The sequence below is a fragment of the Bos indicus x Bos taurus genome, chromosome X, assembly GCF_003369695.1.
Source record: "Bos indicus x Bos taurus breed Angus x Brahman F1 hybrid chromosome X, Bos_hybrid_MaternalHap_v2.0, whole genome shotgun sequence".
Taxonomy (NCBI): domain Eukaryota; kingdom Metazoa; phylum Chordata; class Mammalia; order Artiodactyla; family Bovidae; genus Bos; species Bos indicus x Bos taurus.
In genome coordinates, this window is record NC_040105.1 from 13,754,115 (window position 1) to 13,898,293 (window position 144,179).

Genomic DNA, 144,179 nt, shown 5'->3' on the forward strand with positions numbered 1-144,179 from the left:
GAATGGAAATATGAGATGAAGGAGAAAAATAAATATTATAAAAATTTTTTGTATCCTAAAAAAAAGTGAATGGTGCTAGGTATCAAATGGTATTTGGCATATTTATAATGCTTTGGTAACTAACCTTTGTAAATATTTAAATTTGTGATGAAAAACGTGAGATGTCAACTTAAAAATGGGTGAGGAAATTACATGGGTTTTCAAACTTCTTTTAAGCGACATGGCAGTTGAATTTTGAATATTATGACTCGTGAATGGGAGGGATCCTGACTACTTAGTCACTTTTTAATCCTTGCACTTACTGCAGTGCCCAGAATATACCAAGTTCTCAATCTCCATCTGGGGAATGAAGATGCAAGGCCAGAGATGCACTGTGAGAGGCTATGCACTAAAGGCCTAGGGCAACAGGGAAGACTTCATCAGGACCAGTGCACTGAACTTTCCATCCTTCCAGTTTCATTTCCTCTGCTCATAAAATAACATTCTAGAAGTGTTACCTAATTCTGCCAATAGACTAAAATAATTTTAATGATGATAATTGTTGTAATCATGGTATCTAACAGCAGAGAAACCCTCTACAGACATCAGCTCATTATAATCCCAGATGGGGAGTATGGCCTTTCCTTTCTATTTTTCTTGACATAGAACATTATATTAGTTTCAGGTGTACAATACAATGATTTGATACTTGTATATATTGTGAAATTGTCACCACAATGTCTAGTTACCATCCATCACCATTCATAGTTACAGAATTTTTTTCTTCTACTGAGAATTTTTAAGATCTATTCTGCTAGCAACTTTCAAATATATTCTATAGTATTATTAACTATGGTCACTATGCTGTATATTACATCCCCAGAGCTTAGTTACATCATAACTGAAAGTTGGCACATATCGACCCCCTTCATCCATTTTGCCCACCCCTACTTTTGGCAACCACCAGTCTGTTCTCTGCAGGTTTGGTTTTTTAGATTCCATGAATAAGTGAGATCATACGGTATCTGTTCTTCTCTGTCTGACCTATTTCTCTTAACATAATGCCCTCAAGGTCCATTTGTGGTGACAAATGGCAAGGTTTCCCTTTTTCATGGCTTAATAGTTTTCCATTGTGTTTATAGACTACATCTTTATACATTCACTTATCAAAGGACACTTAGATTGCTTCTACATCTTGTTTATTCTAGATAATGCTGCAGTAAACATAGAGGTGCAGATATCTTTTCAAGTTAGTGTTTTGGTTTTCTTCAGATAGATACCCAGAAGTGGAACTGGCAAGTTCCATGTACATTTGGTACTTCTATTTACATTTCCTTTGTTTTGGTTCTCATTGGCTATGGGCTTTCATCAACCTGATTTCTCCACCTTGAACAAGGCTACATGGCTTGTGCAAGGGTTAATAACTTGGTGAAGGAGGTAAGGACTGTGGCGAGAAAGAGAGAAAAGGACTTTCCAGCTCAAGTATTCTTTACTCAAGACTGTTGTGAGTGCAGCCGGGGGCCATTGATTTCGATCCTACGAGTGACAAGTGGAATTTCCTTGTGGTTCACCCATCCATCCATTCCTTTAACAAACATATATTAAATGCTCACTTTGTGCAAGATCTTGGGATGAAGAGATAAATAATACCCACAAGGACATTTCAGAAGAGGGAAACAGATCAGTAAGTAAATGCATACAGGGGAGTAGAGCCTGTTTTCACTCTACAACCTCCCAGCCTAGAGATTAAATGCTTTTACCGTTTTCATCAGAAGGTGGGAGAACACAGGGTCAGAGCCTTCTCTTTCCTCAACTGCTCAAGTGAATCAAGAAGGGCCTCAGCATTCTCTAAAGGATGTACTCTTCAAACATATAAGCCGAGGTAGGGGTAAAACTCAGTGGAATTAATGTGAGCCGGGTTCCTGGACTTTTTCCTTTTGCTTTCAAAGGTCAGCAAGTTTAATGTGGAATACATATAGGGAAAAATGAGCTTTGGACAAGAATGAAAGAAAAATTCAAATACTACCCAAGGTGGATGAAAGGAACTAGCTATGTTTTATCTTCAAAGAGGCCATATAATTGGGGTCAGGGGTTATATGGGGTGGGCATAATATGTCTGCTAAGCTCACACTTCTGTTGAGTAGCAATCTGAATCCTAATGGCATTTAACCTGATTCAGTCAACCCTGGCTCCCAGCTCATGCCTATTATCCTGTAGTTTTTAACAGCATGCCCTTTCACTCTCAAAAGTGCCCTAAGTTAGCAGTCAAATTATACCACCATGGTAGTAACTCAAGAAGGGAAAGTCAAGCCCCATATCCATTCCCCACGGAGAAGTATGACCAAAATATGTTTGTTATTAAAATCTTTCATGTTAACATTTTGCTTCTGTGGGAAGTTGTAAATCTGCTGGAACTATGCAGTTCAACAAACATTGTTTCTGCAGGGCTTGTGTGAAGAGAGCAAAGGAGACAGAAAAATGAGTTGGATAGAGGCCTGCTCCAGAAGAGATTATGGACTGACAGAGGTGACACATAAAGAATAATGTGTGCTTGAGACACTAAAGGTTTACATCCTTGGAACTAAAATGCTGGAGCAGGAAGGGACCTGGGGCTAGTCTTACCTCCTCACTTTACAACTGAGGATGCTGTTCGCTCGGGTTCACATAGCCTTTAGGTGTGAAAACAGTCTTTGCCTGGGACTGTCCCTGTTTATGCCTATTGTCCTGCCATACCTACTAATAGTAGTCACTCAGTCATGTCTGACTCTGTGCAACCCCATGGACTGTAGTCTACCAGGCTCCTCCGTTCATGGGATTTTCCAGGCAAGAGTACTGGAGTGGGTTGCCAGTTCCTTCTCCAGGGTATCTTCCCAACCCAGGGATCAAACCTGGGTCTTCCACATTGCAGGCAGACGCTTTACCATCTGAGCCACCAGGGAAGCTCCTACTAATAGTATCCCCCTTCAATTCAGCAATGTCCTGGTTTAGATGATAAATGATATGGTTCCTCTACTCTAGGGAGCGGGGTCTCTTGACTCTGAACAGTATTTCTCCACTATGGCACTATTGACATTTGGTGCTAGATAGCTCTTCATTTTGGAGAAGGCAATGGCAACCCACTCCAGTACTCTTGCCTGGAAAATCCCATGGATGGAGGAGCCTGGTAGGCTGCAGTCCGTGGGGTCGCCAAGAGTCAGACACGACTGAGCGACTTCACTTTCACTTTTCACTTTCATGCATTGGAGAAGGAAATGGCAACCCACTCCAGTGTTCTTGCCTGGAGAATCCCAGAGACGGGGGAGCCTGGTGGGTTGCCATCCATGGGGTCGCAAAGAGTCGGACACGACTGAAGTGACTTAGCAGCAGCAGCAGCAGCTCTTCATTTTCAGGCGCTGTGTCCTGTGCACTGAAGGATAGTAAGCAGAATCCCACTCAAGGCCAGTAGCAGCTTCTCTCCCAGCAATGACATTAAAATTGCCTCGAGACATTGCCAGATGTCCCCTGGGAGGCATAATCACCCTTGTTGAGAACATCTGCCCTAGACAGTGACCTTGACAATAGTCAGCCAGACTTTACCAGGCTGCCACAAAATGCTAAAATATAACCTATCAAGAATACATTTATTTACTTCTCTCTTTTTTGAACTCTTAATATGACAGCCTCAAGAAAACTATTCAAAGCAAATACTTTAATTGGAAAATATTTCCAAAAAGCCCTCAAATGGAAGTATTGTTTCCCATGTAAATTAATATTTTCTGTGAACAGAAACACAAAGGGTATTGAATCAGAAGTGTTGATGAACAACTGCACAACAGGTTAAACATCATATGAATTGCTATTTTAACCTGTTGCCCAAGTGAAAAATAAAAAGGAGAGAGGATAGTAAAATTAATTCTATAATACTTTGAACCTACTTTTAAAGTGATATTTCTGAGAATTTTTTTAATAAATTGGAAGAGATTGTGCTGCCCCAAACTGTAAAATTTATACTCTTTTCACACACGCCACTTTCAACACTTCCTTCTCCTATATTCTCTCCAACTTGACAATATTATATTAAATTTTTCTGTAATGAAAAAGACTTAGCTCTTCTCAAACAAGAATAGTTTATTGAGTCAAGCAATATATACTAAGTAGTTGCATGACAGGCTGCTCCAGTGCTGGAGATGCATTGGTGATCCCTAGTCACTATCCTTGAGATGCCCAATGTCTAATGGGAACTCCTTCATGGCTAGGTGGACAGCATTGATAACATTTAGCACATGGTGGTTCTCAGACATACACACAAGCAGCAAACAAACAGCCAGCTGTAAAATGAGGGTGTGATTGTAAAGGCACCTTCAAGTTCTGATCTTTTATGATGATTTAAGCAAATCCAGGGTCTGGGTAAATCTTGCTGAAGTATCAGGATTGTCCTCTCTCTTGTTTAAATGCTAATGATACTTAGAAGACCCTGCCACCAGCATCATCACCATTTTCTTCATACCTATCAGTTGGCGAGAGGGTCAAACATGTATCCACCCTTCTACTTACTGGGATTATGAAAATTAATCTAAACATGGAAGTATGTACAGAACGAAAAACTTTAAATGACATCTTGACTTAAGGACTATTATTAAAGTTAAGTCCTCTCACATTCAGAGTGACTCAGTTCAGTTCAGTCATGTCCGACTCTTTGCCACCCCATGAATCGCAGCACGCCAGGCCTCCCTGTCCACCACCAACTCCTGGAGTTCACTCAGACTCACCTCCATCAAGTCAGTGATGCCATCCAGCCATCTCATCCTCTTTTGTCCCCTTCTCCTCCTGCCCCCAATCCCTCCCAGCATCAGAGTCCTTTCCAATGAGTCAACTCTTCGCATGAGGTGGCCAAAGTACTGGAGTTTCAGCTTTAGCATCATTCCTTCCAAAGAACACCCAGGACTGATCTCCTTTAGAATGGACTGGTTGGATCTCCTTGCAGTCCAAGGGACTCTCAAGAGTCTTCTCCAACACCACAGTTCAAAAGCATCAATTCTTCCATGCTCAGCTTTCTTCACAGTCCAACTCTCACATCCATACATGACCACTGGAAAAACCATAGCCTTGACTAGACGGACCTTTGTTGGCAAAGTAATGTCTCTGCTTTTCAATATGCTATCTAGGTTGGTCATAACTTCCTTCCAAGGAGTAAGCGTCATTGTTGCAATCACCATTAAGCTGAATAGTTGGATCTGAATCCCAATTAGAACAGTGAGTAGAAAATAACATATGTGTGAGTTTTGTGACCAGTGAATTTGAGGAATAAGAAGGAAGGGAAAAAAGCAAATGCTTTTCTCTCTAGAAAAGAGTGGCACAGGCAGAAATTGTCTTACTCTCTCCCATTACTTTAGTTCCACTCTAAGGAGAAGCAGAGAGGAGCTTTGGTGACAAGGGGATAGAAAGGAAAGGAGGAAGACAATTTCTGCCTGGCATGGATATTATGTTTCAGGAAAGATATTTGTCTATTACTCTGCATTTCCCCTTCGTATTTAAAAAAATCCTACCTACTCATCCTCTTAGTATCTGACCATTCTAGAAGCCTGATACACAATGATGATGCAGACTTAGCATCCTGATGAAAGCAGTACTAGGTACAGGTTCTAAACATGTTATTGGTAGCCTTATCATGCTCTGAAACTGTTTGCAAAGTTACCAGATATTTAAAGGGGGATGAACTGTCCAATCAGAATGAGTTGAAGTATCCTAGAACAATAATGGTAATAATATCAGCTGCAGATTATAAGACTTCACTGTGTATTCCTTTTTTGATAAGTGCCTTTTTTTATCCCTTTGGTTCCTCGGAGTATTACACTGAAATATTGTAATATATAGCAAGGCTGAAAGCATAGTGAGTATACCATTTAAGACTACATTGACTACACTTAACAAAACTCAACTTCTAAACACCAGGTAAAGTGTGAAATCCTTTTCAAATATTGTTTTTTATCTCTACAGCAACCCTGCAAGATAGTTTTGGGTTTTTTTCCCCCCAATAATAAGAGTAATTAACTAACTTGCCCAAGGATACCACCTTAAAATAATAACTTTGCCTGATACTTTTCAAATCATCAAAAGTTATAACATTGCTTAAGAATACAAAATTTCTAAATCAATACAGAAAATTCAGGACTAATTTCTATGTGGCCTAAAGAAAAGCTCAGACAGGCAAGTTCCTAAGTGGAACAGAGGCTCAGGGACAAGGTTATTGTTTAGTTAGGAGTACCCAAGGGATGAGTATTTTGTACTTATTACAAATAGATTCCTGAAGGTAAGGATTACTTAGAGATGGGGAGGGTTGGGTATAGGGATCACCTGTGTCCCTCTGTGGTATATAACGTAGATTGTCTCAACACCCCTTTCCAGTAGCTTTCACCCTTGCCTTCTTTTGTTATCAAGGCTATAGAGCTTGAAATCATCTTTTCTAATGAGCTATAAGTGGACATCTACTTAGGGTGGTTCTGGGAAAGCTTTGCTTTCTGAACATAAGAGGAGACCATCAGCTGCCATGGTCCTCTATCCTTTCTTCCTGCCAGGAATGTAGACTTGACATATGAAGCTGCACCAGCCGTCTTACAACCATGAAGAGACTAACAGTCATGGAGTGGAGAAAGGTAAGAGCTGGGACTTTGGTGATGCCATCTGCCTTACATTGCCTACCTTGAACTGCTTGTCACATGAGAAAGATGAACTCCTGTTTGTTTCAGCAACTGTAAGTTGAGTTTCATGTTATTTACTATTGAATGCATTCCAAGTTGACATCCCATCCATGGGATAAGCCTCACCTTCCCCCATGATGTTTTAATATAATAGCCTGATGAACCAAAGGAAAAAATATTGTACCTGTCAGAAAAACAATAGAGAGTGAAGCTTTGTAATGTATAATCAGCTTTGTAAATTGTGAAGCACAAGTCATGCTCGCAAATTGTGAAACATAAATTTCTATGTATCCACAACAGTATAAGAATGATAAATGCACAGAAACAGACAAAAAGAAGAGAACGGCCTATAGATTAGACTGTTATTCACCATATATTCATTCTTTCCCACTCCATGTCCCCAAAACTCCATGGAAAAAGCGTATTTCCCTTCCACATTGATGTTAAACTTGGCCATGTGATTTGCTTTGGTCAGCGGGCTGTGGGCAGAAGTGACAGCCATAGTGTAGGCCTTAAAAGATATCAGGTGTTTGTGCTCTACACTCGTGCACTTCTGTCTTCACCATGAGAAGGACATACCTTGAGTAAGCTGCTGATCTAATGAGGATGAGAGATCTGTGGAGCTGAAATGAACTGAACCGAGAGCTAGAGTCAAGCCCAGCCAGACGCTGACTGACTTCAGGACGCATGAGTAAGAAGTAAGTGTTTGTTACATCACTGGGTTTTTGAGGGAGGTTGCTATGCAGCGTTAGTATTGTAATAACGAACTGATACGCAACCCTGAGAGCATAATCTCACAAAATAAACTATAGTTATTTTAATTTTTAAACAAATATTAGTATTGTCATGACCTATAACAACATTCTATGCACATGCTAAGTTGCCTCACTCATGTCCAACTCTTTGCGAGCCTGTGGACTGTAGCTCAACAGCCTCCTCTGTCTATGGGATTTCCCAGGCAAGAATACTGGAGTGGGTTGCCATGTCCTCCTCCAGGGGATCTTCCCCAGCCAGGGATCAAACTCACATCTTCTGCAGCTCCTGCTTTGCAGGAGGATTCTTTACCACTAAGCCACCAGGGAAGCCCAACAGCATTGTAAGTGGAATCCTATTTATTAATAAATTAAAAGCCAGTGTTTACAAAGACATATTTTTACTCACTAAATTATTCATTTGCTTAGTCCCATTACTTCAGAAACTAGGTATCTCCCTGAATTTAGCCAGGTAAAGTGTATGTTCTGTTTCTTCCTCACCAAAACTTTAGCTTTATTCTTTTGATCTGCTTTTGTCCTTGTTCTGTTAGTTATGCTGTGATTAATAGTACCTATTCTTTAAATCTTTAACTAGGTGAAAGAAAGCCTCTCTTATAAAACAAACAAAAGCAAACTATTGGACATAGAAATTTTTTCTTTGCTTGAAAGTAGTATTTGTTCTAAATTCTGCTGCTGCTACATCACTTCAGTCGTGTCCGACTCTGTGCAACCCCAGAGACGGCAGCCCACCAGGCTCCCCTGTCCCTGGGATTCTCCAGACAAGAACACTGGAGTGGGTTGCCACTTCCTTCTCCAATGCATGAAAGTGAAAAGTGAAAGTGAAGTCAGTCGTGTCCGACTCTTCGCAACCCCATGGCTTGCAGCCCACCAGGTTCCTCCGCCCATGGGATTTTCCAGGCAAGAGTACTGGAGTGGGTTACCATTGCCTTCTCCAGTTCTAAATTCTATTCATTTTTATTCAGTTCAGTTCAGTTCAGTCGCTCAGTCATGTCCGACTTTTTGTGACCCCATGAACCACAGCCCGCCAAGCCTCCCTGTCTGTCACCAACTCCCGGAGTCCACCCAAACCCATGTCCATTGAGTCTGTGTAACAAATTATCCTAAAACTTAGAAGATTAAAATAACAATAAACAAGAAGCTGTTTCAGTACATTAGGGATTCAGGAGTGGTTTGCTGGGTGATTCTGGCTCAGGGTCTCTCATGAGGTTGCAGTCAAGATGTCATCCAGGAATGAACTTCCAGGAATAGCTTCACAGGGGCTGGAGGATCCACTTCCACTTACGGTTTACTCATAATGCTCTTGCCATGTGGACCTCACCATAGGGCTACTGAGTGTCCTCATGACATGGCAACTAGTTTCCCCAAAACAAGAAATCTCAGAGCAATGTCTCTTATGACCTAATTTAAAAAATCATTTTGTCTCAGTTCCACAGTATCCTATTGGTTACCCAGTCAGACCTGTTAAGTATGGGAGAGGACTCTGTAAGGGTAGGAATACCAGAAAGCAGGATCATGGGGAGCCATGTTAGAGGCTAGCTACCACACTTTCTAATACATGTTTTTCAACACAGTCTCTCTCAGACTGCTCCAGTCATCTTCTCAAAATAGATTTACAGTTTAAAGTAGAGGTTATCAGTCCCCCTTCTTGGAGACATTTGGCAATGTCTGGGCACATTTTTTTGTCTCCTGGCATCTAGTGAGTAGAAGCCAGGGGTTCAGCTAAACATCTTGTGAATGCAAAGGACTTTTCCCCACAACAAAGGATTATTCAACACAAAATATCAATGGAGGTAAGGCAAAGAAACCCTGCATTTAAGCTATTACAGTCTGTTAAAATTTTAAACACTTTCCCATTACAAATCCTCCAATATATCATATAAACACTGCTTTTCATTCCAGTCAGGTATAATCAGATTAAGCAAAATTGAGTTATTGTAGTGTGTGATCAAATTGCAGGTGCACAACCAGAAGGGAATGAACAGGAGAAATGAATTTGGCCAACACACACACACACACACACATACACACACACCTCCCCAGAAAAGCTGGGGTCGAGGGAAGGCTTTCCCTTTCGTGTGATATACTTATTAAATTTTCCAAAAAGAAAAAAAACCCACCAAAGAATTGCTATTTCATTGAGAACTCCCTGCCAACAACTAGAAACAGCCCTAGCTGAGTGACACTGTGAATTCTGAAAGTCAGTAGAGGATTTTAAAGACAAGCAGGAGAAGAATAAGAAAATGAATTTAATAGAGTTTTATTGACAACTTACACCTTATAGAGCTTTTTCTATAACTCTTGATAAGTCTTCTTTGTATCCAAGGTTTGATTGAGTGCTTAAAAGGGGCTGAGATAATAAATTCACAACACAGTAACTGGTAATGTCTGAGACTGATCTCTTCCTTTCTTAGAAGCCAGGGAGGAGTAATTATTAAGCAAACTGCTAGATTTGGAGACAGCCTGAGGACTTTTTGTGCTCACCAACAATTAGGGAGATAAGAAGATCAGCCTGAACTCTATAATCTTCCTTGAACAAACCATGAAAAACTGAACTGGGTTCTGGGCAATGTTCAGAGCCACTGGGACAATGGGAAAAAGTGTCAGATTACACCAGATCCCCTGAGGGTCCCTAGGCTAGGACATGGGTAATGGTTCTTCAGGAAAGGAAAAATATTCATGTATCTTTGCATTGAAAGTTCCACTGCTTGATGAATATATATGCCTATATTCTTATACTTGTTTTTAAAAATATGACTTCATAAATAACTAATATATAATACATATACTCTCTCATATATATATATATATATATATATATAATGATTTTTTTCTTTTCCACATTAGAAGCCATGTGAAGCATTGGGAAAAATAAAATAATTCTTAGAGATTCCCCTACAATGAGGGGAAGCCATTATTTCACTCCCCAGTTTGGCATCTGCTTCAGCAGCAGGGGTGGGGGTGGAGAAGAAGAGAGCAGTGTTAACTTGTATGGAGACAGATTGCAGATGTGATTGAGCTAAGGATCTTGACAATATCACTGGGCTGAAATCAAGGTGTCAGCAGAACAAGACTCTAGGGATGGTCCATTCCTCACCTCTTGGAGCTTCTGGAGACTGCTGGCTTCCTTGGTTTGTGGCTGTATCATTCCTGTCACCGCTTTTGTGGTCACATTGCTTCCTCTTCTTTCATCTATCAAATCTCCCTCTACCTCCCTCTACATATGATTGCATTTAGTGCCCACCCTGATAATCCTGAATATCCTATTCAGCTCAAGATTCTTAATTTAATCACATCTGCAAAGATCTTACTATCCTATAAGGTAATATTTACAAGGATCCAGAGATTAGGACCTGACATATTTTGGGGTGGTGGGATTTTTCAGCCTACCACACCCAATATCTTGTCCCATCCCTGTTCCTTCCAGGGTTCAGCCCTCCACCTATTTATCTACACACACACACACACACACACACACACACACACACACACACACCCTCTTTCTCCATCTCTTCCCCTTTTCTTTCTTGATAGAGCTGATGACCCAAATCTTTAGCCTTCATCAGCCTGGCAAGCTCAGATCTGTGCATGCATTCTACCTGTAGTGGCAGTGCTGGTGGTGCAGTAGGTTTTGTATATACTTCTAATGCAGCAAAGAAAAGGAGGAAACCAAAGGATAAAGTTAACTTCCTGTATTGAAAGAAGTTAAATAGTGTTGTTTTGCTATGTGAAGAAATTGCATGGTATAGTTGAGTTGTTATAAAAAAAAGTGAGTACAGAGACATCTTACCAGGGAAGAAGCTGAAACTCCAGTACTTTGGCCACCTGATGTGAAGAACTGACTCATTGGAAAAGACCCTGATGCTGGGAAAGATTGGGGGCAGGAGGAGAAGGGGACGACCGTGGGTGAGGTGGTTGGATGACATCACTGACACAATGGACATGAGTTTGAAGAAGCTCTAGGAGTTGGTGATGGACAGGGAAGCCGGGTGTGCTGCAGTCCATGGGGTCACAAAGCGTCGGACACGACTGAGTGACTGAACTGAGCTGAGTGGTGAAAGCACAAGAGAGCAAGTGGATGTGCACAAGGCATTTGAATGTCTGGATTTGGAAATGAAACACTTGTTTCTACCCAAATGTCATTGCCTAAAGTAAGTTACACGGCCAAGCTCAAACTCAAAGGGCAGGGAAATACTCTCTGTCCACAACGAGACCCTGCCAAGGGTATGGATTTAGTGTTGGATGAAGAAATAGGGCCAATCATTTAATCATCCATGCAAAATTTGCCTAAAGTCAAAAAACTACATAATGTCTCAGTTAGAAGACTATAATTCTTCTACACTGCACAACTAGTTATTTATTTGATCTGGATTTTTCTCTTTTCCAGCCACATAATTAAAAGCCATTCATAGATTTCTATACTTATTATCCGCAAAGGCATATGACACATTGATGCATGTTAAACATGGCCCTGTCTTCATTTAATGTCAACCCAAGTATCTCCAGCCTGTGAGTGTTAAACTGGTCACATTAAAAAGAAAAGTCCAAATGTCACTGGTTTTCCAAAATCCCTTTCTGATGGCTCATGAGAGGCCGTCTCGTCTTCTTCCCCTTTACGCCTCAAGAATATCTGGGTTTGGTACTGCTCACTGCTACACCAGCCCCTCTAGGAGAGCTGATGTCTCAGGTGCCCAGGAACTAGGAACCGTCAAGTCGCCCAAGTGACACTGTTCCCTGTAGCCTTCATTCACAGTCCTCAGTAGGGCTGCAGTACAATGTGGCTTAGATCTGCACATTCAGAATCTCTCATAAAAATGAGCTCCTAAGTTTCCTTGTTATCCCATCTCCTCAGAGAGTTCAGACATGAGTACAAAGGGCCAGGCTAGGGACCTATATTCAAAAGATCATTTCTGACTCTAACTTCCTTTTCCTTCAACTAAGGATGTAATCCGTTTATAAATATAAATTCACCAGACATATCTGAACCACAGTTAAAGCCTAAACTAAAAGATGAACTCTCAGATTAACATTAAAAATATTGTAACCCAAAATGAAATTCAGCAAAGGTGTAAGTCAGTCATTTCCATTAGAAAAGGGAAATTAATGATGAATAGCTGATTTTAGTGACTTGCTTTGTAGCTATCTTGTTTTTCCCCCTTAGAAATTACTATTTGACATTTTTAAAATGGTTTCTAAACTGCAGTGTGTAAGAAACTTCTCAGTTTCATGGGGCATAGCTAAATTGAATTGGAACATGGTAAACCCATTTAATTTTACTGAGAATGCATTTAGAAACTGAGTCTTTGTGCTAAATGCTTGTACATATTCCCAAAGGTCACTTTTTTCTTGCTAAGATAAGCTCTCAACTTGGCCCTAAAGATGTAGATGAAATGGGAATTTAAACTTCAGCTTTCCTTTCCAGTTGAGAAATCTGCACGTTGCTTCCTCTGTTTAGAAAAACAAAACGGAAAGCCCATGGTAGCAAACGCTTTCCTCCTTAGGTACTACTTTGCCTAAGATGCTTCTGAGGCTCATCTGTCCCAATGCTGTACTTTGATGCTGAACTGTCTTGAAAAATACTGTCTTCTCTAATATATTCACCAAAGAGATAAAAACAAAAAATATTTTTATTTTCTAAATGTAAAATTATATTAAGTATGGTTTTACAGACTATACATGTCTACCAGATATTCTGATTCACCCTCATAGAAAAGCACGGCCCTCCCACAAATCACTTTATAAATGCTTCCTAGAAGATTCTACTGGTGAAGCAGATATACCTCACCCATATCTAGTTGGGCCTTACCATTTTAGTGAGCAGATCTGATTTCTAGCTGCAAAAATCTTGTCTCTTTTTCTAAGGATTCTCTCTGGACACTGAAACCCTCTCTGTCTATGTACATTTCAGGCCAAAAATGCCAGGAAATCAACACCTCCTCTCCCAAGAGCTGTCCTTAACCAGCGTCAGATAGGAACAGGTGTGTGAATACCCCAGCTTCCTTGCCCCTCTAGTAGGATAGTTCTGAGCCATGTATTCTACATGGTTCCTTAGTGTGATTGAGTTCCAGTTGCCCACTGTGGAAAGTTGGCTGGTAACATACTTTTTATTCATTCCTTCCCTTCCCTGGCACATTTCCCTACTCACGTGCCAGACTTTTCTGAGTTACCTCACAAATGAATTATTTGCACTAAAATTCATGTCTTAGGGTCTGCTTCTGGGAAATTAAACAGGTCACATAAGATCAACAAAGGCATTACATCCTGAGAATAGCATTGAGTAGGATACTCTGGCCACTAGGAATATACAGATATGTAGGATATGGTTCCTCCTCTTATATTGTTAGTCAAGTAGGGAAACATGGACCAAAGCATTTAAGTACAGTCTTTTGATACGTATTAACAGAGGTGCTGCATAGGATTTAAGGTCAGTTTCATCACTTTCCAGACCTGTGACCTCAGGTTCATCATCTGAAAAATGGAGGTAATAATAGTAATTACCCCACTGTGAGTATTAAATGAAACAATATGTATAAGGTGCCTACGGCAGTACCACCTGGCAAATGGTAATGGTTGAACACTAAATTCTCAACTCATGCACTGACATACCCCTTGGGCACTCTAGTAAATTCTCAAGGGTGAGGCAGAATATTTTAATGAGGGATAATTGACAAATAAAATTGTATATGACTAAAGTATACAATGTGGTGATTTGATACACATATTCATTGTGGAGCGATCGCCAAGATCATGATAACTGACACATCTGTCATCTCCCATAATTAACTTTTTAATGTGTGTTTACATGTGTGTGTGTGGTGAGAATGTTTAATATCTACTCTCCACAACTTTTAAATATACAGTACCATCTTATTAACTTTAGTCACCGTGGTGTACATTAGATCCTTAGAATGTATTCATCTCAGAACTGGAAGTTTGTACCGTTTGACCTGTTTCTCTCTATTTCCCCCTCTGCTCAGCCCCTCATGACCACCATTCTATACTCTGTACTCTCTGTTTCTATGAAATCAGTTTTTTGGTTTTTATTTTTTCCAGATTCCACATGTAAGTGATTGTATACAGTATTTATCTCTCTCTGTCTGGCTAATTTCACTTACTGTAGAACCACCCAGGCTCATTCATGTTGTCACAAATAGTAGGATTTCCATGTTCTATGGCTAAATAATATCTCATTATACATGTTTATGTTGTGTATATATGCAACATTTTCTTCATCTATTCATCCATCAGAGGACATGAAGATTGTTTCCATGGCTTGACTATTGTGAATAATGCTGCAGTGACCACGGGGGCACATCTGTCTCTTTAAGACACTGGTTTCCTTTCCTTTGGATATACCCAGGAGTGGAATCTGCAGGATATTTTAATTTTTTTAGAGAAACATAGGGCTATGCAATGTCCTTTGGACACTGTGCAAACTAATTTCTTGATGTAGTTCACAGTTTCAACATTAGATCTAGTGACAGTACTTTTGATAGCATGATGTCTTTGTGAAACTGGCTGTTCAGCAGCTGCTGTGGTAGAAAACAAATACTAAGTGAAAATCAGTGTAGAACAGAGCATGAGGGTGGTGGTGACCAATCTGACTCCAAGGTTTGAGAAACTATACAGTGCCCAGCAGGTACACCCATCCCATTGGGAAGCAATTGTGATTATTTAAGAATGAAATTCTATGATAAATATATATATTTATATTTTATTTCCATGCATTGTTTTTTTTCACATGACTACTAAGTTGTTAAGATACAAATATTCAGGAAGCCATTTGAACTTAACTATTTAATGAACGGAGTTGTTAGGTGTTTCTTATGGCCCAGTTCAGTTCAGTTCAGTCGCTCAGTCGTGTCGGACTCTTTGCGACCCCATGAATCGCAGCACGCCAGGCCTCCCTGTCCATCACCAACTCCCAGAGTTCACCCAGACTCACGTCCATCGAGTCAGTGATGCCATCCAGCCATCTCATCCTCTGTCGTCCCCTTCTCCTCCTGCCCCCAATCCCTCCCAGCATCAGAGTCTTTTCCAATGAGTCAACTCTTCGCATGAGGTGGCCAAAGTACTGGAGTTTCAGCTTTAGCATCATTCCTTCCAAAGAAACCCCAGGGCTGATCTCCTTCAGAATGGACTGGTTGGATCTCCTTGCAGTCCAAGGGACTTATGGCCCAGGGAGCCCATGAAAAAATTGTATAGACACAGATTGTTGTAAACTGAGAAAGTTTTGAAACCTTGGGTTTAGATATTTTGTCTATTAGATAGCTAATTGAAAGTTGAACTTGATTAAAAATATTTGGCACATGCAACTTTGTATCAGCCTACTACTTAAAAATCTCAGTGTCTTCTCATGCCTACCAAGAAAACGCCAAGTTTCCCAGACCATTACTGCAGACCTTTCATGTGTTCTTTCATGATTCTTTTCCCCTCCACCACCAACATACTTTTTAGTGTTTAGTATACTTCTATCACTATCATCTGACTAAAACAGAATATTCATCATTCCCAGAGTTTTAATTTGCCCTCTCTACCAGCCTCTTTCCCAAAAATGCACTCTCTTCTGTTAATGGTATCCTGCCAATTCTTTAAGAATCTACAAAATCCAAAGTATTAATAAATTCTGTCTCTTTCATTGAAGAGGTTTGTCTTTCTCTTCTGTCAGGTATGAGTTCTCATGCTTCGCAAATCTGTAGACATACAACTCTCAGGAGCCTTTCTCATATTTTCTCTTTTCTTTTTTCCCCTATTAAATGGAAATTTCTTATATGGCAAGGACCATTTCTTATATGTGTTTATATGTACTGCAGTGTTACTCCCTAGAGTTCAAGGATTAGTGGAATGGATGGGTGAATAGAAGGATGGATGCATGGGTGAATGAATGGCTGGATAATAAAGTAATGGATGGATAGAAAGATGGATGCATGGATGGAGGATAGATGAAAAATAAATGGATGAGTAGATGAATTAGTACATGGATGAGTGAATAGATGTGTGAATAAATGTTACAGCAGTTTAAAAACCCATTTTTCCCTAATATTTTAGTCCCTCATAGTCATAGATTGCCCAGGAGTTACATTCAATCAATAATTCTTTTGCCATTCCATGCCTTATTAGTACTCTAACACCCCTTCTCATCATATCAAAAATTTGAAAAAAAATTCTCATACTCACCAATAAGCTTTACTTCTCACAGTCAAATGTACATATAAGCTTCCTTATCAAATCATTTGATTTGTGTATTCAAAAGTAACAATAGTGATTATGATATATTTTATCGTATATATAATTTATGTTTCCTGGAGAAGGGAATGGCAACCCACTCCAGTATTCTTGCCTGGAGAATTCCTTGGGCAGATGACTCTAGCAGGCTACAGTCCATGGAGTCGCAAAGAGTCGGACATGACTGAGCAATTAACACACAACACATACTTTATATTATATAATCACATAAAGGCAGTGTGTTTATAGATAAAAAATCAAGTCTTCCCATAAAATATAGGAATTAGTTAATTGTATACAATGTGATTCAAGAGACTATAGTGAAGTTGACTGTGAATTTCAAGCACAAAATTTGTCAGTAACCTTGAGAAAGGGAACTAATGTTTATTGAGCATTGCTGTGTGTCATTTAATTCTCACAACTACCTTGTGGGTTAGAAATTATTATTCCTGTTCTGTAAATGGAAAAAAAAGAACTACGTGGAGGGTTTCAATCTTGCCCAAGTTCACATATCTCATACATAGCAGTAATTCATTGTAGCTCAGACCCATGCTCTTTCCCCCTCATGACAGTGAAATGCAAACATGGGCACCCAGCAGTAAGAACTAAGAAGAAATCACATTGTTCCTATACCAAAGCTTTAAACAGAGAAAAAGTGGCATAGGTGTGTCCTCCACTCTCCAATCTGCAGACCCTTATAACAGTAATTTCTGTTTTCCACTTTACATTTCAAAGAATCAAGGAGTAGAAAGGAGAAGACTGAGGAGAGAGAAAAATAAAGGGAGTAAAAGTTAAGAGGGCCCTGGGAAATATGCAGAATTAACTTTATCAGCGGGAGAAGCAGAGAGTCTTTCCCTCTCACTCTTTCTCCTGCCAGGCCTCTAAAGTATTGCTCAGACTTAATTTCAAGTCATTTACTTCTTAAGAGGAGATGCCTAGGAAAAAACAAGAATAGGACCTGCTATTTCATGGAATAGTTCTCTAAAATCTGGAGCTTGAATTCTAGCCCCATTCCTTTCCAGATATGTGACTTTAACCTCTCTGTGCCTCTGACTCCTCATCTGTAAAATGGGTACAAAAATATTACCTACCTCATTGTGTGGTTGTAAGGATCAAATAGAATATTCAGATGTAGTTCTGGCAATAGGTAGTATTCAATAGATGTCAATAGTGATGATGCATGAGAGTGGTGATGATGCTCTGGGACAGTTCTGCCTGGGGGACTCCAGGCAGGTTTTATAGGACTGACATTCTAGAGGAGAGAATGAAGGGGATTCAGAGCATTTCAAGCAGCATGTTTGAATAATCATAGGGCAGCAAAAGAGCCTACCTAGAGAAGAACAAGAACTTCTCTGTGGTTAAATTCATTGCATTCTTAATTGTTTTAAGAATTTCTTAAGAGGAGAATGTTACGTTAAGAATCACCATGGAAGAGACTGTTGAAAGCACAGTGTTGTAACTTAGTATTGAGAGATCTTACATGTAAGACCAGAGAGAGGAGCAAAGGCAGTATTCAGAACAAAACTCCTTTGATTGTTTTCTTCCACTTACAATGTTGGAAGTATCAAAGAAGTTGATTTGGTTCCTGTTCCTCGTGGGTCCTCCTCAGAAGGTGACAATGAAACAGCATTAGGTGGGGAAGAGATGTGCTGTGGAGGTAATACCTGTGAAAGATACAAGTGGAAGGAAGAGGGAATGACCTGTGAGAGCCTCAGACCATGATGCAGCTCCCACAAAGTCTCCACCAACCCAGTGGGGAGTTCTGGGGCAAAGATTGCCCATTAGAAGAGTCCTTCATTGGGCAGAAATGACAGTTTTAGTGTTCCCACCATGCTGGGTCTTTGGCTGAGGGCTGCTAAGAAGAGCATGGCCTCAGATCAAAAGTTAAGTTGGATCTTGAAGATACTTATCAACTGGAATTTCTCGCTAACTGTATTCCTGGTAGCTGAACAGGGAAGATCAGAGAAATGCATCTCTGTGGATGGATGCCATGGTTCCTTTGATGAAGTGTCTCCTAAGAGAGCACTGTGAATGGGAGGTGGAAGAAGAGAAGTTAGTAAGCTCCCAGAAGACCTAGTTTCTGACCCGCAGTCAACATTAGTTTACTGTCACAGCCTCTTAAATATTGCTGGTTTTAATTTTCTCAGCTAGGAAGGTGAGGAGATTCTGGTTGAAATCTAGAATGTATTTGATTCCAGATAGCAAGAATTCTTAATCCGAAATCCTATGGAAGGAGAAATCCCATGGTATTAAGAACATGGATTGCCTGAATTTGAAATCCGGCTTTAGTTGTGTTATTGTTGTTCAGTTGCTAAGTCGTGTCCAACTCTTTGCAACCCCATGAACTGTAGCACGACGCCAAGCTTCTCTGTCCCCCACTGTCTCTCAGAGTTTGCTTAAATTCATGTCCATTGAGTCAGTGATGCTGTCTAACTAACTCATCCTCTGCCTCCCCCTTCTCCTTTTGCCGTCAATCTTTACCTGCACCAGGGTCTTTTCCAATGAGTCAGCTCTTCGCATCAGATGGCCAAAGTATTAGAGCTTCAGCTTCAACGTCAGTCCTTCCAGTGAATATTCATGGTTGATTTCCTTTAGGATTGACTGGTGTGATCTCCTTGCAGTCCAAGGGACTCTCAAGAGTCTTCTCCAGCACCATAATTCAAAAGCATCAATTCTTTGGCACTCAGCCTTCTTTATGGTCCCACTCTCACATCCATACATGATTACTGGAAAAACCATAGCTTTGACTCTACACACCTTTGTCAGCAAAGTGATGTCTCTGCTTTTTAATACTCTGTCTAGCTTTGTCATAGCTTTCCTTCCAAGGAGCAAGTGTCTTTTAATTTCAAGGCTGAAGTCACTGTCTGCAGTGATTTTGGAGCCCAAGAAAATAAAATCTGTCACTGCTTTCACATTTTCCCCTTCTATTTGCCATGAAGTGATGGGACCAGATGCCACCATCTTAGATTTTTTAATGTTGAGTTTTAAGCCAACTTTTTTCACTCTCCTCTTTTAGTTGTGTAATCTTGGGTGAATTATAAAATCTCTCTGAACCTTGCTTTCCTCATCTTTAAAATGGGAATAATACTAGTAACTACCTAATAGGGTTGAAAATCCAAAAAGAAGAGAGCATTTAGAATAGTGCCTGGCACATGGTGAATGAATGCTCAGCAAATGCTAGTTGGAACTCCAATTCCCTGTTTATACATGTTCCCACATACAGATACTCTTGAAAGGACCCAGACCTTAGAGTGAGAATTTAAGGAGTGAGTGGGTCCAGGTTAAGCCCAGCAGCAGCTAAGTCTGAGGCAAACTTTAGCTCTGCTTTTTTTTTTTTTTAATCTCCTTTCTGATAAAGTGTAGAAAGTAGTTTTCTTCCAGAGCGCAGTTTGTGATGCTTCTGGATTGCATAGTAACAAAAGCTTTTCCTCACTCTTTTTCTGATCTGATTGTTTACAACTCAACAATTTTTTCAATGGAAGGTTTTAAAAAAAATTGTTGAGTTCTGCACCCCTGACCATTTGAAGTCACTGCATCTCAAACAAAATGCTTCAGAAGCCCATAAACACCATTGTTTGTTCTAAACTGCTCAGTTATTAACTGTCTATTCTTTTATTTTTTGGATGCTTGGCAACCAGACTGTCTTTACTGTAGGCATAATGAGATGTCCCCCTTAAGTCAGCCTCGCAACTAGGGGATTGGTAGTGGTGGGGAGGTCTGCTCAATCTCTTCTCAAAGGCAGTCTCCCATACTTTCAGACCTTTGATTGAAGAAAGAGAATGTGCTTGGAGAGTTGATTCCAATAGTAGAAAACCCAAAGAGCAAGACTATTGTCGGTCATAATCATCAAAAAAAGACTTTACACATGAAGGAAGAGAAGTGGATGTTTTTTAATGACTCGAGTGATGTCTTTCTCATCCCAGCAGTACAATTGAAACTGTTCATTTTCAAAGTTGGTGTCCTCACTGTTGGCAAAGGAATGCAGAAGTGGAATTGGTACTATTAGGAGAGTCAGGTATGTGAGAGGGGAATACAAAATGATGTATCAAGCCTTGCTCTGAGCCCACAAGTAGCCTCTTTGCCAGGAGATCAGAAATGGGGGCATGTTCACTGTTATGAGTCACCCCAAAGCCTAGCATTGTTTTCAGCAAAGTGGTGCATAATTTGCTTCATGTTTCCATGAGGATGTTTCATCTTGTTTATTAAAAGAGGAAGCACAGTTGAGGTCCTGTCACCATTGGGAATCAGTGAGTTTCTTTTCTCTATTCTACATCTTAAATTACTTTGATATTAAAGAAATGTGACTGTAGACATGAGACAGGAACTGAGCATCCTGTTTGTTTCCCTAGAGGTAAAAACCCAAAAAACATAAAAACAAAAACACAGGACACTATTGCCGAGGAAGAAATAGAAAGCACAGCTGCTAGCCTCTCTGTGGTTTTTTTCCACTAGTTGTTCAGCTCCCTAATTATCCCTAGTTCTTACTTCCTTGTGTTTCAGCACACATTTCCCCTCTTTCCTATTTGTCTCTTTTACCTCCCATGAGAACTCCAAGGTATGACTGTCTCTCTGCTGCTACCCTTTGTTCCCTGAGAGGCGTGTGGTCTAGTGGTTAAGCACCCAGTTACCGGAACACATTTATTAACTGTGTAAATTTAGGCCGGTTGCTTCCCCCTCCCTACACCTCGTTTCCTCATCTGTAAAAGGGATATTAACAGTGCTATATCATAGGGTGGGTGTAAGAACTCCATGAGGGAACACCTATAAAGCATCTGGAGTCAGTGTTGGTTCTTTCTATTATTGTATCCTCTGTCCTTGCCCCTTCCTATAGATCCTGTACTATTCATTATCTGGCAATTTAAAAGAAAAGGATGAGAAAAGTCGCTAAGAGAAGTAGAAAGGTGAATGCTGATAGTAGCTTTCAAGCAGGGGAAAGTGTTCAGTTGTCATTAAAGTATAGGAAGGTCCTTTTGAGAATTGTAGCATAAGGGTCGAAAACAATCATTTGAGCTGATATAACTCATACAGGAAGATAGGGATATAGTCTTGATAAAAAAAAACCTAGGTTAGGACACCTTGTCTTAAAAGGAAATTTGGACTAAAAATTGATCTCGCATTTTTGACTTCTGTAGGACACAAGCAGAATTTAAAATACACTAATGTGGCCATGGAGAAGACTAAGAAAGGATGTGTGTGAGAGAGAGAGGGAGAGGGTAGTTAAAAAAAAAAAAAGGAAATCGATCCATTTCCCCACTGTATCTAAGAGCCATTTTCCTAGACTGACAGTCCAATAGCCACTCTGAAATCATTCCCATCCCAAATCATGTGTACTCCACGCTGCTTCAATTTTGGGTCTCCAGATTAAGGTGGAAAGAGACAAAATGCATGAATGGCCAGAATGATGCTGCCAGCCTCTGGGAAGCTCCCCTCTATGCCATCCAGCCAAGGTCTTAGAGATACATGTATAGTTAGTTGTTTGGCATTGTTTATCATGTCAATAATAAATTATATTTTTTATACTATTTGAAATAGTGGAGAATTTAAAACATATACAAAATAGACTCACAACATGAATCCCCACCTACCCTCACCTTTCTTCAACAATCATCTACTTGGCCAGTCCTATTTCATTTTTGCCCCTACTCACTTCTCCACTTGCCATATGATTTGGAAATCCTGGCTGCCATATCCTTTCACCCATAACAATTTCAAAAGTTTCTCAGAAACAAAGATTGGCAAACTCTGGCCTGTGGATCAACTTCCTGTTTTACAAATACATTTTGTTGTGACACAGCCTCCCCCATTCCTTTACCTGTTTTCTATTGACTGCTTTCCCAGAGACCTGATGGTCCACAAAGCCTAAAATATTTACTGTTTGGGCTTTTTAGAGAAAGCTGGCTGCCCCTGCTCTAAAAGATAAGGACTTTAAAAATGTATCTATAATACCATTATCACACCTCAGGAATGAGCAATATACACAGTAACTTAAAATTGTTTAGGAATCTATACCTTTTAAATGTCTTCATATTTGTTATCTCATTTGAATCTCACAACAGCTCTCAGAGATAAAGATGGAAAGCCTTAATGCCACGTAAATCCTTTTTATACATGAAGAAAATTGTAAGCACAGAGAATTTAAAAGTGACTTTATCTAAGGTAGGCAGCTAATAAACAATTTGAGTGAGATATTGCCTCTGATATATTGCGGTAAGGCCAAGGGAAGCTTGAATTCTGTGGTATGTGAATGATAAATGCCCTATGTATTTCTCAGTTGTTCCATTTTGAGAGTATTTGACTTGAAGAACCTAGTATAGGATATATATTTCAGACATGACTTGGAGTTAATTTGAGGTGAGTCCGTTTCAAACGGTAAAAATAACAGTTTTTATGTTGAGTGAAAGTTCCCATGGAACCAGTCTGAGTTTGAAGTGCTATAGTGGCATCTAGAGAAAAATCTATGGGTAATCCTATTTCTTAGCATCTTCCTTAGAGAAGAACATGCTGTATTATTTCACAGCCCAAAGAAAAAGGGTGAAGTGTGAGGTGTAGAGATTCACTTTAGTTACGTGAGTGCTTAGAGTCTAGGGGTGCATTTCAGCTTTGTTTGTCCCATAAAGCTGTCTGGATACAAAATAAAAGCCAGACTTTCTGATGAGAAGCCTGATGGCATTCTTACTGGTTTTGCCCATGAGATTATACTTCATCTTTGAGAAAATTCAAGAGAGAATATCAAAGTGGAAAATGGTCACAGAATGTCCAAGTGAACTTCAGAAACTACAAGAAAATTAGTTTCCATTTCACATCACGCAAAACTCTCTATACAGTTAAAGGTCATCACCAAAACGGTGTCCAGATTGTTTAAACGAAAAGCTTGTTTATGTTTATAGACTTGCTTTCTTTAAAGAAATTGGAAATGTTGTCCTAGTTAGGCAATTATCTCCTTGAGGGTAGGGACCATTGTTAATTTTTGTATTTCCAAGGTCTAGAATTGGGTCTGGGAGTGAATGGCACTTAATGTAAGTAGTTTTGCATGGTTACATAATGTCAACATCTTTACTTTGGGTGTGAATACAATCATATTTCTGGTAATTAAAAGGAATCTATCCCACCTAAAGAATCACTTTACAGTGGAGAATCTTGGCCAACACAGCCTTAACCAAGGGATCAAGATTAACAGGGCCAACTGATAAATCACATGAATATAAGCATTGGCTGAGTTATGGCCCTCAGTGATATCCAGGTCCTGATCCCTGGAACCTGTGACTATGTTATTTGGCAAAAAGGACTTTGCAGATTCAGTTGAGATGGGGAGATTATTCTGGATTATCTAGGTGGGCTCAGTGTAATCACAAGAGTCTGTAAGAGTGAGGCAAAAAAGATTTGCCTATGGAAGAAGGGAAGGTAATATGATGAGGTAAACATAGATTGGAGTGATATGGCCACCAGCCAAGGAATGGTGGGAGCCTTTAGAGCCTTCAGAAGGAACCAGGCCTGTAAAATGTATTTCAGACTTTCATCCTTCAGAATTGTGAAAGAATACATTTCTGTTGTTCTAAGCAAATAAATTCATAGTAATTTGTTATAGGAGCAACTAATACATACTCCCTGATATAATGTGATGAGAAGAGCACCTCACTTCTATGCTTTTTCTCCCCCCAAATTCATATCCTTAGTCTCAAAATGAAAAGATATCACTCAAACCCAACTGGAGGAATATTCTACAAAATTCCTGACCAGTACTCTTCAGAAGTGTCAAGATCAGGAAAAATAGGACTGTCTGAGAAACTGTCACAGAAGAGAGGAAATTAAGGAATCGTGGTGTTTAAATACAGTGTGGTGTCTTGGATTGGGTCATGGAACAGAAAATGACTGACAGGAAAACTGGTGAAATCTGAATAAAGTCTGTAGTTTAGATAACAGTCTTGTGCCCATGCCAATTTCTTAGTTTTATAGATGTTAACAATAGAGGAAGCTTTGAGAAGGGCATCCCAGCAACATGTTGGTTTGTGAGACATCTATTCGTGGATACAGGCATAACACAGTGATGTGTTTCAGGGGGCCTGCCATCTCACTGATTGGATCCTTCCACAAGAGAGAAAGAGCTAGAAAGAGAGATGGCTGAGGGCAGTGGGGAAGGTGCCACTTTACATTGCCTTAGGTGCCACTGGGTGATACTGATGCCTCAAGTTGTTCTGAAGCATAGGCCAGGGGAAAATGCCCTGTATTTTATGGAGGAGGAATCTATGGCACAGAACAGTTCAGTGGCAAATACTGTTCACTGAATTGATTTGACTTGCCCAAGCTCACTTAGCAGATGGAAAAATGGGATATAAGTAATCTAATTTCCCGGTACATGGTGGCTAGTCAAGAAAGTTCAGCTTATTTATATTTTTTTAAATACATCTGTTTTATCCAGGTAAGAAAATTTGGTGGTACTGAATAACACGTGGATTTGTCTCCTTAACTTTTCTAGATTTGACCATTCTTTGCTTCACACTCTATTCAAGATTCAACCAGTTTATAGTACTTGCCTTTTCTGATATTCTTGTTCTATTTTCTTTTGTCATTTTGGTGGTCCCCGCCCCTGCCCTGGCCCCTTCATCCATTCTGTTTGCCAGGTGTTATGTACTACTGTGTAACGAGCTGCCATAACTTACAGTCTCTGTGGATCAAGAATTCAAGAGTGTTGTGACTGGATGGTTCTGGCTTGGAGTATCTCTTGAGCTCATAGTCAAGAAGTTGGCTGGGCCTGCAGTCATCTGAAGGCTGGACTGGGGCTGGAGGAACCATTTCCAAAATGACTCACAGAGCTGTGGATGGGAGTCCTCCATTTTTCAGCCTGTGGTCCATTGAGTCTCCTAACAACATGATGGCTGACTTCCTTCAGAGACAGTGCACAGAGGGAGCTGCAGTGTCCTTTGTCTTTTAATCTTGGAAGTTACACACTATCACTGCTGCCTCACTCTGTTAGAAGCCAGTCACTGAGTTCAGCTCACATTCAAAGGGAGGGAAACTTATCTCCACCTTTTGAAGGAAACAGTACCAGGAACTGGTGGAATATGTTAAAAACACCATGTGAGGTGTCCTCTCAGCCTTGAGTCTGACTGAGGGGCTGGTCTTCCACTTCCAGGCCTTCTCTGAGCATCAACCTGCAGCTTCATGTGGCTCAAAATGAAACTTGACTCTTTCTTTCAAAAGACTCCCCCCATCTCTCCTAAGTTTCCAAGCACCATGAAAAGTCACAGACTGTTAAGAAAAGAGAAGGGAACTTGAAGTGATCCCAGCATTACAGGATCTGGATATAGTCATCTGTCTCTTTTGTTCCTGCTGCAGCACTAAAATTTGACATCTCTGATTCTTCTCAAGCAAGGGTTGCTACAATCTTTTCAGCAGCTTCTCCATGGTGCTGCCACAAACATATATTGCAGTCATGTTCGGTACCCACTAATTTTCAGCACATGACTTTTTCCTCAAAGCGTAACTTCACTTGATTCTTGGCGATTTCTCTGTGCATTTAAACTGTTGTCATCCGACATCCTGGTTCTCAGACAGCCCTTCTAATTATTTACCTCTTTGCTTCCAGACTTCAGCAATTGTTTCCGTTGGCTTTCTTCCTTCCCCTTGTTCATATAGTGAACTCAGTATGCCTGAAACCAGATTCAGCATTTCCCTCCACAGTGGCTTCCCCCTTGTTCTTGCTGGACTGAGTCACAAGCCTAAAAAATTCATCATTCTGGGCTTCTCCATTGCCTGTATTCCCTATTTTGTAATGGGATTCTGGCCCCCTGTCTTGTGACAAAAACAACTTGCCTGCCCTGCAGTCTGGGACAGTTCCCAGCCTTATCAGAGATATCAACAACCCCAAATCAAGGATTCTTCATTCAGCTTCCAGTTGGTCCACTTGCTGGTTTCATTCTGAACTTGAAATTCCAGTTTCCTATCTGTTCCCCTTTTCTGCCCTGGTTTCTTAACCTTTTCTGCCAGAGCTCCCTAACCACTAGATCAACACTTTTCAGACTTTAGCGTGCATATGAGTCCTCGGGGAACTTCTTAAAATGCAAAATATGGGGACTTCCCTGGTGGTCCAGTGGCTAAGACTCTGAGCTCCCAATGCAGGAGGCCTGGATTCGATCCCTGCTCAGAGAACTAGATCCCACATGCTATAACTAAGAAGTTTGCATGCTGCAACTAAAGATACTATGTGCCAGCTAAGACCAGTGCAGCCAAATATATAAATACATTTTTTAAATGAAGATTATGATTAAAGAAATCTGGGGTAGTGCCTGAATTTCTGCATTTCTCATAAGCTCTATGGTGATACCCAGGCTTCTGACTCAGGGCCCATACTTTGGGTATCAAGGGCCTGTACTAACAGTCTCCTAAATCTGCTTCCTTGCTCAGCCTCTCCCTCCACAGAGGGAAGGCACAAGGACTGTCATGTTGCCATGATCTCTGGGATAGCAGAGCGCTACAGTCCCCTTGGGACCTCATGAAAAATAGTGATTCTTGGGTTCTATCCCTGGATCTCTGATTCAATAGGTCTGGGGTATGGCCTCAGAATCTGCATTTTTAAGAATCACTCCAGGTAATCTTGATGAAATTTTTTTAATATATATAAAAGAGCCAGTGTTTTATAGCCTAAAGTCCAACCAGAAACCTAAAATGTCAAGTCTTCCCCAGCAGATCCAATCTCCCTTTTCTCATTTATTACTCCCCTGTACAGCTTTGTTCCAGACAGACTCTCTCTTAGACCCAAAGCATCCGTTTCTCTTTACTTGGGTTCCACCTACAAGTTCTACCCACTCTATAACTAATTTACCTTTTCTGTGTACGTTCATTGTCAGTCTACCAAGAGTACCAGCTATTGGAAGCCGCAGTGGTGTGCACATAGCTGGTGGAAAGAGACTGTCTCTACTCTCTTTGGTCCCATTGAATCCACCCATCCTACCAAATTCTACCAAGGGACTGTGCCTCTCCCCCATATTTAAAAAAAATCCAGTTTTCTGGAAGAATGGAAAATGTGACTCTTTAGCCTGAAATAGAAGTGACACTCCTGCTCCAACACATAAGAAAGGATGCTGAGTCACACTCCTATTCAGAAAGGAGTCCCTGAGGATGGGGACTTTGTATTATGTTTGTTCTGTCTCATTTTCATAAGTCATAGGCATCTCATGCTCACCACTAAATAAAAAACGAAGCAAATTTTTAAGTATGTTTGGTGATCTGCCAGAAGGTAACACATAATGATCGGGATGGAGAGTCATTATAGCTAATTAGTTGAAATGACATCAAAATTTTCTAATGAGCTTTTTAAAATAACCTTGCTCCCCAAAATATTAGGTGTTGAATTTTATTATATTTTCACTTCTAAAATACTACCGTAACAGTCTATCGTGTTGTGGAACACTCAATACCACCAGCAGCCGTGAGAAATCATGGCTAACTATAAGCTTATATGGGGAGAAACACTAAGGGCCCAGCTGGATTTACAAGGTGAGGTTGGCCCAGCATATGGGATGTCTAAAGAAATAAAAGGAGACAACAACATCCAGGAGTCTTCTTTGTGAACCAGAATTATGCCTTTCAGACCAAACTTCTTAAAAAGAATCCAAGATCCATCACAGTGTCACTCAAACCTGCCTCAGGGTGCTTTTCACACTGCTCTTTCCCCATCCCCTCTTCCAATCTGGATGGCCTTTTTGGACTTGAAGTTGTCCCCTGCTCAGTGCCACGTTCTTTCCTTTAAGCCTCCATCCTAGGGGCATACTGTTTTCTCTGTTCAAAGGATTCTGCCAGACACTTAACCTTTAAGATCAAATGTCACTTTCTCTGGAGAAAAGGTAGTTGCTTTATTCTAGGGAGGGGATGGGGTCTAAATGTTGTGATTTTTTTTTTTTTAATAAGCCGGAGTTTATTTCTATTTAAACAATACTCAGCTTTTAACTTTCAGAAGGTTAAAAGGCCCAAAGATGCCCAAGTCTAATATAAGAATATAGGCAGGTTCTGGCTATTGGTACCTTTGTTTCAAAATCCTCAGGATGAACCCAGGTAGTTCAATGCCTCACCTATTCTTCTAGTCCAAGAATGGTGAATTTCTCTGAGTTTTGCCATAGTTCCTACAAGGCTGTCCCTCTAGCAATGAACAAAAACAACGCCAGAAGCAATCATTGTCATTGAGAGGAAGAAAGGTAAAGATCAGAGAAGAAAGCCACCATAGGAATTTCAAGAAGCAGAATTGTTAATATGGTATAGAATAAACAGAAGCATTTGCAGTATCTATGTGAAAACCCTTCTTGAGTTATTCTTTGAAACCAAGTCCTCTAAGTCTAAGCTTGAATAATTGGGGTCATGACGGATCTCATCATGTTTATATGTGCTCAGTCGCTTAGTCATGTCTGACTGTGCGATCCCATAGGCCACAGCCTGCCAGGCTCCTTCATCCATGGCATTTTCCAGGCAAGGATACTAGAGTGAGTAGCCATTCCCTTCTCGAGGGGATCTTCCTGACCCAGGGATCGAACCCGAGTCTACCCATGTCTCCTGCATTGCAGGTGGATTCTTTACTGCTGAGCCATCTGGGAAACCCATAATAACATGTATCTTCATCTTATTTTTCTCAATCCCTTAGCTCTTACACAGTGCCTGGAACCTGACAATTGTTTGATGTCTTTCAAGTAGATGGAGGACTAGTTGATTCACGTGTATGATAGGACCTTTTGCCTATTGATCTTGATGTCAGTTGCTATTCTGACTTTATTGGGCTTTTCCAAAGTAAAATCACAAAAATAGTCTCTTTCAGTCACAGTGATAATAATAGTTATAATAATAGCAGCTGATATTACTTGAGTACTTACTATGTGCCAAATTCTATGAAGTCTTAACATGGATAATTTCATTTAACTTTCATTTAAATTATCCCCACTTTACAGATGAGGAACTTAATCTCATGAGGAGACACTTAAGACACTGAGTGACTAGTCTAACTTGCCAAGATAATGAGTGAAGGAGCCAGGACTTAAGCACAGAGTCCATGTACAGCATTAACCTCTGTTGCCAACAGCTCATCAACACCATTAGGCTCATGGTTGTTGACTGATTACTGGTGCTATTGATCTCCACTGAGAAGCTCTCCGCACTCTGGGCATGTAGCATCAGATTCTACTACTACTGGCTGAGAGCAGCAAAAGCCCTTGGGTTTATAGAAGGAACATGGCAGCCACCTTGGTTTTGTAACCTGCCTTTGGAAATTTCCATGACAACACACTTGGAGGCTTTATTAGTGGGCCCCGGCATGGTGATGAGTGCAAACTTCTTTATTCCTTATGAATCCTCAAAAACCAAACTTTTGGTAACAGTGCCCGCTAGTAACTGGCTTCCTGCAATGTATCTGGAAGAGCTGGCTGCACATAAAGTCTTAAAGATTCACCTTTGTATGTTGCTAAAGATCAAAGTTGACATCTAATAGTACCGCCTCAGTAAAGCCTTTCCTGGCACAAGTTAACTCTAAGTTATTCTTTCCACTCCCCAAATCCTCAGTATGTTATCTGTAACTACTTCACAGTTCATTTCCCACTCAGAGCTTATGAGGAAATTTGCTATAAAATGCAGCAAGCATTAATTAAAAATTGCAAATAGCTGCATCAGAATGCCAATTCATGTATTTTTTAGATCCAATGAGAAAATACCCATTCTTCTGGAAAAGACTGCTAATCTGTGAGAGTTAAAAAATAGCTGGCTTTTGATTTTTTTTCTCTCTGGTAAAGGGAACAGGAATGGCCTGGCCCATCTACAGGACAGAGCATGTATGTGTCCTGCTTTCTACTTTTCCCAGATGTCAGGTGCTGAAGGTTTGCTCTCAGAAACGATCCCCATTCAAATAGGCAGCAGGAAGGCTGCGTGGGACCACTCACATGTGGACGCCCTGCGTATCTGTGTGCAGTTTGATTCAGGGACAGACCTCATTTTATAGCAGCCTTAACATGTTATATTCTAATGTATTGGAAAAGATGAGAGAATGGGCTGTGAATCTGGATATGGAAAATCTTTCTAGTATCAGAAGGATTTCCAGTGCTTTGCATAGTGCCAGCAACACTTAGGAAATACCTACCAGAAGTGCTGCGTCTGAAAAGTGAAGCCCAAATTTACCTGCTAAAGTTGTCGCCTAGGACCCGCAGACTGCTGTGCGAGTCTCATCTGGGCAGAGCAGGCATCCGGGCAGTGATTGAAGTGTCCAGCAGGGGGCTGGCATTGTCTGTCTGTAAGTAGCCCTGGTTCCTCTTCAGAGCCTCTGCTCAGCAGAGCTGCGGTTTGCTGGTGAAGATGGTGACGTATAAAGCATTCCCGCCTATGGTATTTGAGGCTTTCTCAGTGCAGTTTTTTTCTACCCACTTTAAACCTTCAGGTTCTAAATATCAGGAAAGACAGCAAATGCCGTGTGAAAATAGCAGGCCCAAAGTTCTTAGTAAACTACAGCCAGGGAGACTCGGACTAGACCAGAGGTAAAAGGTGTTGGTACAGAGCGGGTCTGATTCTAAGCCTTTTGGGGGCTGAGTTTTTGTGTTTGTTTTGTTGTTAACTTACTCAATTTAGAGATGTATTACACTGGTCATGTAAAGAGCAGAGCAGCACCAGCATCAAAATAGTGCCAGGCAGTTTTGAATGCCACAGTATCTATATTTTTATTCAAGAAGATAAAGAGCCCAGCATAGATTCTGTCCTCATCTTTACCCAACTGCAAAGTCAAAAGTTAAGAAACAGCATCTCAGGGCACTTTTTTAGGTGGGAAGGAATCCAGAGGATGGCTCTGAATGATTGTTTGCTTCTGAACTTGGAAGTGGACCATTTCGTGCACTGCAACATTTCTAATCATAGTGTGGAGCTCCCCATGAATGACGACTGGTTCCACCCTGGGATCCTGTATGTCATCCCTGCAATTTATGGAGTCATCATTCTGATAGGCCTCGTTGGCAACATCACCCTGATCAAGATCTTCTGTACTGTGAAGTCCATGCGAAACGTGCCGAACCTGTTCATCTCCAGCCTGGCTTTGGGAGACCTGCTCCTCCTGGTAACCTGTGCACCTGTGGATGCCAGCAGGTACCTGGCTGACAAATGGCTGTTTGGCAGAATTGGCTGCAAACTGATCCCCTTTATCCAGCTTACTTCAGTAGGGGTGTCTGTCTTCACACTCACGGCCCTCTCAGCAGACAGGTAAGTCCTGGAGGACAGTGACATTCTCGCCAAGGGTGGTAGATGCCTCAGTAGGTGAGCTACCACACTGGGAGATATGGGGCCGTTTGCACAGGGAAGTTCTTCTCAAACTCCAGTTCCCTTCCGGGCATGTTTCTATGCTAGGGATTACTTCTTGAGTTTGATATATTGGTTTAAGAAAGAAAAATCAGTGCATGGCAGGGGAAAGGGGGAAAAAAAAATCTCTGAGAATAAGATTGAGGTGCATTTTCTGGAGACAATTGATTTAGCCTTGCCTCTTCCTAACTTCTTGTTCCCTGCAAAATTAATTGACTGGTGAGAAAAAAAAAAAAAAATCACACCTAATAGAGTTTAAACCCCAGGCAAATGTTTCTTGGAAGCAAAGTCTTCAAAGAACAGAAAAGTCCCACTGCATTTCTTCATTAAATATTCTTTCAGAAATAACCAAGAGGAGAAAATAAGCAGCATTTCCTTGAAATCCATTCTCTTCAGACAGTTTAATGTTTCTCACAGCTGATGTTGTATTTGGTTCTCTGGAACTGAACAGTTTGTGTGCTGGTTTTTCTAAATATCTCTTAAGTGAAATCAAGCATTATTAGGATTTTTTTTTTTTTTCATGAGAAAGCTCCATTCAAGGTTGATTTCAGATTTTAGTATGTTTTTTGATGTACTTCCATATGTAATACCTTTAGGGCTCTTTCGGGGGTGGGGGGAGTGGGTAGGGAATCCAGTACAATGTTTTATTCTGGGAAATATACATACTTGTGAACTGCATTTCTTGTGTGAACATAGTGCTTAAAAATTCACATTTATCCATTCTTAAACATTCATATTCATTCTTTAAGCATTTATCAGATGTCTGTCACATAAAAAAACCTTGCTTGAAATAACCAGTCAGGAAATATCTGCAGGTTCACATAAATTGCTGAACATATCTTATATACTTCTGGGCTCTAGAACTTGGACACAGTAATGGATAGGCTCCAGACACATAGTTGACCATATGGCCAAATTAAGAAAAACTGGTGCAAGGAACCAGAAATAATCAATTTTTATTTTAAAGTCTACTGTATGTTGTGGTGTTAAAGATACATGGGGATGTAAGAGTGTACTGAGAAAGGCATAGAAGCAGCTCTTGAAAATGTATACCCTGAAGAAAATGTCCCACATTTTAATACATATGGGGGGGCTGGATTCTCACTTTGTAGGGGAACAAACAGTCCCCAGGTGATGTGGCTTTGTGAAGTAATGGACAAATAAAGATAGTGTTATCAGTATTTGGAGACATGTGTTTATACTTAGCTGCCTGAAGTACACTGCTCAGTACCCACAACTTTTTCACAGACTGAAAAATAATAGCCCAGGAATGAGGTTTACACATGGCACCCACTGGACAGGGTTTTTCACTTCCCACCACGCATCCTCAGCTTGCTGTAACCCTGATCATGTGCCCACCAGGGCCTCATGACCACAGGCAGTCTTACTGTTGGGCCAGGGCAGGCAAACTGTGGAGTGGCAGCAGGTAGGTAGCTTGTTACCAGTGGCCAAGGGTACCTCAGGATGACGATCATTTTCACGATAGGAAGTGAGATGAGATTTTGGTTTCTGGGTTGGTGAATGCAGTGCTACAGATAGTGTTTCCTGTCTTCCTAGGGTGGAATCGGGAATGGGGGGAGAGGAAAGTGAGGGCGTGCAACAAAAGATACAGCTGCAGGGAACTCTTCTCCAGGGTTTCAAAGCAGACCAAATTCACCATCAGCAGAAAGGCTCTCTCAAAAGCTGGGCTGCACCATTAAGTTAACAGTTACTGCATGTCTTTTCCAAATTCAGAAATTACTTGTAAGCTTACATATAACTAACTTTTTGTGTTTTGCTAAGGCTTAAAAAAACTGACAGAATGCCTGTATCACAAGTAGTGCTTGTAACCAACTTCAACAAGAATCAGTATTGAGCTAGTTAAAATGTATGACTGTACTTATCTATGTATCTCATCTTTAACACATATATATGAAATCTAGAAAAATGGTACAGATGAACCTATCTCCAGGGCAGGAATAGAGACAGAGACAGAGAGAACAGACATGTAGACACAGGGTGGGAAAGGGGACGGTGGGATGAATTGGGAGATTAGGAGTGACATATATGCACTACCATGTATAACAGATAGGTAGTGGGCACCTGCTATGAAGCAGAGGAAGCTCAGCTCAGTACTCAGTGATAACCTGGAAGGGTGGGGAAGGAGGGAAGTCCAAGAAGGAGGGAATATATGTATACATACAGCTGATTCACTTCATTGTACAGCAGAAACTAATACAGCATTGTAAAGCAATTATACTCCAATAAAAAAAGAAAAAAAGAAAAGCTATTGGAGTTTTATAACAACCTCATAAGGTTGGCAAGGAAATATACATACACACACACACAATACCTGTATTTTTTCTTATCAACAAGGTTAATCTGTACAGTAAACTGAACAAGTATAGAGCTCAGTATTTTTCACATATTCTATATAACAATATAACCACCACCCAAATAGAGATATAGAACAATTGCAGCACCCTAGGAGTGTATTTTATGTCCCTTTACAGTTAATCCTCACCCTCAAAGAGAGGCAATCATTATTCTGAGTTCAATTACCATGTATTATTTTTGCCAGTTCTTTAATCTTATGTAAATAGAATCATACTTCTTAATGCTTATCATTATGTCAGGAATAGTCATCCACGTTGGTGCAGATAGCAATGGTTTATTCTTTTCAATTGTTGTGTAGTGTTCCATTGTATGAATATACCTCAGTTAATTTATTCTTTTTACTACTGATGGATATTGGATTGTTTCCAGTTCGGGGTTGATAATAACCTGCTCTGGGTATTCTTATTCATGCCTGTTGGGCAACGTAAGTGAGTATATGCCTGAGAGAGGAATTGCTGGATCATAGAGGGCAGGTATTTCATAAATATTGTCAAAGAGTTTTCCAAAGTGGTAGACTGTATCTGATGGATTGGTAAAAGGGTGAACCAGAAGACCCTCCAAACTTGGTAATCATTGCAGTCACTGGGGAGCTTAAAAATATGCAGATTCTTAGTTCCCATTGTAAATCTCCTGACTCAGGATGGATGCTTATCAGCCCACTGTGGGTTGACCAGATACGCAAGTACTCATCCCAGCCACCTTTCTTCAGCTTTCCCTCCCCAGGTGAATTTGTCTTTGTTTATATGAAAAGCAAAGCATTTTTTCTGGAAATGTTTATACTGGGGCATAAAAGGGAGACTTCAAGGCAGTCCCAGGATTCTACGTTTCACACCACTGACCAACTGCAGATTTATATTCAAGCCCTTCCCTATTGGTCCTGCTCCCCCACCATGCTGTCTTCCCCTCCTCACATATATTGACATCCTCATACATGGTCATTACACCGACAACTTCCTGGCTCTGCTTCCTTGCTCATGCTGTGTCACTCCCATTCTCCAGAATGCTTTCTCCTTTCCTAATTAGAAGACCCTTCTCCCCATCTCATGCGATGCATGAAAGTTGAATGGGCATCAAGAACCCTACATTTTCGTTTCCTGCCATTGCTACCCACATAAAGGAATTGAACCAAGTCTCTTAACTCTTTGACCTTAGTTGAATCATCTCTAGTATAATAGGCTTGAGCTAGATTATTTCTAAGGTCCTTCCAAATTTTAATCATGATTTTTATCTGTCATCTTACCCATCACTTGGATTCTGGCTCAAGCCTCCATCTTAAAGCCCTAAGTTAGACCATTCTAGCCCAGATTTTTGACCCTCTTCTAAACATGAGGCTTATTATCTGAGACATGAATTATCTCGTGATGCCTTTCATCTTACTGTTTTGAAGCATTAGTCATTTGTCATTTTTTAGTCTCTCATATATTCATTACTTTGACTTTGTAAACAACAGACTATTAGGAGTGTTAAGTATGATTAATCATCTGAAAGCATACTCTTAAAAACATGTCACTTCATCACCTATTTCTTCTCTATTCCTCTCCATTAAGCTCTCATTATTTGGGCAAATGAGAGAAAATCTATTCTTTGTGAGTCAGCAAATCACAAAGGGGTACAATGGGTAGATGGGTAGATGGATGGATGAATGGAAAGACAGGTGGATGGAAGGATGAGTGGATAGGCAGATGGATAGACAGATGATTGGAGAGATAGGTGAATGGTTGGGAAGGATGGATATATTTTTTACATACTGATCTTTCCTACAAGATGTCCATCTGTACTAGGTGCCTCAGTATTATGTAAATGGATTTTTAAACCTAACAGGAAAAGGGTAAGGAGAGTTTGTGTTTTCTTTTCTAGCATAAGTGCAAAGAATAAAGCTGAATTTAAGGTTAATAGCATTTATATTATATGCCCAAGTTATATTGTTTCTGCTTCAGTATTGTTACTCAGTTTTATTTCCACTAGAAGGGGGCTGACAGAGTAAATCCCAAGGACTGATGTGCTCCACCGTACTGTGATCCTTCTTTGATTCCATGGAAAAGACCTTTCCTAAGTTTTTCCCACCCTTGTGATTTGGAATGTGTAAGTGCAAGCTTTTTGAAGTGCAGATTCTTTTAAATCATTGCAAGGAATTTATGAGATAATGTAGTTTTCAGCCTTTCCTGACATCTAGAGCTGCAGAGCCAACATGGGAGCTACTAACCACATGTGGTTATTTAAATTTAGATTTAATTTTTTATTATTATTATTTTAGCTGTGCCACATGGCTTGTGGGATCTCAGTTCCCCAACCAGGGATTGAACCTGGGCCACAGCAGTGAAAGCCCGGAATCCTAACGACTATGCTATCAGGGAACTCTCAAGATTTGATTTAAATAAAACTAAAAATTCAATCCCTAGTCAAACCGGCCACATGTCAAGTGCTCAGTGCCATGTGTGATTCTACTGGACAGCACAGATACAAAACATTTTAATCATTGGAGAAAGTTCTGTTGGACAAAAACACAGAAGAGCATTTGCTATGTGCCTTGGAGTCCAAATCTCTTTCCAGGATTCATGTTAGCTGCTCTCGTTCACTGAGGGTATCAGGAATTCCTCAGGCAGATATCAAATGCTCCAAGCTACATGGGCTCTTCCTGTCTATAAAATATCTTCTATTGGAAGATACTCAAAGATTAAGAGGAAAGAAAACAGGCAACCCAATACAATCACCAGTCACAGGCTTGGGGAATTCAGGCATCCCACTGATGAGGTTTTGAGACTTTCTAAAGAATACCTATGGGATTCACTTCCCGGGTATGTGCTGTGAACTTCTGTCTAATCCTTCCATTCTCTTTTGCCAGGCCCTCTTCCATCTACCAGCCTATCTTTTTACCTTATCTCAAAACTCACCAGAGCAAACACTGCTCTAGTTACACTCTTATCGCCTCCTACACCTGCCACCTGACTTCTCAGCTCTTGACTTCACTCCCCCCTCCCTGATGACTAGGCTCTTCCCTCCATCTAGCCAAATGCTACCAATCTTTCAAGGCACAATTAAAGCCCTTCTCTTTTATGAAGCAGTCCCCTTTTGCTTTCATTGATTTTTTTTTCCCCCTTCCTAAGAGGCTTTCGCCTGTACTGTTAATTAACTATCGAATTTATCCTACCTTGTATTACTGGGTCCTTTTTTAAAAAAAAAAAAACTTATTTATTTTTTATTGAAGGATACTTGCTTTACAGAATTTTGCTGTTTTCTGTCAAACCTCAACATGAACCAGCCATAGGTATACATATATCCCCTCCGTTTTGAAACTCCCTCCCATCTCTCTCCCCATCCCACTCCTCTAGGTGGATACAGAGCCCCTATTTGAGTTTCTTGAGCCATACAGCAAATTCCTGTAGTCCATCTATTTTACATATGGTAATGTAAGTTTCCATGTTACTCTTGATGTGTTTTTTACTCCCTTCGTCCTATGGGAAGTTCCATGGGGTCTATACCTGCTACAACGCTAAGGCCCACCTTCCATCTAATAAGAGGACAGTACCTACAGCTTGGTTGATGTTTGAGCAGCGACACGACAATAAGTGCAACAGCCACAAGTTCATACCCCTATAAATGGTGTTCTGAGGCTCAATTTCCAACACTGGGGGAATTTCCACACATCCAACAAGCAATTCTCGGAACACCAGCTACATGTCTGAGCATTCAACTCAATTCTGGCACTATCAAACCAGAGACAGCATTGGATTCCACACATTGACGCTTCAGTCCTACAAGACTGTACCACCCGCCATTCCCATTTTAGATGCCAGTCACAAACCTGTACTTCTGACCAACTGGCTAAAAATCAGAGGTCCCCATGACCCCCTGTCCTCAGGTTCCATTAATTGGCTAGAATGACTCACAGAACTCGGAAAAACACGTTATTTATTAAATCACCAGTTTATTGTAAAAGGATATAATGCTTTTATCCTCAGGAACAGCCAGGTGGAAGAGATACAGAAGGTAAGGTATGAAGAAAGGGACCTTCCATGCCCTCTCCAGGCACCACAAACCCTGCATCTCCACGCGTTCTCTAACCCAAGAACTCTCTGAATCCTGTCCTTTTTAAAAAAGGTTATTTATTTTCAATTGGAGGATAATTGCTTTACAACACTGTGTTGGTTACAACACCGTGCATCAGCCATAAGTGTACGTATGTCCTCTCACTCTTGAACTTCCCCCCACGCCCCACCCCCATCCCACACCTCTAGGTTGTCAGAATATCAGATTGAGCTCCCTGCATCATACAGAAAATTCCCATTAGCTATCTATTTTACATATGGTAATGTGTATGTTTCAATGCTACTCTCTCAATTTGTCCCACCCTCTCCTCTTGCTCTGCCCACAAGTGTGTTCTCTATGTCTGCATCTCTATTCCTGCCCTGCAGATAGGTTCTTCAGTACCATCTTTCTAGGTTCATATATATGCGTTAATATACAATACTTGTTTTTCTGACTTACTTCACTCTGTATATCAGGCTTTTCAGTTTCATACACCTCGCTAGAACTGACTCAAATTCCTTTTTATGACTGAGTAATATTCTGTTGTATATATGAACCAAACTTATTTATCCATTCATCTATCGACAGACATCTAGGTTGCTTCCATGTCCTAGCTATTGTAAATAGTGCTGCAATGAACACGGGGATACATGTATCATTTTGAATTCTGGTTTCCTTACGCTATTTGCCCAGTAGTGGGATTGTTAGGTCATATGGTATTTTTATTTCTAGTTTTTTTAAGGAATCTCCATACTGTTCTCCATAGTGGTTGCATCAAAAAACATGGAACACTTCATGAATTCACATATCATCCTTGGGCAGGAGCCATGATAATCTCTGCATTGTTCCAATTTTAGTATATATGCTGCTGAAGTGAGCACTGTCCTTTTGGATTTTTATGCAGGCTTCATTACACAGGCATGATTGATTAAACCATTGACCACTGACAGCTGATTGAACACACAGCTTCTCCCCAGAGATCTGGAGCTGGGAGTGAAAGTTCCAGCCTTCTAATCAGGCCTAGGGGCTTCCCTGGTGGCTCAGACGGTAAAGTGTCTGCCTGCAATGAGGGAGACCTGGGTTCGATTCCTGGGTCGGGAAGATCCCCTGGAGAAGGAAATGGCAACCCACTCTTGCCTGGAAAATCCCATGGACGGAAGAGCCTGATAGGCTACAGTCCATGGGGTCGCAAAGAGTCGGACACTTGGAAACCAGCCCCCATCCTTAGTGGCTTTCCAAAAGTCATCTTATTAACATAACAAAAGACGCCTTTATGACTCTCAACACACTTAGGAAACTCCAAGGGTTTTAGGAGTGTGAGCCAGGGACTAGAGGAAAACCAAATGCATATGAGAAATATATTTCTGAATGACCAAATATGTATTTCTTATAAATCACAATATCTTACCTTGTTTGACACAGACACCAAAAGAGGTGCTGGAATTTGGCCTTGTCACAACAAATTCAAAATGGAAGTACACTAGAACCCTGCTTTCCACATTCAGGTCCCAATGCCTTCAGGGAAACTGAAAAAACCATCCAAAGTCTGATTCCATTTCCCTTCTCTGGACAGTGGGAGTTAAAACCCTACTGTTCTGAGGGAAGATGTCCTGAGTGATTCCAAATTGGTCCCCTTCTGAGGGGATCACCCCAGTGATTACAGAGCTTCTCTACTGTTCTAGAGGCCCAGCTTCACTGGTTTCCAGGGGATTGGCCTTTTCTCAAAAGGGAGGACAATTTAATCTCTTGTAAGCATCTTTCCTAGAAAGTCTGTGTTGGAGGAGTTTACATGAGTCACCAGTCCAAAACTTCTATAGAGTATGATTTTTCCGAAGCATATGCTGCCTCTCCTGAAGGAAACTCAGCTCGTGTCTCCCCACAATGAGGGATCTGTCATAACTGCTGGCTGTGGGAGTGCTCAGAGGGCAGCTGCAAGGGAAAGGGTTGGGGGTGGGGGGGGGTGGGGAGGGGGGGGAGGAGGGGGGCTGGTTCCCAGCAAGACTCTTTGAGTTGGAGTGCTCTGCAGATAAGGGCAGCAAAGAACTCTGACCTTGTCTCTCACACATTATCTTTTAAAGTCGTAGACCTTTATATGATTAATTATCATTTCTGGCAACTTAAAATGCATGGAGGCAAAAAAAAAAAAAGGCGCATACTTAATCATGAAACATAGAGTATAGACTGAAAGGGCTCCCTGGTGAGGTTTTTTGAACTGTGCTTGTCAATACAGCCTTTGAAAATAGACTAAATTTGCATTTTTGTACTTGTAAATCCTCCTGGTGTGTGGGGTTTGCATAAATTCTCTCTTAATTAAACACATGGTTTGCAGAATAAAAGAAAAAATTTTTCTCCATTCCTTTTTCTACTTCCCTGTAGTAGATCAAGGGATCTTGTTTGTTATAGTAATCTTTGAAATTCTGATTACTGAGTATTGGATTAATATCTGGTATTTGCTGCTACAAGAGTAAGAGATTGCAGATTCATTTTACATATTAAATGTCACCTTCTGTAGGAGGTCTTCACTGATCACTCAGTCTAAAGGAATGACTAACACTTTATTCCTTCATCCAGTTTTTTCTTTCAGGTTGATTGAGGTGTAACTCATATACAGTAAATTTTTAAGTGTGCGTTCTATGAATTTTGACAAACTTACACAGTCATATAACCACCACCAGCACAATCACCTGCTTCCCAGGTGGCGCTAGTGGTAAAGAACACGCCTGCCAATGCAGAAGATGTAAGAGATGCCAGTTTGATCCCTGGATCGGGAAGATCCCCTGGAGGAGGGCATGGCAACCCACTTCAGTATTCTTGCCTGGAGAATCCCATGGACAGAGGAGCCTGGCGGGCTACAGTCCATAGGGTCGCAGAATCGAACATGACTGAAGCGACTTAGCACTCACGCAGAGCACAGCACAATCAAGATATAGAACATTTCCATCAGCCCCCAATTCCTTTATGTCCCTTTGTAGTCTATTCTCTTCCTCCACCCAGGAGGGGATTTTTTTTCCAGATCCAAACTTTCTTTAGTTTATAACCTCCCTTACACACTAAGTTGTTCTTACAGAAAATAAAGCTCCTAGAAAAAGGAAAGAAAGAAAACAAAGCTCCTGGCAGCCACTGATCTTTTCCAAAATATCATATGAATGATATCATACAGTGTGTAAGCCGTTTGAGTCTGGCTTCTTTCAGTTCATGTTGTTGCATGTATCAGTAATCTCTTCCTTTCTGTTGCTGAGTAGTAGTCCATTGTGTGGCCAGACGGCAGTTTGTTTATTCATTCTTCAGTTAATGGGTATTAGATTTGTTTTCAGTTTTGGTGATTATAAATCAAGCTGTCTCCCGTACAGTTTTTGTACGGATGTATATCTTCATTTTTCTTGGGTAAATATCATCCACTTTTTTTTTTTTTGAGAATTATTTTGTTCATTTCTTGGTTTACTTGCTTACTTTCTGTTTCCTATCACTATAATATAAGCTCAAAAAAAAAGGGGGGGCAGGGGAGGCTATGGCGTTCATTAGTGCATTATCTGACACTAGGACAGTCTCTAGCCTGTAGTAGGTGCTTGATAAGTGTTTGCTGACTACATGAATAAATGGATCCATGAAGGAAGGAACAAAGGAATGAATGAATTCTGGTAGGTTCTACTATCTATGTTGCTGCAAATGGCAAATTGTCACTTTTTTATGGCTGAGTAGTATTCCATTATATATACATATACCATATCTTATATTTTTAAAAAACTTAAACTTTTTATTTGTATTGCAGTATAACTGATTAACAGTGTGGTGGTAGTTTGAGGTGAACAGTGAAGGGACTCTGCCATACATCTACATGCGTCTATTCTCCCTCAGACACTCTCCCACCCAGCCTGGCACATAACATTGAGCAGAGTTCCCTGTGCTGTACCATAGGTCTTTATTCGTTATCCATTTTAAATATAGCAGCGTGTACGTGACCTTCCCAAAGTCCCTAACTGTCCCTTCCTCCTGGCAACTGTTAGTTCATTTTCTAAGTCTGTCAGTCTCTTTCTGTTTTGTAAGTAAATTCATTTATATCATTTCTTCTTAGATTCCACATATAAAGGATGTCATATGATATTTCTCCTTCTCTGTCTGACTTACTTCATTCAGTGTGACACTCTCTAGGTCCATCCATGTTGCTGCAGATGGCATTATTTCATGCCTTTAAATGGATGAGTAATATTCTATTATATATATGTACCACATCTTCTTTATCCATTCTTCTGCTGCTGCTGCTAAGTCACTTCAGTCGTGTCCGACTCTGTGTGACCCCAGAGATGGCAGCCCACCAGGCTTTGCCGTCCCTGGGATTCTCCAGGCAAGAACACTGGAGTGGGTCGCCATTTCTTTCTCCAATGCATGAAAATGAAAAATGAAAGTGAAGTCACTCAGTCGTGTCCAACTCTTGGCGACCCCATGGACTGCAGCCTACCAGGCTCCTCCGTCCATGGGATTTTCCAGGCAAGAGTACTGGAGTGGGGTGCCATTGCCTTCTCCGATCCATTCCTCTATCAATGGACAATTAGGTTGCGTCCATGTCTTGGCTATTGTAAACAGTGCTGCAGTGAACACTGGCGTGCATGTATCCTTTCAGATCATGTTTTTCTCTGAATCATGTTTAGATCATTCCTTAACTCCATACACAAAAATAAGCTCAAAATGGATTAAAGATCCAAATGTGAGACCACACACTATAAAACTGCTAGAGGAAAACATAGGCAGAACGCTCTATGACATAAGTCACAGCAACATATTTTTCAATCCGTCTCCCACAATAATGGAAATAAAAACAAACATAAACAAACTAGACCTACTTAATCTCAAAGGCTTTTGCACAGCAAAGGAAATAATAAACAAAATGAAAAGACAACCCACAGATTGGGAGAAAATATTTGCAAATGATGTGACGGATAAGGGATTAGTCTCCAAAATTTCAGTTCAGTTCAGTCACTCAGTCCTGTCTGACTCTTTGCAACCCCATGGACTGCAGCATGCCAGGCTTCCTGTCCATTGCCAACTCCTGGACTTTACTCAAACTCATGTCCATTGAGTCAGTGATGCCATCCAGCCATCTCATCCTCTGTCGTCCCCTTCTCCTCCTGCCCTCAACCTTTCCCAGCATTAGGGTCTTTTCCAATGAATCAGTTCTTCCCATTCAGTTCAGTTCAGTCTCTCAGCCGTGTCCAACTCTTTGCAACCTCATGAACTGCAGCATGCCAGGCCTCCTTGTCCAATACCAATTCCCGGACCCTACTCAAACTCATGTCCATTGAGTCACTGATGCCATCCAACCATCTCATCCTCTGTCGTCCCCTTCTCCTCCTGCCCTCAATCTTTCCCAGCATCGGGTCTTTTCAAATGAGTCAGCTGTTCACATCAGGTGGCCAAAGTATTAGTTTCAGCTTCAGCATCAGTCCTTCCAATGAATATTCAGGACTGACTTCCTTTAGGATGGACTGGTTGGATCTCCTTGCAGTCCAAGGGACTCTCAAGAGTCTTCTCCAACACCACAGTTCAAAAGCATCAATCCTTCAGCACTCAGCTTTCTTTATAGTCCAACTCTCACATCCATACATGACTACTGGAAAAACCATAGCTTTGAGTAGATGGACCTTTGTTGGCAAAGAAATGTCTCTGCTTTTTAATATGCTATCTAGGTTGGTCATAAATTTTCTTCCGAGGACCAAGCATCTTTTAATTTCATGGCTGCAGTGACCATCTGCAGTGATTTTGGAGCCCAGAAAAGTAAAGTCAGCCACTGTCTCCACTGTTTCCCCATCTATTTGCCATGAAGTGATGGGACCAGATGCCATGATCTTCGTTTTCTGAATGTTGAGCTTTAAGCCAACTTTTTCACTCTCCACTTTCACTTTCATCAAGAGGCTCTTTAGTTCTTCTTCACTTTCTGCCATAAGAGTGGTGTCATCTGCATATCTGAGGTTATTGATATTTCTCCCAGGAGTCTTGATTCCAACTTGTGCTTCCTCCAGCCCAGCGTTTCTCATGATGTACTCTGCATATAAGTTAAATAAGCACGGCGACAATATACAGCCTTGACGTACTCCTTTCACGATTTGGAACCAGTCTGTTTTTCCATGTCCAGTTCTAATTGTTGCTTCCTGACCTGCATACAGATTTCTCAAGATGGTCTGGTATTCCCATTTCTTGAAGAATTTTCCACAGTTTGTTGTGATGCACACAGTCAAAGGCTTTGGCATAGTCAATAAAGCAGAAATAGATGTTTTTCTGGAACTCTCTTGTGTTTTCGATGATCCAACAGATGTTGGCAATTTGATCTCTGGTTCCTCTGCCTTTTCTAAATCCAGCTTTAACATCTGGAAGTTCATGGTTTGCATACTGTTGAAGCCTGGCTTGGAGAATTTTGAGCATTACTTCTCAAGCATGTGAGATGAATGCAATTGTGAAGTAGTTTGAGTATTCTTTGGCACTGCCTTTCTTTGAGATTGGAATGAAAACTGACCATTTCCAGTCCTGTGGCCACTGCTGAGTTTTCCAAATTTGCTGACATATTGAGTGCAGCACTTTCACAGCATCATCTTTTAGGATTTGAAATAGCTCAACTGGAATTCCATCACCTCCACTAGCTTGGTTCATAGTGATACTTCCTAAGGTCCACCTGACTTCAGATTCTAGGATGTCTGGCTCTAGGTGAGTGATCACACCGTTGTGGTTATCTGGGTCATGAAGTTCTTTTTTGTATAGCTCTTCTGTATATTGTTGCCACCTCTTCTTAATCTCTTCTGCTTTTGTTAGGTCCATACCTTTCCTGTCCTTTATTGAGCCCATCTTTGCATGAAATGTTCCCTTGGTATCTCTAATTTTCTTGAAGAGATCTCTAGTCTTTCCCATTCTATTGTTTTCCTCTATTTCTTTGCACTGATCACTGAGAAAGTCTTTCTTATCTCTCCTTGTGGGACTTCCCTGGCAGTCCAGTGGTTAAGAATCTGCACTTCCATTGCTGGGAGCACAGGGTCAATCCCTGGTCAGGGAACTAAGATCCCACATGCCTTGTGGAGCAGCCAAAATATAAATAAAAATAAAATTATCTCTCCTTGCATTCTTTGGAACTCTGCATTCAAATGGATATATCTTTCCTTTTCTCCTTTGCCTCTCACATCTCTTCTATTCACAGCTATTTGTAAGGCCTCCTGAGACAGCCATTTTGCCCTTTTGCATTTCTTTTCTTTAGGGATGATCTTGATCCCTGACTCCTGTACAATGTTCCAAGCCCCTGTCCATAGTTCTTCAGGCACTCTGTCTATCAGATCTAATCCCTTTAATCTCTTTGTCACTTCCACTGTATAATCATAAGGGATTTGATTTAGGTCATATCTGAATGGTGTAGTGGTTTTCCCTACTTTCTTCAATTTAATTCTGAATTTGGCAATAAGGAGTTCATGGTCTGTGCCACAGTAAGTTCCTGGTCTTTTTTTTGCTGACTGTATCGAACTTTTCCATCTTTGGCTGCAAAGAATATAATCAATCTGATTTTGGTATTGACCATCTGGTGATGTCCATGTGTAGAGTCTTCTCTTGTGTTGTTGGAAGAGGGTGTTTGCTATGACCAGTGCGTTCTCTTGGCAAAACTGTTAGCCTTTGCCCTGCTTCATTCTGTACTCCAAGACCAAATTTGCCTGTTACCCCAGGTATGTCTTGACTTCTTACTTTTGCATTCCAGTCCCCTATAATGAAAAGGACATCTTTTTGGGTGTTAGTTCTAGCAGGTCTTGTAGGTCTTCATAGAACCATTCAACTTCAGCTTCTTCAGCATTACTGGTTGGAGCATAAACTTGGATTACTGTGATATTGAATGGTTTGCCTTGGATACAAACAGCTTATTACACTTAACAACATCAAAACAAACAACTCACTCAAAAAATGGGCAGAAGATCTCTTCTTCAAAGAGGACTACAGATGACCAATAGGCACATGAAAAGTTGTTCAACATCGCTGGTTATTAGAGAAATGCAAGTCAAAACTACAATGCAATATCACCTCACACCAATCAGAATGGCTGTGATAAAAAAAAAATCCACAAACAACAAGTTCTGGAGAGGTTGTGGAGAGAAGGGAACCCTCCTACACTGTTGGTGGGAATGTAAATTGGTTTAGCCACTATGGAGAACAGTATGAAGATTCTTGAAAAAACTGAGAATAGAGCTACCATATGACCCTGCAATCCCACTCCTGGGCATATATTCAGAGAAAAACGTATCTTCTTTATTCATCCATCAGTTGATGGACACTTGGGATACTACCATATCTTGGCAATTTTAAATAAAGCTGCTATGAACATTGGGATGCGTGTGTCTTTTAAAATTAGTTTTTTTGTTTGTTTGTTTAGATATATACCCAGGAGTGGAATTGCTGGGTCCTGTGACAGTTCTGTTTTTAGCTTTTTGAGAAACCTTCATACTGTTCTCACAGTGGCTGCATCAATTTACATTCCCACCAACAGTGTACAAGGGTTCCCTTTCCCCTACATCCTCACCAACATTTGTTATTTGTGTTCTTTTTGATGATAGTCACTCTGACAGGCATTGTAGTTTTTATTTGCATTTACCTGATGCTTAGCAATGTTGAGCATCTTTTCAGGTGCCTGTTGGGTGATATGCTTTTCTATAGAGAAATTAGAAAGATACTTCAGTCTCCTAGCATGGTTGATTCAAATTGACTTATTAATGAGAGGCTAGAAAAGTTTCAGCTCCATAACTCATTACTGGTAATGTCATATAAGTGTTTAAGATTATTATCAAATGTTTAAGATTATCAGAGAAAGCCACTGTCAAGTTTCTTTCCTATAAGGGCTGTAAAATTTCAAAGTTTTTTTGTACCTTGAGTAATCTTAGATACTCATTTATTTGATGATGCCCATTAACCTATTTGCCATGGATGTCTTTGCATTACAGATGTTAAGTTACTTTCATCAATGTTGGTATTTTGTGGGTATGCATAAAATGAGTGACTAAACAGAAATGTCTTTGCTGTTTGTAACTTGGCTATAGATTTCTGCCCTATAAAGTCAAACATTCTGATAACGTCGATTTGCTGATATGTTTGGGTTTAGATCTACCATTTTATTATTGGTTTTTGTTGGTTTCACCTGTTTCATAATCCTTTTTCCCTCCCTTCTTTCCTTCTTTTAAATTAATTAAACATATAAATTATTCTATCCTTCCCCCCACCCCTGGCATGAATTTTTAAATTATACAAACTCAGTGTTCTTTTAAGGGTTACCCTTGTGTTTACAATATGTATCCTTGAATCATTTAAATTTATTATAAATTAGAACTTTCCTGCTTCCCAGACAAGGGTAATAGGACACTTTAACTTCATTCTAATTCCCTCCTGTCTTTTTCTTTGGTGCGGGGGGAAGTCTTGTTATTCTATATTTCAATTCTCTCCATACTTTAAAACCTATAAGACATTATGTTTATTTTTATATTTGCTCACATGGTTACCTTTAGACTTATTCACCATTCCTTACTCCATCTCTGTGACATCATCTTAGATTATTTTACTTCTGCCCAAAGAATATCCGTTAGTATTTCACTTCAGTTAAGTTCAGTTGCTCGGTAGTGTCTGACTCTTTGTGACCCCATGAACCGCAGCACACTAGGCTTGCCTGTCCATCACCAACTCCCAGAGTCCACCCAAACCCATGTACGTTGAGCTGGTGATGCCATCCAACAATCTCATCATCTGTCGTCCCCTTCTCTTCCTGCCCTCAATTTTTCCCAGCATCAGGGTCTTTTCAAATGAGTCAGTCCTTTGCATCAGGTGGCCAAAGTATTGGAGTTTCAGCTTCAGCATCAGTCTTTCCAATGAACACTCAGGACTGATCTCCTTTAGGATGGACTGGTTGGATCTCCTTGCAGTCCAAGGGACTCTCAAGAGTCTTCTCCAACACCACAGTTCAAAAGCATCAATTCTTCCATGCTCAGCTTTCTTCACAGTCCAACTCTCACATCCGTACATGACCACTGGAAAAACCATAGCCTTGACTAGATGGACCTTTGTTATCAAAGTAATGTCTCTACTTTTTAATATGCTGTCTAAGTTGGTCATAACTTTCCTTCCAAGGAGCAAGCGTCCTTTAATTTCATGACTGCAATCACCATCTGCAGTGATTTTGGAGCCCCCCAAAATAAAGTCTGACACTGTTTCCACTGTTTCCCCATCTATTTGCCATGAAGTGATGGGACTGGATGCCATGATCTTACTTTTCTGAATGTTGAGCTTTAAGCCAACTTTTCCACTCTCCTCTTTCACTTTCATCAAGAGGCTCTTTAGTTCTTCTTCACTTTCTGCCATAAGAGTGGTGTCATCTGCATATCTGAGGTTATTGATATTTTTCCTGGCAATCTTGATTCCAGCTTGTGCTTCCTCCAGCCCAGCATTTCTCATGATGTACTCTGCATATAAATTCAATAAGCAGGGTGACAGTATACAGCCTTGACGTACTCTTTTCCCAATTTGGGACCAGTCTGTTTTTCCATGTCCAATTCTAACTGTTGCTTCCTGACCTGCATACAGGTTTCTCAAGAGGCAGGTCAGGTGATCTGATATTCCTATCTCTTTCAGAATTTTCCACAGTTTATTGTGATCCACACAGTCAAAGGCTTTGGCATAGTCAATAAAGCAGAAATAGAACATGTGTATACCTGTGACAGATTCATGTTGGTATATGGCAAAACCAATACAATATTGTAAAGTTTAAAAAAAATAAAAATAAAAAAATAAAAATGAAAAAAATAAAATAAAAAATAAAGCAGAAATAGATGTTTTTCTGGAACTCTCTTGCTGGTTTCATTTGTTTTTATTTAATGTATTGGAAGAGGATATTTTTACTGGGCATAAAATTCTAGGCTGGCCATTCTTATCTTTCCCACTTAGAAGTTGCCATTCATTGTCCTGACTTCCACTGTGAATTCAGATGTCTGTTTCATTCATTTTAGAAATAATTTAAAATTATTCATTTTTTCCTCTCTGACTCATTTTAAGATGTTTCTCTTTATCTCTGGTTTTCAACAGCATTACTATGATGCACTTAGGTATGGTTTTCTTTGTATTCTTCCTTCTTGAGATTCATAGCTTTTTTCTTAAATCTGTGACTTGATGATTTCAGTAATATTTGGCAAGTTCTCAGCTATGACAACTTCAAAGATTGTTTCTGCCACATTCTCTCTTTTCTCTCTTTCTGTGTGCTATCTACATATAAATAGAATAACTGCAGGTTTACTTAAAGCTTCTTCATGATTTTTTTCTCCTTTTGGTTGTTTTTGGTTTTACTGAGGCAAACAGTTTCATACTTGGCTCAGGCCTCTGTGATTGGGAACTATTTTAAACACAATTTCATTTCACCTATATATTTTATTACCTTTTCTGTATTTTCCATCCTTTTTCCTCACTGTACTTCAGTCTGGCCATTTTTAGCTCACAAATTCTCTCTTCAACTGTGTCTAATCTGCTTCTGAAGCTTTCATTTAATTCTTAATTTCAGTTACTGTTTATTGCAGTTGTGGAATTTCCATTTTGTTCCATCTCATCACATAATTTCTTGAATTCATCCCAATATATTATAAGGTCCCTCTTTGGTAACTCTAACTTGTGGAACTCTATAGTCTGTCTCTATTATACAGCCTCTTGTTTTTTGACCATTTTGTTTTCTGGTATACAAGGCAATTTTTGTTTCACTACCTGATTTTGTATATGAAGAAGTGTAGATAATTTGGGGCTGGTATTATCTTCCAGAAAAGATGAGCTTTTGCTTCTTGTGGGCAGGTAGAGGTGGTGGTGTGACTGACCCAATCAAAGATTGAACAGATTGGAGGCTGAGCTTTGATCTTTGTGAGAACTGGTCCATTTCTGATTCACCCCAACTCCTAGGATGTACCTCTTTGGACATCTCAACTATAAACCTGGGGTATTTACCTCAGCTTCTCTTCCTTGGTGGGCCCCGAACTCCATTTATTATTCTCCTTCATCCTGAAACTGCTAGAAGCTCTTTTTAGCTTTTAGTTTCTCTGCTGCTGTTTGAAATTTGGTCAATTGGAAAATGATGCTGAATAACAGCTTCATCTCTTTGCACTTCCTTCTCTCCAGGACTCTGGTCCCTCAAATCTTTACTGTCTTGGTATTTCTCAGATGTTTTCAGAGGGATTTTCTAGTTTTTAATTTCTGGAGAGTTGGTCAGCAACAAGCTAGGTTGCTATTATCAAAAAGGGAAAATCCTCTGCTCCCTCTCTTAAAGATCTAATGCGCTCCCCACCAAGCTGTCCACATTCCAGCTGCTCTAAAGAGGAGTCCAGAACTACCAAGTCAGACCTATGGGATCAGCATTCAGAGCCTCATATTAAATCAGCAACTTAGATTCAGAGAAGTGAGCTCTGGCTAACCTCAAAGTGAGTAAGTCAGGAATCTCAACTGAGGCCCTCAGCAGTGGACACTGCCAAGTATTATAGGAACATCAAAGCCTCTGGGATCTTTCAACTAGGCCAGGTCTCTTAGCCCCAATAAGCAGGAGCTAGAGCCAACACGTAGTTATGCAATGATTAATAACAGCTGAAATTTCATGGGAAGGACAGCACCAAAGTGTTGCTAAGATACACTTCTTTAAAGTTCTCTTCTTCATTACTTTTTTTTGTATTGTACTCAGACCGATTGGCCAGTGGTGATAGCTAAAAGTTACATAGTAAAGAAATAGGGGGGAAATGTGAAATGCAGCACATAAAGAAATTTATTTCCATTGTGAGAAGAATTTACTGTGGCAATAGATAATACATTCATGTGACTCACTTATTTCTATGCTGTCTACATATAAATAGAATAACTACAGGTCAACTTTAAGTTTTTTGAAGTTTCTTTTTTCTCTTTAGTGGTGTTTGTTTTTATTGTCAGGCTGTTTCATACCAGGGTCAGGCCTCTGTTATGAAAGATACTTTATAAACATAATTTTATAAGAATATGAAATTATTTAAAAACAAAATTACAGTAGTTTCTCTGTCAGGATATATGGGAAATGCTTATTTATTTTAACATAAATGGTGATCAAAACAGATTTTTAAGGATTTCATTTTTATCTTTTCCCTTTTCCCTTTAAATGATTGGAAACATCATAGAAGAACAGAAAAGTCAGAATTTGGCATCTTTTCTTTCCTAGATTGTCAACAGAGGTGAAATTGAAGGTTAAAATGATGGCTTCAGGAATACATACATATACTACAGGATGAAGATAAATGTAGTCAATATTTAGTTTTAAGCATTCTTCACTTATTCTTTAAAAAGTCTGCAAGTCCAAAGTGCTGCAGACAAATACAAGTGACTTGGGGATCCAAGAGATGGATGTTCTAGTCTTGGTTCTCAGCTAACCAGCTATGGAAACTAGTGGGCACCAGTTTCCTCTTCTTTAAGTTAAGGAAATGCAACTTTAGGACACCTAAGTTTTATGTTCCGTGTGTGTGTGTGTATGCTCAGTCACTCAGTCATGTCTGACTCTTGCGACCCCATAGACTGTAGCCTGCTAGGCTCCTCTGTCCATGAGATTCTCCAGGCAAGAATACTGGAGTGGGTTGCCATTTCCTTCTCTAGGGGATCTTCCTGACCCAGGAATCCAACCCAGGTCTCCTGCATTGCAGGCAGACTCTTTATATTCCATAGTTATATTTAAAGCAGGTTTGGTGACTCAGATAGTAAAGAATCCACCTGCAATGTGGGAGACCTGGGTTTGATTCCTGTGTTGGGAAGATCCCCTGGAGAAGGGAATGGCTACACACTCGAGTATTCTTGCCTGGAGAATTCCATGGACAGAAGAGCCTGAAGGATATAGTCCATGGGGTCAAAAAGAGTTGGACATGACTGAGCAACTTTCACTATAATCAAACATATTCTCTTACGTCTGTACCATGGTGACAACACTTTGTGTACTGGCCTAGCATCATCTGTTCTGAGTGTTCCATGAAGGGGAGTATACATGTGAGTACCATTCTCTTGTTCTACAAGAGCCTCCCCTGGGTATATCTCACTCCCTCAAGCAAATTTTAAATTCTTAGTGGCCAGGGACTTTTATATCCATAGTGCCAAGGAGAGCCTGAAATACTAAATTAGTATTTTAATGCGCTGATAAATTGACTAAGCATCTTGAGCCATGAGTGTTTAACACTGGAAGACCAGTGGCAGAGGTTAGTGGCCTGTCATCTTCATTATCACAAATTAATAAAGCCTAACAGGCAGTGCTGCGTGTAATGGAAGATGGGCTTTCCTCCGTCTAAAGAAGGAACCAACAGCTCTAATATGGACAGGCAGAGAGAAACAGAAATGTGAGCACTGATCACACATGCAAAGCACACAGGCCAGGGACCAGGAAACTTTCTGTAAAGGGCTGTGTGGTGGATATTTTTGGCTTTGTGGACCATGAGGGCCAGGGCCCTGTTGCAACCACTCACCTCTGCTTTTATGATGCAAAAGCAGCCATCGACATGATGTCAGCAAATGGTCATGGTTGAATTTCAGTACAACCTTATTTATGGACACTGAGATGGGAATTTCGTGTAATTTTCACATCATAAAGTATTCTTTTTCTTTTGATTTTTTTCTCTAACCATTTAAAATGTCAAAACCACTCTTAGCTCGTCTGCCATATGAAATAGGCAGAAAGCCAGGTTTGGCCAGACGACCTTAGTTTTCTGTTCCTGATACAGAGACATATACTTGCTTGCCAAAGTGGTCATTTAGTAGAGAGTTTTCAATTTAAATGGAGTAGGACCTTGGGGAATCCATGACCCTTGTCCAGTTAGCCAGGATAGATTTCCTAGGGGATATCATACAGACAGATCATACAGCTGTGTGATGCTTTACTTTATGAGGCACCATCATGTCAGACACAGTAGCTTTTGGATCATCAAAAGCTTGAGCATCAAGCCAACATCTTTAAGCCATGTGTCTTTTCCAGCAAGTCCTGAGTCCTCTGTGATGCTAAAAGTTATTTAAATAAAGAAAATGAGAGTTTTAAATCCTGGCTTAGTCAGTTCCAGCTCCCATGGGAGGTGGGCATTGGGGCAGAGCCTTCCTTTGGGGAAAGTAAAGATAGAAACATACACTGTGCCTCTCACCACTTCCTCCTAATATTCCACCATCACGCTTGGCACTGCCTCTTCCAAGGTCTTCTCATGATAGCCTCATGTAAGCAAGTCACCTTAAAATTGTTACAAAGGGAAATTGTGCTCAGGGGGAATCATTGCCTCAGTACCCCTAGGGATTCTTCTGGGCTTGAAATGGTTAGAAAAATAGGAAATGTTTGCGTCATAAGAGATATCTTGGCAAAAGCCTAATAAGATGGCTTCCAGAGTGGTTTGGGGATAAGTGAACTTTAAAGGAGGATTTGGCTGGGAGTGTGGCAGCAGAGGAGTGGGTTATTTTGAACATCGTGAACCCATTTCGTTATCTGAAAGTAAGACAGTACAGGCCAGACAAATTGGGTGTACAGTTCAAGATTTTAAGTTTTAATTATATATTTGTTCAATAAATAAAATAGGCATAAAATGAACAAGACATAGACCCAACCCTTAGAAAGCTTGTAGTCCTGTGAGCCAGGGTGTATGAGCCTTTTTAATTTCCAGGATGGAGTGAGAGAAAATGTCACTGAGTGTCCAGGGCTTGTGCTTCTCTTCACCTCATCTGTCTGTACCTAGTACAGGACCCTGCAAAAGTAGATGCTTAAGATACGCTTTTGACTATTAAAAGTGCTAGCGCTTGAGGAGTCAGGATGCTTTGCTTCGTTTAGGTGGGATGTGTTCCACTGCAGCTAGCCCTAGGAGGGATCTGTGAAGGCTGGAGCCCTGTCCTCTAGGGACCCCCAGGGCTCCTCGGAGCTAAACAGACATGGTGCCCAGAGAGGCCAGCTGGCATCTGCAAAGTGCTGCCTGCTGGCTAGAGGGGTCATGGGCATCTCAAGGCTATTAGACCCTAATGAAAGATACAAAATTGTATGCTCTGTACAAAAGACAAAGGAAAATTGGAAAGAAATATACCAAAACATCACATGTAAGACTTCTGGATGATTTTCTTCCCTTTTTTAAAAATTCTGACTAAATGTCTACAATGAGCTGTTAATGCTTTTGTATTAAATTTTTAAATGAAAAATGTTCAAATGAGCTAATTGCCTCTCAACCACCTTCCTTGACATTATCTTTGTTGAATCAAAGCAAATTTCCAATTGGTTTTTATGACACCCCCCCCAAATTTCATGGTGACAAACTTCCAAACTCTTTTGCCCGCCCGCCCTCCCTCCCTCCTTCCCTCCCTCCCTTTTCCTTCCTTCCTTTCACTTATTATGTTTTGGAGGTTCACATTTAATAGAGCACTATTTATAGTAAAGTGAAAGTGAAAATCGCTCAGTTGTGTCCAACTCTTTGTGACCCCATGACTATACAGTCCGTGGAATTATCTAGGCCAGAATACTGGAGTGAGTAGCCTTTCCCTTCTCCAGGGGATCATCCCAACCCAGGAATCAAACCGGGGTCTCCTGCATTGCAGGCAGATTCTTTACCAACGGAGCTCTCAGGGAAGCCCAATTTATAGTAAGGATAACTTCAAAAGTACTGAATTTGGTTGAAGAGATGTCTGAATTTGAGCCCTAATTTTTCTAATGATCAGCTGTGTGACATTGGGCAAATTACAGGCCTCAGTTTTCTGATCTGTTAAAAGGGGATAGGGTATTTACTTTTCATAAGACTTGTAATTTTTGTAAGAGTGAAATGAAATAATGTGTTGACTTCTTTATGAAATGTTAGAATTCCCAGTCAAAAAAGTGAGTGTACCATTAGCATGATTGTTGTTCATGTTCATAAGGGAGCTGAGAGGATGTGGTTGAAATTGCAACTGATTGATGTTCTAGTGGACAGTCACTTGAAAAGTGTTGGGAGCTGTACCAGGCGCACAGGGCTAATAAGTTTGGGTTCAATAAAAATTAAAAGATTAATCTACAAAGTTGGCCCACCATTTCCCCCTGTATAAAACCTCTCACAAAAGGTAATTTAAATATAGTACTCATATTTTTGTAATTATACACAATGACTCATATGCCATGATGGTATTTTTGAGCTTTAATGATTCTTATTTGAAGAAGAAAAAAAATGATAATGTATTTTATTGAGATAATTTAGAAACTTAGAAATTCTATTTTTATTCTCAATAATTTGAAATATACTTAAAAACTGAAATTGTTTCATTTTTTGTGTATATATTTGATTTGACTGGATCAGAGGAAGAGTTAACATAGTGAATGCTGTTAGTGGTCCCTGGAGGTCACTTACAGATCTGGGCTTCCTGTGTTTCTCTGACAGAGGGTGATCCTGTCCAAGGTAAGATTTGGGGCAGGCCAGAGTATCCCCAAATTAATACTGCAGGACAGTTCTCTACCAAAGATGAACAGGAGTCAAGGGATAAACACCCCAACCTCCTCACACCTTGGTGGCAAGTTCTGGAATGTACTCACCATAGTCTCTCAGGGGGTCCCCAGCCGGCCTGTGATTCAGTTGCCTTGAGTGATACCCTTCATTGCCTTTCATCCCCTCCCTGTGCCACTTCCCCACCCCTTCCCCATGCTACCAGGGAGCCCCTCCCAAATAAACTACATGAACCCAAATCCTTGTCCCAGGCTCTGTTTGGGGATGAATGACAATTTATACAGACAATTTATGACCCAGAGCCTATTATACCCTCCACAATGGCAACCCACTCCAGTACTCTTGCCTGGAAAATCCCATGGACAGAGGAGCTTGGTAGGCTACATTCCATAGGGTCGCAAAGAGTCAGACACGACTAAGCGACTTCACTTTCACCCTCCACCATAGAGCATGGGTGATTTTTCTTCTGAATTCTCTGTGTATCTTCTATGCCACACAGTAGAGTAAATGCAGGCCATGTCTAAGAATAATTTACAGATGGGACTTATAAACGTTCTTCAAACTTTTTGGCTCATAAATTGCTGAAAAAAGTCTTGCAAGTTATAAATATATGTTCCTCTCTCCATAACATTTTTGAGGAATGGCCTTCGAACAACTTGTGCCAGGATGTTTGCAAACCTACTGAAATTTAACTGGGTTACTGCTTTCCTTTGTCATTTTAAACATACCCACTGGCAACTGTAATGTTTCATCCTGTTTATACCCCTTCCGATGGGCTCCCTTGCAGGATTAGCACCTAGCTTTGGAATTAGATCATCCCACTGAAACTCGTTTTTGGGCCCAGGTCTATAGTTGCTCAACTCTTTCTGCCAAAACACCATCAGATGTCCAACAGTCACTTGCGTCTCTCTTCCAATTTTATACCTCAGCTTCTACATCCCTCAGAACCCCGCACTTCTGAAACCTTCCCCATGTCCGTGGCTCTTTCTGTAAGCCTCCTTCCAGCCTTTGGTTTTTAGTCCTTCCCTGATGCCTTTTCACTTCTGCTCCAGTGTCTCACTAGGATGGCCTCTTTAGGCCCTGAGGACTCTCAATATACGAAGAGTCCAGGCCTCACTTTGGCCTCAGGCCATGGAGAACATCAGGGTGTACATATAAGGGTGAAAATGCAGGCAATTAGGTATAGCAGACTTGAAGAGGCAGAATATGAAATTTGTGTCTGTCTAGAAAGACACTATTTTCCCCATGGCTGTAGCAGGCAGGGAACAGACACCCTGATCCTTTCTTCGGGTTTCTTTCTTATTTCTAGTACCAGTGAAGGGGAGCAAAATTTGCCCCAAAATGTGCCTCATTGGCATAAAAATAATTTTAGACTTTTTTTTTTTAAAGAAATAGCACATATAGGAGAAGCTCTTAAAAACTGCATAGAAGTTACCCTGTTATAGGACATATTTACATTTATGAGGGAAATCTCCATTCTAAGGTGATCTTTCTCTTGGTACCAGGAAAAAGAGGATGACTCTGAATGTCTAGAAACTTATCAATGTAGAAGGTATGGATTTAAATCTATATAATGAGCTTGTTCTTATTTACTGTGCTCTGCCTGATAAACTCCTATTACTGGCTCCCCTATCTTTTTGTCTTTAGGTGGAGATGGTATTTAAGGCAATGGCTTGGGCCTTTTCAGGGAGTTACTCAGTTTTCTTGGGTCTCTCCCATGTTGTCAAGGAGATATGCATGCTTAGTTCCTCAGTCATGTCCAACTCTTTGCAACCTCATGGACAGTAGCCCGCCAGGCTCCTTTGTCCATGGGATTTCCCAGGCAAGAATACTGGAGTGGGTTGCCATTTCCTCCTCCAGGGGATCTTCCCGACCCAGGGATCGAACCCACGTCTCTTGTATCTGCTACATTGGCAGGCAGATTCTTTACCACTGAGGCACCTGGGAAGCCCCCAAAGAAGTATACATGTTGTTAAACTTGTTTGTTTTTGTCTTGTTAAGCTGTCTTTTATTACGGGGGTCTTAGTCAAGAACTTAGAAGGGTAGAGGGAAAATGATTTTTCCTTCCCCACACTTGAAAGCCCACGTTGTGTGGTTAATCTCAGGACCATCATTATAGGAAGCAGTAGGGCCTGGTGGTAGAGGCTTAGGGGACAGGCTGCATGGGCTCCAATCTTGTATCCAATGCTCAGCACTGATAGCCTTGGAAAACTTACTTCATGTCAGTTCTCTCATCTGTAAAAGAGCGATAATGTTAGTACCTGCCACATAGAACTGCTGTGAAGATAAAAAGCAACATTTTAAACAAAACTCGTAGCATAGTCACCTGATCCATATGAAATCTCTAATAAATTTTAGCTACTATTATTGTTTTTAACAAAATTGATCTAACTGAAAACCAGGTACAAAATGGTCTTGTTCCTCTGTAGTCTGTTATTAGAAAGAAATCCCCACTTGGTAGCTGCAGAGTAAGCCTTTGAAGGAAGTGAAGAGGTAGAAGTCTAACTACTTGCACCCCAGATATCTCTTCCATCTGCTGGAGGAATAAACAAAAATACCTTTATTGGGAAACAGAGCTTTCCTTCCATAATCAGAGGTAGAACTCTACATACAGGGAGGTGATCTCACTGACTTCAGCCCATACTAAAGAGCAAATGACTGATGTACACTCCCTTCCTCAAAGCAGGGCTTGATGTCAGGCAGACAGTGGCCTTCTACAGTGGGTGAACACAGTGGAGGGGAAATTTTGATTCACAGAGAAGTAACTTCAGGATTTTACTCAGAGGTGGTCCTACGTGGATCCACAATCTGTGTCATGGTCTCTTGGAAGAAAATGAGAAAAAGAAAAATCGTGATTACACTTTGTCGCACGGATCTTGATCCTCTGTCTTGGTCTGAGTTTAAAGCTCACTTCCTCCAGAGACAAGACAGTCTTCACTGCAGACTTAGGAAATCTTAGCTTATTAAGACCTTAGAAAATCTCCTGAAACCTTAGCTAAAGCTTCTGGAAAGTGTGTCTGGGGACATTGGGCCCCACAGTGGAGTTTACTTCTACTCTTATTTTTATTTAAAAATAAGGATGAATTAAAAGTGAATAGCTCACCCTGTCACTGAATTCACATCAGAGGATCCCTTGTCATGTGCAGCTGAGGCAGCAGGGGTGGGTGCCCACTGTGTACAAGTCTCTACAGCAACTTGACTCTTCCCGGCACTTTCCAGATAATGGTGAGGAACTGCAGACTGGCATCTGATTGTGCATGACCTAGTTTTAATTAACCTCCCTAAATGAGCACATAGCTTAAAAATAATACTGCCAAAGCAAAGCAGAGCAAAATAAAATCCAATAGACTGTAGATGATACTAAAACCACAAGTCCAAGAGAACAATATAAACATAACAGAGAAGACGCTTCCTTCATTCCTGGTGGAGACTCGAATTAGATATGACACATTCAATTACATTAAAATTATAATAAAGTCTTTCCGATGACAAAAGGACTATTATTAAAATATATAACACATTATTTTAAGATTGCTACTTTACTCTTAGCTCATCTTTTACAAACTCTATATTTTAATGTAAGTTTTCTCCCCAAGCTGTTTATGAATTCCTGTATAATACCCACCCACATTCCACAATGAACATTTCCTAGATTTTATTCTTGCTCTTTGTAGCATATATGTATGTAAAGTATATAATAATAATATATATCTACCATATATATATATATATATTTGTTTGTTTTGTTTTACTTTGCTGAACTCTAGAAAGTAAGGTACAAACATTCTGACCTTTCACTCCTAAGTATGTTTGTATATTTCCTAAGAACAAGGACACTCTTCTATATAACCCCAGTGCTGTTATCATACCCAGTGAAATTAACAATAATTCCTTCAGTTCAGTTCAGTCGCTCAGTCATGTCCGACTGTTTGCAACCCCATGGACAGCAGCACACCAAGCTTCCCTGTCCATCACCAACTCCTGAAGAAGTTTATACGTATGTATTCTATATATTGTGGAAAAACATTACTTGTTATATCTCTTTCACCTCCTTTAAGGTAGAATAGTAGCTCCCCTACATTCTTCTAAAACAATAATGTTGACTGTTTTGGTGAATCCAAGCTAGTTATCTACTAGAATGTGCCAGAATTGGATTTGTCTGATTGTTTCTTCATGGTAGATTCAGGTTAAAAATTGGAGGCAAGAACAGTTGTAGGCAATGCCATGTCTTTCCCATTGCATTGTATCAAGAGGCACAAGATCGCATATTGTCCCACTGTTGGTGATGGTAAGTTTGATCAGGGCCACATTATGAATTTCCTGGGCCCTTTGCACTTTTACCTTCATGGGATCCTTTCTCCGTAAAAAGCATAAAAATTTTTATTTTATAGTTGTATTGGCACAAAGATAACCATAATCCAAGATAGATTGTATTAAATTATTTTCTTCTGATTTTAAAAGGAATTAAGATATTCTATTGAGCCTCTAAAAATATCATGGGCCCCAGACCTATGCCTGTTCCACCTAATGGAGAAGTTCACCCTGGGTTTGACCACTTGATTAGAGGAGTAACCCCCAGACCTCCCCTACATAAAGGTACATTTTCCCTTTGTAATTAAGTAGTAATATGTGGGGAGCTCTTTGAGACTATGTGAGTATCTTGTTCCCCTAAACCTCTCCCTCAGTGGTTTTATCATTTTTGCCTGAATCAGTCATTACATTCAAGGTTGTAGGAGTTATATCCTATTCAGGGATGAGAATAGTGAAAGTGAAAGTATAGTCGCTCAGTCATGTCCGCCTCTTTGCGACCCCATGGACTGTAGCCCCCCAGGCTCCTCTGTCCATGGAGTTGGCTAGGCAAGAATACTGGAATGGATTGCCGTTTCCTTCTCCAAGGGATCTTCCCGACCCAGGGATGAGAATACTGAGGTTCCAAGAGTCTGTGATTTGTCTGAGATCATAAAACTAGTGGCTAGAATCACCATTAGGAACTAGGTCTCTGCTCCCCAATTCACAGTAGAGCCCTGAGGAAACTGAAGTATATTAAGAACGAGTGAAAAGAAGCACTGGAGTTTTTTGGTCCAGAGAGAAGAAGAGAAAAGGATGACTGTAATCTGTTACATACTTACAGATAACGGTTGGATGGGCACCAAGGAGCAGCAAGCTCTGCATTTGCAGAGTAATGGCTCAATGGAGGTAAGACTCCGTTGCTCTGGATTATAGTCATTTTACAAACCAGCTAATAATTGCCTCACATTTCTTCAGAAAAGTTCTTGGTGTTATTCTCAGGAGAAAATAAAGCCAAGGTTTAATAGTCTTGTCAAATCTTATTAGGTATTAGGATTCTAATTTAAATGCCGACACTGTATCAGTTACCCTAGAGACCTTTTAGTTCATTTTGTTTTCTCTTCACCTCAGCCCTCTCCAGGTAGCGTGCATTAGGATTGTAATGGAGGTTTTAAAATATTGTCATTCAACAATTCCTACAGACCTCGGTAGGTAATTATGAATACATAAGGGCTGAACTGCTGGATCCTTAAACATAAACAAACTGCCCGTGTTTGAATAAAAGACATACACTTCTGTGGGCAAAAGTTTCCAACCATGGGTGTGGGAGCCCACTACTTCCACTTGCCAAGAACCCCTTTGACACAATAATCTGGCACAGAGGACATTTTTGACCTTTCCAGTGTTTGCATAAGAAAAATGAAGCACAGATGTTTTCAGAAGTGGGAAGCACTTTCAGCCCCCTCTTATCAGAGGAGTGAATCGGTCAGTCTGTGGAAGAATGATTCTTACTAGGTGTGTGAAAGTTAATCTGTTGTCACTTATTTATGTGAAGTTGAAAATAAAAGACACATCTGCGAGTCACCTATCATTAATTTTAATTGATTAGCAAGTCATTGCTGAGCCTCTACTTTGAAATAAGTGGTATGCACAAGAGGGGACCTGGGGCATTTTCAATGATACAGAAGACAAGAAGAGGAGAAGATATAAACTTTTGACCTCAGAAACTTATGAAAAAATTATGTAGAAAAGACATGCCCATGGAAAGCTAGAAGCAATTGAAGGTAATGCAGAGGAAGCATAAAATGAGAAGAGTAAAATCAGACAAGTTAGAAGGAAAGGGAATCATCGATGTCTCGATTGGTCAGCAAAAGCTGTAAGATGGTACTTGTAAGCTGGAATTTGAAAAGATCGCCTTAAGATGAATGGAGCCTCTGGGATGGAGCATGAAGAAAGGAGGAGGCAAGAAAGTAATGGTGGATTTAGGAACTGGTCTGTGTCTTGAGAACAATTGAAAGTTGACAGCTCATTCTTTCAGAGGACAGCAAGCAGGGGATAATTTACGCAAAATGACCCTGGAAATAAAATCTGATGATAGCTTTAAATGACCAGCATGTCTAATTGTTCTAGATAAGGCTCTTTTGTTGATAGCGAATGGTGGCCACTTAAACCAACTCAAGTGAAAAGGGAACACGAGAATTTTAAGATTATAACAGGACACCTCTTGTACATTCAAAAGTAGTTCATGGGCCAGGAACCAAGGACCCTCTGTAGGACTCAGGGCCACATCATCTCAGCTTCTTCTTTTATGTTTCCCTCATTCTCCTTCTCTCACTCTACCTACTTTGGTTATTCATCTTGCCCTGATTGCTTCCTTGACATCATAACCTTTTATTTGTAGCATCTATGATTGACTGATTACATCCTCTCAATTTTTCAGTTTAAATGCTTAAGACAAAGAGAGGCTCTCTGGTAGCTGGCCAGACAGTTTATTGGCTGGTTTACAATATTGAGTATCCACCCTAGTTCAGCCGGCCATCACTCCTAAACAAGAACCACCCCTTGGGGATCTCCCTTCACTGGGAGCTCCAGGCAGAGCAGTCTAAACCAGAAGATATAGACTGATATGTTCCATGCTCTACAGAACCATTAGACTTCCAAGGAACATTTGGTATGTTACATACACATTTGTGAAATGGCTGATCTGTTTATCTCTAGGAAGAATTTACCCAGAGCATTCTTCTGAAAAAGCTGTAGTATCCTGAACAGACTTGGTTTAAATTGAATATTGACCTCACCACTTCTGAAACCATCTGCATTTCATTCAGTTTGTCACTGTAGAGTAGGGATAATAGCACCTACCTGTTAAAACGTAAGTGAGATCACGTAGATGCTATTCTCTGCCTGGCATAAGTCAAGAGCTTAGTGAATGGGATTTCCTTAATTTCTTTGAAATTTTATTAATATTCCATAACAAAATTGTTTGCAATGCATTTTTACTTATTTTTAAATTATACAAATGATATATGAATATTTTAAAGCAAACCCTAGATAGATATTATATTATTTCATTGGTAAATATTTTAGGGTGTGTTTTTAATAAAGTATTTTTAAAACAGAATCACAATACCACTATTAAACCCATTACATTAAAAATAATTCCTTGATATCACCAGTACTAAATCTGTATTTTATTTTCTTCAGTAGTCTCAAAAATGTCTTCTTACGGTTGTTTGATTTGGATCAGAATCCAAAAGAAGGGATTTCCCTGGTTGTCCAGTAGTTAGGACTTCTTGTTCTCGCTGCCAGGGGCCTGAGTTCGATCCCTGGTCAGGGAACTAAGATCCTACATGCTGCACAGCATGGCTGAAAAATAAACTAAATTTTAAATCACGCAAAAGGGGTCTACACATTGCGCTACTGATATCAGTCAGTCTGTAACCGTTCTCACTGCTTTTTTATGCCTTATATTTGTTGAAAAAAATGGGGTCATTATTCCTGTAGAATTTTCTGTTTCAGGATTTGACTGACTGCATTATCTAGCTGGTTCTTCTATCCCCACATTTCTTGAAAACTGGTACATAGATCCAGAGGCTAATTTAGATTTAGATTCAAATTATTTTTCTGACAAAGCAATCAAAGAAATGTTTTATACTATCTTACATGTTTTAAAAGTTGTGAATTTGAAATAGTAGCTCAATATCTCATGGCATTTTGCACTTAGGAATACAGGATTCCCAAGAGGGAAGGAGGGAAGCCATTCCCTCTGGCTTCCGCTTCATGCATGAGGGGATCACCTTCCCTTGGAGAGTTAATGGTACTTGTGACTACCCATTTATCTCCAATTGATTTACCTAAGATATCTTTAATTATATACATCTTTGGCTGAGGATGTTCACATATCTTTCATTAAAAATATCGATTCCTTTCCTTCATTTTAAATTAGAAATTAAAATGTTTGAAATTATTAGTGACTAGAGAAAGCACCACAGGACTTTTGAAATGTTTGTTTTTTAAATTGTTTTAAGTGCACAAATGCAAATTATGGATGGAAAATCACACGCAGGTATACTGAAGCAGGACAATAGTGTTGTTCTGGAGTGTTGGGGATATCTGATAAATAGTCTCCTCTTCTTCCCTACCTGAAGTGGGAACAGAGAACTAGATATAAAAATGAGACAGATGATGATAAAAAATAATTGCTTCTCCATCTGATAAAGCTGTTTGGAGACTGTGACCTAGGTCCACAGCAATAATGGACTTGCAGACACCAACCGCCTGTATCAGAGGCACCATTTTCCTAGTTAGGGGCACGTAGATAAGCACAGGCCAGGTTCCTTTTCTCAAACTCACACCCCCTTCCCTGGAGGGAGGCAGCAAGTGAGGGAGCGGTCAGGATGCAGCCAAGAATGGCAACTCAGTGGAGGTTTAGCCAACTTGGAAACAAGTGGAGATAACTGTACCTCTCTCACTGAAGGCCATGATACAAAAGAATATCAGAGGCCGAACCTGGTGTCAACACAGCATTTTTAGCATTGAACACTCACACGTAGATGGTTCCAACTCATGTCAACTTCTACACTATAGCAGCTCATGTGCAGTGGAACAAATGTTTGTACAGTGTGTGCAGATCTTGATAGATACCAAGATAGATAAAGACCCAGTCTTTGCCCACCAGAAGTTCATCTTTTAGTGGGTTCTCAGACAAATGGGCCCAAAATAGGTGTGTGGCCCACTGTGGTAGGTGTTGTATGGGTAGCTGGCAACCTCCAGACGTCAGCTCCTTCCAGGTCCACTTCAGCTTTCAAGCTATGGTCATGCTCTTCTTGGGCACTTCCTGCCCAGAGACAGAACCAGGTAGCAATTGAGATCACCCTCTTTTGGGTGGCCCCAGCCAGTAACCAAGCAAGGTGGTGCTACAAGGGCTTGGCCATTTCCACTGAGATAGGACTCCCCCACTGGGCAATCTTTGCTTCTGAGCTTCCCATTGGGCTGGTGCAGGGTCACCAGCTGTCACAGTTACCGGGACTGAGAAATTTCCTGGGATGTAGGACTTCCAGTGCTAAAACTGGGAAATGCCCAGGGAAACTTGGATGGTTGGTCACTTTGGCTGGTGTACACCTTATCAGGTCTGCCTCAGGGTCTGACAGCTCCCTCTGCCCAGTCCTGCCTCCTCCCCTTTCCCCATACGTGTTCATCAACAATAAACTCTTTGTCCTCCTGACTTCATCTCAGTGTCTGCTCCCCAGAGCTCTACCTGCATACTGCAAGAGAAGATAAGGCCGAAAGAGAGTAGGAGGGCAGGGGAACAATTAGTTTGATAATTACAGCGATGCATCTGTGTATAACTTTTTCAGCGAACTATGTGTTCTTCAACCTTTGAGAAAGAAAAGAGGTGTCTGTAAATACTCAGTGACTAAAGTTTCCTAAACTGCATTTAAATACTCAAAATGAAAGCTTTGCCCAAAAAACAAAAAGCAACCAACCGTCTTGTTCCAGTGTCCTTTGTTAAACAAGCTCTGTTATTCATTTCTGTGATTTAAGAAAATAAAAGAAGCTTCAGCTTTTCTGAGAAGTATTCTTAAAATCAAGAGAGAATGGGGAGAGGGGGACATCCTTCAGAGCCGGGCTAGGATGAGGTGAGCAACGAGCTTGGTGGGCAGCATTTAAGGAGGCGCTCACTATGAGTTCAGAGTTGGCCTTGGGATGACCTTTCTTAAAGTATCGCACCTTAGGGGCCTCCCTGGCCTTGCCCTAGTCCAGATCCTGGCTTCCAGTTGGTAATAGTATTAAGCAACTTCCCTCTTTTCTGCCCCAGGTACAAAGCCATCGTGCGGCCAATGGATATCCAGGCCTCCCATGCCCTGCTGAAAATCTGCCTCAAAGCTGCACTGATCTGGATTGTCTCCATGCTGCTGGCCATCCCAGAGGCCGTGTTTTCTGACCTACATCCCTTCCATGAGGAAAGCACCAACCGGACCTTCATTAGCTGTGCCCCATACCCACACTCTAATGAGCTGCATCCCAAAATCCACTCCATGGCTTCCTTCCTGGTCTTCTACATCATCCCACTGTCGATCATCTCTGTTTACTACTATTTCATCGCCAGAAATCTGATCCAGAGTGCCTACAATCTCCCCGTGGAAGGGAATATACATGTCAAGAAGCAGGTGGGTGCTTAGGAGTAATTCATTTCCTCCTTGGGGATTCGATCCCTTGCTTATGTGTAGGACTCCATTGACAAGTTCCATATTTAGGTGGTCCTGCTGCCTGATTCTACAGTAGAAGAGGTGAGTGATCTGTGGCCAGATGGTAAACAGAGGCTCCTAGCTGCAGAAGACTCAGCATTCAGATGTCCCTTAGAATCTTGTTCTTTTACTTAAGGCTAGGTTTAGTGAGGTGCTGAGAACCTGAAAGCTTTGGAGTATGGGTTTGTTTCTGAGAAAAATCTGAAAAACATGTTGCTGCTGCTAAGTTGCTTCAGTCGTGTCCGACTCTGTGCGACTCCATAGACGGCAGCCCACCAGGCTCCCCCGTCCCTGGGATTCTCCAGGCAAGAACGCTGGAGTGGGTTGCCATTTCCTTCTCCAATGCATGAAAGTGAAAAGTGAAAGTGAAGTCGCTCAGTCATGTCCGACTCTGTGCAACCCCATGGACTGCAGCCTACCAGGCTCCTCCGTCCATGGGATTTTCCAGGCAAGAGTACTGGAGTGGGGTGCCATTGCCTTCTCCAAAAAAAAAAAAAAGCATGTTAGTGTTTTTTAAAAGATAAAATGTAGTGTCTCAGAGGATGTGCCTGCTTTAAACTCCAGTCGCATTCTTTGGGTAGGAAGAGGGTCACCATATGTGATAAGGCAGAAAGGGCTGGAAAATGAGGGTGGTTGAAGAAAAAGAAGTAGTTTGATTAAGATGGGTTCACATTGATTTGAGTTCAAATCCAGGCTTCCTGACCTACTCATTTACCCTCTCTGAGTTTCTTACCCATGATGAGGGTAATAACCCTTATATTAGAAGGCTGTTGGAGGATGACAAGAGGAGCATATATACCCCCAGGTGGTCCAGAATGCAGGATGCCCTCCATCTCTGTTAGCCTCTCTTCCCCAGTCCCCCATCACCCCCATAATCTCATCCTGAGGTATAAATGGTAGAAACCACGGACTCTGGCTTTCTCCTCTGTGGCAATTTTGGCCTTCTAGTCCAAATGTAGATCGAGTGGTATTTATGATGGAAAGACAGAAAGACTCTCCCCTCATTTAAAATGTGTAGCCGACTTAGTTGGAGGCTTCACCTCTAAAATTCTCTTTTTTTTTCCACTCAATTATGGGGGGAAAGCAGCAGTCCTCAGTGAAACTCTCTCCCTGCTTGAAGGAGCTCTCAGTGGAGAACATTCATTGTATACCAAATTCTTGAAGGAGAATGATGTTTCCTCTTGCCGTAGCAAAGTGAGTTGGGAACAGAAGGAGAAGCTCAGCCCGCTTTTGTTTGAGACTCTTCCTATATTATATAGGTTAGAAATAACTTGAGATTAAAAAAAAAAAGTAATAGGCAGTTATCTTAGTTTGGCCAATGGGGAAGAACAAAGCTTGGTCCTTTTTTAAGCATCAGAGGGAAGAAGAAATTATTAACTGTGGAGCCAAGGAAGACATGAAGTCATATGGCTGATAACTGCACCAATGCCCTCCTGAGGAAAAAGAGGGCACTTACTAGAATTTCATTGTGCAGTCCACTCAAGTGTGTAATCAACTTTGTTTAAAGAGCTGCTCTCACTGTACTCTGCTCATTCATTTCTGCTTCCTGGCATTTGCCTTTTTGTGTTTCTGACTGTTTTCTTTTTCTGTCTGTTTCTATTGCTTTTCTCTCCTCTGTTTCTCTTCTCTTCTCTCTCCTATGGAACTCATTTTCTGGGCCTTGTGAGCTCGTCCATTTCCCTAATGCATTTTCCCCTTCTTTTTCTCTGCCCACATCTTTGTCTCTGCATCCCCCACCCTGTCCCTTGGTCCCTCTGTCTCTCTGCGTGTGACTCTGTCCTCAGATCGAATCCAGGAAGCGCCTGGCCAAGACAGTGCTGGTGTTCGTGGGCCTCTTTGCCTTCTGCTGGCTCCCCAACCATATCATCTACCTGTATCGCTCCTACCACTACTCCGAGGTGGACACCTCCATGCTCCACTTCATCACCAGCATCTGCGCCCGCCTTCTGGCCTTCACCAACTCCTGCGTGAACCCTTTTGCCCTCTACCTGCTGAGCAAGAGTTTCAGGAAGCAGTTCAACACCCAGCTCCTCTGCTGCCGGCCTGGCCTGATGAGCCGGTCTCACAGTGCCGGCAGAAGTACCAGCTGCATGACCTCCTTCAAGAGCACCAACCCCTCCGCCGCCACCTTCAGCCTCATCAATGGAAACATCTGTCACGAGGGGTATGTCTAGACTCATCCTTGACCCTGCCCCCCTGGTTTTGCTTTATGGCTGGTGAGGAGCCCTTGTTTTGCTGGTTGTCTCTGTACCCTCCGAAGACCCTTTGGCAGGCTTGTGAGTGATCTGGGTGGGTAGAGGAGAGGCCCAAATGGGTCACTTGGAAGGCCTATCACGGCTTGCATTTTCCATTTCAACTTGTGGACGCTGCTTCGAAGGTAGAACAAACTTTCCCTTTTTAAGAAAAGGGAACAAATAGGAAATCTTTATTTTAAGCATTAAACCCAGATATACAGATGTGCTCAACTAAGTCAGAGAAACTGCCTGAACAACCAGATTTATATAGCAGAGAAGTTGCACACTGACTGCTTTCTGAAAAACTGCCCCTTGCCATTTCTTTAAGCAGAAGCGAGTGCTTTATGAATGTGATTTGAGTCATTTTTTCAGGAATATTTATAATCACAAACCAAGGGACTTATTTTTACACTTGTAATGGGAAAAGCCAACCCTCGGAGAGTCCCATGTATAAAGGACAGTCCCCAAATTGATAACACTGGAAGCCAATTTCAAACAAATCCCTGAGTTTCGATTATTTTTAAAAGACATAGCTGAGGATATAGGAAAAACACTCACCACATCATTTTAAGGCAAAAACACAACCAAACACACTGACACATATATCAAACCCACATGTGCCTGTGGAGTGACAGCTCTGACTCAGTGCAGGTCCTTTTTGCTATTACCCAGTTATAATCATCTGTGGTGCCATTACCATATTAGAGAAATCCTTTGGCTGGGGGGTGGGTGGGATTGATTATGTTATTTATTCATCAAAAATTTATAAAGATGCATAATAAGTATTTATTTTAGGCATATAGGTTTTCAGCCAACTGTATTGACGTCTATTTGGCTGTCCTTGTCTGCTACGCTGAAGAATGTGAGACGAAAAGGATCATATTGGAGTGGAAATAGAAACATGTTTACATTTAATGTCTGCTTTAGGTAAAGTCTGTGGCAGGAAATGAATTCAATGTCAGTAATATATGTTTCAGTCTCAGTATGTGTGAGAAAGTTGTAGGGGTCTCAGGTTTAAGAACTGACTGAAAGACAGATATATATACATTAAGTTTCTACTTATGAAGTATATTTATAAAACAGCCCATGTACAGGAAAATACTGGATTTAAATCTCCTTTGTTTTCCAACTGAGTAAAAGGATTTGACTCTCTTACTTTAGAAACCCTGAATCAAGTTTTTCTTTACTCAAGGATAGGCCAATTCTGCTAGGTTGCAAATGTGTTAACCCACTTTCAGATGAATCCAAATTCTGCAAATGTGCCCTCATGTGTAGCCCTCACACACTAAGACAGTTTTAGTTCCGTTTCTCTATCCAGGTGAGATAGAAGAGCCAGCTCTCTTTTCCACATGGCGTATTTCATAAGATTTTTGTTTCAGCTTAGGAGCTGGGACCAAGACTGTTGTCAAGATCCGTACCTATAATTGTGTTAGCTGGAATGAACCTCTGCACTTCTGTTTGCCACATGCACTTATATAGTGTACACACCTGCTTTCCTGGCACTCCATATTACATGGGGCCATTTGAAAAGAAGACAGGTAGTGTAGCTGAAAGAACCAAGATTTTTAGCTTGATGTCCCAGCTCTGTCTCTAGTCATGTATGTGTGTGTGTGTATATATAGATATGAGTATCATTTTTTAAAATCTCTAGAATGAGAAGACAGTTCCACCTATTGCTAAGATCCTCTGAGCCCCATCATCTCTAGGTCTGTCTCTAAAGCATGTATGTAACCACCTGCCCGCATTTGTCCTGCCTCTGCCACCTTTGCAACAATTCCTCTTGAGAAATCCAATCCTACGCCATTCTACACGCATGTTCACATTAGTGGAGTGGAAGGAGATAGAGAATTCCATCGCTTGGAATAATCTGTATGAATGACGTCCCATTAGCTTGCTGTATTTTGTAATTAGAGCTGAAAGAGACAGTAGAAAACACATTACTTGATCTCCTCATTGTGCAAAGAGTACTCTTCCTGTTCACAGTTCTTCACCCTCCATGCACCTGTTATCTTGAACTGCTGCTCACAGTTTTACCCTTAGCTTTCTTCAAAACTCTTGAGTCTAAGTGACTCCATACCTAGTTAGTTGCTAAAGTGTCTGTTTTCCTAGCATGACTTGTTCAAGCATCTCTGATCTACCTGCTTCCAAAGATGTTTTGGGAGTAGGACTTATCTTAATGCCTCCAGTTAACATCATAGGCATAGACTTTGGCTTCCTTTCTAGCTTCTGAATAAACAGAAGATTGATATCTAGCTCTAGCTATGTGTTCTTAGGCAAATCTTATCACCTCTTTGAGACTCTTGAATGAAAAGGTTGGAGGAGGTCTTTGCCAGACAGTGACCTATAGGACTGGTCACATTATTTTGTGAATCAACTGATGACGCCAGCCTTCTCAGTGGAATGAACTCAGCCAGGCCCTTCTCTAGAGAAGTCAAATTTTTATTTTACCTCCAGAACCTAAAATCACAGTGTGAGACACCCAAGCCCCCATGCGGTATCACGTCTGTGTTAGGGTTTAGCATGGCAGGGGCTGGAGCTAAGACATTTCACGCCTGGCTTCCAAAGATAATCACGTTTAGCACTATGTCTTTGGTGAGGAGGGAAAAAAATCAATTTTGGCTGTAGAAAACCATCTGTGTTTATTCAATTGACAGACACTACCTTTCAATCTATCTTAAATTGAGCCTCCCCGAGGCAGGCAGCTCAACAGTGATAGATTAAGCAATAAACAAAGCAATCTTCCCACCAAGGGCTGCTGCAGGCAGGGATTTTCCAGAGCAAGATGGTCCTCCCTGCCCTGCGCAGACAAGGCCCCGCCTTGTCATTGACATGATGATTCCCCATAAATGTGAATGGCCAAATCCTCTTCTTCTAACTGCCCTCACGCTCCCCCACTGAACATGATCTTCTGCCTCATTAACAAGCCCTGGATTTCCCTGCTTTGCTCCACAGTTTGGTTTCCTCTAGAAGGATGGAGAAACCTTGGATAAACAAACAGTTTAGAGACTCCTTCGCACAAACCAAGTTCAGCTTGTTATGAAAATATACATTGAATAGAAATAAATGAACTTACCCACAGGGCCCACTTAAGTTAAAAGTCTTCATTTGTGCCCAAAGTGGCAGCCAGTTATTGCTTTTGGAGTCTATTCATGTGCCAAGTAGCTTTTGATAATAGTGATTAGCTTTGTTTGGGGACTACAAGAATGACATCCTCAATCTATGGACTGCTAAATCAAGATAGCTAAATCATTTTTCCCAGGAGCCAGGTAGAAACAATGCTCTGGTGACCTGACTGTATAAGAGTGGTATAATTGTACAAACTCTTGTGATTAGATGGGGAGGTACAAACTTTCTTGCCATTTGTGACCTTCACACCCACACCAGGAAGGAGCTGTCATCACAGAGTAGTTTAGAATTAACCCTGGGTTGTTGGGCAGAATGAAACACATTTGGCCTATTTGTCTAATATTTGACTGAATTTTCATAAAATGGATTAACAGATGAAAACAAAGGAATTAGTCACTCCCCTGGGACCAAACTTTGTGTGAGCTAGTCAATGAAACCAAGCCCTAACAAACTCTACTTCATTCTGAATCTAGATGGTCATTTCTCTAAGCCCCCACCTCAACAACCACCTCCTGCCCCACAGGCCCAACACAAACACAATCATCATATCAAGCAATCTCTTACCATGATTTTGGCCTTCAAAAACACCCATTTTTAGGTGAGGGCTAAGCATTAACTGGCAGTCAACAGATTGCACACTGAGAACAAGCTTTTCTCATGTGAAAGTTGACATCAGAAATGCATTCGGTGGAATTTATCTAAATTTCTAAAAAGTTTCAGAAATCCTCAGTTGAAGTATTACATATCCACAATTAATTCAAAAAAGGCTTTGCAGTGACCTAGTGTTCATGGTCTGTAAAGCACTTTTATACTCATTGACTCATCTTATCCAAGCCTTTGTTGCTGGCCAGAGAGCTGCTGTACATCCTTTCCTGTGGAAATTTGTAAAGGACATTGACTCGTGACCGTCCACGATTAGATTAAAAGGCCTAGGGAACTATGAGGCTGAAGCATGAACCTGGCTATTGGCCCACACTGATGTTCAGAAAGGTGATTTCATGTGGTTCGATGTAATGTGATCTCATTCATTCTCATGGCCCGTTCTGTGCCTATTGAAGAACAGCTGATCATTGCCACCCATTTTACAGGACAGTCTCTTGCCCAAGTGAGTCTATTTAACTTGGCACAAGGGAGTGAGTGGTTTCATCACTGGTTGCCTCAAGAGAGGCATACTACTTGGAACAGCATTCTCCATCTGAATGGAGTTCTGCCATTCTAGAAGTGCTGGAAGGAAGGGGCTCAACTTCCCCGGGCCCCAAGGATGTGTCACATGCAGTGCTGAGCACATTGCTGTTCATCCTCACCAGCACCTTGAAGAACATTCAGAAGATGAAGCCGAGGTGCAGGGGGACTGATTCACGGCTCCAGGGCCACCTGGAACAACTGAATGACAGAGCATTAACCTGGGCCTGCCTCTGTCTTATGTCCTCATCTGTTCAACTGCTCAGTGTTGCTCCCCAAATCCAGGCCACATGAGAAGTTTGTTCATGGAACCTCATAGACCCACTCTGCATTTTGTCTAAAGGCCTGAACTAGTGATAATGTCAAGTAATATACAATAAGGGCACCAAAGATGTTTGTAAGCACGTAAGTTAAGGACAGAAGCTGAAGCACAGCACAAAATAAGTGGGCAAGGAAGTCCGTTAGCTCAGTTGCCCCCAGAGACACAATTCAGTTGCAGTTGGTGGCCCTGGTTCTGTGACTTACTGAGGAGGAGAAAACCTTGGTGAAGGGCCATGTTCACAGAGAGCACCCCAGTGAGAGTAGTCAGTCCAGGCATCCTTCTTCAGATCAGGGTTAGTTGAGGAAAAGGTGTCAGGAAGAGGTAGAGCCACTTACTTTCCCCAAGAAAGAGTAAAACATGACAGTGGATGGTTCCTGAAGTCTGGAGACACCGGCCACATGAATAGCCTTGAATACAAAACTATCTCCTGGACTAAGGGACCACGTCGTGGGCTCAGATGTGGACCTGGGTGTCTGGGTGCCTGACCTTAAGGGCCCTGTTATAATCCCAGATGCCTCTGCCTCTCTGCTGTCTCTCAGCTCGTGTTCTAGAAGATAAGATTATTTTCCTTTTCCCCTCAAATTTAAATTTCATTCCCAGAGCCATATAGTGCCATGGAAGGACGCACATAATTTTATGGTCTTTTAAAAGGACCATTTTAATGGACAGTAAAACCTCACACATTCAACACCTGATTAACTCCCAGACAAGCTTGAAAATTTTGGTATAATCCAGGATTTCAGTGTTCAGACTGCATTATATAATTGGGCCTGTAGTGAATCCAGATTTTTCATCACTTTACTTCAATTTTAGCTATTGATATTGACAACATTAAGGAAGTTAAACTCATTTTCTTAAAGAAAAATTTTTTCCTGTAATTTTGGCTTAACTGATTAAAACATGACGTTTTTGCATCTGAGTCAACAGGGTTTTGGTAATAAAATTTGTTTAAATGGTCAATTCAGTGAGTTGTAAAAATATCTGGCACAAACTTATTTAATGTCATTTTCTGTTTTGTTTTAAATATTAGATTCATATTTTGTAAATTATAATTGTACTTGTTACTCTTAACTGTAAATATTTATTGCATTAAAAACGTGCACTGTATTAAATAACTCAGAACAAGTATAAATAATGTCATGGCTTGGCTTTGCCTAGACTCCTAAGAGTAATGAATTATTTATAAGAAATTCACAATAATAATATAAATGATTCAGATCCTTTTAAATGTGCAAACTTAACTGTGTGACCTTGTAAAATTCTATCTATGAAGCGTGCTCATTAATTGTACTCTTATTTTTCAAGAAATGTTCCCAGTGCTTCTATTACATTGTACCTGGCCTGTATAACATTAAGTCAAATCCAATGTAGTAAGCTGAATATTCAAGTCACAGAAGATAAGAAATGTGTTTTGTTTCTTAATATAATAAAGCATAATTTATGAAATGGACCGATGCATGTATGCAGTGTTCAATAAAAACATAGCTGTTGCATGAGTGTAGTCTGTGGCTATACGCCCCAGAGTTCCTTGGTTCCAGAACCATCTACATCAGAAGCACCCAAATCAACTCCTATTGACTTTGGAACATCTGAGGATGTGGCCTAAAAATCAGCATTTTAAAACACCCTAGGAGACTCCTTAGAACATGAGAGTTTTGTTTCATTAAATGTCTAAAATATATATATTTAACTTTTGAAGAAGTAAGCTGGTCTCATGATTCAAAATTGAAAGCACAGAAAGGAAATCAGTGAGAAGACACTAGGCTACTGCAGTCCGCTATCCTCACGGTCAGCATCCATCATCACCTTCCTCCAAAGGGTGGCCACTGTTATTAGCGTCTTACGTGTGTATACTCCAGGACATTATGTATGCATATGAAAATAAACACAAATGTGTGTTTTCCAGCATCCCACCACTATTTGACATTTTAGAGAAACCATAGCATATTATACTTGGGCTTCCCTGGTGGCTCAGCTGGTAAAGAATCACCTGCAGTGTGGGAGACCTGGGTTTGATCCCAGGGTTGGGAAGGTTCCCTGGAGAAGGGAACAGCTACTCACTCCAGCATTCTGGCCTGGGGAATTCCATGGACTGAATAGTCCATGGGGTCGCAAAGAGTCGGACATGACTGAGTGACTTTCACTTTCACTTTAATATTATAGGCATTGTTTGGTCCCTTGCTTACTTCACCTCACACCTATCTTGGCAATCTTTCCATATCATTATATAAAGTTCTTCCTCCTTCTTTCTTACACCTATAGAGTATCTTCTAATTTATTTGTCCAGTCTATCACTGATGAACATTGAAGTTGTTTCCATTATTTTGCTGTTATGAACATTGTTACAGTGAATAACATATATAATTTCATGTATGGACAAGTGTTACTCCAGGGGAAAAAAAAATCCTAAACGTAGAATCGTGGAACCAGAGACCAATGTATCTTAATAATTTTGACAGTTATTCCAAATTTTTCTCCTTAGGGCTTGAATACCAAAGTTTGAGAGCCTCTGTTTTCTGGGATAATCCTAACCATCAGAGACCAGGAAAGCAGCAAAGAAACGACAAAACAGCTGGCAGCAAGTGGGGGCTGTCCATGCTCCCTGCACCCTAGGTGAGAAGGGGTAACCAGGCATGCCCACCAGGTATAGTCAGCCAGTTCCTGGAGGGGCGCATTGGCACCCAGGTCTGGGGGCTGCGGATTGCAGGGGATGTGTAACCATGGGACCATCCTGGAGGAAGGCGCACCATTTCCCCTGCCGTATAGCACTTACAACTCCCTGTTAAATTGTAAGTGCTCTCTGAAAGTGTCAGTGCTTTAAATCGCTAAAAGTCATGATTCACTTTCGTGCCTGAAGTAGACTCTGTGTCTCTAGTGTCCCTGGATTACATGGCACATTTCAGATCTGTCCATGTTAATTGCTCAAAGCTCCACCCAAAGCCCAGGTGATTCTTCCTATTAGAAACTCTGAAATGTGTCTTTGTAAGCATGCTGCCTACCATGTTAGAAAAGAAAGTTCTATTGCATGCACAGATTGTAGCATGAAGAATTTAATATTCTCTTAGAGTTGTGGATTCTTGGAGTTGGAAGATACCCCAGAGAATGCCCAGATACAACCCCACATCCCAAGAATGAGGAAGTTAAAGCAAAGTGTCATGACTTGTGTTCCTACACAGTCATCAAGCTTTGGGAAAATGAAAACTAATTATCTTCAGAGATGACGTGAATGAGCAGAGGTTCATCATGCCCTTCTGCTGGAAGGCAGGTGACTCACACAGGCATATCCTGTAACACATGATGCAGAGAAGCTTCCTGTTCACTGGGTTCAATATTAAAAAACAATGCTTTCTGATACAAGAGAAATGGGATTATGTGTTGTCAAGAAGACACACAAAAGCAGGAGTCATGTCTCTTGAATATGGGCTGAACTCTGTTCAGTATTATACAGATGAATTTATAAAAGCACAGCCCCCTTTCCAGAGCTGAGATCACTTGTCAACCCTGACACCTACCGACTGTGTCTCTCAGGGTGTCCCTCCCACCTCAAAGCCTGTCAGAGGGATTAGACTAGCTCAGACTCACCAGTGTGCTGTTTGCTAGAACAGTCTGTTGGTGTGTCCACTCTTGGGGGGTGGTTTCCAGGATATTGCTACTTAAAATATGCTCAGTGGGCCAGCCCTGTCGCTCTCAACTGGTAGCTAGTTGAAAATGCAGACTCTCATGCTGGGCCTCACATCTATTGTGCCGCAATTTTACCAGATACCCTAGTGAATCCTATGCATATTCAACTTGTGGTCATTGGTGTGCGCTCGTGGCTAAGTTGCTCCAGTTGTATCTGACTCTTTGTGCCCCAATTGACTGTAGCCCACCCATCCTCTGTCAATGAGATTCTCCAGGCAAGAATACTGGAGTGGGTTGCCATGCCCTCCTCCAGGGGATCTTCCCCACCCAGGGATGGAACCTGCATCTCTTATGTCCCCTACATTGGCAGGCAGGTTCTTTACCACTAATGCCACCTGGGAAGCCCATGGTGACTGGCAGAGGATATTGTTTATTGTGAAGAAACCCATATTGGGCTTTATATTTTTTCTGTGCCATCTGAGGATGTCTACACATTTCTCCAAATCATCTGGGTTGAGAGCCTTGGAATCCCTTTCCTTCTGGGCCTGTGTTCACCACCTTAGTCATTTGGACCTAAACTCTGTTCGTACAGACTGGCGCGGTCCCCCAGTGAACCACCCCTGCTCTCTAAAAGCTGTAAGTATATGAGTTGAGGATATCACCCTTGCAGGACTGCTCGCCCTTATTGAGAACCCAGATCAGTAGAGGGAGAATATATATCTGCGGGGTCCTAACCAGACCTGCAGAGGAAGCGATGGCACCCCACTCCAGTACTCTTGCCTGGAAAATCCCATGGATGGAGGAGCCTGGTAGGCTACAGTCCATGGGGTCGCTAAGAGTCGGACACGACTGAGCGACTTCACTTTCACTTTTCACTTTCATGCATTGGAGAAGGAAATGGCAACCCACTCCAGTGTTCTTGCCTGGAGAATCCCAGGGACGGGGGAGCCTGGTGGGCTGCCGTCTGTGAGGTCGCACAGAGTCGGACACGACTGAAGCGACTTAGCAGCAGCAGCAACCAGACCTGCCCCTGCTGTCAGCCCTCTTAGTATCTTTTGGCCTTTAGGTTCTCCGAGGATTGAGAACTCTTAATCATAACACTAGCCGGGGAAAACAGGAGCTTGAGAAAATCAGGAGTGCCTTTCTTTTCTCAGTTAATATTAATAAACAGAGTCATAAATTTCAAGACATCAATGCATTGATTGAGATTAGCCGGAGGGACTTTGATATCACTCCTTTTTTTAACTCTGAAATCTATATTTCATATAGAAAAGCATATAAAATATGTATGTAGAGTTTAAAGAATAATTACGTGAATGCCAGTGTGCCACTTGTAGCTTAAGAAATAAAACATTGCCAATACTTCAGCAACCCCCAGTGGTCCTTTCCTGATGGCATAGCCCTTCCTACCTGCTATGGATTGAATAACTGTGCCCCCAAAATTCATATGTTGAAGACTGAAAGTCATGGTATTTGGAGGTGAGGCCTTAGGGAAAGTAATTAGGTCTTGAGGGTGGAGCCCTCATGATGGGATTGTGTGCATGTGTGCTACGTTGCTTCAGTAGTGTCCAACTCTCTGCGACCCCATGGACTGCAGCCCACCAGGCTCCTCTGTCCATGGGATTCTCCAGGCAAGAATACTGAAGTGGGTTGCCAGTTCCTTCTCCAGAGAATCTTTCCAACCCAGGGATCGAACCTGAGTCTCTTGCATTGGCAGGCAGGTTCTTTACTACTGTGCCACCTGGGAAGTCTCTTAATGGATTGGTAGCCTTAAAAGAAGAGGAGAAGAGCTGGCCCTCTCTCCACTTTGTGAGGACATGATGAGAAAACAGCCCTCACTGAGAACCACCTCTTCTTGTACCTTGATCTCAGACCTTGCAGCCTTCAGAGCAGTGAGTGATAGAGGTTTTGTTTTTTGAGCTAAGACACCACCCCAGAAGTAACTGCTATTTGAATCTTGTGTGACTTGTTTCTTGCTTTTCTTTTTCCCAACTTTGAATGTATTCCTGAAGAATTTAATCCTTTGCCCACTTTTGCCTGCTTTTGAAGTCTGAGTGGAACTATTGGGTTGGCCAGAAAGCTTGCTTGGGTTTTTCCATGTTACAGAAAAAGTCAAATGAACTTCCTGACTAAACCTGGCCAAGTATTGTAGGTAATCGTCTGTGACTCTCTACTTTGCTCTCTACTACGTTTGTGATATTCACCTGTGTTGAAGCACACACTTCTAGTTTGTTCATCTTCATTGCTGTAGAGCGTTTTGTTTTGTGCCAGTCTCAGCCTATCAGTAACCAGTGCTGTGGGCGGACTGGCCCTTGGGGGTTTTATTATGACAGCAAGATGCCCTTCAGCAGTAACCATCAGAAAGCGCTGAAAAAATTAAGTTTTATTACTTACAGGACCTGGAAATTACACGGAATACCTGCTTTTATTGGGGTCGAGGTTGGAGGCCTAGGGTTTTGAGGGCTAGGGGGAATGTAAAGCACAGGAAGACAAGAGTACAAGTGGTCAGTTATTGAAATCAACCAAGATCTCTAAAACAAAGGAACCCGGAGGGGTGGAAACGGGGTTTGGCTGGTGATGTACTTATTCAAGATAGTCCTCTTTGGGGTTCAGTTCAGTTCAGTCGCTCAGTCATGTCCAGCTCTTTGTGACCCCATGGACTGCAGCACGCCAGGCCTCCCTGTCCATCACCAACTCATGGAGTTTACTCAAGCTTACATCCACTGAGTCAGTGATGCCATCGAACCATCTCATCCTCTGTTGTCCCCTTCTCCTCCCACCTTCAATCTTTCCCGGCACTAGGGTCTTTTCCAGTGAGTCAGTTCTTCGCATCAGGTGGCCAAATTCAGACTTAAATTGAAAAAAGTAGGGAAAACCACTAGACTATTCAGGTATGACCTAAATCAAATCCCTTACGATTATACAGTGGAAGTGACAAAGAGATTCAAGGGATTAGATCTGATAGACAGAGTCCCTGAAGAACTATGGACAGGGCTTTGTAACACTGTTCAGGAGGACGTGGTCAAGACCATCCCCAAGAAAAAGAAATGCAAAAAGGCAAAATGGTTGTCTCAAGAGGCCTTACAAATAGCTGTGAATAGAAGAGAAGCAAAAGGCAAAGGGGAAGAGGAAAGATATGCCCATTTGAATGCAGAGTTCCAGAGAATAGCAAGGAGAGATAAGAAAGACTTCCTCAGTGATCAGTGCAAAGAAATTGAGGAAAACAAGACAATGGGAAAGACTAGAGATCTCTTCAAGAAAATTAGAGATACCAAGGGAACATTTCATGCAAAGATGGGCACAATAAAGGACAGAAATGGTATGGACCTAACAGAAGGAGAAGCCATTAACAAGAGGTGGCAAGAATACACAGAACTATACAAAAAAGATATTCACGACCCAGATAATCACAATGGTGTGATCACTCACCTAGAGCCGGACATCCTGGAATACGAAGTCAAGTGGGCCTTAGGAAGCATCACTACAAACAAAGCTAGTGGAGGTGATGGAATTCCAGTTGAGCTATTTCAAATCCTAAAAGATGATGCTGTGAAAGTGCTGCACTCAATATGCCAGCAAATTTGGAAAACCCAGCAGTGGCCACAGGACTGGAAAAGGTCAGTTTTTATTCCAATCCCAAAGAAAGGCAATGCCAAAGAATGCTCAAACTACCACACAATTGCACTCATCTCACATGCTAGTAAAGGAATGCTCAAAATTCTCCAAGCCAGACTTCAGCAATACGTGAACTGTGAACTTCCAGATGTTCAATCTGGATTTAGAAAAGGCAGAGGAACCAGAGATCAAATTGCCAACATCCGTCAGATCATCGAAAAAGCAACAGAGTTCCAGAAAAACATCTGTTTTATTGACTATGCCAAAGCCTTTGACTGTGTGGACCACAACAAACTGTGGAAAATTCTTAAAAAGATGGGAATACCAGACCACCTGACCTGCCTCTTGAGAAATCTGTATGCAGGTCAGGAAGCAACAGTTAGAACTGGACATGGAACAACAGACTGGTTCCAAATAGGAAACGGAGTACGTCAAGGCTGTATACTGTCACCCTGCTTGTTTAACTTATATGCAGAGCACATCATGAGAATCCCCATGGACAGAGGAGCCTGGCGGGCTACAGTCCATGGGGTCACAAAGAGTTGAACACGACTGAATGATTAAGCACGTATATGGGAATCTCATGCCCTCCAAATTTTTTTAAAGATTTTTTGAAGTGAATCATTTTTACAGTCTTTATTGAGTTTGTTACAGTATTGCTTCTGTTTTGTTTTTTGGTTTTTTGGCCGTGGGGCATGAGAGATCATAGCTTCCTGACCAGGGATTGAACCTGTACCCTCTGCTTTGGAAGGGGAAGTCTTAACCACTGGACCAACAGGGAAGTTCCCCATCCCAGTCTATTTTTTAATTGATAAAAAAATATGTGAGATATATGTGTATATACATATAGTCTAGTAATCTTATTAATGGACTTCCCAGGTGCCACTAGTGGTAAAGAACCTGCATGCCAACGCAGGAGATATAAGAGACGCGGGTTTGATCCCTGGCTCGGAAGATTCCCTGGAGGAGGGCATGGCACCCCACTCCGGTACTTTTGCCTGGAGAAGCCCATGGACAGAGGAGCCAGGCAGGATCACAGAGAGTCGGACACAACTGAAGTAACTTGGCATGCAGTGTTGTTAAACTCTCCTATTGGTTTTGGTTTATACGTGCATAGTTTAGGCTTTTTTTAGAAACATAAATCACATCCCCTGTGAATAATGATACTTGATCTCTTTCTTTCCAATTTGCCTTATGTTTCTCTTTCATGCCCTAATGCCTTGATCAAGACATCAGCACAGTATTAAATGAAAGTGATGAGTGAGCCCCTCACCTTGTATCAGAGAGAGGGCTTTTAGGATGTCCTCATTGACTATGATGTTTGTTGTAACATTTCGTATTAGATTGAAAAATATAAAAATTGGTGGCATTTGACCATTTCTGACTTACAAAAACAGCAGTTTCATATATTTTAACATAATAGTTGCTCTTATCAGGTTAAGGTAGTCCCTCCTATGCTGATGTTTCTTAAAGATTTGGAGTACTTGTTTTTATACTATGAATGGTGTGGGGGTTTTTTCAAATGCTTTTTCTGCAATTACTGAGTTGACATATTTCCATGTTTCTTGTTATTGTTTGATTTCTAAATACTAGAGCAGTCTTATGTTTCTGGATTAAACTCAATGTTTCTTATTTGATATTTTGTATTTATATTCTGGAATGAACATGTCCTGTGAACATGAATTATGAATTCATGTTGACTGAATTATGTCCTCTGACTTTATTTTATTGTACTGTGTGTTCAGATATTACCTGTGCCTGTTTGCTTTCTCTTTGCTATCTATAATTCTGATTAGTTTTCTCATGCTATTCTATGTATCTTATAACCTCTCTTTCACATTTTCCTTACTTTTGTCTCTCTCATGCATTCTGATTAATTTCTTCTGATAAATATTCCAAAGTCCCCTTTTGAGTTATTTATTTTTAACTCCTCTAAAAGTTCTGTTTCAAATCTGTATGGCTATTTTTCACAATTTCTTGTTCCCTGCATGTATGTTTAAAGTTATTCGTTATTTAATTTTTATAAGCTGTTTTATAGTCTAATATGTGAAATCTTTATAGGTCTATTTCTCCTTGCTCTTATTTTTTTCTACAAATTCTCACTCATGGTACCGTACTTTCCTGCCTTCTTTTTCATGATTTATTTTGCCTCTTGCTTGTATTCCTTTAAAAATTTTATTTGCTGGAATTCTTGGATATTTGGAGTAGAGATCCTTGTGTAGAGAGAATTGGCTTTTGCTCTCATCTGTCAGCTGTAGGTACTTATCCAGCCTGTCTAAAACTACTAGATTATTGGTTTCAGGTTTTGTTGAACACCCATATGTGTTATAAGAAATGTGAATTTGGGCTGTCTACACTCCAAAGCAGCGGAGAAGGCAATGGCAACCCACTCCAGTACTGTTGCCTGGTAAATCCCATGGGTGGAGGAGCCTGGTAGGCTGCAGTCCGTGGGGTCGCTAAGAGTTGGACACGACTGAGCAACTTCACTTTCACTTTTCACTTTCCTGCATTGGAGAAGGAAATGACAACCCACTCCAGTGTTCTTGCCTGGAGAATCCCAGAGACGGGGGAGCCTGGTGGGCTGCCGTCTATGGGGTCGCACAGAGTCGGACACGACTGAAGCGACTTAGCAGCAGCAGCAGCAGGCTCCAAAGGGGCAGCTTATTATTACATCTTCCTGAGGGAATCTCCTCTCTCTCTTCTCAGTACAAAGATTTAGAGAGCAATTTTCATTGCAGTTCCTTAAGACTTAAGAACCCTTTGGGTTCCCAGTGTTATGATGAGAACTTTGTGTAGACTCTGCCTTTTAGGCAGGCCCTTGGTTTCTTCTCCTGTATCATGCCCCAGAGAAGTGTGACACTGAAGTTCAAGTTCACATCAATTTGGCCACTACTCTCAATGTCAAAGGCTGCTTTGGTACACTACTTACCTCTCTGGGTTTCCATCTTATTACCTATGTTTCCCTGTCTTTCTTGCCTGCTATCAGCTCTTTTAATAACTTTTTTAATCCAGTATTTTAAATTTTTCTCAGCAGGAGGGTCAATCTGAAAGATTTTGCCTACTGTATTACTGGAAACTGAAGTCCAGAAGTAATATTTTTTGCTTATTTACTGTATAACTGGTGATTTTTTTTTCATTAATTTAATTAGAGGATAATTACTTTACAATATTGTGATGGTTTCTGCCGTACATCAACATGAATGGGCCATAGGTATACATGTGTCCCCCCATCCTGAACCCCCTTCCCACCTCCCTCCTCACCCTATCCCTCCAAGTTGTCCCAGAGCACCAGCTGTGGGTGTTCTGCTTCATGCACTGATCTCACACTGGTCATCTGTTTTACATATGGTAGTGTATATGTTCCAATGCTATTCTCTCAAATCATCCCACCCTCTCCTTTTCCAGAGTCCAAAAGTCTGTTCTTTACCTCTGGGTCTCCTTTGCTGCCCTGCATGTAGAATCGTCAGTACCATCATTGTTAATATACAGTATTCGTCTTTCTCTTTCTGATTTACTTCACTCTGTTCATACACCTCATTAGAACTGACTCAAATGTGCTCCTTTTTATAGGCAAGTAATATTACATTGTATATATGTACCACAACTTCCTTATCCATTCATCTGCCAATGGACATCTAGGTTGCTTCCATGTCCTAGCTATTGTAAACAGTGCTGCAGTGAACACTGGGGTACATGTGTCTCTTTCAATTCTGGTTTTCTCGGGGTGTATGTCCAGCAGCGGGATTGCTGGGGTGTACGGCAATTCTGTTCCCAGTTTTTTAAGGAATCTCCACACTGTCCTCCATAGTGGCCGTACCAGTTTGCATTCCCACCAACAACGTAAGAGAGGGTTCCCCTTTCTCTACACCCTCTCCAGCATTTATTGTTTATAGACTTTTTGATGATGGCCATTCTGACTGGTGTGAGATGATACCTCGTCGTTTTGATTTGCATTTCTCTAATAATGAGTGATGTTGAGCATCTTTCAGTGTGTTTATTAGCCATCTGTATGTCTTCTTTGGAGAAATGTCTGTTTAGGTCTTTTGCCCACTTTTTGATTGGATTGTTCACTTTTCTGGTATTGATAGCTGAATGAGCTGCTTGTATATTTTGGAGATTCTTTGTCAGTTGTTTCATTTGCTATTATTTTCTCCCATTCTGAGGGCTCTCTTTTCACCTTGCTTATAGTTTCCTTCATTGTGCAAAAGCTTTTAAGTTTAATTAGGTCTGATTTGTTTATTTTTATTTCCATTATTCTGGAAGGTGAGTCATAGAGGATCTTGCTGTGGTTTATGTCGGAGAGTGTTCTGCCTATGTTTTCCCCTAAGAGTTTTATAGTTTCTGGTCTTACATTTAGGTCTTTCATCCATTTCGAGTTTCTTTTTGTGTATGGTGTTAGAAAGTGTCCTAGTTTCGTTTTTTTATACGTAGTTGACCAACTGACTACTTTTCTATTGTGATACCTATCATGAAGTCAGTGAATATAATTAGCAACCCTCAGACAAAAACTTGGGGTTTCCCTGGTGACCCAGATGGTAAAGAATCCTCCTGCAATGCAGGTAGACCTGGGTTCCATCCATGGGTTGGGAAGATCCCCTGGAGGAGGGCATGGCAACCCACTCCAGTATTCTTGCCTGGAGAATCTCATGGACAGAGGAGCCTGGCGGGCTACAGTCCATGGGGTCGCAAAGAGTCGGACACAACTGAACGACTAAGCACAGCACAGCACAGGCTCAAATTTACTTATTTCCCCAGGGAAGCTGAGACAGAGCCAGAGAAAGAATCATATATTAATATATTCTGCTACTTAAGCAAGATGGTATCCTACTCCATTCTGGCCCATCATTTGGCAGTGATGAAGATCATACCCTTGACTTTGCAGAGGGGTCCCTAGAGAATCTCTTATTCTCTTCCCCAAACAGTGTTAAGCATTATACTCAGCCCTCTGGATCCCTGGGTCCTGCATTTGCAGAATCAACTAACTGCAAATCAAAATACTCAGAAAAAAAAAGTAGAACCAATTCCAGAAAAGTAAAACTGGATTTGCCACACACCAGCAACTATTTACATGGTATTTACATAGTATTAGGTATTATGAGTAATCTAGATGTGATTTAAAGTATATGGCTGGCCAATTCATGTTGATGTATGGCAGAAACCATCACAGTATTGTAATTATCCTCTAATTAAAAATTAAAATTAAAAAAAGCATATGAAAGGTTGTGTGTAAGTGAAATGAAGTTGCTCAGTCGTGTCCAACTCTTTGCGACCCCATGGACTATAGCCTGCCAGGCTCCTCCATCCATGGGATTTTTCAAGCACGTGTTCTGGAGTGGGCTGCCATTTCCTTCTCCAAGGGATCTTCCCAACCCAGGGATCAAACCCAGGTCTCCCACATTGCAGACAGGTGCTTTACCATCTGAGCCACCAGGGAAGCCCAAATTCTACAAGTACTACACTATTCACGTAAGGGATTGAGCATCCATGGATTTTGGTATCTTCAAGGGTCCTAGAACCCATCCCCGTTGAATACAGAGGGATAAAGTTATTCATATGGTGCCTGCCATGACTTACAGCTTCCACTTGTGAGATTTCTTCTCTCCCTAACCCATGTCCAAGTGTGTCTGAATCAAAATGCTCAGTGGTAATCAGACAGGGTGATTCTCCTCCTCCCCGCTCCCTGCTAGGGCACATGGAACAAAGTCTGAAGATAGTTTTTGTTGTCAGAACTTAGGGTGACTCAAGGTGGGGCTGCTACTGGGATCTAGTGGGCATACGCCTGGGATGTTACTAAACAGTCCACCCAACAAAGAATTATCTGGCTCCAAATCTTTATCATGCTGAGCTTGAGACATGCTGGAAATTGATGAACCCAGGTTTTTCCCATAAGAGGATGAATTCCTCAAATTGTAGGTGACAGAAATACATCATCAGCCAAATGCAAAAATATGACATTATAGCAAGCTGGCATCACCTCTGAGCTGAGAGAAATCGTTCACAGAAATATTTAAGCAGTACATGTTTCAGTCATTACAGTGCATAAAACTGTTTTTAGGAACATGGACACAGTGTGACATACTTAAGTAGAAAAGAAAAAAGTCCCAATTTCCAGTCCTATCTGTTTCCCTAAGAGTGGAAAAATCACTAATTGTGTATTAAATGGTTAAGTCAAGGCATGTGTGCTAAGTAGCTTCAGCAGTGTCTTGACTCTTTGTTACCCTATGGACCACAGCCCACCAGGCTCCTCTGTCCAATCCAGAACAATTAAAACTTCCACATTGACCAAAGGTCTCCCAGGACACCCATGTAGTGATTTGACTGAAATCTGATTATTAGAATTGCTGAGTCAGTATACATCACAAACAATTTCAGTGGCTTCCATTCAGGAGACCATTTTCCCTCAGAAAAATATAATTCACTAGCACTTAAGAAACAAAGAGATATTCTTCAAGTTGATTCAGTCACATTTTAAAATTAATGTGTAACTTAGGACATAAAATATATAAAATTTCAATGATTCTGTACCAAATAAGATTGTACCAGCAGACTTGCTGAAGTCATTAATGAGAATGGGTGAAATAATTTCTAGGAGAATAATCAGAGTTCAATAGAGAAGGAAAAACACCATGCATAACATAAAGGGTTTACTATGGGGCTTATTGTGGGGATGGTGGAGCAGGTCATGTAAGGCTATTTTCTCTGCATCTAGTGTTGAGCTGGCAGTTCAGCCAGACCAGTAATTGGAGGTGAGCTGGGCATAGATGAGACCAAAGACAAATGAGAAGCTGGACCTCCAGCCTCAGTGCTGTGGGCAGCCTTCAGGAGAAGCTGGTTTTGCCATGGCACTGCATGTGTGCTTGTCCCAGAGAAGCTAAGGATGGAAGCTGTCAGGAGATGCAGTGCCATGGCAAAACCAGCTTCTGAAGGCTACCCAAAGCACTGAGTACTGCCCCTGGCCAACAAGGTGAACCAGCAGATCAGTGGCAGCTCTCCTGGTACTCTACAGCAGGGCTGTTGCCGGGAGCCATCTCCCGGCATATGGCATATTGAATGCAGCACTTTCACAGCATAATCTTTCAGGATCTGGAATAGCTCAACTGGAAGTCTATCACTGCCAGGAGCCAGCCTGAGGAACTCCGCCCGTGGCAAAGGTCATGAGGAAGGAGGCTCGGCATACGCAAAGGTGGGATGGAGCCTCAGGAGTCCCCCTGGAAATTCTCGAGCATCTACCCCCCAAACCAGAGTCTGCCTGCTTTCTGCTTTGTGCTCTCACCTACACCTCTGACTTTACGGGGGGCTGTCCCCCACTACCTCTCTCTGAAAAAAGAGTTAACTTATAGCTCCAGTTAATAAAGTTCCTGGGTGTGATAGTGTTTCAACCTACAAACTCCTTTGGAAGTCCTCTAGCCTGCCTGAATAGGTTTTTCCGGCCACATGTGATTGCTCAGAGCCTCCCAACTGTGAGAAGCATGAGATGTTCTAAACTGTCTAAATACAGATTCCTTTGAGCAGTTAATAGACTGATTAGAAATTGTATTGGTGAAGAGTTTTTCACTTGTTGGGCCAATGTTTGCTGCTAAGTCTCCATATCCCTTACCTGCTGTGTCCCTGGCAGTGTATTGATTAATATAATTGGTATAAGTAGTAGCTTTAATGTTTGTAACCTTGGACCCTTGAGTTAATTCTTTTTCTTGTTATAACCCACCACACCTTTGCCCTATAGGAATGCAACTTTAATGCTTTTGGAGGGTGGCGCCTGACTAATCACCTTTAGAGAAAAATAAGTTTTCTGAAGAAAGGGTCTTGAAATGTTAACAGGCCTCCGGGCCAGAAGATGATGCAAATCACCTAAACTTTTGCATATGATAAGTTTGCAGGAAGAAAGCCTGGCTTACTGCATGACTCTACCCCTTCCCCCATTATCCTCTATGCATAACTTAAGGTATAAAAACTACTTTGAAAAATAAAGTGCGGGCCTTGTTCACTGAAACTTGGTCTCCCCATGTCGTTCTTTCTCTCACCTTCTGGCTGAATTATTCAGCCTCTTTTCTCCACTGAATTTCCTCACTGAGCTATCCTTATTTCAGCCGCTTTTCTCCACTGAATTTCCTCACTGAGTTATCCTCATTCTATTACTCTTTATATCTTTGATGAATATTTAAATAAATAGGTCGCCGATGCCATCTCTCCTTCAAATATCCTGGATCACCCGGGGCTGGACCCCGGCAGGCTGTAAATATAGCAGCTAAAATAGCTGCTGCTTAACTTCTTTTTAAAAAAGATTAATTTATTTAAATTGGAGGATAATAGCTTTATAATATTGTGATGGTTTTTGCCATACATCGACATGAATGGGCCACAGGTATACATGTGTCCCCCCAATCCTGAACCCCCCTCCACTTCCCTCCCTACCCCATCCCTCTGGGTTGTCCCAGAGCACTGACTTTGAGTGCCCTACTTCATGCATTGAACTTGCACTGGTCATCTATTTTACATATGGTAATATACATGTTTCAATGCTATTCTCTCAAATCATCCCACCCTAATATACATGTTTCAATGCTATTCTCTCAAATCATCCCACCCTTGCCTTCTCCCAGAGTCCAAAAGTCTGTACTTTTTTGGAAGCTAAATATATTTTAATAAAAAACAAAATACAAAATAACTATTTTCAGAAAACAGAAATATTTAATCCTTTTCCCACAAATTAGAAGTTGCTTCATCCCCAGAATGTAGTTTTCAATGCATGTGTTTGTATGCACGTGTTTCACAGACTGTTCATTAAACTGCTATTGCACAGCAGAAGGTGGGCGGGACCATCTCAGGAAAAGATGTTGGAAAAGCCACACCTCAGAATCATTTGGAAATTTGACATTTTCTAATTTTATCTTTTGACTTCTCACTTCTAAGTATTTTCATTTCTTTACCACAATCTGTCCTTTCAAGAGAGAGAATTGCTAATAGAAGTGCAGACACGAAAAGAATCTTTCTTTCCCACCCCTGCTGCAAGAGCCCAACTTTCTCAATCAAACCCACCCACCCCCTTCCTGAAACATGTCATCCGGAGTGATCTGTCACCCAGAAATTTTCCCTTTCTCCCAATACACTATGCAACCAAGTTCTGTGACTTCCCTGAACCTCTAAATTCCAAGTGTCACAGCCAGTGCCAGGAGTAAAACCTGAAAGATGAGAGCAGCAAAGGCCCCCTCTGCCAGTGCTAGGTTTCTTCTCAAGAATAATTATAACAGTAATCATTAAAAAAAGCCCTGTTCTCTCTAATCAGGGAAAAGGAAAGGCATTTGCCAGGATGACCCTGCTCCCTTCCCACATCCCACCCCTGCATTCCTACCGGGATGGAGTCCCTTCCACCCAGTAACCCTGCAGCACTGCTCCTGGCAAGGGCATCTGGCAAACATCCTCCAGACAAGTGCAGCCCTGGCAAGGCGAGGACACCTTGGTGCCAAAGACAGGAAGGGGCCGCTGGAGGACACAGCGGCATCTCCGGGATTTCTGATCTCCCGTTTGTTCCCCGTTACCACCCTGCCTCCCCCTGTCCTTCCACACCTGGGGGCTGAATGGAGGGTGGTGGCCTTGGGACATCTGTGGGGCAAGGGGGGACAAGGGGAGTCTTACAGTCAGTGATTCCATCTGTCTGTCCAAGACTTGCTGTCTGGAACCCTTCGCACTGCCCAGTCCGTTACCTCAAAGGTACAAATCAGTGTTCCTGATTTTCTTCTCTGATTCCGGTCACCAGCAGGCGGCTGCCAGCCATGAACTGCACATTCAGCACAGTGCTCATCTGGCCGGTGTAGACGCCCAGGAGCTCACTGGACGAGCCATCGGCGGGCGTGCTGTTGTGCTTGCTCTTGATGTCCCAGATACGCACAGAGTTATCCATGGATGCTGACGCGATCACGCTGCTGTCCAGGCTGAAGGTGACGCTGGTGATGTCATCCGTGTGGCCATGTAGGTCTTTGTAGAGGGTCCCAGATGCCAGGTCCCACAGCTTCAGCAGCTGGTCCTCGCCCGCCGACACCAGGTACTGACCGTTGGGGGAAAAGGCCAGACAGCGCACGGGGCCGCAGTGGCCTGTGAAGAGTCTCACCGAGTTCCCCTGCTGGGCACTCCAAAGCCGCACCGTCTTGTCTGTCGAGCCCGTGGCTAAATAGTTTGAATTGGGGTGGAACTTGACACAGTCCACACCCGCCAAGTGCCCAGCGTAGATTCGCAGTGGGTATGTCCGATCAAACGACCACAGCCGCGCCGTGTGGTCGTAGGATGCGCTGGCAAAGAACAGGCTGTGCGGGCTGATGTCCAGGTCCCACACAGGGTAGGCGTGGCCCTGGTACAGCACGGTGTTAGTGAAGCTCTCCAGGTCCCAGTACCTGATGGACGTGTCTTCAGAGCAGGAGAGCAGCGCCGAGCTGTCCGGGAGGAACCTGGTGCTGTATACTGGCCCACAGTGTCCCAGGAGAACCTTCCTCTCCGTGGCTGTCCTGTCCTCCTCGTCGACCTCGAGGGTATCATTAATCAAGTGGATGTGGGACACGTCTATTTGATGGGGCTTGGATTTAAACTTGGAAGTCAGACTCCACAGTTTTATACTGGAGTTGTTAAGGCCCGTGGCGAGCAGCTTGTTGTCCGGGGAGGCCTCCGCCGTGTTCAGCAGCTGCTCAGTGTTGTAGAAGGCGTAGGAGTAGATGGTGATGAGGGAAGGGGGGCCATCCTGGACGCTCTTGATGGTCTCCTGAAGGAAGTCCAGATCCTCCTCTTTCTGCAGGATGTACATGGGCAGGTCGGTGGGCTCCAGGCCGCTGCCCTGGCCTCTGGAGGAGCCACCCTCGCCACTGGAGCAGCTGCCCTCGCCGCTGGAGCAGCCACCGCTGGCATAGAGCTGGTAGTCCACCCTCTCGGTGGGCTGCACATCCAGGTGGATGTGCCAGGTAAGGACTCTGCACAGCGCGGTGTTGTTGTCACTCTGGAGGTAGCAGAGAAGGTAGTTGTAGCAGTCTTCTGGCAGACGAACCACGTACTTGTTGTCCAGGAAGGCCCGCAGCCGGAAGTTAGACAGGATGTCTTGGATGGTCTGGGTGGTCTGGAGCTGCTCTATGACGTCCTTCTGGCTGGCGTTCTGGAGAAACATTCCATGAAAGTGGCTGTAAAAGCTTTCCGCTGTGCTCTTTGGACTGTTCTGGACCAGGTCGAGATGGAGGTAGACAAAGAGAGGGTAGAGGAGAGGCATCAGTTCGTGGCTATGCTGGGAGTCAGAGTCCATGAGAAAATCCCGCAGCCGTCCGAACTGTACTTCATATTGCTGGGGGTCTGCCTGGCAAGGGGCTGCAGACACTGTGTTGGCACAACCAGATTCTGACTGGACTGCGAGGCTGGTAGCCATATCCTGGACGCTCTGTGACAGTCGCAGGCCTTGCTTCGGTGGGCCATCTGCGCCCCTGTACTGCCGGCTTTTGAGGTAGCAGGACACGGCGGTCTGCATCTCCTCGGTGCGAAACTCCTCCATGACTGAAGATCCCAGGCGGCTTCCGCTTCCTGTGCCCGCCACTGCCGCCGGGATTGCTCCACAACCACTTCCGTCTCTCCAGGAAGGCTCGGCCACCCCCTCCCCCCTACCACCCCATGCTGCCCCTCCCTCTCCCCCACCCCACGCCGTCCCTCCCTACCCATCCCTCTCCTCCCCCACCCCCTTCCCCCACACCCCCATCCCCCGGTGGTGGCTCTGGGCAGCCGCCCCCTGACTAATGCAAAGAGCCGTCGCGGGCTGGGCCAGGCCACTGGGGCCCAAAAGTCTGTTGTTGTTTTTATATATAATTTATGTATTTATTTCAATTTGGGGATAATTACTTTACAATATTGTGCTGGTTTTTGCCATACATCGACATGAATCAGTGACAGGTACACATGTGTCCCACCATCCTGAACCGCACCCCCCCCGCCCCACCTCCCTTCCCACCCTTTTCCTCCGGGTTGTTCCAGAGCATCAGTTTTGAGTGCCCTGCTTCATGCACCGAACTTGCCCTGGTCATCTGTTTTACATATGGTAATATAGATGTTTCAGTGCTATTCTCTCAAATCATCCCACCCTCACCTTCTCCAACAGAGTCCAAAAATCTGTTCTTTAAGTCTCTTGCTGCCCTGCATATAGGATCGTCATAACCATCTTTCTAAATTCCATATATATACGTTAATATGCAGTATTTGTGTTTCTCCTTCTGACTTACTTCACTCTGTACAATAGGCTCCAGTTTGATCCACCTCATTAGAATCGATTCAAATGTGTTCATTTTTTTTTAATGTGTTCATTTTTTTTTAATGTGTTCATTTTTATAGCTGAGTAATATTCCATTGTGTACATGTACCATGATTTCCTTATCCATTCCTCTGCTGAAGGACATCTAGGGTGCTTCCATGTCCTAGCTGTTATAAATGTTCATTGCAAAAGTCGGTTTTTTAAGTCTGTGTCTCCTTTGCTGCCCTGTGCTGCTTAACTTCTTAACTTCTAAATCTCATGGGGCTTTCTCTGGTGGCCAACCCCAGCCTACTAAGATCATGGCATCTGGTCTCATCACTTCATGGGAAATAGATGGGGAAACAGTGGAAACAGTGTCAGACTTCATCTTTTGGGGCTCCAAAATCACTGCAGATGGTGACTGCAGCCATGAAATTAAAAGACGCTTACTCCTTGGAAGGAAAGTTATGACCAACCTAGATAGCATATTCAAAAGCAGAGACATTACTTTGCCAACAAAGGTCTGTCTAGTCAAGGCTATGGTTTTTCCAGTAGTCGTGTATGGATGTGAGAGTTGGACTGTGAAGAAAGCTGAGCGCTGAAGAATTGACGCTTTTGAACTGTGGTGTTGGAGAAGACTCTTGAGAGTCCCTTGGACTGCAAGGAGATCCAACCAGTCCATTCTAAAGGAGATCAGTCCTGGGTGTTCTTTGGAAGGAATGATGCTAAAGCTAAAACTCCAGTACTTTGCCCACCTCATGCAAAGAGTTGACTCATTGGAAAAAGAGTCTGATGCTGGGAGGGATTGGGGGCAGGAGGAGAAGGGGACGACAGAGGATGAGATGGCCGGATGGCATCACTGACTCCATGGACGTGAGTCTGAGTGAACTCCGGGAGTTGGTGATGGACAGGGAGGCCTGGCGTGCTGCGATTCATGGGGTGGCAAAGAGTCGGACATGACTGAGCGACTGAACTGAACTGAACTGAACTGAAAAATCTGTTTGAAAGACTAAGTAAACTGGAGATTGGCAGGTTAACAAATCAAAAGAAAATGACATAATCCTTTTTTAATAGAGAAGGCATTTGATAAATGAAACATATATTCACAATTTTAAATGAACTATTAATAAAATAGGAATTGATTAATTTACTTTCTTACCATGATGGAATTTAACAGAAAAGTCACTATTACGATTTATGGGAAAATGGTAGAAGCTTTTCCCATTAAAATCTGGACAAAGGATAGTTTTTATTACCGTTGTTGTTATTATTTTAAAATTTTTAGCCAAAACAATTAGACTAGAGAAATCAAAAGGTATAAAAATTGGGAAAGATGAGGTAAAGTTATTATTTCTCATGGATAAAATTATATGTATAATTTTATATATTTATTGTATATATAATGATATAAATTATTGCTAGAAAACCCAACAGCATGAACTAAAAAACTGTTACAAATGATCTGGAATTTTAGTACATTTCTGGTGGTAAAATCAAATATAGACAGCAGTAGTTTTCATATAAATAAACAACAGCCAATTACAAGACCAACTGAAGACCCTACCTGGGCAGTTGTAATGTGAATTATATATTCTGCAAAGGTGAAGATATCTCTTATCTTACCATTTATAGAAAAGGTTTGCTGACTCCTATTCTAGATCACAAGAAAGAACTAGAAAGCAGAATACCTGATAAAATACTAAACAGTCTTTGCCCTCATGGAGCATATATACCAATGGATTTTAGAAAATGAGAGCTACCTATTAGACAAAAAAAATCTAAAATCCTAGGGGACTTCCCTGGTGGTCCAGTGGTTAAGATTCCAGGCTTTCACTGCAGGGAGTGTGGGTTCAATCCTTGGTGGGGGAACTAAGATCCTACGTGCTATACATAGCTACCAGGAAAATACATATATATATATGTATATATTTTAAAAATCTAAAATCCTAAATACCTTTACCAAGTCTATGAAACCTAAAACAAAATTACTTTATTAAAGGTATTCTAAGTACTTACCGCTTTGCAGAGAAAGAGTAGCTGATCAATATTCTAGTTCCTTTCAGTCCTTAAGGAAATGCTACCTCTCCATGCCTCTGGTGTCCTTTCCTCCATGAAACAAAATCAAGGCACTTAAAATGTGCATGATGAAAAAAAATGTATGATGTTTATAGTAATATAATTTAAATAATTCCTCCATTTTGATCTCAACAAATTGGATTTAATCTGTGAGCAATGTTACTCAGTCTTAGTACCATTGGCATGCCGGACCAAATCTTTTTCTCTTGTGGGGCCTGTCCTGTGCATTATAGGATATTTAGCAGCATCCCCAGCCTCGACCCACTCGGTACTGGTAGTGCCATCCGGTGAAGACATACAGAAATCTCTGCAGAAATTGTCAGACATCCTCTGGACAACAAAATCCCAATGAAATTCAGCCTCTCATGTTTTCTTATTACTTTGTTATCTTCATGGTTTTTTCAAAGACCCAATCATAGCCTTTGGTAGTAAGTACCACCAGGAAAATAATTTGACTTCTTAAGTATAGTTTGAAAGATTGCCCAGAAAAAAAAACTTTTTCACTAGTATTTTCAAACTACATCATTTTGTAGAAGTAATCAAAGACAAGATTATAGCTTTGACTGACAAATACAAGCTAAGTAAATTGTTTTATTAATACTGATGTTGTCAACCTAAAGAAAATTCTTTGTTTGAGAGCGTCATCCTAAAGTTATTTTCTGTTAAAGTAACTGTAGTGGAAAATTATTTCCAGAGTTGGTGGCGTAAGGACCTCTGAAAAATCACTCTTGCATAAAAGGCTTGAACAACACTGTAAACCAACTAGATCTATCATACATCTATAGAACATTCTACCCAACAAGAGCAAAATACACATTCATGTCAAGTGCACATGGAACATTTAAGATAGGCCATACACTGGACTGCAAAAACACATTTCCACACATGTAAAAGAATTGGAAGTCATACAAATCAACCACAATGAAAAAAAATTAGAAATAAATAACAGAAGAAGATTTAGGAGATTCACAAATATGTGGAAATTAAACACATTGTTAGTGTTTAATTAGTATTATTTAGTGTACTCCTCGGAGAAGGCAATGGCACCCCACTCCAGTACTCTTGCCTGGAAAATCCCATGGATGGAGGAGCCTGGTAGGCTGTAGTCCATGGGGTTGCTAAGAGTCGGACATGACTGAGCGACTTCCCTTTCACTTTTCACTTGCATGCATTAGAGAAGGAAATGGCAACCCACTCCAGTGTTCTTGCCTGGAGAATCCCAGGGACGGGGAAGCCTGGTGGGCTGCCATCTATGGGATCACACAGAGTCGGACATGACTGAAGTGACTTAGCAGCAGCAGCAGCAGTGTACTCCTAAATAACCAATAATCAAATAAAAAAACCATAATGGAAATTAGAAAATAAATGAAAATACAACATATCAAAATGTATGAGATGTAGCTAAAGTAGTACTCAAGAGGAAAGGAAAGAAGATCTCAATTACCTAATATTCAATCTTAGGAAATTAGCAAAGGAATAGCAAACTAAACCCAAAGCAAGCAGAAGGAAGGAAATAATGAAGATTAGAGCAGGAATAAACGAAACAAAATAGAAAAACAGTAAAGAAAATTGAAACCAAATGTAGATTATTGGCAAAGATCAACAAAAACTGACAAACTTTTAGCTATACTGACTGAGAAAAGAACACTCAACTAAAATCAGGAATGAAAGAGGAGACTTTATTACCAACTTCGGAGGAGTAAAAAGGATCATAACGGAATTCTTTGAGATATTATAGGGCTTCCTGGTGACTCAGATAGTAACGAATCTGCCTGCAGGTTCAATCCCTGGGTGGGGAAGATACCCTGGAGAAGGGAATCGCTACCCACTCCAGTATTCTTGAGGCTTCCCTGGTGGCTCAGATGGTAAAGAATCTGCCTGCAATACAGGGAGACCCAGCTTTGGTCCCCTGGAGAAGGAAATGGCTACCCACTCCAGTATTCTTGCCTGGAGAATTTCATGGATGAGGGTACCTGGAGGGCTACAGTCCATGGGGTCGCAAAGAGTTAGACACAACTAAGTGACTAACACTTTCACATGAGATATTATATGCTAACATAGTAGATGGTCTAGATAAAATGGACAAATTCTAGAAAGATACAAATTACCAAAACTGACTCCAGAAGCAAGGGAAAATTTTAGTAGACTTCTAACAGCTGAAGAGATTGAAATAATAGTCTTAAATTTTTTAGAAAATCTCAAGCTCAAATGTTTTCACTGGTGAATACTACCAAACATTTAAAGAAAAATTCAAGCCAATCCTTCACCAATTTTTTAACAAAATAGAAGAGGGAATACTTCACAACTCATTCTATGAGGCTTTGATACCAGTATTGGACAAATAGTATCAGAATAAAAGAAAACTACAGGCCAATATCCCAAATGTAATAGATGTAAAAATCTCCACAAAATTCTAGCAAACTAAATCCAGCAACATATTAAAAGGATTATATACCATGACCAAGTGTAATCTATAGCAGAGGTAAAAGCTTGGTTTAACATGTGAAAATCAATTTAATAAATTATATCGATAGAATGAAGGACAGTAACTACATGATCATCTCAATAGATGCTGATGAAGCATTTGACAAAATCCAACACTTTCATAATAGAAATGCTCAGAAAACTAGCAGAAGATAGTTTCCTCAAGCTATTGAAGGGCATTTACGAAAACATAAAAGTTATATCATACTTAATAATGGAAGACTGAACAATTTCTCCTTAAGATCAAGAACAATGCAAGGATTTGCTGTCCCAACTTCCAGTCAACCTTGTGCTGGAGGTCTCAGCCAGGGCAGTTAGGCAAGGAAAATGAATAAAAGGCATCAAGATTAGAAAGAAGTAAAACTATCTCTATTAGTAGATGACATGATTTTGTATATTGAAAATCCTAAGGAATCCACAAAAAAACTGTTAGAACTAAAAAATAAGTTCAGCATGGTTACTGAATAGAAGATCAATATACAAATATCAGTTGTATTTTTATATAACTAGCAATGAACGATCCAATAATGAAATTTAAAAAGCAATTTCATTTACAATACTGTCAAAAAAATACTTAAGAATAAATTTGACAAAAGAAATACAAGACCTGCTGCACACTAAAAACTACAAAGCATCATTGAATAATTTAAAGAAGACCTAAATAAAAGGAAATAATCATGTTCATGAATTAGAAGATTTAATATTGTTAAGATGACAACACTCCCCAAATTGATCTACAGATTCACCACATTCCCTATCAAAATTCCAGCTCCCTCTTTTGAAGAAATTGATCAGGTGATTCTAAAATTCATATGGAAGTAGAAGGGACCCAGATCACAAGAACACTGTGATAACCTCTACCTAGAGATTCCAAGGTGAGGATATAGATAGCATTATTTTCAAAATTCCTGCAAGGGGACCCATTCTTTATCCCTTGTTTTGTTGCGGAAATCATTTAGGTGGACTAAAGAGATGCTAGACATATTAAAGCTATGATTTTTTTGCATCTAAAATATCAAGGTTGTTTTTTCCTCTCCAAAAATTAGTGCCCGGGGACTTCCCTGGCAGTCTAGTGGTTAAGACTTCGCCTCCAATGCAGCTGGTGCGGGTTCGATTCCTGGTCTGGGAGCTAAGATCCTACATGCCTCACAACCAAAAAACCAAAACATAAAACAGATAGAATATTGTAGCAAATTCAATAAAGACTTTTTAAATGGTCCACATAAAAAAAAATCAGTGCCCAGGTAGGCATTTGTAAATATGTGTTCATTCTACTCCTATGTCCCTGAGGCAAAGACATAGATAAGGATTGGCTGTCCCATGACAGCTCCCTTTCAGGGTGTCTCATAGAGGGCCAGGAGTTGGGCTTATTGGCAGTAGCCCAGGAATTAAACACTTGGAACCAACACCACCCTCCTCAGTGAGATCACTCCTTGGCCTATGTGAGGTAACTGGAGCTCAAGGCAGAAGAGGTCCTGATTTAAAAAACAACAACAACAAAAAAAACTGTAGTAGGTTAATTGCATATTCCAGACATCTTTGTAATTGGCAACTCTATAAAATACAGTATCCCCTCTTTCCTGCCAGAGTAATAGTTTACATGGCAAAAATTAAAAGCCAACTTTTTCTCAGCTCTGTTTCCTGGTTCCTAACCCTCACTCTGTATTTATGGAATGATTTAAGTATTATTCTAAAAGTTCATCACCAAGCAAACAGAATAATATATCTGCCTCAGAAACCCAAAGGGCTAGATAGAATAGGTCATTCCATGCCTGAAAAGACTTGTTCTGATAAATGCTAATACTGAAAGGGCACAGATATTAGCTTTGGTGGGTCAATGGCTACTAATTCAAACTTTGAGAAAGAAAACCTTTTCAGTGATTGCGTACTCAATTTTACGAGACCTAGAACAGCAACTTCTCCAAGATTCTTACTCCTCACAATCTGTAGGAAAGAAATGGGGTGGTTAATACAGTAGGATTGATAAGCATGAGGGTTTTGATTAGGCGGACCTGGGTTTGAATCCTTGAACCACCACTTAGTAGCTGGGTGACCTTGGATGGGTACGAGGTTAAGAGAGGTTAAGTATAACCTCTCTGTGTCAGGTTTTCTCTATGATGTCATGATGATAATCCCTAACTTACAAGGTTGCTGTAAGATTTGAAAATGACATGAAGAGATGCTCAACTTCACTAGTTATCAAGAAATGGGACAGACTTTATTTTCTTGGGCTCCAAAATCACTGCAGATGGTGACTACAGCCATGAAATTAAAAGACCCTTGCTCCTTGGAAGAAAAGCTATGACCAACCTAAACAGCATATTAAAAAGAAGAGATGTTACTTTGCCAGCAAAGGTCTGTCTAGTCAAAGCTATGATTTTTCCAGTAGTCATGTATAGATGTGAGAGTCGAACTATAAAGAAAGCTGAGTGCTGAAGAATTGATGCTTTTGAACTTTGATGTCTCAACAGTGGCCACAGGACTGGAAAAGGTCAGTTTTCATTCCAAACCCAAAGAAAGGCAATGCCAAAGAATGCTCAAACTACCACACAATTGCACTCATCTCACACGCTAGTAAAGGAATGCTCAAAATTCTGCAAGCCAGGCTTCAGCAATATGTGAACTGTGAAATTCCTGATGTTCAAGCTGGTTTTAGAAAAGGCAGAGGAACCAGAGATCAAATTGCCAACATTTGCTGGATCATGGAAAAAGCAAGAGAGTTCCAGGAAAACATCTATTTCTGCTTTATTGACTATGCCAAAGCCTTTGACTGTGTGGATCACAACAAACTGTGGAAAATTCTGAAAGAGATGGGAATACCAGACCACCTGATCTGCCTCTTGAGAAATCTATATGCAGGTCAGGAAGCAACAGTTAGAACTGGACATGGAACAACAGACTGGTTCCAAATAGGAAAAGTAGTACGTCAAGGCTGTATATTGTCACCCTGCTTATTTAACTTATATGCAGAGTACATCATGAGAAACGCTGGGCTGGAAGAAACACAAGCTGGAATCAAGATTGCCAGGAGAAATATCAATAACCTCAGATATGCAGATGAAACCACCCTTATAGCAGAAAGTGAAGAGGAACTCAAAAGCCTCTTGATGAAAGTGAAAGAGGAGAGTGAAAAAGTTGGCTTAAAGCTCAACATTCAGAAAATGAAGATCATGGCATCTTGTCCCATCACTTCATGGGAAATAGATGGGGAAACAGTGTCAGACTTTATTTTTTGGGGCTCCAAAATCACTGCAGATGGTGACTGCAGCCATGAAATTAAAAGACGCTTACTCCTTGGAAGGAAAGTTATGACCAACCTAGATAGCATATTCAAAAGCAGAGATATTACTTTGCCAGCAAAGGTCCATCTAGTCAAGGCTATGGTTTTTCCTGTGGTCATGTATGGATGTGAGAGTTGGACTGTGAAGAAGGCTGAGTGCCGAAGAATTGATGCTTTTGAACTGTGGTGTTGGAGAAGACTCTTGAGAGTCCCTTGGACTGCAAGGAGATCCAACCAGTCCATTCTGAAGGAGATCAGCCCTGGGATTTCTTTGGAAGGAATGATGCTAAAGCTGAAACTCCAGTACTTTGGCCACCTCATGTGAAGAGTTGACTCATTGGAAAAGACTCTGATGCTGGGAGGGATTGGGGGCAGGAGGAGAAGGGGACGACAGAGGATGAGATGGCCGGATGGCATCACTGACTCGATGGACGTGAGTCTGGATGAACTCCGGGAGTTGGTGATGGGCAGGGAGGCCTGGCGTGCTGCGATTCATGGGGTCACAAAGAGTTAGACACGACTGAGCGACTGAACTGAACTGAACTTTGATGTTGGAGAAGACTCTTGAGAGTCCCTTGGACTGCACGGAAATCCAACCAGTCCATCCTAAAGGAGATCAGTCCTGGGTGTTCACTGCAAGGACTGATACTGAGGCTGACGCTCCAATACTTTGGGCATCTGACGTGAAGAGCCGACTCATTAGAAAAGACCCTGATGCTGGGAAAGATTGAAAGCAGGAGGCGAAGGGGATGACAGAGGATGAGATGGTTGGATGGCATCACCAACTCGACGGACATGAATTTGAGCAAGCTCTAGGAGTTGGTGATGAACAAGGAAGCCTGGCGTGCTGCGGTCCATGGGATCACAAAGAGTCGGACACAACTGAGTGACTGAACTGAACTGAAGAAATGGGAAGACGGCAAGGAGATTTCATTTTATACCCATAAGATTGTGAAAAGTAGGAAGCCTGACAATACCAAGTGTTGATAAGAAGGTGAAACAATGAATCTCTTGTATAACACATTTCTCATATATTATATCTTGGTCAAATACTTTGGAAAATGGTAAAACATTATATCATAAACTTAAACATTCTTAAATTCTATGAACTAGAGTTTCTAGTCCTAGATGTATACCCCAGGGCAACTCTTGCATGTGGTTTTCCACAAATATGTACAAAAATGTTTATAGCAGCACTGTTCAAAACAGAAAAAAATGTGAAACAACCCAAATGCCATTGACAAAAGAATGAGTAAACTAATTTGTGTACATTCGTACAACAGAGCATTAAACAGAAGTGAAAATAATTGAAACACAGCTGCTTGCAACAATATGCTGGGTGAAGACTAAAGTACAAGATCCTGTCACAAAGTTCATTGCAAATCAAAATAATTGTATATTGTAAAGCATATAAAGTACATGAAATGAAACAAAAGAAAAAGACAAGGGAACAATAAACACAAAATACAGTTACTCCATCAGAGAGAGGCAGGATGGGATAGGAGCAGAACACAGGGTAGAATTAAATTGTTGGTGATATCCAAATCCCTGGATTGGGTAGGATGTTCATGGATGGTCACAAACACTCAATAACAGGTATTAATGGTATTAGAAATGAAAGTTGGGTGGATCCAGGTATTGTAGGGGCACTCTTTAAGAAAAATAATATGAACTTACAAATATACAATGTTCTTGGCCACTCTAGTGTTCCCTAACATAGGGGGAGGTGTGATAGAGAAGTCAGAATGGAAAGAGACAGTGGTCTTAGATAACTACATTTCAGACTTCTTGCTTTTGCAAAGTTTACCTGTGACCCTGTTAATGCATTTCCCCGGCACTGCTAGTCATGTGGAGACAGGTTCTGCAAATTAGAGGCCTGGAAGCTTCAGCTTCACTGGCTTCATGATATATGCACTTCTGCCAGATCAAGGAGGATAAATATAAAGAGCATTGCATGGGTCTAGTCTTAGCCCTACAACTCCAGCTGTGTGTTGTCAGGCAGGTTACTTATCCTCTCTGGACCTCAGCTTCCTTCTCTGTGAAATGAATGAATAAACTAGATCAAACAATATCTTCAGATTCAAATATCCTGCAATTCTATTAGTGAGGATCCAGAGACTCATTTAATAGACAAGCAATATAAACGGTATGTTGTCATTATAATGTGCTTATAATAGGTTATAAGTTAAAACTCTGTCATCCCCTATGTAGCCTGTGATCATAGACTACGTTGAGCACGAAAGACAGTTCTTTGGCACAGAATTTTTATTCTCTCAGGATGTAAATATTTTAAAATACAACATTATGAAAGTGCAAGACACTTTAATAAGACAGGAAAAGTAAGTTATACATGAAAAGAGTGGGCAAAATTAAAGTTAACCTCAATTAACATGAATGTTTGCCTAAAAAGTCAAGACAAAACAATGAATAGTTAAAAGTACTAATAAAAGAATTTAATGATAATGAAGGGTGATAATTAAACCAGACAAAACACAATCCCTTTTCTTTTAATTCCAGACACAGAAATCTAAGTTCTTTCGTTCTCCAAACCAGAGAATGCTATGACCTTGGGATGGTACGTGGTCACTTTCTTGTTTTATTTTATTTTATTTTTGTTTTCTTCATTACCAGTCACTAGTCCCATGGCTCCATCTCCACTCAGTCTTGTGACGGATGATATCAGGGACATCCCAAATCCAGTCAGAATTAGCCTGTGGACTTCTTGGCTCCATTCTGGTGTGAAGCCTGGCTGCACCCTCTCACCCCTCACAGGCCCACTTGAATATGTTTGTTAACTCTCTTGTGATGTATTTGCATCTTTGCAAACTAAAAACCATGTATCTTTAAATTTATACAATGGTATTGTCTTATTAGGGCTTCCCTGGTGGCTCAGACAGTAAAGAACATGCCTGCAATGCAGGAGACCTGGGTTTAATCCCTGGGTTGGGAAGATCCCCTGGAGGAGGGCATGGCTACCCACACCAGTATTCTTGCCTGGAGAATCCCCATGGACAGAGGAGCCTGGCAGGCTACAGTCCATGGGGTCGCAAAGAGTCAGACACAATTGAGTGATTAAGCACAGCACAGCATTGTCTTGCAGAGCTCATCTATTTCTTTTTCTCACTTGAGAATGTGTTTTTAAAATCTTTCCACAGTGCAATTGTTTTTTTAATTCCAGACTAGCATGCATTTTATTTATCCATTTCACTATTGATGAACAGCTAGGTTGCCTCCAACTCCTTGTTTTCCCAAATGAAGCTCCAGTGAGCAAACCTATTCAGTTACCATCATGGATTCATGCGAGAGATATAACTACATTCTATACAAAGGAGTGGGAATTCCATTTCTTTGGGAATATCTGTAATTTCACTTAAAACACCACTAGTTTTGTCCACAATAGCTGCTCCAGTCTTAACTCTTGCTGGAAGTCCGTGAGCGTTTCTGTTTCCTCACCTCTTCACAAACACTTCATATTTTATGATAATAAAATGATTTACTTTGCATTTTCCTGATTACCAGAGAGGTTGTACACCTCTTCTTGTTCTTGTTTACTCAGTAACAATTCTGTTTCTGTGACTTGTCTTTTCTTATAACTCATCCATTTTCTTATCTTTCCTGCCTTTTTTTTTTTGTTAATTACATCATTTCCCTGTATGTTATAGATACTAATCTTTTGACTCTAGTTTTTGATGTTGCAAAAATCTCCCAACTAAGCCACTTGTATTAATTGTACACGTAAAATCTTTTTAGTGTTGATTTAAACAAATAATGTCTTTCAACTAGGTGATAATTAGTTTTTTAAATAATTGGAAAAGTCCATTTGCCAGGAGAAAACCATATGGAAAGTGTATGATGTTGAGATTGCAAAGTGAAAAATGTTTCCTTAAACTAGTTTTGAACTACCTGGTTTTTGTGAAAGTCAAACACCTTGTCTGCATGCAAACACTGTTCTAAAGCTCTGTGAATAAAATACCCATATTTCCAGGTCATATTGACTTCGACAAAGAGCAGAAGTCTATTTAACAATCATGTTAAGCTCTAAGAATTTATTCTTTGATTTGTACATGTATTTTGTATATGAATTTTATATACAATGTTTATGAGTTGTATTATACAATAATAAAAATTAATAGATGTAATTTTTGTAGGTTTTTAATAGATACTTATCAAATTTGTTGTTGTTATTCAGTTGCTAAGTCATATCCAACTCTTTGCGACCCCATGGACTGCAGCGCATCAAGTCTGTCTGTCCTTCAGTATCTCCCAGAGTTTGCCCAAGTTCATGTCCATTGAATCTATGATGCCATCCCACCATCTCATCTTCTGTCACCCTCTTCTCCTGCCCTCAATCTTTCCCAGCATCAGGGTCTTCTCTGATAAGTCAACTGTTCGCAACAGGTGGCCAAAGTATTGGGGTGTGAGCTTCAGCATCAGTCCTTCCAATGAATATTCAGGGTTGATCTCCTCTAGGATTGACTGGTTTGATCTCTCAAGGATCTTCTCCAACACCACAATTCAAAAACATCAGTTCTTTGGCGCTCTGCCTTCTTTATGGTCAAACTCTCATATCTGTGCAGGACTACTGGAAAGATCATAGCTTTGACTATATGGACCTCTGTCGGCAAAGTGATATCTTTGCTTTTCAACACACTGTCCAGGTTTGTCATAGCTTTCCTTCCAAGGAGCAGGTGTCTTCTAATTTCATGGCTGCAGTCACCATCCGCAGTCATTTTAGAGCCCAAGAAGAGGAAATCTGTCACTGCTTCCACTTCTTCCGCCTCTATTTGCCATGAAATGATGAGACCAGATGCCATGATCTTAGTTTTTTTAATATTGAGTTTTAAGCCAGCTTTTTCATGCTCCTCTTTCACCTTCATCAAGAGGCTCTTTAGTTTCTCTTAGGTTTCTGCCATTAGAGTGGTATCATCTGTATCTGAGGTTATTAATATTTCTCCCAGCAATCTTGATTCCAGCTTGTAACTCATCCAGCCTGGCATTTTGCATGGTGTACTCTGCATAGAAGTTAAATAAGCAGGGTGACAATATACAGCCTTATTGTACTCCTTTATTATAATAATAGTAGAAATCCAACACAAAAAATAAAAGCAGAAGAGAACTCCAGTGACTGCAGCCATAAAATTAGAAGATGCTTGCTTCTTGGAAGAAAAGCTATGACAAGCCTAGACAGCATATTGAAAAGCAAAGACATCACTTTGCTGACAAAGGTCCATATAGTCTAAGATATGATATTTCCAGTAGTCATGTACAGGTGTGAGACTTCAACTATAAAGAAAGCAGAGCACCAAAGAATTGATGGGAACTGTGGTGTTGGAGAAGACTCTTGAGAGTTCCTTGGACAGCAAGACGACCTAACCACCAGTCCATCCTAAAGGAAATCAACCCTGAATACTCGTTGGAAAGACTGAGGCTGAAGCTGAAGCCCCAATACTTTGGCCACCTGATGCGAACAACTGACTCATTGGAGAAGACCCTGATGCTGGGAAAGACTGAGTGCAGGAGAAGAGGGTGTCAGAGGATGAGGTGTTGGGTGGCATCACTGATTCAGTGGACACAAACTTGGGCAAACTCCGGGAGATATTGAGGGACAGAGAGGCCTAGCATTCTGCAGTCCATGGGGTCGCAAAGAGTCAGACACGACTTAGCAGCTGAACAACAACATATTTCTCTTTATTTCTAACAACACTCTTAAATTCTGCTTCACAAATTGCCACCACTATCCAAATTTTAATTTGATTACTATTAATCTGATGAATTTCTCTTAGATCTTTATTTTAAACCTTTATGTGTAGTTTGACTTTAAGGGTTTCTTTTATAAATTAAGGATAGCAGATTTGGTTTTTGATTTTAATCCAGTGTGATAGTCTATATCTTTTATTGGGTGGGTTTAACTCATTGAAATTTATTTTTATTATTTTATATTTGAACATATCTTTCTTTTATTTTTTGGAGGTCACTGATCAACTTTTAAAAATATATTTAAGTATAAATTTTTCTAAGCAAAAACTCTCAATTTTGCTTATTCTCCTTCTTAAGGTGAAGATAACATTCTCTAACTATGCCTGGAACAGCCCCCACCATTCTATTGTTTCGAGATTTAGTTTCACTCAGGTTTATAAAAAATGATTATTTTTTAAGCCATTAATTAAATTTACTGACATGTTTTATCAACTTGTTCACTGTCATTTCACACATCTTGAGCATTCCCTCTGTGATTACTTTTCTTCTTTCAAAGTACATACTTTAATATTTCTTTCAGGAAGGGTCTGTGAATCATAAATTCAGCCTTTGTAAATCTGAAAGTATTTTTATTTTCCCTTCACTCTTGAATATGAACTTACATGCACATAAATTTCTAGCTTGACTTGCAAGTATTGTTAATGAGAAGCCTACTCTCTAATTGTTCTATTATACCTGTCATTTCTATTTGGGAGCTTTTATGATATTTTCTCTTTATCCTTGCTGTTCATTTCCACTACAATGTGCCTAAAGATAGGTATAATTTTATTTATCCTTCTCAGTTTCAAAGTAAACTTTGTTTTAAAGGTTCAAGTCTTTCTTCAGTTACAGAAAGTTATCAGTATTTCCTTAAATATTCTTCAATTTCCCCCTCTTTTTTCCCCTCAATCTTTATACATTATAATTGATCTTTTATATTTGGTATCAGAATCTATGTGCTAGATTCTGGATGAATTATTTAAGACTGACTATTTTCTAGTTACAAAGTTTCTATTCAAATGTGTCTAGCTTTCAGCTTATCTTATCTTTTGAGGAACTATCCTATCCTATTTTTAATCCCAGTAACTATATTTTTCATTCTAAGTTTTCCCTTTGGTTTCTTTTGTATGTCCTGACTCTTACTCTTTTAAGTCTGCTTTTTTATAGTTTCCTATTTAATTTATGAAAAATTATTTTTTAACCTGTCTCAGGCATGTACTGTGCTTTGCTGTGCTGTGCTCAGTTGCCCAGTCATCTCTGACTCTTTATGACCCCATGGATCATAGCCTGCCAGGCTCCTCTGTCCATGGGGATTCTCCAGGCAAGAATACTGGAGTGGGTTGCCATGCTCTCCTCCTCCAGGGGATCTTCCCAACCCAGGGATCAAATCCAGGTCTCCCACATTGCAGGCAGATTCTTTACTGTCTGAGCTACCAGGGAAGCCCATAAATACTGAAGTGGGTAGCCTATCCCTTCTCCAGGGGAACTTCCCAGCCCAGGAATCAAACTGGGGTCTCCTGCATTGCAGGCTAATTCTTTACCAGCTGAGCTACCCTGGAAACCCCATCTTAGGCATACTTATGTGCAAATCTTTTTAAGCTATTTTCTTATTTCAGCTTTTTGCTCTGAGTGCATTTATGTTTTGATCAATGGTTTTTTCAGCTGTCTGTCTTAGCATACGATTTATTCACTTTCTTTGGAATTGTAGTTTCCAAGATCGTTTTGAGACTTAGGAAATTCTCTCCTCATGCTGCTTTCCAGCAAGTTTTTAGTACTTCTGCCTTTGGGTTGATGGATGATACCGAACCAGGAGTTATTTGGAAGTTCCAGGGGGCTCTCAGTCTTATGACATCTCAAAATCCAGCCAGAATTAGCCTGTGGAGGTCTTGGTTCCATTCTGGTGTAAAGGCCGCCTCCACCCTCGCTCCCCTCACAGGCCCACCTACAAACTGCAGGCAGTAAACCATAGCCCTAGGTGGTGGTGAACAGCAGGTCTTTATGGCTTCCTTCACCCTTTTGCTACCTTTCCCCTCTGCCTCTCTAGGCAAACAGGAGGAGATGGCACTTGGCACCTGTTTTGAAAAGGTGACTGAACTTTGTGCTGCCCCACTGCCTGTTTAGCATGTACAGCAGGGCTTCAATAAAGGTAGAGAAGCAGACAGCCAGTCTATCCAGATGGGGAACTGTAGGAGTCATATTTTCAAAGCCCAAGAGGGAAGTTTACTTAAAAATGAATCTAACTGGTTTTATGTTGGGTTATTTGACTACACATGACATAGAAAGATTTTAAGCATAACTGCTTTTCCTTGGTGGATATATCAAGGACTCAGTAAATTAATCTACTTTAAAGAATGTCAGAACATGAAAATATATTCCAAGAACCAAATGAAGGACCAGAGCAGAGGAAGGGGGCATAGAGAGAGAAAGAATACAGGAGATGGGAAAAAAAGCAGAAAGAAAAGCAGGGTAGACAGACAGGGGCAGGAGGAGAGGAAGAAAAGAGACAGAGAGAGAAAGAGATGAGGTCGGGTTGCAGGGAGAAAGAGCCAGAGGGAAGAGGATGACAGGAATACAGAGAATGTGAGAGAGCCGAAGCCAAACAGAAAAGGAAAAAGCTTGCAAAAAATATCCTGAGTACGTTGAAGGAATTCCATTTTCTTGCTTTTAGGAAAGAAAACATGGCCACAACCGTAGAAGTAGATATGCCCTATTTACTGAGCCTGTTAAAGGAATAATCCAGAAGAGCGGAAGTAGTGAAAATGACTAATCTTCCTATCAGTGAGTGGTATGACCCCGTCCAAGCTGGAGACAGAAGGCTGCTCTCCACTAGCTGTTGCCTGGCACATGCAAGGAGCACTCCCACTGCCTCTGATCACTTCTTACAGCCAGGCTGATCTGATAGTCTCTCCAATGACACATTCATCCACAGCCTTATATTAGTTTTCATCCTGAGTAACACTAATTGCCCTTCGGCTGAGAGCGTGTACAAGGCATTGATTGATGACACTGCACTATTTTCTGCTTTAGCAGCAGCATAGGTCTTGGCTGACGCAAACACCTCTCCTCCCCACATGGCAGGTGGGGTGATTCGAGGACCAGTGACTGCAGGGAAAGTGAGCCCTCATCAGCAAACTAGTAGTTGGGTTAATAGAATGAACCACAAGAGCTTAACCCCATCCCAATGACTGATCCTCCTCCTTCGAAACCGCACGGTCAGCTATCAGCGTGAAGCCAAATATTTGCCTTTCTCCAAGACTGCTTCCATTATCCAAACCTGTCTTTGCTTGGGCTTCCCCAAAAGCAGAATCTGAGCAAAGCATACAAGAGCAAGTAGTTTATTTGGGAGGTGCAGATAGCACTGTTAGGAGAGTGGGGAAATGTGAAAGAGAGAGAAGGCAGCTGACAAAGCATGAAGCCATTATCAAGCTAACTTCCACTGTTAACAATGAGAGCTTAATCCTACAGGAAAGCTTGGAGAAATGGTGTAAAACCCATACCCCAGGTTATTTAACCGAAGGACCCTGGGAGCTGGGGTATTTATACACTAACAGTTGTCAGTGGTTAGCTGTTCCTGGACGGCATTCTTTCCTGGAAATTCCAGCCTGTCCTGTGTATGAGCCGAGTGGCCTTCCACCTAAGGCAGTGTTGACACTGGCAGGTGGAAGTTAGCTGAAGTGGACTAGGTGGTAAGGCCCGAGGGATGCGTGAGGTTCCTTCAGCACTTGCCCGGAGCCTTAGCAGAGACTTAGGGGTTTCCTCAGCTCCTGGGAGAAAACTGCCCCTGTCTAAAGTTTTATAACATGAGCTCATTTACAAGTAGTATAGACTTACAAGTAATAACATGATTCCCATGGTCATATGTTTTTGTCAAATTCACACATGCAAGCTATTTCAACCACAGTTGGTCGAGGTCACTATCTTTTTCCACTCTGGAATCTTCCCTCATGCTTCCCTTGCATGAAGTGATTTCTCTGATCCTTCCCTTTAAGAAGGCACACTAAACTAATGAATAGTCATTCTAAACTATTTTTAATGAAAAACATTATCACCATTTGGACTTTGGTGTTATGGTCTACTGGGACTGCTTTAAAACAGGTCCTCGTTGGAGAGGTAGTCATTAGCAATAGTTAAATAATTTTTCACTGTGGCTCTTTGGTGTCCCTGTGGACCAGAGTACTTTTGGAGAGAGCTGATATTGATGGTCATGATAACTCTGGTTCAGAAACTAGTGGAAAGTATAAAATGACAAGATGGGGTGTCAAATTCTCTAAGGAAGAAAACTACCTAAGCTCAGGGAAACATTTTGGGAAAATTCAAATACAATTTATCATCACTAAGATTTGGAATTTTACGAAGCCACTTTTAGCATTTGACCAGTTTATATTCATCCCTGAGCTAACATGGCCCCTGTATTTGATAGTATTTGCCCATTCAAGTACAAATATCCATGAAAAACCCCATGTGTGGTACAGATACATATGTATTTGAGTGTATACATACACATGTAACTATGTGAGTATGCGTGACATCTCTGTAAAACTCTCCAAAAATAAAAATTCCAGTATTAGGAATAGTCAACATCATTATGTTTCTGAATACGGACTAATAGCATAAACAATGACTACCATTCATCAGAAGCTTACCATGTGGCAGGCACTATGCAAGCCCCTTAAATCCACAAAACCCCACAAACTAGCTTCAGTTATTATTGTGTCTGTTATTCAGATGAAGAAACTAAAGCACAAAATGTTAAGGAACTTTCCCAGAATCAATTTGTAAGTGATTTAAAATCGAGCATTTCCGACTCCAGAACCTGATTTTTAACTACCACATAGTAGCTTTAAGTATAAATATCCTGTCAAAAGGACAAGGTCTTAGTAAAACTGCCTTGGGCATGTAGCTGTTCACCAAGAGTCTGCAGGAAATTGACAATTGTATGACAATTTGCTGGGGCAAATGTTCTGTCACAGATAACAGTTCTTTGGTGTAAACACCAGGGGGCAATCCAGGACTCAGTGTCACTCTGCCTTTCTCGTACATTTTCTCTGTTAAGGTGATCACCCCAGGCTTGGACTTCCTCTACTTTTTCCAGCTTCTGTGAGCCTCAGCTTCTGGGAAGAATTTCTGTGCACTCAGACCCACTAAAGATTGATAGGTACTTCATACTTCTCCCCTGGACATCTTTATCAAGAACAGACATAAGTCTACACAAGGTTTCTATACGAAGTGCGTGCTGCATGCTAAGTCGCTTCAGTCATGTCTGACTCTATGCAACACTATGGGCTGCAGCCTGCCATGCTCCTCTGTCCATGGGGATTCTCCAGACAAGAATACTGGAGTGGGTTGCCAGGCCCTCCTCCAGGGGATCTTCCTGACCCAGGGATCGAACTCACATCTCGTTATGTCTCCTGCATTGCAGGTGGGTTCTTTACCACTAGCGCCACCATATGAGGTAAACAGGTTTTATTCTGCTTCTAGTAGCAAAGAGCTCAGGTTAAAAATGATTGAGATGCAAGATGTCTCATTAAGGGGTACATAATTGACTTTTGGTACTGACCTATATGCAGGTTATACACAAGGTGCAGTTTTTCTTGGTCATGTTGTCTTAGCAATTCCACTTGATTTCTTTATAGTTCTCTTAATGTCCTCTAGCTAAAGACCATGAGAAACACACCTAGAGTCAAAGCTGATTTATTGATTTATTATAATGAGAATGAAGGTACATGTTGGGGAATCATAGAGCATCTTAGTGAGGGGGTTGGAAAGGATCTATTATAGTATTTGGACTTGTAATAGTGACTTGGGACAGTTCATTTCAGTTCGGTTGCTCAGTCATGTCCAACTCTTTGCGACCCCATGAACCACAGTGTGCCAGGCCTCCCTGTCCATCACCAACTCCCGGAGTCTACCCAAACCCATGTCCATTGAGTCTGTGATGCCATCCAACCATCTCATCCTCTGTCGTCCCTTTCTCCTCCTGCCCTCAATCTTTCCCAGCATTAGGGTCTTTTCAAATGAGTCAGCTCTTCACATCAGGTGGCCAAAGTATTGGAGTTTCAGCTTCAACATCAGTCCTTCCAATGAACATCCAGGACTGATCTCCCTTAGGATGGACTGACTGGATCTCCTTGCAGTCCAAGGGACTCTCAAGAGTCTTCTCCAACACCACAGTTCAAAAGCATCAATTCTTCTGCGCTCAGCCTTCTTCACAGTCCAACTCTCACATCCATACATGACCACTGGAAAAACCATAGCCTTGACTAGAAGGACCTTTGTTGGCAAAGTAATGTCTCTGCTTTTGAATGTGCTGTCTAGGTTGGTCATAACTTTCCTTCCAAGGAGTAAGCGTCTTTTAATTTCATGGCTGCAATCACCATCTACAGTAATTTTGGAGCCCAGAAAAATAAAGTCTGCCACTGTTTCCACTGTTTCCCCATCTATTTCCCATGAAGTGATGGGACCGGATGCCGTGATCTTAGTTTTCTGAATGTTGAGCTTTAAGCCAACGTTTTCACTCTCCTCTTTCACTTTCATCAAGAGGCTCTTTAGTTCTTCTTCACTTTTTGCCATAAGGGTGGTGTCATCTGCATATTTGAGGTTATTGACAAACTTCAGGAAATAGGGCTTTATTCTAGTTTAGGTGCTGTCAGGAAATGGGAGTAATTCTATGATTGGGTACTTTAATTTTGTTATTGTTTAGTCACTAAGTTGTGCCCCCATGGACCCCATGTTTGCGACCCCATGGGCTGTAGCCCTCCAGGTTCCTCTGTCCATGGGGTTTTCCAGGCAAGAATACTGGAGTGCGTAGCCATTGCCTCCTCCAGGGGATCGTCCCAACCCAAGGATCAAACCCCTGTCTCCTGCAATAGCATACAGGTTCTTTACCGCTGACCCACCAGGGAACCCCTGGGGTACTTTAATAAATCTTATCTAAAAGAGGAGAAGGGTCTTCCAGGGTGGCACAGTGGTAAAGAATCCGTCTGCCAATGCAAGAGATGCAGGAGACACAGGTTTGATCCCTGGATCTTTGCCAACAAAGGTCCATCTAGTCAAAGCTATGGTTTTTCCAGTAATCATGTGTGGATGTAAGAGTTGGACCATAAAGAAGGCTGAGTGCCAAAGAACTGATGCTTTCAAATTGTGGTGCTAGAGAAGACTCTTGAGGGTCCCTTGGACTGCAAGGAGATCAAACCAGTCAATCCTAAAGGAAATCAACTCTGAATATTCATTGGAAGGACTGATGCTGAAGCTTCAATACTTTGGCCACCTGATGTGAAGAACTGACTCATTGGAAAAGACCCTGATGCTGGGAAAGGTTGAGGGCAGGAGAAGAGGGTGACAGAGGATGAGATGGTGGGATGGCATCACCAACTCAATGGATATGAGTTTGAGCAAACTCTGGGAGATGGTGAAGAAGAGGCTGGCGTGCTGCAGTCTATGGGGTCACAAAGAGTTGGGATGTGTCTTAGTGACTGAACAACAACAAAGGAGGGGAGACTAGGGTGAGGTCATTATTGTCATTTGAACACTATTCATGCTTTTGTCTCTGTTCAGACATGATTACAGGGTGGTCTTGTTTTCATCTTGATCTGTTGTAGTTTCAGAATGGGCTTATGTGATGTTGGTGTTTCTGAGATGGCTTATGTTCACCAGGAGAGCACTGTGGCCCAGCTCCAAGCAACACTCAGGCTTAGCTGACAGTTCTAGGTCAACTTCTGCCATTAGGGGTGCTTTACTCTTTAAGCTGGTATTTCTGAGTCTCGTCTTTTGGATGCATCTCCGTGCATAACTCTCCTGCACATATAGACCTCTTGGGGAAAGACAAAGTATTTCAAAGATGCTAATAATGGGCCTTAGGTCTTCCAAAAGAGATCTTTCCACATTGCAACAGAAAACACTGGTACTATGTTTTCCTTTCCTTAGTTTTTCATTTCCTCATAACATGGAAATAATTCCATCTGGAGCCATACCTTGAACAGACCAGGTGATGATGCACCAAGCCCTGGGGTCTAAGTAAAATAGATTAAGGAATTAGAAGTAAGGATCAATGTAAGGTAAAAGCTGAAATGCAACAGTTGGAAGGTCACACGATGGCACACACTTACAATAATCAGTAAGTAAAAAAAATAGATAAATAAAAATTAAAAAAAAAAAACAATAATCAGTAAGTGTCATAGCACTGATTGTAGCTAAGTGGTCAGGGAGAATGCAGAAGACTGCTTAGGACAGCTCTCAGAGTTTGCATTCTGGCTTTGGAAGCCCTTTATAACTTGCCTCTCCTTTGACTAGTAGAGGGGACCCTCCTCCTCCTCTTAACTTGACCTTTGTCTCCTCTTCAGCCTTTTTATCCTCTTGACAGTCACCTCTTGCCCGTAGCTTTATCCCCACTGTAGCCACACAGACAGGTTTCCTTTGAGCCATAAGCTTCCAGATGCCCTCTGTGCTGGGGAATAAAGTGTCTGACCTGGACACTTGATTTATGTTCCCTGGGCTGCTAATAATAATAGTCACCGTCTTGATACTCTGAAATAGACACTGAAGCTGTTTGCCAGTAGAATTTGGGTTTGTGTTTCCGACAATAGTTTTTCTCCTGGCACTGTTCATATCCTCTGTAGAGTTTTCCCTACAGGAAAAAATATTTGCTAGAACTTAAACTTGTCAGCTTGTTCTGATTTGTTACCCCATATTAATTTACAAGTTCTGCAACTTTATATAAGTAAAATGATGCAATACAATATGCGTTCTTTGTGTCTTTCACTTACAATGTTTGCAAGACTCATCCAGGTTATTGCTTGTAGTAATTTTTTTCTCAGTAGTATTCTCTTGTATGAATATGCCACAATTTGCTTATCTTGTTTGTTGATGAGTATTTGAGTATTTCTAATTGAAGTCTATTACAGATAAAGTTATTATAAACATTTTTGTACAACACTTTTTTATGGACATGTTTTCATTTCTCTTAAGTATTTCATTTCTTTCTGCCTAGAGGCAGAAATTTTGGGTCATAGGTTGGGTGAATGTTTATTTAACTTCATAAGAAATTGACAAATAAGATTTCCAAAATGATTGTACTACTTTACACTCCAACCAACAGTGAGACTGCTAGTTGCTTCACATCCACCAACATTGTATGTTGTTAGTCGTTGAACTTTTAGCTGTTCTAGTGGGGTTTATAACACTTTAAAGTTTTCCAATTGTCCACATCAATAAGAATGTTGGATTCAATTCTTATCTTTTTTTGCTTCTATTTTTATATTTTTCAATCCTTATAGTTTATGAGTGAAACTAGAGAAGGTACAACTTTTTTCTTTAAAATAGTACAGAAAATACCAACCATAAAAGAAAAGATTGATAAACTGAACTTCAGTAAAATTAAGAACAATTTATCAAAAGACACCTTTAAGATAATAAAAAGGTAAGTTAGGAAGAAAGTTTATGTATACAAAAGATGACTCATATCCAGAATATATAAAGAACTCCTGCAAATCAATACAAAAAAGATAAGTGACTAAATTTATAACTGGGCAAAAGATTTACAGAGGCATTTTACAAAGAGAATATTCAACTGGTCCATTAGCACATGGAAACATGCACAGTTTTTTTTAGGCAAACTTAAGCCACAATGAGATATTGCTAAACAGAGTAGAATGCCCCAAATTAGTAAGATTGATAATACCAAGTGGTGGCAAGGATGTGGAGCAACTGAACTTTCATATACATTATCAATGGGAGTGTAAGTTGGCAAAGTCATTTTGAAACACTGACAGTATTTACTTAAGCTAAACATGCATATATTGTATGAGCCAGCAATTCAACTCCTAGATATAGAACCAAGAGAAATAAATGCATGTGTCTTCCAAAGACATGTGCACATTCATTCATAATATCCTTATTCATAAAGTCCAAACAAGTCGAACGACTATCAGTAGGAGAAAGATATATAAATTGTGTTATATTCATACAGTAGAATACTATACAACAGTAAAAAGAGAATGAACTACAACAGCACACAAGGATACAGATGGCTCTCACAGACTTGATAAGTGAAAGGAAGCCAGACCCAAAATTGGACATACTGTTTAGTATTCTTTCATATGAATATCATGCATAGGCAAAGATCATTACGACTGATAGCTGTCAGAATACTGGTTATCTCTGGGGAGAGGTGTTGACTGAGAACATGAGTAAGACAGCCTTCCAGGGTTTCTGGAAACGTTCTATGTCTTGACTGGTGTCATAAAAATTAATTCAGCTGTACACTTATGATTAATGCACTTTATTGAATGTATGTTATACTTCAATATCTTTAAAAAAAACAGCCAAGATTACAGTAGACATATTTGAAAACTAAAAAACAAGTAGTGAGTAGTTAGTCCCTTAAAAAAAAATAACCCTCAGAATGCTTGTGTTATCATTGCCCCTCAAAATAATTATTTATTTGTTCCCTAAATTGAGGGGGGAATTATCCTGAGTGAATGCTGTCTAGTTTGAAAACCATTGCCTAGAGATCCGGTTCTTAGGATCTTTTCAAGATGGTCTGTTAGTTCTGTTATATCATGACCTCATTTGGAAGGATAAGAAGCTCTTACATGCCATTAATATTCCAATATTGGATTATAGCCCTTCAATTGCAGGGTACATGGGTTCAATCCCTGTTTGGGGAACTAAGGTCTCACATACCACAACATGCAGCCAAAAATTTTAAAAAGTATGTTTTACTTGTTTCTTCAATATCATTGGCTACACTTTCCCTTACATTAATACTAATGCAAAAGAAACATATTGCCTTGGGGGGTGGGGCAGTCAGAGGAAGAGTCTGGAACAAAATCTTATTGCAGTAGCAAGAAGCCCTTTAGAGGGACTAAACTGCCAACAAGGGATTAAGACTTATAAATTGCAATAATACTCATATTTAGACACTCAACTGTAGTATCAACATGAGCCTGTGAAAAAGTTTCAGTTTTCCATAGAGGAAAGGCTAAAGGCAAGATAAATTCTTCATGCATAATGAAATTTCAAAATAGCTTTTTTAAAATGTAAATTTTCTTGTCACTGAGGCAGCTAATTCTGCTCTTATTAGAGTGTTTGCTCAAGTTTACCATGTAAATCCTTCTTTTGGAGTAAATGTGATACTAAGCAAAGCAGTTTCTATACATAATCAATAAGCTCAGGTATTTGTGCAAATAATATAAGGTCTAATGATGAAATATTCATTAGCTAGGGACAAGTTTGAGAAATACATTCTGCTTTGACTTCTGACAGCTGACTCGTGGCACTTTTTTCCTTAAGATGTCTGACTGGAGAACACATGATTGGCTGGAGGGCAGAAATTCAAGAGTGAGTTGTCTTCTGTGGGAATCACATCTACATCCTAGGCTTTCCAGATGGAATAGCCAGTCATACACAGGAGGTCTCAATTCTCCCCACTCTCCCATGGACAATGAGTGAGCCCTCTTATAGCTGATCTAATGCACAGAAGCAAGGCCACTGCTCAGCAAGAGAAAAAAATGAACTTTGTCAGCTGTTGACTTTAAAGGATTGGGCTAAACATTTTTTGCAAAAATGTCCAAAGGCAGAGAATTTTGTAGGAAAAAGCACTGTATCACAGTAACCCCCAAAACATCCCTCATAGTCACAAAAGGAACTTGTCAAGTAATTGAGGGCTCCTCCCTGGATTGGTCATTACCACTTACTGTGAAATGAGTAAGTGTGATTTTATAATGTGTTTACTTTTAGTAGATTCTAAAGTTATTTTAGTTCATAGACTTTGTTGTTTTGATCGTAGATTTTCAAGAGGTGTTTGAATAAAGTTTCATTTGAAGACCTTGTGGGATACTGGGGTAATGTAAAACCTGTTATACAATGTCAAATGGTGAATGACTGGGAGTTCCCTGGTGGTCCTGTGATGGACATTCAGTGGTCTCACTGCTATGGCCTCAGGTGTTTGGTCCCTGGTCAGGGAACTAAGATCCCACAAGCCAAAAAAAGAAAACAGTGAATGGCTTATTAAAGTTTTTAATAAAACTTATTTCCGCTATACAGTGTTAAACTTAGAAGGGCGGGGATTCATATTAACCATTGGGCTGCCTAAAGGGGAATATTTCATCAAATGGGAATGTGACACTAAGTTTGAAGCAGACATATACTTTGGTCCAGTCTCAAAGGTACATGAACTATCACTTCTTTGAAGTGAAGTGAAGTCGCTCAGTCGTGTCCGACTCTTTGTGACCCCATGGACGGTAGCCTGCCAGGCTCCTCTGTCCATGGGATTCTCCAGGCAAGAATACTGGAGTGGGTTACCATTTCCTTCTCCAGGGGATCTTCCTGACCCAGGGATCGAACCCGGGTCTCCCGCATTGGAGGCAGACGCTTTAACCTCTGAGCCACCACGGAATCACTTCTTTACATATATACATTTTGTGTGCATGTGCTGTTGCTAAGTCATGTCCAGTTCTTTGTGACCCCCTGGACTGTAGCCTGCCAGTCTCCTCTGTCCGTGGGATTCTCCAGGCAAAAATAGTGGAGTGGGTAACCATTTCCTCCTCAAGGGGATCTTCCTGACCTGCATCTATTGTGTGTCTCCTGCATTGGCAAGCCTCTTCCTCAATTCTCTTTGAGCTCCAAAAGCATATAATTATCACTCAAACTAAGGAATCAAGTTGCAAAAGATTTTCTGGATGAAATGAACCCTGAAAGGGTTTAAAAAAGAAAAATATCAATGAGCAAAGATGAAAAAAGGATCAATGAATCTTCATTTAATTATAAGGGTAATACATTATTGAAATTACGTTGTAAGCCAGAATTTATATTTTTAGAAAAAGTAGGGAAATATAGAAACATTGCTTCCTAATTGGAGAGGAGACTTGTATGTGTGTGAGGCACTCTCCATTCTCGTTCCAGAGTAAACATATTATCCTGGAGCTGAATTGTCTGCTGTGACTTCCACTCCAAACTAGGAAGTCAACAGGGAGTTAACAAAATTTTCAATTTCACTAAACTCAATTGAAAAGTTTGAAGTCAAACGTAAGTCTTCATTACTAAAATAAATTAAAACCTTCTTATGGAGTGTAATTTAGATAATTCTCTGCTCAGTATACCTTTCGGGGGAGAGAGGGCAGGTCAGAATGCCATAGTTCAGATTCTCACCTCCTGGTATTCATACCCTTGTGTGACTGCCTTCTTGAGTGTCAGCTAGATTTAGTGACTTGCTCCTAATGAGTAGAATATGGTAAAAGAGATGCATTGTCACCCTCAGGGATTAGGTTGTAAGGGACTATGGCTTTCGTCTTGCTTTTACTCTCTGCCTGGCTCTTCTTGCTCCCTGACTTTGATGAAGCCAGTGGCCATGTTGTGAACTGCCCTGTGGAGAGGCCTCCATGAAAAGGAAATGAGGGCTGCCTCTGATCAACAGCCATGCAGTAACTGAGGCCCTTAGTCCAACAGTCCACTGAGAACTGAGTCCTACCCACAACTGTGAGTGAATTTAGAAGCCATCAATAGCGTTGAAACATGTATATTATCATATGTGAAACAGATCACCAGTCCAGGTTCGATGCATGAGACAGGGTGCTCAGGGCTGGTGCACTGGGATGACCCTGAGGGATGGGATGGGGAGGGAGGTGGGGGGAGGTTCAGGATAGGGAACACATGTACACCCATGGCTGACTCATGTGAATGTGTGGCAAAAACCACCACAATATTGTAAAGTAATTAGCCTCCAAGTAAAATAGATAAATTTAAAAAATAAAAAAATAGAAGCCATCAAAGCTTGAGAGGACTTCAGTCTCAGCCAGACTTTGTTTTGACCTCCGAGACAGAAGACCCAGCTAAGCCATGCCCATAAGCCATGACACACAGAGATCATGGGGTAGCAAATATTTATTTTATGAAGCTGCTTGGTTTCGGGGTAATTTGTTAGGCAGCACTAGATAGTTAACACACTCCCAATGCCCAGATCAGTGCTTTTTGCTGATGCCTGCAGAGTCAACAGTAGCCATACTTGCTTCTACCCCAATGAAAGCTGTGCCTGTGATTAATCTTTGATCCCAGCACCAAGTGATTTCACTGCTGACCTTGGCAAGGAAACAGTTTTAAAATGACAGTGCAGCAGGTAAAGCTCAGGTGTGAGATTAAAGCAAACAGAAACAAAATAGAGTTGCTGTTTCTAAAGCGACTGCTAATTTCTGTGATCTGGAGGCACAGACTCAAATTATCTATAGCTGCTCCTTAAACATTTCATCAGGAAATGCACAACCACAATCTTGTTCCTGGTGATATTCACAGTGAAAACGAACACTCTTGATTGATTTTTCCCTCCAATAGAATGAATTATCCATGTTGTTTGTCATTGTGGGCACACGTGCGTGTGTGTGTGCATGGGGAATATTCACATCTTTCTCGTGCAGTAGAGAGAATTATGGAAAACTAAGATTCGAATTCCATTTGCAGAGACTTTGATGGCTAACAACACCACAGTATAAACTAAGTGAATGAAAACTGCTCAGGGAGAATAACTGTATCATTCTTTATTCATCCGCTTATTCATTCAGTTACTTCCTTGCTTATTCAACAAAAGCTTATTATGCATCTACTGAGTATCAAGCAAGGCTTCCCTGGTGGTAAAGGTTGCAAGATATGCAAATTTGGTCTCTGGGTCGGGAAGATCCCCTGGAGAAGGAAATGACAACCCACTCCAGTATCCTTGCTTGGAGAATCCCATGGGCAGAGGAGCCTAGCAGGCTGCAGTCCATGGGGTCGCAAGAGTCTGTCAAGACTTAGCCAACTAAACAACAACAATTTATCAGGCAATGTTCAAAGGTCCAAGAGATCAAACAATGAATAAAATAAATTCCCTGGTCTCTTTTCAATGGATGCCAGTAGCAACCCTCTCCTCACTCTCACAATTGAGGTAACCAAAAATGTCTTCACACGTTTTTCACACCTTGCCAAGTGTCCCCTGAAGGTGAAACCCCACCCCCAAGTTAAGAATCACTGAACTAGAAATCTGGGGGCCAACGGAAAAGCAACTTACATCCAAAGTATTTAAACATTTCACATAATAAAACTTACCAAGAAAAAAATAGCTCTTTTATACACCAGAAACACTTTTATACACCAGAAAAACACACACTTTTGTACACAACATTGTAAACCACCTATGCTTCGATAAAATAGATTTTTTTAAAAATGAAAACAATAAAGTAACTCAGCTCTTGAGATCACTTGTTTCAAATATATCAATATTACTCTTTTGTGGTATTGTTAATATAGGAAGGTCCAGATTTTATAGAATAAATACATCTTTAAACAGTTTTAGAGTTGACTGTGACCTTAGGTATGTAAAAATTCTAAAATGTTATCCCAAACCTGAATGCCTTTCAGTCTACTCAAAATGTCTCATGTCAACCTCAGCTTGCTCAGTTTACTGCCCTGCTGCTGCTGCTGCTGCTAAGTCGCTTCAGTCGTGTCCGACTCTGTGCGACCCCATGGACTGCAGCCCACCAGGCTCCTCCGTCCCTGGGATTCTGCAGGCAAGAACACTGGAGTGGGTTGCCATTTCCTTCTCCAATGCGTGAAAGTGAAGTCGCTCAGTCGTGTCCGACCCTCAGCGACCCCATGGACTGCAGCCTACCAGGCTCCTCCGTCCATGGGATTTTCCAGGCAAGAGTACTGGAGTGGGGTGCCATTGCCTTCTCCAGTTTACTGCCCTAGAAACTCTTAATAATGGTAAATGCATGTGCTTTGTAAATGCTCATGTGTTACCTGTCTCCTTTTGCTTTATGAAAAATTATCTTTTTTTGGTAGCAAACTTTCAAATATTCTGATGAGTTAATGTGCTATTTACTGACCTAATATGGAGATTTGTCTTCAGAGATATGCTCATGAGTCTTTATACTAATTTTCTTTCTGTTTTGGTTTAACCTGTGTCATTGATAACTTTTCTTTTCCTTGAATACTTTTATTCTGGAGGTTCTCAATCTTGATTTTGTACAAGCTCAGTTACATCCAGGTAGAAGGGTGTATCGGAGAAAGCAATGGCACCCCATTCCAGTACTCTTGCCTGGAAAATCCCATGAATGGAGGAGCCTGGAAGGCTGCAGTCCATGGGGTCGCTGAGGGTCGGACACGACTGAGCGACTTCCCTTTCACTTTTCACTTTCATGCATTGGAGAAGGAAATGGCAACCCACTCCAGTGTTCTTGCCTAGAGAGTCCCAGGGACGGGGGAGCCTGGTGGGCTGCCGTCTATGGGGTCGCACAGAGTCGGACACGACTGAAGTGACTTAGCAGTAGCAGCAGCAGAAGGGTGTATGGGACCGGAGGAAGGCAAAAATTACCAAATAAAAATAATTAAATTCCCCTTTGTTTATATTACAAGGAGGAAAAATAATTTTGCCTCTCCCCTTCTAGCTTCTTGGCTGAGACCTCCTTTAATAAAAGACATATTAACAGGAAAAAAACAAACCGAAGTTTTATAACATGTAGACCTCCTGTATACATGGGAGAGACCCAGGAAAACTGAGTAACTCCTGAAATGGCCCAAGCCACCACCACCTTCAAAACCTTTCTTTTGTTAGCTAAAGACAGAAGAAAGATGGTGGGGGGGTGGGGGAGGAAGTAGGGGTGTGGAGTGGGGAGTTGCAGCACGTTTATGGGAGATTACCAGGAAAAGCAGAGTAAACAAGGTTATGGTTGTTATGCAGATTTAAGTCAGTGGCTTATCCATTGGTAAGAGTTTCTAGCGATTTAGTCATCTTCCTCTTCCTGGGGGAATGTAAATGTCTCTTACAAAAGAGTAACTTTTGCTGGGTTTTCAGAGCTTCTCCTGTGTTCGCAGTTTCTTAAAAACAACCGGCTCAAGATAATCCTTAAACAAAAGTGGCATATTTAGCGGTGTTATTCTGCTCCCCTTCATTATGAACATAATTTGTTTAAAGCTGAAGATTTAAAATTCTCATGTCAAGTGCTGGCAGTGTTTTCTTCTGCAGAAAATTTGGGAGTTACTAATTACACATAAAAAGTATAATTAAAAAACTTAAGGAAAATTTGGCCTTAAAAGAAAAAATCTGTGAATACTTATTTAGTGTGGACTCCGTGGAAGACCCTAAAATAGGTAGTGGGGATACAAAGGTGAGAAGATAAACCACTGAGTTGGGTGTAAATCATGGCAAAAGAGAAAACAAATGGTCTAGAAGAGCATCCCAGTGAACCTGGCACACCCTTCCTTTCACACTTGAGCCTTTTGGTATTAAGCCTGTGGGCTTCAAGCCAAGACCAAGCCTGGGGCTAGTCTTTCATGGTTGTCTTGAGGAATCTCCAGAAACTTCAACGCTAGAAATATCTTTGTATCATATACTCATTAGCAAAGTTATTTCTTTCTTTCTTTTTTTTTTTTTTTTTTTTGAGCTCTTTTTAAAAAATAATTTTTTGAATTTATTTTTGGCTGTGCTGGGTCTTCATCGCTGCACACACTTTTCTCTAGCTGTAGTGAGCAGGGCCTACTTTCCAGTTGCGGTGCGCAGGCTTCTCAGTGCAGTGGCTTCTCTTGCAGGCTTCTCATTGCATGGGCTCTAGGGTGCACAGGTTTCAGTAATTCTGGTACATGGGCTCAGTAGTTGTAGCGCACGGGCTTAGTTTCTCTGTAGTATATGGGATCTTCCCAGATCAGGGATCAAACCCTTGTCTTCTGCATCGGGCAGGCAAATTCTTTACCACCATGCTACTAGGGAAGTCCAGTTATTTCTTCTTTAAATCCAGGACTCTTAAGTATCAACATATCTATTCCTTCATTAATTCCCTGAAAAGCCAAATGAAAAGCTATTAAAATTTAAAATCTTTAATTCTTTTCATTTTAATGAGAATTATAAAGCCTTCCATCCCAATCAAGATACTCAAACACAATTTCAAAGGTGGAAATAAATATCAATCTCATAACAGAAACAACTTTATGAAGGTAACAAAAACAATTTGAAACTTAAACTATGCAATTTGTATGTTATAAAATGAAAGTTTATTCATATCTGTTCTCAATGACATTTTCTTACTATAAGCACTATAATGCCAAATAAAATTAGTGGGCACTTATTTGTCTGAAATTGTAATGCTGAAAATTTACTTCTAATGGACTTTTTGGGGCCTCCCTGGTAGCTCAGCTGGTAAAAAATCCACCTGCAATGCAGGAGACCCCAGTTTAATTCCTGGGTCAGGAAGATCCCCTGGCGAAGGGACAGGCTACCCACTCCAGTATTCTTGGGTTTCCCTAGTGGCTCAGATGGTAAAGAATCAGCCTGCAATGTGGGAGACCTGGGTTCGATCCCTGAGTTGGGAAGATCCCCTGGAGGAGGGCATGATGACCCATTCCAGTATTCTTGCCTGGAGAATCCCCATGGACAGTGGAGCCTGGGGGCTACAGTCCATGGGGTCGAAAAGAGTTAGACACAACTGAAGCGACTAAACAGCAGCAGCAGCACTGGACTTGCATGTATTGTTGTTTTGCTTTTTTAAAAGTCATAATTCTGAAAAAGAAAAGAAAGAAATTGTCTTAATGGTGGTGTAACTGAAGAAAGGCCATTATGGTGAAAAGTCTTAACTGACCAGTCATTTACATGCTAGAAGCCTGCACATTATCTTCCCCATTTATGATACATAGGTGCTACAATCAGTACCTGTAGGATGTAGTGTTCAGTTCAGTTCAGTTGCTCAGTTGTGTCCGACTCTTTGCGACCCCATGAATCGCAGCACACCAGGCCTCCCTGTCCACCACCAACTCCCGGAGTTCATCCAGACTCAGTCCATCGAGTCAGTGATGCCATCCAGCCATCTCATCCTCTGTCGTCCCCTTCTCCTCCTGCCCCCAATCCCTCCCAGCATCAGAGTCTTTTCCAATGAGTCAACTCTTCGCATGAGGTGGCCAAAGTACTGGAGTTCCAGCTTTAGCATCATTCCTTCCAAAGAAATCCCAGGGCTGATCTCCTTCAGAATGGACTGGTTGGATCTCCTTGCAGTCCAAGGGACTCTCAAGAGTCTTCTCCAACACCACAGTTCAAAAGCGTCAATTCTTCTGCGCTTAGCCTTCTTCACAGTCCAACTCTCACATCCAAACATGACCACTGGAAAAACCATAGCCTTGACTAGATGGACCTTTGCTGGCAAAGGAATGTCTCTGCTTTTGAATATGCTATCTAGGTTGGTCATAACTTTCCTTCCAAGGAGTAAGCGTCTTTTAATTTCATGGCTGCAGTCACCATCTGCAGTGATTTTGGAGCCCAAAAAAATAAAGTCTGACACTGTTTCCACTGTTTCCCCATCTATTTCCCATGAAGTGATGGGACAAGATGCCATGATCTTCGTTTTCTGAATGTTGAGCTTTAAGCCAACTTTTTCACTCTCCACTTTCACTTTCATCAAGAGGCTTTTGAGTTCCTCTTCACTTTCTGCCATAAGGGTGGTGTCATCTGCATATCTGAGGTTATTGATATTTCTCCTGGCAATCTTGATTCCAGCTTGTGTTTCTTCCAGTCCAGCGTTTCTCGTGATGTACTCTGCATATAAGTTAAATAAGCAGGGTGACAATATACAGCCTTGACGAACTCCTTTTCCTATTTGGAACCAGTCTGTTGTTCCATGTCCAGTTCTAACTGTTGCTTCCTGACCTGCATATAGATTTCTCAAAAGGCAGGTCATGTGGTCTGGTATTCCCATCTCTTTCAGAATTTTCCACAGTTTGTTGTGATCCACACAGTCAAAGGCTTTGGCATAGTCAATAAAGCAGAAATAGATGTTTTCCTGGAACTCTCTTGCTTTTTCCATGATCCAGCAAATGTTGGCAATTTGATCTCTGGTTCCTCTGCCTTTTCTAAAACCAGCTTGAACATCAGGAAGTTCACGGTTCACATATTGCTGAAGCCTGGCTTGCAGAATTTTGAGCATTCCTTTAGTAGCATGTGAGATGAGTGCGATTGTGTGGTAGTTTGAGCATTCTTTGGCATTGCCTTTCTTTGGGATTGGAATGAAAACTGACCTTTTCCAGTCCTGTGGCCACTGCTGAGTTTTCCAAATTTGCTGGCATATTGAGTGCAGCAGCACTTTCACAGCATCATCTTTCAGGATTTGAAAGAGCTCAACTGGAATTCCATCACCTCCACTAGCTTTGTTCATAGTGATGCTTCGTAAGGCCCACTTGATTTCACATTCCAGGATGTCTGGCTCTAGGTCAGTGATCACACCATCGTGATTATCTGGGTCACGAAGATCTCTTTTGTACAGTTCTTCTGTGTATTCTTGCCATCTCTTCTTAATATCTTCTGCTTCTGTTAGGTCCATACCATTTCTGTCCTTTATCGAACCCATCTTTGCATGAAATATTCCCTTTTCAGTATGAAAAGGATGTAGTGTAAGAGGACCGAAATCTTCAGCACTTGGCAGCCATCTGTGGGGGAGTGGGGCACATGTGGATTACAGTGCCTGAGAAGGTGAATTTGACTTTGCCCTCCACACTTTATCTGATTACCTGCTGCTTAACAACAACCAAAGTAATTAGAAGGTTAACCTCATAACTGTATTTGGCCTCCTGTAGAGTCTTCACAGGTATGATTAAAAAATCATCACAGGTAATTATCCCATCCAGCAAATCAAGATAATTCAAGTTCATACCTCTGATAATTTTTCAGCAGAAGTTCAGACACCGGGTAAAAAGTGATTAGTTTTGAGTTGCAAATGTCAAAGTAACTTGAAAATAGACTCAAGGGACAGCTTCCTTCCCTGATAGATAGTGCTATTACCTAAAAATTATGCCAGACACATTTTGTAACAGTTATTGTTCCTCCTCTTCTTTGTTCATCAACTCTCTTCTAGTCACTGGGTGCATTCTATAAATGGACAAAATGCAAAGTATTTGACAGTTGGAGGACCTGGAGTTTTCCAGGCTTTGCCACTGAATCCAAGATGTCATCAGTTGTAAGTTACTTATTTAACACTAAGAAAGGAAAAATGGGTCAAATTAAATTATGTCATAGTGCTTCCTAATTACTTTGAAACTTTAAAAGAAACTTTTAGACTTTAGATCTTAAACATAGATTTTAAGAATGCTTTGCTCTTATGCATACATCAAAAGGGACATACTAACAAAATAAACCTTTAATTCATAGAGATTTTTCAAATTGTCAAACTTTTTAAAATTTACAATGTTGTGTTGGTTTCAGGTGTACAACAAAGTGATTTAGTTATATATGTGTGTGTGTGTGTAAATGTATCAATGTTATATATATATATATACTTTTTCATAATTTTTCTATTATTTACAAGATATTGAATATAGTTCCCTGTGCTATATAGTAGGTCCTTGTTGTCTACCTGTTTTATATGTAGTAGTGTGTATCTCTTAATCCCAGCCTCCTAATTTATTCCTCCTTCCCCCATCTTCCTCTTTGGTAACCATAAGTTTGTTTTTAGTGTCTTTGAGTCTGTTTCTGTTTTGTAAATAAATTCATTTGTATCATTTTTTTAGACTCCACATACATATAAGTGATATCATGTGATATTTTTCTTTCTCTGTCTGACTTACTTTCCCTTAATATGATAATCTCTAGATCCATCCATGTTGCTGCAAGTGGCATTATTTCATTCCTTTTTATGGCTGAGTAATATTCTATAGTATATACGTACCACCTCTTTTTTATCCACTTATCTGTTGCTGGACATTCAGGTTGCTTCCATGTCTTGGCTGTTGTAAATAGTGCTGCTGTGAACATTGGGGTGCATGTATCTTTTGTTGAACTCTTAAGTTAATTTTCAACACAGAATTTCTGTGTCCATATTTTGTGTTTGTATCTATATTATACCATAGAATACATATGATCTTGTCTTAGTTCCATTGAGAGCTTTAATAATACAGCATTTCTTAAAATGACACTTCACTATTATTCTCAAGATTTTCTTTCAAGCTGCCACTTTGGAAAAAAATTCTCCAAATGCTGATGCTGGTATAGTCTTTCTTGAGAGATGTAGGTAAAGTTTTCTGCAAAAATGTGAATAATAAAATGTAACAGTGTTTCATGTACCTATGATTATCTTTCTTTCCTAGATCCCATAAAGCACTTGGTCACTGCATTGAAAAAAAAAAAAAAGAGAGGAATTGTCATTACTCTTTCGATGACAGCTATTTTTTCCTAATATTGGACGTACACCCTAATGCTGTTTTTCTGCTGAACTGTATTTGCAATATCTTAATATTTCAGTACCAAATCATAGAATAATCTGTGGAAGATATTTAAATGCCAGTTAAGTTTAACATGTGTGGTAGCAACAGTGTATAAATCAGTTGAAATGCCAACAGTGTAAACACAATGATGGAACTGGTGTACCATAAATAACTACATGATAATGACCACCCATCTGGCTGCCAATACTTGTAAGATACAACCAACCACTAGAAACATCTCAACTTTGGAAATATTAAAATGGGGCAGTGGGGGTGCATCAGTATTGATGATAAAATATGTAGATTGTAAATAAAATCAAGAATGTGTTTAGATTATTTCACATAAGCCTCAGCTCCAGTGTATCCACTTCCCTCTATGTGGGATCTTTCAGTTCAGTTGCTCAATTGTGTCCGACTCTTTGCGACCCCATGAATCGCAGCACGCCAGGCCTCCCTGTTCGTAGCCAACTCCCGGGGTTTACTCAAACTCATGTCCATCAAGTCGATGATGCCATCCAGCCATCTCATCCTCTGTCGTCCCCTTCTCCTCCTGCCCCCAATCCCTCCCAGCATCAGGGTAGTTTCCAATGAGTCAACTCTTTGCATGAGGTGGCCGAAGTATTGGAGTTTCAGCTTTAGCATCAGTCTTTCCAAAGAACACCCAGGACTGGTCTCCTTTAGGATGGACTGGTTGGATCTCCTTGCAGTCCAAGGGACTCTCAAGAGTCTTCTCCAACACCACAGTTCAAAAGCATCAATTCTTTGATGCTCAGCTTTCTTTACAGTCCAACTCTCACATCCATACATGACCACTGGAGAAACCATAGCCTTGACTAGACGGACCTTTGTTGGCAAAGTAATGTCTCTGCTTCTCAATATGCTATCTAGGTTGGTCATAACTTTCCTTCCAAGGAGTAAGCGTCTTTTAATTTCATGGCTGCAATCACCATCTGCAGTGATTTTGGAGCCCAAAAAAATAAAGTTTGACACTGTTTCCCCATCTATTTCCCATTAAGTGGTGGGATCAGATGCCATGATCTTAGTATTCTGAATGTTGAGCTTTAAGCCAACTTTTTCACTCTCCACTTTCACTTTCATCAAGAGGCTTTTGAGTTCCTCTTCACTTTCTGCCATAAGGGTGGTGTCATCTGCATATCTGAGGTTATTGATATTTCTCCTGGCAATCTTGATTCCAGCTTGTGTTTCTTCCAGTCCAGCGTTTCTCGTGATGTACTCTGCATAGAAGTTAAATAAACAGGGTGACAATATACGGCCTTGATGAACTCCTTTTCCTATTTGGAACCAGTCTGTTGTTCCATGGCCAGTTCTAACTGTTGCTTCCTGACCTGCATATAGATTTCTCAAAAGGCAGGTCATGTGGTCTGGTATTCCCATCTCTTTCAGAATTTTCCACAGTTTGTTGTGATCCACACAGTCAAAGGCTTTGGCATAGTCAATAAAGCAGAAATAGATGTTTTTCTGGAACTCTCTTGCTTTTTCCATGATCCAGCAAATGTTGGCAATTTGATCTCTGGTTCCTCTGCCTTTTCTAAAACCAGCTTGAACATCAGGAAGTTCACAGTTCACATATTGCTGAAGCCTGGCTCGCAGAATTTTGAGCATTCCTTTAGTAGCATGTGAGATGAGTGCAATTGTGCGGTAGTTTGAGCATTCTTTGGCATTGCCTTTCTTTGGGATTGGAATGAAAACTGACTTTTTCCAGTCCTGTGGCCACTGCTGAGTTTTCCAAATTTGCTGGCATATTGAGTGCAGCAGCACTTTCACAGCATCATCTTTCAGGATTTGAAAGAGCTCAACTGGAATTCCATCACCTCCACTAGCTTTGTTCATAGTGATGCTTCATAAGGCCCACTTGACTTCACATTCCAGGATGTCGGGCTCTAGGTCAGTGATCACACCATCATGATTATCTGGGTCATGAAGATCTTTTTTGTACAGTTCTTCTGTGTATTCTTGCCACCTCTTCTTAATATCTTCTGCTTCTGTTAGGTCCATACCATTTCTGTCCTTTATCGAGCCCATCTTTGCATGAAATGTTCCCTTGGTATCTCTAATTTTCTTGAAGACATCTCTAGTCTTTCCCATTCTGTTGTTTTCCTCTATTTCTTTGCATTGATCATTGAGGAAGGCTTTCTTATCTCTCCTTGCTATTCTTTGGAACTCTGCATTCAGATGCTTATATCTTTCCTTTTCTCTTTTGCTTTTTGCTTCTCTTCTTTTCACAGCTATTTGTAAGGCCTCGTCACACAGCCATTTTGCTTTTTTGCATTTCTTTTCCATGGGTATGGCCTTGATCCCTGTCTCCTGTACAATGTCACGAACCTCAGTCCATAGTTCATCAGGCACTCTGTCTATCATATCTAGTCCCTTAAATCTATTTCTCACTTCCACTGTATAATCATAAGGGATTTGATTTAGGTCATGCCTGAATGGTCTAGTGGTTTTCCCTACTTTCTTCAATTTCAGTCTGAATTTGGCAATAAGGGGTTCATGATCTGAGCCACAGTCAGCTCCTTGTCTTTTTTTTTGCTGACTGTAGAGAGCTTCTCCATCTTTGGCTTCAAAGAATATAATCAATCTGATTTCAGTGTTGACTATCTGGTGATGTCCATGTGTAGAGTCTTCTCTTGTGTTGTTGGAAGAGGGTGTTTGCTATGAGCAGTGTGTTCTCTTGGCAAAACTCTATTAGCCTTTGCCCTGCTTCACTCCATACTCCAAGGCCAAATTTTCCTGTTATTCCAGGTGTTTCTTGACTTCCTACTTTTGCATTCCAGTCCCCTATAAGGAAAAGGACATCTTTTTTGGGTGTTAGTTCTAAAAGGTCTTGTAGGTCTTCATATAACGGTTCAACTTCAGCTTCTTCAGAGTTACTGGTTGGGGCATTGGTGGGATCATTAATGATTGCAAAATGAGACTGAAGAGAGAAATCTAGGGATTCTGCCTACATTTTGCGTAATTTTGATGAAACTGTTCAGTGTGGTTGTGTTTTCTAAGAATTGCTGCCTCTGTAAGGCAGCAAGGATTTAAATCCAACTCAGGCCTACGTGTTGTTTAGGGAACTTGATTTGAGGAGAAACATCTTATTTCAGAAATCTTTTCTCCTGGTTTTCTTCCTTTATTTCAAAAGCACATCAAGGGAGCCTTTCTTGCAGAGAAAACTCTTGAAATATTACTTAATAACATCTGAAATGACTCAAAATGATTCTTTAGTATTATGTTCATTTTAATAGGGAATTCCAAAAGTGAAAATGAAGGCTTCAGTACCCAGAAGAATTAATTTCTCAGAAAGGATATTATGGGGTGATGTTCTTGTTGGGAGAGATTTTCTAGCACATTCGTCCTTCTGCCTGCTTATGAGGATGGCCCAGCTGCCTAACAAGCATGAGAGTATGAGCTACAGATGCCCTCAATGAGTAGTCTCATCAGGGTCATCTTTGGTCTAGAGATTTACTGAAGTACTTCTTACTTTGAGATTGCAAGGAGCAAGTAGGCCCTTCTGGGATGTCTCTCGGAAGCCAAGAATATCACTGTCAGATCAGATGTCCAGATTTCCCTGGCACTGGTTCCTTGTCTTTCAAATAGTATAGTTGGATATAGTGATCCCTCACATGCCTTCCTGCTCTCCCATTTTCTGGTTCTGTGGCATGATACAGGGGAAAGAGAAATGAGAGAGAAGAAAGGTTTTTGAGTCTTGGTCCCAAACTGGCCATCACTTAGTAACCTAGTGTAGGTCACTTCACTTTCTCTAAACCTCAGCTGCAAAAGGAGAAAGCTGGAGAGAATTTGCCCAGAATTCTCTCTAGATGTACATATTGTTTGTAGGCTTCATTTGTAAGTGATCATATCATTTCTATTCTTTGAAAAACTTTGTTCAGAGCTACATCTCAAAAGTTATTCCAGCTCAGAAAAAAAGACGCTAGGAAAAGAGTAAACAAATATAAATGAAAACCAATTTTAGATTCTTTGCTGCTGCTACTGCTGCTAAGTCGCTGCAGTCATGTCTGACTCTGTGCGACCCTATAGATGGCAGCCCACCAGGCTCCCCAGTCCCTGGGATTCTCCAGGCAAGAACACTGGAGTGGGTTGCCATTTCCTTCTCCAATTCATGAAAGTGAAAAGTGAAAGCGAAGTTTAGATTCTTTAGATGAGTGTTAAGAGTAGAGAAAGGAGAGGCTAAAAGTCTAAAAGATGGAATGGTTATGGACCTAAAATACTACAAACAGAATGTATGACTTTATTGTGAAAGCATTTTAGTGAACATCTTTGGAAGGAAAATAGACGACTATATATACCATTAGTCGAAGGAAGGGTTAACATTGTGTTTAAAAAATGGGTGAAACCCACTATGAAAAATGAACTCAAAACCCAGAGTAGTGATGACTTGGAAGAAGAAATAGCAGCAGCAGCACAAAGTCCACAGTGAGATCAGATACAGAACAGGTGACTTTGAGGCTGAGATTTCAAGACAGAGAAATGATAATAAACTCTTTTAACACAGCTCCAGTCACAAGTTAGGGGGCAACTCTACTACTAAGGGCATCATGAGAAGCCCAGCCAAACTCTTCAGTCCTCTGATAGTGATGGCCAGCAGCTGGTGAAACCAATGATCATGTTTAAAATACCATGCCCACATTTCTACCAGGTATCCTTGAAAAGGATTCATATCTCTATAGTAAAGATATTTATAAAATAATTTCAGTTGACCAAAGAATGTCTTAATGCCAGTGGTTCTTGGTGGTGTAATGAAAGTGATATCAACATAATAACACAATAAAGGACAGAATCCTTCACTGTTAGTCAGTTACATATGAGGGTGTGATGTGTGCTCTGACCCCAAATAGTAGAAAAAGATTGGAACATAAAATTAACTTATGACAGTTACAGCCCTACAAGTAGAGACTATGTTTTGATTATCTGTTTTCTCTCTTCACTCATAAATTCACTCTTTGAGCTATAGCCAGTTCACATACAAGGTAGTCTTTTTCTGATTAGTTTTTACCTTGTTCCCCCAAAGCCACATCAAAAAGGTACCGATTTAGATGATGAAGCTAGGCCACTGAAGGAACTTCATGGATTCCAAAAGCTAAGAAAAGCAGTCCTGGGTTTAGGGCGTTTTTTCTTAATAAAGATTAGATTCAAAATCCAGTAAGATTTTTCATGGTGTGGTTCCTATTCGGCTATGTACCTAAAATGATGACTCAGTCTGTAGCCCATTAGATAGCACCTGGGCTAAACCTTCAGAGCAATCAGAAAATGGCTCCAAAGTTTGAATAACGGTCCATTTAAAAATACATATTGAGTTTCTCTTATAATTTAGGCACAGACACAAGGGACATGAGGAAAACAGGATGTGTTAATTTTTTTAATAGAACAAATAGCTTCAAAAGACTCAACAGTTTACCACAATGAACATTTATTTTATTCTCATGGACTTTGAAGTTGGCTGTTATTTCAACGATCACAGCTCAGGTAAGCCAAATTCCACATTGTAGACTCAGTCTGAGGAAACAGTGACTCTCTGGGCCATGCTCTTCTCATGGAGGGTAGCAGCTCAAAAGAGCCAGTTGCCAATTTATTGCTCTCAACTCCTTAACTTCACCCTTCAGTACTTCCTTTCCAATAGTAGACCAGACTCTTTTATCATTTGTCCTTTATAATAAGCTTTGTCAGTGGAGGGAAGTTTTCAGGAGGAAAGGGCTTCTTTTCCTGGATCCAGTGTGCTGTTACTTTTTCTTGCAGAGTGCTTGTATGTAGAAACATCTAGTCAGGCTCTGTCCCAGGCATGTGCTCAGAGTGCGCCATCACCACTGATTGCACAGCCTGGCACAGGGACATACGCTCCTGTGCAAGGCATGACACAAACAAGGCATGACTCTCCTAATGTGGACACTGGAATACTCTAGGCCTCGGGCTGCAGGGGTTCCCCAGCTCTCTCTGCATCCCCACCTGTGAGCCTTGACTCACTTGTACCCCTGAAGGTGTTTCCTGCAGCCTTCTCAGCACGGACACCACGTATCACAGCCTGTGTACCACCTTGCCAGTGTGTGGGCTTCAGATACCCTGATTCACTCTGTGCTCCTGCCCATCAGCCTCAGGTCACCTGTACCCCAAAGAGTTGTTTCCTCATACCTGGTGATTGTGGACCAGGGCGACCCAGCACACATCTTCACTATCCAAAGGGCTGCAGCCATTCCCCTCTGCAGTGAGATCTAAGCCTGTCTTGGGGAAGCAGCCTTCTTCCAAGTTTGTCCTTCTTGGAGTACTCTCTCTTATACCTGGGGCATCATTTAGAGTTCCCTTTATGTTTGTGTTTATCGTGGTTTAATAATTATTCTACTAAACTTTCCCTGGTAGCTCAGATCGTAAGAAATCTGCCTGCAATGCAGGAGACCCCGGTTTGATTGCTGGGTCAGGAAGATCCCCTGGAGAAGGGATAGGCTACCCACTCCAGTACTGATGGGCTTCCCTGGTGGCTCAGACAGTAAAGAATCCACCTGCAATGCGGGAGACCTGGGTTCAACCCCCGGGTTGGGAAGATGCCCTGAAGGAAGGCATGGCAACCCACTCCAGTATTCTTGCCTGGAGAATCCCAGGGACAGAGGAGCCTGGCTACAATCCATGGGGTCACAAAGAGTCGGACATGACTGAGTGACTAAGAACAGCACAAACTTTCCCTATTCAAATCATTATGTTTCCTGATTGGATCCAGATTGACATGCTGTGCTTTTTAATGCTTTCATTCAGAACTGGTGTGTCTGTGTGTGATAGTCACTCAGTCGTGCCTGAGTCTTTGCGATCCCATGGACTGTAGCAGGCCAGGCTCCTCTGTCCATGGGATTTCCCAGGCAAGAATACTGGAGTGGGCTGTCATTTCCTTCTCCATGGGATCTTCCCGACCCAGGGATCAAACCTGGGTCTCCTGCATTAGCAGGCGGATTCTTTACTGTCCGAGCACCAAGGAAGCCTGAACTGGTACATTTGTCATCTTTGTCCATATTTCACTGGTCAAATCAAATCATATGACGAAACACAAGTCAATGAGGCAGGGATATGGTCTCCACTTAGTCCAGTGGGAGCTACTGCAAGGTTGCGTGGCCACAGGCATGGTGTGTAATTCTATTACAGGGAGTTACCAAGGGATTGGAAACAATAATCCAACCTGCCATTTGGAACCTGCTTCATGGAGCATATTGCAGAAGAAAGATATTAAGAAATTTCTGGGAAAATGAGAGTTATGAAAGGAGAATACAGAACATTGGGGGAGAATATAACCTGTAGCATCATAGCAGCTCAAATCTTAGTTCAGTTTCTTCAGCCTTAGCTGCAAGCTTGGGTTTTCACCATTCATGTGATGCAGAATCAGATTGTGAGGGGGGTTCAAATGTAGAATTTGAAATTTACCTGCTCTGGATCTCTTTTTTCTGGGCCTCCCTAAATTTTCCAGCGCCAGAGCCTGCTTGAATTCTGTCCTTTGGTTGCCCAAGTCAGAAAGAAAGCAAGTAAAGACAGCACCTTGCTATGATTGCAGCCTGCCATTGTGCCAACTGCAAAAACTGGGAACTTGTAATGTGTCACTTCTTCCAAATTTGAATGTCCTTGCAAAATCTGCCTATTTTGATTTATTTTGCAAAGCTTTCATGTAGTTGTTTTCTGTAATTTGTCCAGAATTTATGGCTGCTATCCACGGGAGATGAGGTCTGTTAGAAGTTTATGCCAACATATGAGAAATGAAACTTCAGTCCTAGATATTCAAATATGAATTTTTAAAAATCACTTGTCTCAAAGAGTTTAAGTCTAATAGAGTAAGTCTACAGATAAATAAATAACTTGTAACACAAGATTATGAAGTGCAACATTGGACATATAGCCAAGGTATAAGGTTGACCAAAAAAAAAAAAAAAGAAATCAAGAAAGCTCTGGAGGGTGGACATCTGATCTGCCTGGAGGTCAAGAAGAGCCAGAGTAATAGCAAGGTTGTGCAGAGTTCGAGTATAGGAGGAAGGGCTGGGAGAGGCAGAAAGGATCTAAACCATAACCTGACATTTATATAGCATGTCTCACATATCAAATTATAATCATATCCACTAACTCATTTGATTTTTAATGAACCCAGTGAAGTCAGACTGTTGTGCCAATAGAAATAGTTTCCCATTTTCATGAAATGAATCTAAGCTTAGACTATTTCTACTCAATGTAGAACAAGACTTTAAAAAACTGTCTTTGATGTAAGAAAAAGAATGTACGTGTTAGCCCCAAGTGGGAATTGAGAAGAATAATATTCTCTCCATTCAAATTGCTTCTAAACATTAATCAAATGTGACAATGGCTCCCACGGTATAATGTGCAGCATCATGTCACCCTTGTTTCTAACAGAGAAATGTTATTGTTTTAAAGTCCTGCTAAAACTCCTCAGAGAACAATATTTCCTTCACTTTGTGCTTTCCATTTTCTCTCTAGAAAAAAGTTACTGTAACATTGTCTTATAGTCTTTTTTCCATACACACATACACACACACATACAAAAGCACGCACACATGCTTCTGCTCCCCATTCTGCAAAAGTTGAATGCATATTTTAAGGGTCAGTTCAAGACCTACTCCTCTGCTCCTTTCCATCCTTTACTTGAACTCCAATTTCTTATACTCTATAGTAGCTCCCCAGCCTGGCTATGAAGCATAATTACTGGGGAAGGGTCTCTGAAATAAAATTTTTTTCTGAGCTCCACATGAAATTCACAATCTCTGGAGTTGGTCTGCATTTTGAAGTTCTCCAGGTAATTTTAATGTGTCCCAGCACCCATCAGCTGGGAACCATTAATTAATAAGCATTACGTGAATTATAATTGTTGCTCAGCTGATTTATGTTGGACGGTGTTCTATATCAGGAATTCTAAACCTTTAAGTTGTATGTGCAGGACTTTCCTGGTCATCCAGTGGCTAAGCCTCCATGCTCCCCATGCAGGGGAGCCTGGGTTCAATCCCTGGTCCAGGAACTAGATCCCACATGCTACAACTAAGAATTTGCATGCTGCAACTAAGAGCCAGCACAGCCAACTAAATATATATTTTAAAAAATTAAGTGTACATGCATCACCTATCTAGTTAAAATGCCAATTCTGATTCACAGGTCTGGGTGGCCTCAGAGTCTGAGTCACTAACAAGCTCCCAGGTGTGCTGCTGCTATAGATTCAGGGACCACACTTTATGCAGTCAGCTTGTATGTGTTGAATACTTTGGGATCAGGGTCTCTGCTTCCAGATATTTTTTCCTAATTCTAATGATACTGTCAATAAGTAGTTGATTCAGGGCCTTTGTTTAAAATTACATGCATTTTATCCAATGCCATGTACAATTATACAGCTTTAAAAAGTGATCCACCCATTTTGTTTTCCTAAGATTTTTCTACCCTTTCTCTCAGGATCTCAGTAATGAAGATTCTATTACCACTTGGCAAAGTATTTTATCTGATATTCCTTATAAGAGGATTTAAAGTGGAAAGAAAACAGAGATGCTCATACTTGAGGACACATTTCAAATCCTCTAGTGGAGTTCTCCTCAATGCATAATCCTCAATTTCATTTGCATCAGAATCAACCTGGGTGCCTGTTACAAAGACCACTTTCTATACTCCTCTTAAAGGAGAGTACTTGGAGGAGGGGTCTAGGAATGCCTTTTAAGCAAGCTTCCCAAGCACAAGCACATTGAAGTTTGATTAACTCTGATCTAAGCCAGGCTTCTTCTGACAGGTGAGAAAACTGAGGTCTAGAGAATAATAATGATATAATAATAATGAAAACCAGTACATGTTTAGTACATACTCCATATAGGCCACTGTGCTAATCACCTTATATGACAGTTTCATTTAATTTTAATCCTCATGACAACTGTAAGAGATAGTATTATTATTTGCAGGAACTAGAGAGGTTAAGAAAATTATCCTAGGTCACACAGCTAATGGGTGGCAGAGTTGAGTCTTGAACCCAGGTCTTCTGGCATTCTTTCTGTTGTATTTACTTTCTTTTTTGCTTTTCTTTTTTTAAAATTTACTTTCTAGTTCCCTTCTCCTACCATAAACTATTTCACTAAAGAGTTGTTTCATCCCTTTCATGTACTCCCTTCCTCTGTCTCATTCTTAGAAATAATCAAAAGAGAACCAAACCCCCAGCGTTGAGGGCCTCTCCAGCTCATCCCTTGTTTCCTATCTATTCTTCACCCTTTCGCACAGCCAGCCCCACCTTGTAGTTCAGGCTGCTCACTTACAGAGCTAGGACAGGGATCATTTTGATTTATGAAGGATGTTAAAGGATCATGTTCAAAAATAGCAAAATCATGACTCTCATACAAATGTAAAATGAACAAGTGGCACATATTTTTTTATTAAACTCATTAATTAACAGAGAACTTGGAAAAATGTTACAAAGAAGGCAAACCACCACAAATTTCTATTACAGTAAAGCAATGTTGAAATGAATTTGCAAAACTGATCTACTCATCAGACAATAATGAACTGTATTCCACTGGACACAGCTCGTTTGTATTTGTATGGACAAGAATTATTTACACTGTCATCGTTTTCTACTAGTTAACTTCTGTCTCTTCAGAGTTGTAGTCTTGGCAAAGGCAAAGGTTTACATGCTGCCACGATGAGAGCATCCCTCTTGTCCAGCATTCCATTGAAAGCATATTCAGTTTCTTTTGTCCATTCACAAGTCTTTACACTTGTCCTTATAATTTCTCTCTTCCTGTCTCCTGGAGAACAATCTCTAAGAATGGTTGTCCATGGTCACAAAAAAGGCCAGTTTCACAAGGTTTGACCTGACTATTTATGCAGATATCACAAATGTTAATTTACTATCTGTGTTTAGTTGCTCAGTCATGTCTGACTCTTTGTAACTCCATGGATTGTAGCGTGCCAGGCTCCTCTGTCCATGGGGATTCTCCAGGCAAGAATATTGGAGTGTGTTGCCATTTCCTTCTCCAGGAGATCTTCCTGACCCAGGGATCAAACCTGGGTCTCCTGCATTGTGGGCAGATTCTTTAACATCTGAGCCACCAGAGAATCCCTTCCTAAGCTAACTTTGCTGGAAGTTTTATAAGGAAACTCAGAATGGACTTTTAAAAGCCTCTATTATTTGCTACCTTGAAGTTAGGAAACAAGCCAAAGAAACACTCTATGTCAGATTTCACTTACACTATCTATCAATTCTTCTCAAGCTCCCCTAAACGTACCAAGGTTATTGGCCTGCCAGGAAGTAATATTCTTGATCTCATATAAGGCTGGACCCTCTAAGTACCATGTGCATTTTCCTGGGAGAGTTTTGTAGGTATTAGTTCCAGAAATAAAATCAGTTTGAATTCCATAAAAGGGTCTGGCCATACCTGATTTGGGGCTTCCCTGGTGGCTCAGACTGTAAAGCGTCTGTCTGCAATGCAGGAGACCCAGATTTGATCCCTGGGTTGGGAAGATCCCCTGGAGAAGGAAATGGCAGCCACTCCAGTATTCTTGCCTGGAAAATCCCATGGATGGTGGAGCCTGGTAGGCTACCGTCCATGGGGTCGCAAAGAGTTGGATATGACTGAGGAACTTCACTTTCACTTTCTTTCTGGTAGCTCAGGGGTAAAGAATCCACCTGCAACACAGGAGCTGCAAGAGATGTGGGTTCGATCCCTGGGTTGGGAAGATCCCCTGGAGGAGGGCATGGCAACCCACTCCAATATTCTTGTCTGGGAAATCCCATGCACAGAGGGGCCTGGTAGGCTACAATCCATGGTGTCACAAAGTCGGACATGACTGAAGCAACTGAGCACACACACATGCATACCTGATTCAGTGAGCATAATTCTCAAGTATGATGATCCAGACAACATATTTGTCATCTAATTGTATGACTATGCCGTAAGAAATAAGGAAACAAAGTTTTCGATTTTGGGATTCACGGCAGCAGTAGAGAAAGGAAAGGTAAAATAAAAATATCATTTTAAATGTTATGGGTTACAAAAATGTCCATCAGCTGGTGAAAGAATAAAATGTGGTAAGCCTATACAATGAAATGTTTTTTAGCAATCAAAAGAATGAAGTGCTGATATATGCTACCACATGCATGAACCTTGAAAGCACTGTGCTAAGTGAAAGGAGCCAGACATGACAGGCCACATGCATGATTCCATTTGTATGAAATATGTAGAATAGGCTGATCCATTAGAGACAGGCATCACTGATTCAATGGACATGAGTTTGACCAAGCTGCAGGAGTTGGTGATGGACAGGGAATCCTGGTGTGCTGCAGTCCATGGGGTCACAAAGAGTTGGACACAACTGAGCTACTGAACTGAACTGAGGGGACAGAAAGCAGATGAGTGATTTCCAGAGGCTGGAGTGATGGGGAGAATGGTCAGTGAGTGACTGTTAGTGGGTGCAGGATTTAATTTTAGGATGATACGTATTCTAAAATTGACTGTGGTGATGGCAGTGTTGACTGTGTGAATATACTAAAAACCACTGAACTGTGCACTTTAAATGAATGAATTGTATGGTATGCGAATTACATCCCAATAAAGCTGTCAGGAATGTTATAGGTTATAGATAGCTTAAGTGGAAAGATCAAAGTCTATCTTATATAAGCTAAAGGGAAAATATTGACAAATATCAACTTTATTTCAAACAAGTCACCACAATAAAAATTTTCTCATCAGTTCATTCAGTTCTATGTAATTAGTTCTTCTGATGGCTTTTGGGTCAATAGTGTCACGAAACCATCTGCTTCTTGGCTAAAAAGAGTTCTGGTAGTCTCGACCTAGTGCACTGGTATGATCATAAAGTTGTCTAAGTGATGCCATCAGAAGCCTTTACCCCAGAATCTTTCTTTTCAAAGTGTCAGTAACTTGAATTACCTGTCATAGTCCTTTTTCACAAGTCTCTGAGATGGTCCGTTTTTGGTTATAGACTCAAACATGACCTGTAGCTAGCTAGCTAGCTTACAGCAGAGTTTTCAAGCAAGAAATTAGAGTAAAATAAAACTATCTGCAGAGCAAAGAGATTTTCACTGAAGACCAATGTTTACTGAAAATTCTTGTATGTGAAAAGTCTCGTAAGAATTCATAATAAGCATCATGCAACTGACAGATTATTTCTGGGCCATGAAAAGCAAAGATAATAACATCACTCTAAAAATGTATACAGATGTCTTTAGGCATAATGACTATGCCCATTTTCAACATAGGTAATGAATGTTACATTTGATGTATACAAATGGATCAACACCAAAAAATGGATGAAAATAATTATTCAAAAGGAAAAAATATTGAGATATATAATAATCCTGAAACATAATATATATAACATACCAAGATTATTCTAAGCATATACTAAGAATATACCAAGAATATCAAGTTAAAGAGGTTCAGTGAGTCAGAGCAGTTTTTTGATACCTGTATTTTTATAGAACCCAATGGATAAATCTGATGTGTCTCCTCAGTTGAAATCCACTGCCCTAGAAGATGCTAGGTTCAAACTAAAGAAGTAAGGCTCTGGCCTACATTTTTTTGGTTTGGCTGTGCTGCGAGGAATGTGGGGTCTTAGTTCCCTAACCACTGATCGAACTCCTGCTCCTTGCAATAGAAGTAGAGTCTTAACCACTGAACTGCCAGGGAAGTACTAGTTAACATTTTTAATAGCTGAAATGATGACTGGAGATGGGCTCAATAAAGGACAGAAATGGTATGGACCTAACAGAAGCAGAAGATATTAAAAAGAGGTGGCAAGAATACACAGAAGAACTGTACAAAAAAGATCTTCACAACCCAGATAATCACAATGGTGTTCTCCCTCACCTAGAGCCAGACATCCTGGAATGTGAAGTCAAGTTGGGCCTTAGGAAGCATCGCTATGAACAAAGCTAGTGGAGGTGATGGAATTCCAGTTGAGCTCTTTCAAATCCTGAAAGATGATGCTGTGAAAGTGCTGCTGCACTCAATATGCCAGCAAATTTGGAAAACTCAGCAGTGGCCACAGGACTGGAAAAGGTCAATTTTCATTCCAATCTCAAAGAAAGGCAATGCCAAAAAATGCTCAAACTATCACACAATTGCACTCATCTCACACACTAGTAAAGGAATGCTCAAAATTCTCCAAGCCAGGCTTCAGCAATACATGAACTGTGAAATTCCAGATGTTTTAGAAAAGGCAGAGGAACCAGAGATCAAATTGCCAACATCCGCTGGATCATGGAAAAAGCAAGCGAGTTCCAGAAAAACATCTATTTCTGCTTTATTGACTATGCCAAAGCCTTTGACTGTGTGGATCACAATAAACTGTGGAAAATTCTGAAAGAGATGGGAATACCAGACCACCTGACCTGCCTCTTGAGAAACCTGTATGCAGGTCAGGAAGCAACAGTTAGAACTGGCCATGGAACAACAGACTGCTTCCAAATAGGAGAAGGAGTACGTCAAGGCTGTATATTGTCACTCTGCTTATTTAACTTCTATGCAGAGTACATCATGAGAAATGTTGGACTGGAAGAAACACAAGCTGGAATCAAGATTGCCAGGAGAAATATCAATAACCTCAGATATGCAGATGACACCACCCCTATGGCAGAAAGTGAAGAAGAACTAAAGAGCCTCTTGATGAAAGTGAAAGAGGAGACTGAAAAAGTTGGCTTAAAGCTCAACATTCAGAATACTAAGATCATGGCATCCAGTCCCATTACTTCATGACAAATAGATGGGGAAACAGTGGAAACAGTGTCAGACTTTATTTTTCTGGGCTCCAAAATCACTGCAGATGGTGATTGCAGCCATGAAATTAAAAGACGCTTACTCCTTGGAAGGAAAGTTATGACCAACCTAGATAGCATATTCAAAAGCAGAGACATTACTGTGTCAACAAAGGTCCATCTAGTCACGGCTATGGTTTTACCAGTGGTCATGTATGGATGTGAGAGTTGGACTGTGAAGAAGGCTGAGTGCCAAAGAATTGATGCTTTTGAACTGTGGTGTTGGAGAAGACTCTTGAGAGTCCCTTGGACTGCAAGGAGATCCAACTAGTCCATCCTAAAGGAGATCAGTCCTGGGTGTTCATTGGAAGGACTGATGTTGAAGCTGAAACTCCAATACTTTGGCCACCTGATACAAAGAGCTGACTCACTGGAAAAGACCCTGATGCTGGGAAAGATTGAGGGCAGGAGGAGAAGGGGACGACAGAGGATGAAATGGTTGGATGGCATCACTGACTCAATGAACATGGTGGACTCCAGGAGTTGGTGATGGACAGGGAGGCCTGGTGTGCTGTGGTTCATGGGGTAGCAAAGAGTTGGACACAACTGAGCAACTGAACTGAACTGAACTGAACACTCTACCAACTCTACCAATGATGACCAACAACACTCTACTGTTGTTGCCTAATACCAGACAAAGCACCATCAGGACTCTGAGAAATAGGAATGGACAGTGAGGACGTTCATGAATCTCTAGAAACTTCCCATAAAGCATGCAGTTTTATTTATTTATTATTTTTGGCTGTGCTGCACAGCATGCAGGATCTCAGTTTCCCCACCAAGGATCAGGCCTGGGCCCCCGTGCAGTGGAAGCGGAGTCTTAACCACTAGACTGCCAGAGCAATCCCCCAAAGCATACAGTTTCTAGAATATTTACATTTATGACATTTACTTAAGCGCATTTAACCTAGGAAAGGCTGA

General features: G+C 41.0%; 1 protein-coding gene, 1 non-coding gene and 1 pseudogene across 2 annotated transcripts; 1 reads left to right on the plus strand and 2 right to left on the minus strand.

The window, feature by feature from the left end:
- The first annotated feature begins 31,008 nt into the window (after window positions 1–31,008).
- On the plus strand, window positions 31,009–74,652 carry GRPR (gastrin releasing peptide receptor). The gene is made up of 3 exons (XM_027534712.1): window positions 31,009–31,861; window positions 65,915–66,266; window positions 68,129–74,652. Exons 1-3 carry the CDS (start codon window positions 31,449–31,451, stop codon window positions 68,516–68,518), a joined length of 1,155 nt encoding a protein of 384 aa, XP_027390513.1. The 5' UTR covers window positions 31,009–31,448; the 3' UTR covers window positions 68,519–74,652.
- On the minus strand, window positions 39,137–39,240 carry LOC113888252. Its single transcript, XR_003509892.1, has one exon. It is a non-coding gene; the product is annotated as a U6 spliceosomal RNA (small nuclear RNA).
- Window positions 74,653–90,159: 15,507 nt separating the features above from the next.
- On the minus strand, window positions 90,160–91,962 carry LOC113887138 (annotated as a pseudogene).
- Window positions 91,963–144,179: the final 52,217 nt, after the last annotated feature.

Bases quoted from the DNA above. Each gene is read 5' to 3' on its own strand.
- GRPR (XM_027534712.1), top strand. From the start codon at position 31,449: ATGGCTCTGAATGATTGTTTGCTTCTGAACTTGGAAGTGGACCATTTC. The intron at 31,862-65,914 runs GTAAGTCCTGGA...TTTCTGCCCCAG, and splicing joins ACGGCCCTCTCAGCAGACAG to GTACAAAGCCATCGTGCGGC. The intron at 66,267-68,128 runs GTGGGTGCTTAG...CTCTGTCCTCAG, and splicing joins ATATACATGTCAAGAAGCAG to ATCGAATCCAGGAAGCGCCT.